Below are 112,354 nucleotides of genomic sequence, written 5' to 3'. Positions count from 1 at the left end.
GATAACAGTCTTCAAGCACTTGTGCATGCTTTATATAAACAGGAAGCGGGATTCCAGCTAGCGTGACCTCCCATCTTGATTGGCTAGCTACAATAGCTAGCTAGCTAAGTTAGCTAGCTAACTAGCTAGCTAGTTACTGTAGCTAACTGTAGCCTACTACAGTAGCTAGTTAGGTTGCTTGCTAAAGCAATGCTGAAGTTGGCAGTATAAACAACCTGCAATGAAGTCTTGAGCAAGTAACGTAGCTAATGAATGCTTTTTGTCATGCTATGTTAAAGGAAACTGAGTTATGGTTTCAGCTCCCAGCAGAGGAGGACAGGAGTGAGGTCGTGGGACAAGCATCAGTGAACCCTACAGAGAATCAAACGCAACACAGTGCCAGCCACAATCAAACCCGTACAACTACCCCAACAAGGGATCTGGAACTTCAACAATTGGGAGACAGATCGTGCTCCTTACAGTTAGGTAACTATCGCTGAAAATTGACTAGGAATAGTACCTCCTTACACTAATTGTGTAGAGTGTAGAACCACCATCGCCCACCTGTTGCATGCAGTTTGTTGATTCATCTATCAACTATGCAGAATGTTTCAGAATGGTGATCACAATGACATTTAAGAATTAAAATATGTGTACCAGATTTCCAGGATAGTCGTCTTTCACCTGCCCTTCCACTCCTGCAATCAAACTCTGGAAAACCCCACAGCTTCACTGATTTCTCTCTCTTCCAACAAACAGACTTAGAGTTTGCTCCTTTAAGGTATGTTAAGAAATAAAAAATATATAAATGTTGATCGTGTGAAATATTGCAGTTTAAGTACCCAGCTTTTCTGCTGTTTTTGCAGGGGATATCCAGATATTTCTGTCGCATCAGATAGGTTTCTGATCCCACCCCAGGACAGTGGTGTTGCCCAGCCCACTGACCATGCCTCACTATCCCAGCACCCTTTGGCCCGCACAACGACCCTGTCAGAGGATGGAGCGAGCAGCTGCTGCTCTCTCTCCCAGCACAGTATGTCACCGGAGGACGAGGTCAGAAAATCAGAGAGAGTCTCTTTCCCAGCGATTGTCAAGGTCATTGACAGAAAGGAGATTCCCTTCTCTGGTGTTGGAATGGGGGGCAGACATGATCTGACTCCAACACGCCCAGACAACCCTTTGGGAGGGGCCCCTGAAGATGACACGTCTTTTCTAAGTGGAGACATCCCTGCATGGAAGCTACTGGAGTTGCTCCAGAAGGATGTGGGCATGCCAAGCGGTAGCAGCAGTGCAGTATCCTCAGCCTCCGAGACCTCTCTGAACAGGACTTCCTCTTTGGGGGAGTGTAAAACGAGCAGCGCTTCTAAACCAGAAGTAAGTCAAGGTATGGGGGAAAGGGAGTGTTTGCGAGGAGGACCAGAGAGAAGAGGGCAAGCCCCGGGAAAACCGTCACAAATGTCTGAGATTTCTAATATTACTATCCGTTCCCCCAATACGCAACCGGACGACAGTACTGAAGCACTTTACAGGCAGCTTCGCTCTGAGATAGAGAGAAGTCGCCGCCTTGTGACCGGACCTGAAACCCGCGGAGAGGCGAGTCCCACACCAGACCGTGAAAACATTTCACCTGATGTACATCCTGCGGGAATGTCCAAAGGGAGGGTGAGTGCCACCAGAGGACTACTGGCGGGTGTCTGTGGGCCCGGGGCCCCGTTGTCAGCAGGCTACAGTGTAGAGCGAGGGCATAGGGAGAGGGACCTGTGGTCCTCAGGGAACCAGACAGGGATAGACGGGTCTTTCCTGGGTTTCCTCCCTCAACCGGTATCCCAGTCCACTCCCGGGGTTTTCCATGCACCGGTCAAATCTGTCACCAAGCCTAAACTAGGACTGCTTTCCACCATAGAGTCTAACCAGGAGGCCTCACATCGGTCAGGAACGAGAAGCTCCATCCGATCGGTGGTCGTTTCCATGCCTGACATCGACGCCATTGGCCCAGATAACCCACAGCCTGGCTATGAAGCATCACGTGAGCCATCAGGAAAGGTCCACTCTCTTCCCAGTTTAAACTATTTACAGAAAGTAGATGCCTGGAGGGCAAATCAGAGCTCAGGCAAGACCTCGCTTTTTGATAACTTGGCTCTGCAGGGTTTCTCTGGGGTCTCTCCCAAACAGAAGGCCTATGATGCCATCTCTGACTCTCTAAATCGCCTGCTGACTCCCCAGGGAGGCGGTAAAGCCCAACAGCTGCCCGCCCCCGGCTCCAACACTCAGAGTTCTGAGCAGAAGCCCACCACGTCTCACTCCGGGCCTTTCTCCCCTACCAGAGGGGAAGCAGTAGGCTGTGCCCCGAAGGAGAGAGAGGACACAGCGGCTGTTGGAGGTGGCCCAGCATCCCCCCTTGGCAGGTCTCAGTCTCTCTCCTCTCTCAGCACGGTTGTCACATCGACGCAGCGAGCTCAGCAGCTCACTCGGAGATCTGGCGAACAGGAAAGCAGCCAGACACGGGAGGAGCAGCCTGCCTCGGCACGTCCCGGGGAGTCACAGAGGGACCAGGGTGAGAGAGGTGCAGACAAGGCACAGTCGGGGAGGAGGACCGTCACTGAACAGCAGGACACCTCCGCTCTCATGAGCCTGGGCAGGTTCAGTGAAGTGTCATCAAACCGCGACGTGAGCGGCGCGCTCTCAAGCTCTGAGGGCAGTCGCCACAGTGGACAGAATCTGGTTGCGTCTGTTGGAGCTTCGTCGGTGGTCAGTTTAGAGGTTGACAACTACGCCCCATACTGGACCTACAAGGCCTCATCACCACCCAAGGAGAGGGAGCTGAACATTGAAGAAAGAATTCCGGTAATACTAATAACCAGGATATTGTATTGGTGACAAGAAAACATGTAATGAGTGCACGGTTTATCTATTCAGAACTATGTTGGACTGATAATATTCTCACTGTTTGTTTTTCATTTGCAGCTGTACCTCCATAACCTTGGAATCGAGCAATCTCCCTCAACAATCCTCACTCCTTTTGGACCCAGAGGGCCAATCAGAGAGCCTGAGTTTTCTCCCACTGATCTCTGTACAATCAAGGGATCCATCGGGACTCCAACCAAGAGCACTCAGCCCTCCGAAGGTAACTTTATAATTGCGAAGTGTCAGAAGATGGACTTTATTCGCCTTATTCACCTTGCAGCCATATTGGTCAGTCTGACATAATTGGGGGTGCGGATGCGGTTGACTTCAATGTTAAAAGTTCACTGTAAAAACAACACTTCAAGAACCAAAATAGGCAAAATAACAAGCTGAATACACTATCGGGGTTACAAACTCATCATTACCAGCTTCTGATTGTTTTTCACTGCCGTTGTTTCCGCGTTTGGAAATACATGGAGGTGAATGAGCCATAGTTGCATTCACTCCCATGTATTTCCAAATGCGAAAACAACGGCAGTGAAAAACAATCAGTCTAGTAATGAGGAGTTTGTAACCCCGATGGTGTATTCAGCCTGTTATTTTGACTATTTTGGTTCTTGAAGTGGTGTTTTTACAGTGAACTTTTAACATTGAAGTCAACGGGCACTTCCGCATCCGCACCTCCAATTACGTCAGACTGACCTGAGGTGAATAAGGTGAATTGACATTTCAAACCAAAAGACATAAGATGATGATAAACCCTGTGATTTGAAACAATTGAAGAGACGTTTCAGTCGGAGAGTGTTTTCATAACATTGGCATTCCTTTCTCCCCTCGTGTCATAAGGTGGCACTCCCCATGAGAAAGAAGAGTTCTCCAGGTCCAGTCTGCTCTCAGTGGACTCCAGCATATCCGTACCTCTGAGTGTGGACAGCCTCCATCCCGTAGTACCCTTCCCAGAGCAGACCAGGGGCTCACCTTCCCTAGACAGAGCTCCCAGCCAGGGCAGTCTGAGAATAGCCCTCTGTGCCCTCGGCACCCAGTCCCCAGACACCCACCAGCACCCCCCACCTCAGCCTGCCGATCACCAGCAGAGGGACGGCAGTAGTGCCAGTATAACCAGTCAAAGTGCTTTGCTGCTCGCAGAGAGGTTCGAGTTGAGTGCTGACAGCTCGGCCCCGGACGGGGCGAGGGGCCGAGACGGAGCCCCGGGGTCGCGGCCTCAGGTGGGCACCAGTGCGGGGCGGAGTCACGAGGACTCGTTCGTGGGCTCCAAGACCCTGCAGGAGATCAGGCAGCTGCTGGTCCGGGCAGAGAACATCGTCTCGGGCGTGTCCTCCTTAGGCTCCTCCTCTTCTGCGGAGTCCCAGCGGCACTCGGACGATGACCTCCTCCTCTCTGTGAGGCGGCAGCTGGAGAGCTTCCAGGACACCTCCTTCACCTCCTCCTCGGCCGGGGACCCCAGGTCCCACTCCTCCCTGGTGTGGGGCAGATCCTCCTCTGACTCCACGCTGATGTCGGACAGGCTCAGAGAGTACTCTGCAGGCAGGGAGCGCGGGAGGCTCTCCAGGGAACCGGCTCTACAGTCAGCCCAAGCCCTGGGTGTCCCGCGTGCCAGGAAGGCCTGCGCCAGGCCCCGCGAGCGCTCCGAGGGTCAGGTTGCGGGCTCCGCCCCCTTGCTGACTCAGTCGGTGAGGCGGGCGGAGCCGGAGGGCTGCAGCGCCGGGCCCTCGGACGCGCCGGGCCCCGCACAACCGGCGGCTACGCAGGTCGGCGCTCCGCCGGGGGATGCCGGCGGCAGCTCTCAGCAGCAGGCGCCGACGGTGGCCGCCGCGGGGCTCCCAGGGGAGGCGGGGACGGCGGAGAGCAGCAGCGCATCCTCCTCCAGCCCGGCAGGTTCTGAGCAGGGGCTGATGAGCGACGGGAGCAGCAGCGGGAGTTCCCTGGCGGCCAGAGTGGCCAGGCTGCTGCAGAGCGAGTCCCCGGCCACCATGGTGTCCAGCAGAACCAGCAACTCTGACCTGGAAGAGAGCAGGGCCCGAGGTAAAGCCCACAAACCCGCGCCTGTGGTCCTCTGCGCATCAGGTCTATGTGTCGTCGGCTCTGAAGAGATACCGCGTCGTAACGTTGTTACCGCAGCCATTTTTTGACAGGGTTTTTTTGCTTTGCAGAGTGGATCAAGCTGAAGGTGTCGGGCCAGCAGTGTGAACCCCTGGAGCTGGACATAGAGGACAGGCTGAGGATCGAGGAGATCAAGAGAGAGCTCCTGCTCAACACCAAACACACACTCAAGGTATCATCCTGTCACTTCCTTAAGACCTTAAGAGAGAGAGAGAGAGACTCCACCCTCACCTACCCTCTCTGATAATATGATTGTGTTTTATTTTGGCGTCAGCCACCTGGATTGCTCTTGTCCGGCGGTTAAGGTAACTGGTGTGTCACAGGCATGGTGTGCCGGGATTGTGGTGCGGAAAACTAGTTCTCTTGTGTTTTTCCAACCCTGAGAATGATCCTGTCTGTGACTCTCCTCTAGCCTGGTACGACCATCCCGTTCTCGCGAGATTGCATTCTGTTTCACTAACGCAGAACGGTCTGGCCTTTGCCTCCTCCAGAGCGATTATGCCTAAATCCAGACCATACCGGGCCAATCAGGGACTGCGTTTTAACTGCTGTCTCGCCCCACAGTGGAAAGCAGCCCCTGATTGGTTCGTGTCCCTGCCGCTCGCTAAACAAACATTGCAGCACCCGAAGCAACGAGTGGTAACGTTAACGTTAGAAAAATAAACGCAGCTATAAGTGCAGTTATTGCAGAAATGGACTTAAACAAGAACAAGAGTATGCACTAGCGGAGTTTCTTGTGGAAAAGACGTTTTTGCCGTTCTTCCGACTGGATTTGGCAAAAGTTTGCTGAACGCTCATTGGCTGAAGGTGTTTGTCTGTCAAGGCAAGTACCCCCTCCCACGTAATCGCTCTCTCTAAGGCCAGACCGATATTGCGGAGCGAAGCAGTGAGCTCGCTAGATCGGGATGGTCATACCAGGCTAACTCCTCAGCTTCGAGGCAGCATGGAGTGTGTAGTGATGAGAGGGTCGTTTACATTTTTACATTTTAGTCCTTTAGAAAACGCTTTTATCCAAAGCGACTTGCAAGTACATTCCTCAGGAGTAAGTGAACCGACTTTACCTCCCAGTCAGTAAAGTCTTCTATAAGTAACAAGTGACACCAGTAATCACAGCGCTAGAACAAGGAAGAGTTATTTATTTTCATCTCTCAGCGTTGTGTGACGGCGCGTGACCTCACACTTTTCCTCCTGCGCAGGGCCAGGGCAGCACTGACACGGAGAGCAGCGCCACCTCCAGCCTGGGCGGCCCCGGGGCCCGGCCTCCCTCCCAGCCTCCCTCCCAGCCTCCCTCCCAGCCAGCAGGGCAGTTCACCGCCCTCCGGGCCACCGAAGACCGCCTGTCTCACCAGCTCCAGTCTCTGAGCAGGAACCCGTTCGACGCCGGCGTGCGCCTCCACACCCCGCTTCGCCAGGACCTGGAAGCCCGCGTCCGCGAGATCGCCCAGAGGGAGGGGCTGAGTCTCCCCGGGGCGCGCCCGCCGCCCCTCACCTCCATCACCATCGCCACCTGCCGGCGCTCGCGCTCCCCGTCCCCCACGCCCTCCTCCCTCCCGACGCCGGAGCCTCTCCACCTCAACCAGCTCTCCGCGGACGGGCTCCCCCAGGCTCCGCCCCCGCACGCCCAGGAAGAGGACGGCGCCACCTTAACCTCGGGAGAACCCGCCTCCACGTCTGAACCTAACAGTAGCCTTAGCGCTAGAAACCAAGAGCGAGACTCTGTGGACTCCCAGTCGGAGCCAGGGATACAGCTGGGACAGGATGCCTTGAGGAGCCAGTGCGACCGGCCCCGGGGGCCCTCGCAGGGTTCGCAGACAGAGGAAGCGGACGCGATGCCGCGGAGGAGAGATCAGCAGGAGGCCGGCCCGGCTCTCAGGAGAGAGGACCAGCTACCCCTGGCCCCCGGCAGATATGGGCAGATCTCTCCCTCCTTCTCCCCCGACATCGGGACCCCCTGGGCCGGTCTGGATCACGGCGTGGACGGGGTCTCTGGCTCTGCAGCCGTTAACCCCCCAGCCAAGACAGGCCACATCTCCCGTGTACACCTGACCCTGTCCCCCAAAGCCACCGACCAGGCCCTCGCCTATGACCCGTCGTCCGGGCCGCCGCCCGCGGAGTTTGCCCCTCTCAGGTGTTCCTCCGCCGCCACAGGCGGTCCAGACGAGGGCTTTGGTTACGCCGCGCAGCCGACACTGTCCAATCAGGAGAGCAGGAGTCAGCAGAGCAGAGAGCCACTCGGGAGACAGCCTGTCTCAGTGCAGTTCACCACCGCAGTGCCTGAGGGGAAGATGACCTCCAAATACCCACAAGCCTTCACTCCACCACAGAGACTTACTGGACCCTCAAGACCCGTAACAATTCACACTCCAGGTAGGTAAACTGCTTAGCACGCCTAGCAATACTTCACAGGCATATATTACAGTCAGTTTGTCTGCTCCTAGTTTGAATTCAGTGTTGTTTCCTGTGCCCTGCAGCGGTGCCTGTGCTGTTACCATATAAACCCCATGGCAGTGAGGAGCTGTTCTACATGCCCCAGACTGAGGCCCAGCTCTCCCCCATCCGCTCTGACACCACCATGGAGAGCTCTCACCCCGGTAGGCCTGACACACACTCACCCCCCTCCCACCCACCGACTCACACAGCTGAGAAGGAAACACCGCCAGGCATTGCCATAGCCGTCGCAGCCATTTTCACACTTTTTGAAAACCTTCTATTGAAAACGACATGCGAGCTATAATTAAACTGTCCAGGAATTCCAGAGACTTCGCCAATTAGCGTATTCTAATTACCAGGCCCTGAGAATTGGATTAGCCGACTGACTCCGTAATGGATGCGAGCCCATCTATTTCCCTCTCTCCTTACGCGAGTAGCAGCTGGTCCTTTGTAATGGGCACCGCGTCACGTCACGTATGAATAATTCATGTCCGCCTGTGCCTGAGACAAAGGGCCGTGCTGAGGCCTGGGCTCTGAGCCTCACACCTCTGTCCCTCCCTCTCTCTCTCTCTCTCTCTGTCCCTCCTTCTCTCTCCCCCTCCCCCTCTCCACTTGTCCAGGCTCGGACGACGCCGTCCCCCCGCGCTTCAGCGTTGAGATCCTGGGGTCCTGGGACCAGGAGGTGGACCGCGGGGTCACCATCAAGCACACCGAGGGCATCTACAGCAAGAGGCTGAACGAGGACGCCAGCCTCGGCACGCAGGCCGCACACACGGGTGAGCTGACACTCCACCGGGCGGATCTCACTTCACATCTGCAGACACAGTGAGACGCTGGGGCAGCCCTCAGTCATTTGAGTTGGTTGTCGCGTGGATATTCAATGAATGACCAGGTGACTGCTTGAGGTAATGACGCTCACGCCATTTTGAATATTATGGTAAATGGTAAATATTATGTCACTTTGCCCCCTAGGGAGCATTGAATTGGTGGATAGAGGCTCACAAAGAAGTGAGAGGCGATCTCCCCAACCTTTTACTCAAAGAGCAGAGGCCTCGGCTGGGGCGCCCTTACCAGGCGCCAGAGTTCCCGCCGAGCCCATGAGAGACCGGGGGACGTCCCGCGAAGTCCTGGACAGCCCAGGGCGGCGCTCCCCCAGCTTCAGCCTGGGAGACGACAGGGAGGAATTCCAGCCTCTACGAGGAGAGATGGACTACAGCACGGACGACCGCCACGCCCGTAGCACCCGTCCTACCCACGGCACCCTCCCACGCGTGGAGCCGGGGGAGCAAGACCCCGGCCTTACCGCGGCCGCCCCCCAGCGGGCTGGGAGCACTCTCGACCAACTGTGGCGCCGGTTCAGCGAGAGGTGGAGCCAGGAGGAGTTCCGGCCCGCCAGCGACAGGGAGACGTCTCTGCTGGAGCGTCTGGAGCGCCTGTCCCGTCTCATTCACAGCAGCGGAGGCTCGTACCTCTCCGGTCCGGACAAGGCCGCCGCGGAGGAACCCGACCCCGCGGGACTAGAGCCCGGAGGAAGGAGAGAGGAGGAGGCGAATGCCGGCGGTCGGCGGCAGGCGTGGGCGCAGGAGCCCCGGGGCCAGGCGGAGGAGGAGGAGGAGCCACAGGCCGGCGCAGGACCAGACGGCGGTGGCGCCTCCCTCAGCCGGCACCTGTGCCCCGCGGAGAGAGACGAGTCGGGGGAGACCAGCAGCGGCGTATCCACTGTGGACACGGCTCGTCTGGTCCGGGCTTTCGGGGCCCACCGGGTCCGAGGAGGCCAAAAGCCGAGCTCCGGCCAGAAACTCTACAGCGCCATCGGCAAGCAGAGGGAGGGGAAGGAGCAGAGGAGGGGCAAAGGGCGGGGCAAAGACACGCCTCCGACTGTCCCCTCCGAGATCACTGGAACGGATGACTCCGTAGTACGTACCGTTTCCCCCTTAGATTCTGTCTACTGTACAGTATGTATATTTGATGGCAATCATGTATAATTAACGGTCGTCAATGTCCTCTTTGTGTCGCTGCTGTTCAGGTTACTGCTGACTCGGCGTCGTCAACCAGCACTTACACCCTCCCCTCCAGCCGTGGCCCCTCCCAGCCCCACCCTGCTAAGAAGGGGGTCAAACTAGTCAACAAAGGCATCCAGACAGGTCCGTGGAGAAACTCACTGGCTCCTCTGTTGGACCGTTTACCGTCTCCTGGTCTCCAGCTTTGCCCTGATCGTGTTTATGGATGCATGTTGGACTGTTTATAGACGTGAGACGTGTTTTACTGTCGTGCCCCTCCCCTGTCTCTCCTCAGGTGACCTGGAGATTGTCTGTAACGGGACGCGACGCCACACCCGCGACGTCGGCACCACGTTCCCCTCCCCCGGGGGATCCAGGCTGCCCACCTCCTCCTCCTCCTCCTCCTTATCCAATGGGGAGCGGGGCAGGGGAGTGGAGAGGAGCCCTCCCAAGGCCCAGGTGTTTCTGCGGGAGCGGAAGAGCAAAGGCAAGAGGAGCCAAACGAAGCCCTACCTTCAAGGTTTGTAGGAGACGACCAACTGATGGATTAGCCATACCGCCGCCAAATAATGACAGAACGGCACGCATACGGACATGAATGTGGCTGCAGGGTGCTGTCATGGTTAAAAGCGCTGATTCAGGCTTTGCGCGCCCACCAGGTGTGTCGTGGTTCGTGCCTGCCGACGACCTGAGAGCGGAGTCCAGGAAGGAGAACCGACCCGAGACGGCGCCCAAGCCCAAGCCCGGCCCGGCGGTCTGGTACGAGCCCTACAGCAGGACGCGGCCCTGGAGAGAGCCCCTCAGACAGCGGCAGCACCAGGAGGACTGGACCCGGACCACCAGGCCCGTCGTCGTCGTCACCGAACCCGAGCTCGGCGGCAAACCTTCGTCTGCTCTGGTCCGCCTCTCTCTGCAGGTTTGTGACCGCGTATGCTAATAAAGCATGCATGTCGGAAGAGAGGAACAGTTGTATGGTTGCTCGCCAGACCACCGCGCAGGGTATTAACAAGACCAACGCCAACCTCTTCATCCCAGGAGGCTCTGGAGCTGCGCCGGCCGGAGTTCGTGTCTCACTCGCGGGAGAGGGTCAAGCGCCTGGCCCTGAAGGTGGAGGAGAGGAAGCTGCAGGCCGTCTTTAGCAGAGAGAGAGATGAGCTCTTCAACAGGCCCGGGGGACCAGGCAGGCTGCCCAAACCTGCAGGTACACACACCTCCAACACACCCAAACCAGCATCCCAGACTCCCTAAATACACTTCAATACATCATTCCATTGTGAAAGATTAAATCAGGACTGATATGTGCTATTTCTTCTCCATTTTTGTCTTCTCAGGCACAGCTCTGTTCAAAAGGGCGGTCCCGAAAAAGGAGATGGTGCAGAGGTCCAAACAGTAAGTCTTCTCTTAACATATGTTTGGTATTTGAAAGAGTACATTTGGCTTGTATCAAATGAGCAGAGAACTGTTCTCCTGAGCGTCACCGTCCTGCTGTGTGCCCCCTCTCGTCCCGTGTGCAACCCTCAGACGGTCAGGTCAGGGAGGAGGAGTCTGTAGCTGCTGTGGCAGAGTAGACAGGAAGACCAGGCAGGGCAGGTAGGTCACGCCAGATAAGGAGCGCCGGGCGATGGCAAGAGAGTGGACCGAAAGTTTCGCAACAATGGTTTTGACAGACACTGTAACGGCAAGATTGGCAGAACCTGAACAAGAGCGAGAGAACTTCATGTTGGCTGCCAAGCCATGAATCCTTCCTTCCTTCTCTCTCTCTCCGCCAGGATGTACGCACAGCTTCCCGAGGTGCAGAAGAGGAGAGAGGAGGAACGAAGGAAGGCGGAGTACCGCTCCTACAGACTCAACGCGCAGCTCTACAACAAGGTAATACTGGAACTGCCATTCACACACAGCCCCAGTGTCACTCTTTCTCTTTCACTCGGTACACTGTAGATGTTGATCTCTTCTCGTCTTGCAGATAATCACCAACCGTGTCTTGGGTAAACGAACACCCTGGCAATGATCACTCGGACCTACCCTCATTAAATTTGAGTGTTGTGAAAATTGAGTTTTTGTTAGTTTGTATAGTATGTGTCTTTTTTTTGCCCCTGAATCATTTTAAAAATAATTGTATTTATTTCAGAGAAAGCTTTGTTTTAACAAATTATGTGAAAATTGGAATACTACCTGTGTTTGTGTCTTTAGTTGACCGACCTATGAATTGTTTTATTTGGTAAGATTATGAGAAAATAAACTCACTTCATGCAAATGTTGTCCTTTGCGGAGGGGGGGGGGGGGGGGCACACCTCTCTAATAGCCTTTTGGGGGATGCGCTGAATTGTGCAATGGTTATTACTCAAACATAGAAAATGACAAAAATGTGCCAGCATCGTTGTTCATGTCTTTATTGTTGGGGTGGTTAGTTACAGAGAAACAGGCGCAGTAACAACGCTGGGAGAGGTTACAGTATACAGAGTTCTGTCACATTGAGAAGCACAGAGTTGGCAACAGGGTGGAGCGACACGACCCATTCCTTTAGAATAAGATGCACAAAATATAAGTGTATTGACATAAAGAATATGTAGTAGTGTTTAATAAGTTACCTAGTGCTGAAATAAGTTATTAAATTAAATATGATATAGCTAGAAGAAACTAAAACCTTTTTGAAAACTAGAGAATGTGAATGTAAAACAAATCTTTGGCAGAGATGTTGATTTTGCACTGAATGAGGTTTGTCTAGGAAATAAAAGATAAGGCATATGACCAGTCTCTACCACAAGGCGCTCTGCAGGTTAAGGCCAGGGTTAATTCTACACTGCAATATAAGTCACACCTTACTTACAAATGTAATACAAGTCTATATACGTATTAGCTCTGAAATGTCATATTAGGTTACATTACCCACATAAATGGTAAATTAACTAACTATATACTATTTTGTGTGCAATAAATACTAAAGTTCCCCCTGGGGAAAAATTAAGCAACTCTATAACTGAAGCCATACAATGCTTCATATGAAAAGTCACTTTTAAAGTAACGCCAAAGCATCTTAAATAATACAATAACATGTTAAAAGCAAGACGTTTGACCAATGTTTCTTAAAATCCCCTCACATGAATCTTTTCCTCAGAAATCCTTTTAGGGAAGAAGGATTTTGTTTAGTAACCATATTGTAATAGAATGCCTTTGACAAAGACACAACAGTTTGACATTTTAGAGTTCCATTTCCCTTTAGATAGCCATGATTATAAAACAAGATCACGTACAGTAAGATCACATACAACCCCTGATCACGTACAGTAAGACAGTCAGGAACATTAGAGTGGCATCAACCTCTGCAGTGTGTAGACATATAATGAACACATGGACCTAATGTTTTGGCCTATGCTGTTTTGTCGTACTAACCACACAGCGCACGGGGGGGGGGGGTCTGAGTCTCAGGCAGGATAGATGGGGTGGGGGGTAGGGGAGTGGAGTTTAGCTCAACAGGAGGCGGTGCACTCTTTGGAGCTGAGCTTGTGATAGGACCAGACGGTGGACCTGCTCCTGACCCCGGGAGCATGGTAGCATGACCTTTCCCACCAGCACAGTGTCCCCCTTCTTCTCCTCCTTGGCCTGGGAAGTACAGGGACAGAGTTACTCGTACGCTATACCGTTTAGGACACTGGTGCTACTGAGTTCTCTCCAATGCCGGTAAACTATGGAGCACAGCGTTTCATGGCACGGGTCCCTTGGCCATGTTCTTACCTTTACAAATGAGGTAGAGGGGAATGTGGCAAAGTCTGAGGAGACTCTAGCCCCCGGGCGCTGGGTCACGACATGCTCTGCCACCTCGTCCTGGAAGAGGTGAGGACAGAGAGGAGTGTTTGGGGGGGGTAAATTATTCATCTCTCGGATGCATTCGCACACAGTCACTTGTTCTCAGCATGGTCTAAAGCTTAGACTGTCAGTGGGGGAGAGGAGTTGAGAAGTCACCGGGGTAGTCTTTGTGTACCGTACCTTCAGCCTGTCCAGGGTGTCGCTAAGAGACTGTAGTCTGGCAGTCTGCTCCAGGAGCTGCGCAGCTGGGGTCACTGCAAAAACACAAACACACCACCTCTGTTATCTAGAAGACCAAAGGGCCGGGGGGATTGTGCATTGAAAGGTTGAGGCCGTTTGCCCCCGTCCTCACCTGGCGACTTCCCGGTGATGTCCACCACTTTGACGTTGGCGCTCATTTGCAGCAGGGTCTCCAGCAGTTGGTCAGTCTTGCGGTAGAGGGCGCTGGAGAGCACCTCCGGACGGGCTCCGTCTCTGGACGGCAGTTTGGCCACATTGAGGGGCGGCAGAGACGCCAGCTGGGCACGCATCTTCTCAGCCTTCGGGAAGGAGGAGATTCATCCATTATGAATTACGTTATGTTCGAAATGAGAATATATTAGTTTCGGGCTGAACATAAGAAATAAAGACTGATGTGGTCTACTGCTCAAGCACAACCCCAGATCCCAGGCCTGGCCTGTACCTTGAGCCTGTTGTTCTCGTTCTTCAAGTGTTTGATGCCGAGTCGCTGGGCTTCGATCTGCTGAGTCAGCAGGGGAGAGTCGATGACCTGGACTCCAGAGCCAGCTCCCATACTGGCCATCACACTCGCTGTAGGAGAAACAGACACGTTACACATACAAATCCACATATTAATAAATATCAGATACATACACATACAAAGCACTATATGCTACAGTTAATCTAGATACATCTAGAACATAAAAAAGCCTGAAAGGTCTTACTAGATTGTTTTTGGATGCTGACCTGTTACATTCACTAATTCAAAGTCAATAATCCAGTCTTTCGATGTGAATGCTCAATGCTGACAACACAGTCAAAACCAGGCAGGATGAATAGTGTTAGTTGTCTCTAAAGAAAGACAAGATCACGCGCAGAGAGAGAGAAGAGGTGGGTTCAGACAAGTACCTTTGTGTTCCTCTGTAGATTTGAGCGGTAAAGGAAGGCAGATGAGAAAGGGGAAAGAGATCAGAAATGAAAAGACGCGCATAACAGGGAGAGAAAATGTCATGTGTTAGGGTCAAGAAGGGATATTAAGAGCTTATTGGGTTGCAGCGATATCACATGCCAGATGTTTAAAACCTTCATTGATTTGTCCTAACCTCTAAAAGCAAATGCATAGTTAAGAGTAGAGCAACTTATAGAAGAATAAAATGTTGATGAGCCTCTCACCTCCCGTCATTCCTGTGACAATGGATGCGATGCCTGACGGCGGCGTTCCTCTTAGGCCGTCGATGGTCATCTTTGATTGGCTGTTGAGGCGCTGCTTCAGCTCCGCCTTCTCTGACTCCAGCTGGTCAATGTCGGCCTGCAAGGCGTCCATGGTCTCCTCGAACTCCCTGCAGAAGAAGAGGGAACATCATAGGTGTTTCTATTTGCCCAACTGATACTGTGCCAGACCAGGGCAGGTGAGATCATATTCTCCAGCAAGGCTCCGGTTCAAGGAACGAAAACCGAAAACGAATGGTATTTTACGAGGAACAGAAACAGGAACGAAAACGAAATGGTCTTTAATTGTTCAAGAACAGAAACATTAATTTGAAATCTTTAAAACCGGTTAATAACGTTATTTTTTCGTTCTTTGTAGTAGGCCTATATAACTTAAAAAAAAATTTTTTAAAGAAAAAAAAGCTGAGCCTTTTATTTCCGAATAGGCTAAATTAATTTTATTAAATTTGTAGCCTACATCTTGTCCTGTTTTTGTAATGTAGCCTAGGCCCCTAAATCTGTTATTTCCCAGTAGGGATCTTAAATGCTTGCTTAGCGAAATGAAGAGATTTAGATATTACAACAACACACCATAGCCTAGTTCAGACATTTATGGTATGGTTAGAGATTATTAGCGTGTGGATACAGTCGTAGCCTATACAGTACCATATAGGCCTAGTGTCGTCTGAATAGGCCACGGGTAGGCCTAACGAAGCGCTTTGTTGAATGGCTATAACTTCCAGTCAGGTAAGGGCTTTTTATCGGCCTAGTGATCAAGAGATAGGCCTATTAAATGTTTTGCACTAAATTATGTTTGCTGTCGTATAGGCATACAAGCAGCAGCAGTCTGGTGGATGTCTCTGAAATGTGTATTGCCACAAGAGAATATTTTTGTTTGCTATTTCAACTCAACTCAAATTGTATTTATAGAGCACATTTAAAAACGACTGTGGTCGAGCCAAAGTGCTGTACAGGTAGTTGGCAAGACATAAGTTAATACATAATAAATAAATAACATAAAACATTATAAAACGGATGATGAGCTATGATGATGGCTTATGATAGACCTGCGCATAGTTTACGGTGTGGATTAAAGGACAATGCTCGTTTTTGACAACCTGGACCTTATTTACGACATATTATAAGAAGTTTGACTCACCGAGATCACTTTTGTGTAGTTCGGAGGCCTGTAGAAGAAATTTAAAATCCAGCGCGAGCCAGTATATCCATGTAATGGCGGTGATCGGCGCAACGAGAATGCAGTTTCTCAAAATCTATTTTCGGCCGCTAAACGGTTGTTTTCATCAATCAGATTGGATGAATCGACAGTTGAGATTCCTCAAAGCGAGGCATTGTTGTGGTTTTCAAATACGGGGTCTTTAGCCTCTGTAATATGATCTTTACACGCCTTTCCCCACTTGCTCCAGCACGCATGCGCACAGGCCAGCGCGCAGACTGGCTATTCTCCGGCTACACTTGCGGCTCAAAACGATATGGACGTCTGTCATATTCTAATTCATTTTCTAGATCCTCTAAATCTGACAAATATTCAGCCATATTGCACACAATATTCTAGGCACCAACAATCCGATCGTAGCGCAGAGAATGTGAGCCGCGAGTGTAGCCGGAGAATAGCCAGTCTGCGCGCTGGCCTGTGCCCAGGGGCCTCATTTATAAACGTTGCGTAAGTACAAAAGCGTGCGTAACCCATGCTGAGCAACTTTCTACGCAACTTTCGGTATTTATAAAAAACGAGCTGAGCGATAAGTTGGCGGAAGGTGTGCGTAACTCTACGCACACTTCGACCCTCCTTTAACTACGATAAGCACGTTTCTGGAGAAAGGGGAAAACGCGACTCCGATGGCAGAGAGATGAAACTCGGGAAAGTCTGCGAAACACATGACATATTGAATAACTAGGGCTGCGAGCAGCAGTGAGCGGGCCCTCGCACCCCACGCGAGTCGGGGTGCGGCGCCGTTAAAGGCTGTGCTATTTCGGTGTCCAGTACTGAGAGAAACTTCCTGTCACCAGTAGGTGGCGCTCTAAGCGTGACTCAATACCGATGCATAGATGTGTTCAGGACGGTACCTTGATGAAGCGTGAGAAATGTTGAGTAAATCGGATAACGTATGTAGGAGTTATGAGGACTTCCTGTTTCACCAGTAGGTGGCGCTGTAGGTATGACGCAATACTGACTTACAGAAGTGTTCAAGATGCGACCTTCATCAAGCATGAGCAATTTTGAGTAAATCAGATAACATATGTAGGAGTTATGAGTACTTCCTGTTTCACCAGTAGGTGGCGCTGTAAGTGTGACTCAACACCGACGCATAGATGTGTTCAAAATACGACCTTCATGAAGCGTCAGCAATTTGGTATGCCAATATAGCCTGCATGATAGATAATTCATTATCTAACAGACCACTCAGGCCTAACAGGTGCTCTTATCAGTCGTGCACATGTGAAATCATCGTTCCGAAAAGATACTTTTGCGGCGTCTCTTTGCGGTATACCTCGTTGACCAATACCTCCACCTCGCATCGGTAAAATGTATCTTTCTCTTTCTGCCTTTTGCACTCGGCTCCATTGTCGTTGCATATATATAGGCGTATCACTGACCATTTATAGGCAATTGTGGGCGTTAATTGGGGTGTGATCAGAACGCGCGTTCACGTGCGCCAAGTTAAGTGTTGATTGTGATTTCTAAAGGGCAGCTGGCGTAGGCGTGCCTGAGTGAACATGGGTTGTGATACGCAGCGTTTTATAAATCGGAGATTTTTTGTGCGTATATTTTAGTAATCACTTAGCTAAGCTAACTTAGTTACGTGGATTCTACGCAATGTTTATAAATGAGGCCCCAGGTTGTCAAAAACTAGCATTGTCCTTTAAGGATACAGGAATAGGACTAATGTTGCCTATTTCTTGTAAGATATTTCTTGAAAGATAATCAACAAGGCTACACTACAGCACACATCACCAAGGCTAATATTGTTGGCAATAAGGCCACCACAACCCTAGACTTGTTGATTATACCTTACAAGAAATACTGTAGGCCAATAGAGTCTTTTAGGCTAACACCCCCGGAATGGTGAACGGAACGTTATATTTCGTTCTAACCAGTTCAGGAACGCTATGTTGGTGGCGGAACACGAGAACAGAAACGTTAAATATGCTGGTTCTGCTCGGAGCAAACCGATTGAAAAATAATTTCGTTTGTAAGCCCTGTTCTCCAGTACTCCCAGTCGTATTTGAGGACTCATCTTACTTCTCCTTCTTCTTCAGCAGCGTCTGGGTCTCGTCCAGTCGTGTCTGGATCTTCTCCACGCGTTCATCCGCGTCTTTAGACGAGCTGTCCAGCTTCTTCTCCAGCAGGCTGAGGCGGACATTGGCCTCACTCAGCTCCTCTCCCTGAGAGAACACACACACACACACACACACACACACACACACACACACACAGAGAGTTAGGGTGTCTCTAGTCTGGCTCAACGGATGTAGGTTTTTGAGATAAGCCTCTCATTGAATCATCAGATTAGCACCGCCCAAGACGATTGTGATTGGTTTAAAGAAATCTATCTCAGAATGATAATCGAGTGCAGCCAGACCCTTCTCCAGCGCTGGAACAACGCAAAACGAAGTGTGGAGAAAGGTCTGGCCATGCGAGACTAGGGTGTCTCTCCATGCGACTCTTCACTGCAACTCTTTCTGTGTAGGGAATGGCGTTGCTGTTTGGCAGTGTCTCTGTACCTTGATCTTGAGGGACTTCTTCAGCTCCTTGATGACAGTCTCTCTGTCCTCCAGCTTCATGCCCAGCCCCTCTGCATCGGTGATCTCGGCACGCAGGGCTGCTGCCCGCACCTCCACCGGCGGGGGGGTCTGGGAGGGGACAAACAGAGCCAACATCAAAATGGAAGGGAAGCAAACAGAACGAAAGGAAGCATATAAAACATGCATTAGTTAGTTAGGCCGTATTTAGTCTGCATATCTAATAGACAGTAATATGGGATGTCATCATAATGCTCGTACCCTGCACTGGGGCTTCTCCGCGTCATACTCTCCCTCCTGCATGGCGGTGGCCATCTTGTTCATGGTCGCAATGACTATGTTGCAGGACTGGCGCAGGCATTCATAGGGGTTGGCGCCCGGGGTTCCATAGATCTGCCAATACAGTAGAGTACAAAACGGTCATATCTTGACACAGATAAATCTATGCACACACACATAAGCTGAGAGTGAGAATGGAAGGTGACTATTGTGAGTGTGTGTGTGTGTGTGTGTTTACCTGTTCTCCTGCCTTGAAAGCCACATCCTCCAGTTTGAGGGCAGACAGCCCCTCCTGTTCTCCCAGAGGGGCGATCATCTGAGCTCCGGCAGCCGCCACCTCCTGCAGCACAGCCACCACCCAGGTGAGATGCTTCCTGCAGTCCAGCAGAGTGTCCGACACCTGGGAGACAAATACACACTCGAAATCAATCCTTCCCTTACAAGAATACAAGAATCTTTTGACACGTGGAGCAGTTATAGTTCGGCTTCTTCTTAATCGGTACCTGCTGTAAGAAGGTGAGGGCTGCTGGGATTCCTGGCACGTCGGTCCCAGGCATGCGTCGGCGGATCTTCTTGCAGAACTGGCGGATGTCGCTGCAGGAGGTCTCCAGATCCTTCAGCAGGACCGCCAGGTCCGCCTTCTCCTGGCCGGTGTGGAGGAACGCCCGCAGACGGCCCACCTCCACCGCCATGCAGTCCAAGGCACTCTGGGTGAACTGAATAGGAAGAGATCAGCTGAATCAGGCCACACCCGGCAGCCGCACCTTAGTTATTCGAGTGGGGTCAAACGGCGCGCAGGGTGTGGTGCGGTCGACCTACCCTGATGTGGTCGGCCAGCTGCATGGTGCAGTCCTCCGTCTGATCGGTCAGATGGATGCTGTACAGGTGCTGAAATGACAGAACATCAGGTCATCCTCCCTTTTATATGACTTTCAGTAGGCATTCATATTAGATACAGATACTTGGTGAGTCGTGTGTTGGGGGGGGGGGGGCGGGGGGCGTACCTGATAGTATTTGATGGCCTTGGTGAGGGGCTCCACGTTGACCGTCTCGTCCAGCTGATCTTTGTGCAGGAGGTCGATGAGGAAGTCCAGAGAGCGCTCATGGACGTTCATCTCAGGGTACAGAGTCCCGATCTTCTTGTACACCTCCACACTGCACTGGCTCAGTGCTCTAACACACACACACACACACACTTTTGAGTGAGAAAAAGCTATGCCATTGGGGAGTGTGTTAAAATGTTTCCAGGTAGAAGGACACATACTGTTGGTATTTGTGGAGGGTGGCCTGCAGCAGGCTGAGAGAGTAGACCAGTCCAGCAGCGAAGCTCATCTGCTCCCCCGTGGCCCCTCTCAGTCCAGTCCTCTCAGCACAGTTCTCATTCAGATCAAACTTCTCTTGGGCCTGCTTACTGATCAGCTCAGCCTGGGGAAACACACACACACACAGACAGTTCAGAAGTCATATAGCCTACGGTACAGTGCATGTATGAACAATGCTACAGTAAGATTCAGTTTAAAGTCCATCTGAAACAGACGTTTGAGATCATCTAACTTCCATAGTTTGACGCATTTCCGCCTCAAGCAGGCTATAGGGACGGGACAGAACGTTAAAGGACAATGCTCGTTTTTGACAACCTGGACCTTATTTACGACATATTATAAGACGTTTGACTCACCGAGATCACTTTGGTGTAGTTCGGAGGCATGTAGAAGAAATTTAAAATCCAGTGCGAGCCAGTATATCCATGTAATGGCGGTGGTCGGGGCACTTAGAATGCAGTTTCTAAAAATCTATTTTCTGCCGCGAAACGGTTGTTTTCATCAATCTGTCTTGATGAATCGCTAGTTGTGCTTACATAGAGAGCATAGGCCTGTTGTGGTATTTCACATGCATCTGTAATATGATCTTTAGAAACGTCTTTAGACACGAAATAGCTTCCTCACTTGCTCCAGCACGCATGCGCACAGTGTGCTGGAGCAACGATTGCGCGCTGTGCGCATTAGTGCTGGAGCAAGTGAGGAAGCTATTTCGTTTCTAAAGACGTTTCTAAAGATCATGGCATGTGAAATCCACAACAGTTATGCTCTATGTAAGCACAACTAGCGATTCATCAAGACAGATTGATGAAAACAACCGTTTCGCGGCAGAAAATGGATTTTTAGAAACTGCATTAAGTGCCCCGACCACCGCCATTACATGGATATACTGGCTCGCGCTGGATTTTAAATTTCTTCTACAGGCCTCCGAACTACACCAAAGTGATCTCGGTGAGTCAAACGTCTTATAATATGTCGTAAATAAGGTCCAGGTTGTCAAAAACGAGCATTGTCCTTTAAGAGGAATTTGATTGTAACGTTGACAAGTGGGCGGATTATAACAACTTTAGACAGATTCGATAGACAGATAGTGTTGATTGACAGGTGGATGTTGTAAGATTATTGGTTGACCCATTGCTGATGTAAGCACTTGGGAGATTATGTTTTACAGGAAGAAAAAAAAGCAAATTTGATATAAGATTACAACAAAACAGAATTGTTTTAATTTTTGGGTATATATTGTTAAATAGGTGCAGACTATGACCAAGGATGTGATCCAAAATGGAAAAAAATGCATTTTTGATTTCATGGAGTCTTTAATACACTTAAACTCTTCATGATAATTTTACTGAAAGCACAGAAACACACACACACACAGCCATGTTGTAGGTACCTTGCAGATGAGCCTGGGTATAAGCAACAGCACCAGGATGCAGTCGTGGTCTCCTCCATGACGCAGGAAGGAGTCGGGCATGAAGGAGGTCAGCAGAGACACCTGTCTGTTGGCCTGGCTCACCTCCATCTTCCTCAGCTCCATCTCAATGGCCTGGTCACACACACACACACACACACACACACATATCATCACACACACATCAACATATGCATGAAGGCCACACATCAGATGCACTTCTTTTTTCAGTGCTAGCATTAGAATTTCAGCACCCAAGATCTGTTCAGAGCTCTTTGTTGAGCTCACCTTGGCGTAGGCTTTGGTCTCGGCAAACTTGATCTTAAAGTCAAACATCTCTGCTGGAGGCTGCTGCTGCTGCTCGGCCGATGCTTCCTGCTGGCTCGTCAGGTCGCGGTTCACTTCCTGTCGGAACAAGAAAACAGATAACCACCCTGATACCCAGCCATCAGTGGCATCAGCGTAGACGTCCCACGAAAAAGCTCATGGCGAACGACGGCCTTCCCCAGCTCGGACCTGCAGGTGGGCGGTGAGCTCGCGGTACTTCTTGATGGTCTGCTGGTAGTCGGCCACCGTCTCCTGGGCGGCCTCCACCCGTTTCTCCGCCTCCCGCACCCGCGCCCCGCCCAGGTCCAGCATCTCCCTCAGCTCCAGCTCCGTCTCGCGGGCGTTCTCTTGGAGCTCGTCGTTCATCTCGTTGATGGCCTCCTGTGGAGTGGTGGGACAGCGACACGGGGTCAGACGCCGGGAGGGGGCGGCACCGGCCACTGGGCTCATACTGTACGTCAACATCAACACACAGGCCTTTCACATAACGGTGAGGCTAGTCGTACACTGGTAGTGACACGTGTTTCTTCTGTGAAAGGTCTCTCTGCGCTCCACGCGGTAGACCGTTCAGATCACCGAGTAGCTCTGTGATGTCATCGCTCACCAGGTCGCTGACGGTCTCCCTCAGCTCCCTGACTTTCTCCTCCAGGTCCAGGTTCCTCTCCGTCAGAGTCTCCACCATCTCCTCTGCTCCCAGGGCAGCATCCACCTGGGACATAACAGCAGACCACAACAAGACCATGAGTCATCCTTCTCCTCCAGGTCACGGCTAGGTCTGGCTTCGGCCCCTGAATCGCACGCCCACTTTCATTTTCCAAATGCAGTTCAGGGTCTGGAAAAGCTTTCGCCAAGAGAGAGATTTTTCATTTGGAATTCCAACCAGGTCATTCAGCGTCCTTTGAATGAGGTGAGGTAATGAAACTGAGCGACGTGATTGGTTAGGGGATGAACTAATCACTGAGGACGCCTACGCCAACGTCCATCTCGGAAAACGGCTGCAATGAGAGCACTTTCAGACTGAATAACGTAATAAAAATCATAGCAGCTTTGTCGACATGTACGGTATGGTTCGTTTGGTCTGCTAGTGGTTAGCTGGAGCGGACATGCTGACCTGTTCTTTCAGCTCATCGATGGTCTTCTCAGCCAGCTTCATCTCCTCCTGCAGCTTCTCTCTCTGGGTCCTCAGAGTGTCCAGCTCCATGTTCTTCTTCTCCATCTGCTTCTGCAGCTTCACATGCTCCTGCTTCTCCGACGACGACAGGTCACGCATCCTGGCACGCGGCAAAACGTACCGTATGAGAACGCGCGCACACACAACAACGCAATTATACAGGGTAATATGCAAACAATGTAATTACACAGGGTAATATGCAAACAACACAATTACACAGGGTAATATGCAAACAACGCAACTTACACAGGGTAATATGCAAACAACACAATTACACAGGGTAATATGCAAACAACGCAACTTACACAGGGTAATATGCAAACAACACAATTACACAGGGTAATATGCAAACAACGCAACTTAGACAGGGTAATATGCAAACAGCGCAACTTAGACAGGGTAATATGCAAACCTCAGCACACACATACCTGACTAGGGCTTCCTTTAGCCTTCCGTTCTGTTCTTCCAGCTGCTTGACATGGTAACTGGAGGCAGCGCCACCTGAGCCTGGGAAGGACAAGGACTAGTGAGAAGAATGCCTCTGCCTCTCTTATGGCTGAGAGTAGTACTGTACATGCACAGTATGTCTGTGTCTTTGGGGTGGGAGTGTGTGTGTCTAGGACAAACAGCTACCTTTCTCCTCTATCTCATGCTTGAGGATCTCCAAGTCCATGGTGAGCTCGTCCACTTTCTCCTTGAGGGAGTCAGCCTCCTGCTGCAGCGACTCCGCCCTCTCCTCCGCCATCTCCTTGTCCAGCGTTGCCATCTCAATGGCGTCGGCCGTGTCCGCCATCTCCTCCATGTAGTGCTCCTTGGCCTCCAGCGCCTCCTTGGCCTCCTGTGGAGAGACAGACGGATTCACGTCCGTAGTTCACAATACGACCGATGGAACGGCGGGGGCCAGCAGGGAGGTCGGTTCTTGTACGTGCGGAAGGAAGGTGCCCGTTTACCCTCTTGGCCTCCTTGAGCTGTTTCTGCAGCTCGTTCTGCTGCTCCTGCATCTTGCTCTTCCACTCCTGCAGCTGCTCCAGCTGGATCTTGTGCTTCTCCAGCTCCTTCAGCTTGGCCTTGTCCTCCGTGCGCTTCATCCTCAGCGTCTCCAGCTTCTCCTCCAGGTCCTTCGCCTGGGCGCGCAGGGACTCCTCCTCCTGGGGGTCAGAGCGAAGGGCTAATCCACACGAACGTGAACAACGCTTACACACACACACACGTGCGATAAACACACATTCCCCTTAGTGTTCTCCCCTGGACACTTGACTGTTCTTGCATGTAAAGCACTTAAAAAAACACGCATAACTCCTTGCAATGTATGTTGTACACACTAGTGCACCCCCCCAATCAAACACTCAAAGTCACACTCCTGTTGTTAGCGACAGTGTCAAAAAGCAACACTTCAAACGTCACACCACTGCACCTGCGTTGCCATAGAGATGTCCCCCTGTGAACAAATTTGTGAAACACTGATTAAGACAGACCTGCCATGAGATACCAATTAGCATGATCAAATCTTGAGAAGAGAAAGCCCTTTGGCTGGTTATCACATGAGAGAATAGCAGTCTACTACTCATACACAACCCTCACAGTCCCAGCAGAGTGCTGTGCTGTGCTGTGCAGACCGCTGACCTTGCTGGGGAGTGGAGGCGGAGGGGCTCCAGGAGAGAGGAGACCCCCGGGGGTGGGGATGACCGGAGCAGCCAGGGGGGTCTGGGCCGGGGTGCTGGGCTCACTGCTGCTCATCTCTCCAGCTGAGGCCGACGCCGACCCAGAAGCCCCCGGTTTGGAGGTGCCAGAGCCCGTAGGCCGGCTGGGCTGGGGGGAGAGACAGGACAGTCAGACACGGGAGAGATAAGGTGTGGATAGGACTGTCCAGCCCGTGATAGACCTCTGGAGAATAGAAATGAAAAGTGTTGGAATACTATGAAGTGCAAAGGAAAAAACTGAAAAAACACAGGTAGAAAGCAATCGCTTGATGTATTTTTCAGTGAAAACAAAGCGTAAAAGTGACCAAAACATGATGGATGGACATTGGTCATTACATAAGACCTGTGTAAAAAAGAAAAAAAAAAAGAATCTGAATTTGACAGGACAAATACTACAGAATTAGATGTACAGTAAGGTGGATAGAATATTAGATATAAGGTGAGTAATTACGCAACGTAACACATTTACAGAGACTTGCATAATGAAAATATACTGTACACACAGAGGGCATATTGAAGAAGTCCCTGTGGTCTAGAAGGCTTTTACTCAGTCTGTGGTAAACAGTGCCAACTCCACCAGTACAGTAATCCCCAGCCAGCCCAGCCCAAACCAGCAACCACATTTAATTGCCCCTGGACAAGACTGGGCTCACCTTGGGCCGTCTGGCAGTGGTCTGAAGAGGAGAGGAGGATGGAGAGGAGGATGGAGGGCGCATGCAGGAAAAGGACAGGGTGGAAGAGGGCGCAGAAAGGGACGGGTGAGGGTTCAGAGGAGAGAAAGAGAGATACAAACGACCAGGGTTAGTAAAACCAAACAGACCTCATATGGAGAGAGCTGTCAGCACATAAACATGACACCGCCAACAAAGTAACTTGTAGGCGCGCGGCTGGTTTTCTGAACTTTGGTTCGACTGAGAAGTTATTACAAGGTCCCCACCAGGTCCAGCGTCCTAACGGCTCTCTGTCTTGTTCCCTGCCTCCTCTCTGTTCCATCCATCTCTTGTTCTAGCTCATTAAGGGCTCATTTCTCGCCTGGTTGTATCCATCTGGCCACATGACAGTTCCTAAGAGATAGCACAGAGGCGGGGTGACTGGTGCTACCAATCTCTGCTGAATGACTGCATTGTCTCGGGAGGTGACATCAGAAACGGTGCATGGCTCTACTCCTGCACGACAGAGAGAAAGACTTAAGTATCTATAAGTGGGCTTCCTATCTACGAACGTATACGATGTATACTTGCTAACTGACTCCGTTCTCATCCCTAGCCACCACTAGCCGCTGTGTCTAAGTCGCCATCGTTCTATATCCATGGAACAACCAACTAATTGCCTCTGCGGTTCACTTCGCCCCAATGAATCTCAACTTCTCCATGTTTACCGTGCACTCACTTCCTCTTCTCGCTTTCCATCCCCTGTGTTCTCATTCTTTCGTCTTAGACATTCCCTTGAGTTCCTGATTGGAAAGGGCTGGGCCATACAACAGATATTAGCCCCACACAACAGCTGTAACAAGAGTTGACTGCTTCTAAAGCTTTGACATACTGTAACCTGTTGGGTTTGGGTTCAAATCAACCTGAAGCTTAAGGGCAAAAGAATCCTTGTCTACTCTCAGTCATGACCAACACTATGACCTCCTAAAGCACTCGTGGCAGTGATATATAAGATGTCAAAGGTGAGCACAACCTCCACCTGCATGATGATTAGTATGATGACACCGTGCCCTGACTTACTGTAAGAATAAAACACAGACAGATACCCGGTGTGCCCTAATTAAAACAACAATGGCATTTACAGTTAAGCTTGCACACTTATGAACTCTTTAAAAAGCTACATGGTACTCCAGACATGAAACTGCTCTTTAAGGAGCCTCTGGAAACTAACAACCAAAGGTATTGAGGTAAAAAGTAAGATAATCACAGAACAGCAAAGTAAAAAGAAATTGGCAAGCTGTCAATCTGAACACACACAGACATGGTGCTAACTAGCATTAGCATAAATCTGCCTGACACATAGGCCACATCTAACCTATTTTTACATAACAGGCAGAAACAATCCCCTAATGAGATGGAGCATGGATTAAACACCAATCTGGATAACTGAAATAATTCAACTTATGGATGGACAACAATCTCAAAAAGAGAGACATCAGATGGTGTTCTGTACCTTCCGGGGCGCAGGAGTCTGTCTCATCATATTTGTAAGAGAAGAAGATACACAACACAGTCACAGAAACAGTCACACACACACACACACACACACACACACACAGAAACAGTCACACACACACACACACACACACACAAGGATGAAAAAAGCAGGGACGCTCAATACCACAGACCCATTCAGATAGGAGCAGGTTCAACTCAGATAAGTCAGACAGACGGACAGACAGACAGACAGACAGAGCCAGTCCTGAGTACAGTCAGGCAGTCAGACAGACAAGGCAGACAGCAGACAGACAGGCTGAAGCCGCTCGGCTTGGCTCAGGCAGGGAAGCTGCAGTGCAAATGGCCGCAGAGCTTTCCCAACGCTCCCTCCTGGTACAGTCCTTTATGTCCTTCCTGCGGTGTTGCCAATACAGCCTCTTTCACCAATCAGAGCACTCTGCGGGGTTGCCAGATCCCATCCCTCAGAACCCCCCCACCCTGGTTCGGTCTGACATCTTGCCGCAAACCCTCCTGACAAGCGACTGTTCTCATGGAGACACCTCCCCTCTTCCTGCTCTCTCTCCCTCTCTCTTTCTCTCTCTCTCCCTCTGTCTCTCACTCCCTTCTCTGCACATTGCGATTGGCCAGCTAATGCCTTGCTTGAGCATTACATCACTGCTCTGCCCCCCTCCTTCCCTCTTTCTAGATGAAGAGACGGAGGGGGAGGAGCTAGAGGGCGTCGGGGTGTGAAGGAGGGGGGTTGATGGGCATGACATAGGAGAAGGCGGAGGGAGAGAGGTTGATGGAGAGAGGAGGAACAGAGAAAAGAGCAGAGGGAGGAGCAATGAATTACGGTGGGGGGCGGGCAGTCTCCTCCTGTATCCTAGCAACCCTCCTCAATCCCCCTCCACTGGGCTATTAAAATGAGCTCTGCAAAACAATGGGACTGGGTAGGGTGTGTGTGTGCTTCCTACGTGATGTGTTCTGATGTGATGTGATGTGACAGTCGTTCTCCGGAAACTGTGTACATTCTTCAACAAAACCAGGCCGCGCCCCTGACTAGATCTCGGAAGTGGGTGAATAAGGTTTTGCCCATTTGCACAAACAAATACAACCAGAGTGGTTCTTTACAATGCATACACATTCTATAATCTGATACTTTATCACTGTATGTAATCCTGTTAAGTGATATACAGTACAGAGCATTGAAATGTAGGTTGCTATGCAGCTACACCGTTCAGTGATGTTAGCAACAGATCCCGTCCCCCCCAGGGCTTGCCTGTCTGGCCATATGGTCCAGGATCACCAGCATAGCGTCCTCGATGGCTTTGCTTAATCTGCCCCCTGTGACGCCACCAGCACAGTTAGACTGGCACCAAAGTGGATTAACTCAATTAGGATACTTTGCTTAAAAATGTGCACCCAATATACGTAACATTAAACTCTGATTTTGAATTAAATCACACATTTGTATTATTGTGAAAATACAAGGCAAAAATAGAGAGTCCCTGTTCTATATTGCCTAATATTGAACCTTGGACACACAGAGTGCACTAGAGGAACCCATTGCAGAATCCAATGTGAAAAGACAGTGTGTTCATATCCATTACAGATCTCTGCGGGTAAATCTGCCCTCTTTAAAAATTGAGGAACATCTCTCTCTCTATGCACCCCCCCCCCCCCTACACACACACACACAAACACACACACTCACTCTCTCTCTCTCTGCTACACGTTGTGGATGAGCTGAGTAGCAGGGAGGAGAGGGAAGAGAGGGGATGAGCGAGGGTATCGGGTTCCTGCCTTCACAGCACACCCTGGAGAAAATCACACAGCCTATCAGGGCAGTGCCCCAGCCCTGGACGGAGCGGCCCCCACCGAGACGGAGGCGGTGGAATTACTGCCCTTACAGCGCTGGCGTGGCAGAACACTCTCCACTCAGCTAAAGTGCAGACCTCTCCACGCGCTCGACCTCCGCTCATCACCTCGGCACCAAGCCACAGACAACAACGGGGAACACAGAGAAACCGAAGAACACGCATGGTTATCATTCACGTCGTCATGAAATTGCACCACAGGTTTTCATAGGGCTGTCGGCAGGAAATTTGGGCATCTTGAAATATATATACTGCTTAGTGGCGCCTATTTCTGGGCGCCTATTTCTCTTCTCATATAAGATGGGGCCCCCTGGATAGCCCACCCCCCCCCCCCCCCCCGCTCCCGCCCCCTAGCGGCGTCCATCCTGGAGAGCATCCACACCTCGGAGAGCATCGTTTGGGGACGTGCGCGTGTGCAGTCCAGACAGATGCGGTCGGTGACAGCAAGCATTCAGACTATTGTCTCAAACAGCCGGCCAGCCAGCCTCCCAGAACTACCGACTGAGGACCATGAATGATGCACGGGGCAATTTCATAAGCATTTAGATTGGGGCCGCTGTCTATCTAACAGTGTTCCCAGCCCCCCAGTGCTGTAGGCATGGCCCTGCTGCAGGGCACTCTGACTGGGGGAGTCTCAGCGGGCGAGAGGAGCAGGTTCACCCACCTGGAACCTGACATTTTCACCACCACAGCAATAACAAGCACAGGTCTCGGGGGTATGACTCAGCTTATTTTGTATTTGTATGAATACCTGAGCGGCACATCCACATGCGTTTGTGAACACAGAGCGGCGGACGGACAGACAGACACACACACGCGGCCGAGGCTGAAAGATAACGCACGAGCTGGCTGACCGCGCGCGGACCGGCGCCGAATGAGGACGGCACAGAGGGAGACGCCCACACAAAGGAACAAGACACAGTACAGGAACAACAGGGTCGTGACGAAAGACAACCGGTTTGATGCGTGGCTGGGTTGCCATGGGTCGCGGATGAGGCGCTGTTGCCATGCAGCTAGGCCATTCACGGTTGATACGGTGATAACATTAGCACTTTTACCGAGGTTCTGGAAACATGCACCACCTTTTTGGGCTTCACTCCTCGCTGCGTGATCGAGGGGTGGGGGTGAGAGGTTAGAGTTCAGGGTTACAGAGTTCATTGGTGGCATGCTGGAGTTGAGGGAGGGAATAGTGAGTGAGTCAGTGCTCTTCATGGATTGACCCAGGTTAATTAAATATATGTATAGGCCTACAAACTTCGCAAACACCCCCCCCCCCCCGACACACACACACACATTGGTACAGGCCTACAAATGCAGAGGTGCACTCCACCTCGTGCATGTATCAGATACCCCACTACAGATTTTTCGAACTAATTAATTACTCATCTACATGGATTCTCAGAGGACACTGCAGGTAAATCTTTGTTTCTACAGTGCCAGGCTCGTTATTCTGAGGAGGGGTGAAAGGCTGTGAATTGTGCCCTCCTTGTATATTTGTCTCCTGATCAGAGATCCAAGGAGGGAGGGGCGGGGAGGGGAAGTGGGGGGGAGGGAGGGGAGGGGAGGGGAGTGGGGGGGGGTGGAGGGAGGGAGGGGAGAGAGGGAGGGGAGGGGAGGGGGGGGAGGGGAGAGGGAGGGGAGAGAGGGAGGGGAGGGGGGGAGGGGAGAGAGGGAGGGAGGGAGGGAGGGGTGGAGGGGAGAGAGGGAGAGGGATAGGGGGGGGGGGGAGGGGAGAGGTGGTAGAGGGAAAGGCAACAGGAGCAGTGTCAGGTGAACCAGGAGGGCTGCGTCCACAGAGCTGTCATGGCCGTCGTGACTCAGCACACTGAGGAGTGCTGGGATCTAAACAGAGCTCTTTAACCTCAGCACAGGAAAGGTGCATCTTAAGTGTGAGGCGACTGTTTTGGTACCTGGCAAGTATCACATGAGGACAAATGTGAAGATACATTTTATGAGATAAAATGTGAAGAGTGTAAAAAAGGTGTCAAATGTTCAAATGAATCTGCTACAACATAAAGACAATTCTTTCCATAATGTGAGTGACACACTTTTTGACTGTAACAAAATACCTCCTAAACAGGGGCTTTTATCTAATTGCTAATCAATGAAAACAAAGCAACAGCAGAATGGATAAAAAATCCAGGGCAAGTAGCCTACTTATGGAATGTAACTGGTGATCAGACAGCGCTCTCTGCTGGACAGAAATGATACAAGCTTCTCAACACAGCTGTCAGCTACGCAGTACAACAGTCCATAGGAGGAGGTAAAAATGAGGAGGATAAAGGAAGAGCAGAGGAGGAACAAGCAAAGATGAGAGAGAGAGAAGGTCCTCTCCCAGATTCCGTGGCAGAGGGTATTCACCTTATTCACCTCAGCTGCCATATTGGTCAGTCTGACGTAATTAGGGGTGCGGACGCGGAAGTGCCCATTGACTTCAATGTTAAAAGTCTGCTGTAAAAACACCACTTCAAGAACCAAACTAGTCAAAATAACAGACTGAATACACTATTGGGCTTACAAACTCATCATTACCAGACTCTGATTGTTTTTCACTGCCGTTGTTTTCGCATTTGGAAATACATGGAAGTGAATGCAACTATGGCTCATTCACCTCCATGTATTTCTTGTGGCTTTAGGGATTAGAAACACAGTGAGACCCAGTAAGCACAGGATAAACTTTCACAACAAAAGAGAGACCCATTTGTTTTAATATAGTCCATGGTAGTTTCCTTAAGCTGGCTGGCTTTATCCTTCTGGAGAACAGCCAGGAGGATGTGACATACAGTACAGGATGTGTGTGTGTGTGTGTGTGTGTGTGTGTGTGTGTGTGTGTGTGTGTGTGTGTGTGTGTGTGTGTGCGCGCGCATGTGTGTTCAGATGTGTTAACTCCAGGTAAGACTCCATATCTAGGCGTGATATGGCCTGAACAGTGGACTTTGGGCCCTGGTCCTATCTCACTCACCAGTCTAGTGGACTTGGGCGTCTCAAGGATCTCTGAGGAGGGAAAAGAAAGAAGAAAAAAAACAGTCATTTGCTATCTGGACCTTCGCAGAGTTCAAAAGGTCTTTATAGATCCTGGTTTGAATTTGAGAATGCAAACAGAATAAAGTCATCATGAAAGATAGCACGGCCTGTCTCCTGGGGACCTAGCTGCCAGAGAGAGGCGTATCCCATTTGTTTATATCAATATGTCTCGCCCGATGACTGGCTTCCTGGCAGAACACTAGTCTGAGCGCCATTGCAAGGCAATGACAGCTCTCCGCCTGTCAATTAGTCTGATGCCTCATGAGAGAAAGACATGCAAGTTTGCGTTCTTCCTTTCCCCTCTCCCCCTCCTCCTCTCTCTCCTGCTCTCTGGTTCCTCTCCCTCAGTCCTCTCTGTGTTCCAGTGTGAGTTCCAAATACATTGTGCCCCCCCCTCCTCCTCCCCCCACCTCATTGCAGTGGCGAGCTGTAACCATGGAAACAGCCCATGGGCACTGCTCTGCCAGCGATTAGGACACCGTCTCTATTCTCTACCAGAGAGAGACAGATAGAGACAGATAGAGAGAGAGGTGTCTCCTGTTAGTTTATGTCGATGACAGACAGACGATGTGTATGACATCATCTGTCTGAGACAAGGGTTGAAGAGGGCGGCTCACTCTGTCCTGACGACAGAAGCATTTAAACCAGCCCCAACCAGGTTGATTAGAATATCAAAGCCTCTTCTCTTCCTGTGCAGACGATCATAATGGAAAATGAAGCAGACAAAGAGCTGAGGGGTGTGTGTGTGTGGGGGGGGGTGATGTGCGTCAGTTCCAACTGCCGCCCGCCCCCCCCCCATCTGTATTCCTTTACCTCGTTTGGGGACCTTGGCCATAGCTGGCTCAGGTGTCTCAGGGGAGGTCGTGTCTGCCCCATCATCGACCAGCTGGATCTGGAAGAGAGAGAGAGAGAGAGAGGGAGCATTAGAATATTCATTTTTTGTTTGATACATGATCATCACAGTAACTGAATATTAATATTTTTTGTATCCACACAGCAACCTTTTTGACTCCAATGCAGACCTACAGACTTTGTATTGTAGGACAGGCTGAATGAATAAGTTTAGTAATACAGTACCTAATCAATATTCCTGCTGACCTGTGAAATGTGTGTGTGTGTATGTGTGTGTGTGTGTGTGCGTGTGTGCGTGCGTGAGCGTCTAACCAGTGTTTCACCTGTGACTGGCGAACAAAGATGCCGTGGTTCTCCTCGCAGTTGAAGTAGCGCTTGCCCTGGACGGTGCCGTCGTTCTTGCCCTTGGCCTCGTCCAGGATGACGCCCACCCATTTGCCGCTGGCAAAGAGCGTGGCGCCGATGAAGGCGACGGTACCTCGCTGACCCTTCCCGATCACCTCCACCAGCGAGCCCACCTTGGCCGGCCTGCCGCCCCCGTCCGAGCTCATCCTGCTGCTGCCACTGCTGGTGGTCTGGGGAGGGGAGGGGAGGGGGGGGGCAACATTAACATACCGCGGATACAAGGGAAATGGCTGCGATCATTTTGCGATCTAACTACGCTCATAATAAAACCGCTTGAAGCGCTGTGCTGGTGCTGCGGCTAACATGACTCGGCTGAACTGGTTTTGTACCTCCGAGTCTGTGGGGGTGTTCTTACGTTCTGTAAAAACACAATGGGCCTGCTCTTCACCTGACTCTTATCAGGTCTGTTCTGACTATACAGTACTCTGTTCCTTTTGACTGGAAAAAAAAAAGACAGAATGATGTAGAGGCTTTTCATATTGGCTATAAATGCATCAGAGGCTATATACAGCTGTTCTGCAGTAGGAGAGGATAGGCCAGGCCTATCAGCTGGACAAAATCGCCCAGTGGATTGTCCGTCCCCTCGTTCCCCCCTTGCCGTACAGAGGCTGATTATCAGAATGTACTGAGACAGGTTCTGTTTCTATGCCAGTAATCTGCAATATTAGCTTTCATCACTGTCTTAGATCCGCTGCCGATTGGGGATCGAGTTTCAGGAAAGGTCTACCGTATCTCTTTGATGTTCAGAATCAGTCTCCAACCTGTTCCTCTGAGCTCAATAGAGGCTCTGTGTCTCGGTGTTCTCACATGCTGTAGGGGGAGAGTCATTATGGGCTCCTTACCCCACAGACCTCAACATAACAGGGACTCCTCGATATTAGCTGGGGAATTTTAATGACTCAACGAATCGGGACTGAGAACATTTAAGCTCAGCGCTACCTCTTATGAGGCACTGGACTAGTCTACATTCCTTAACCATGGGCTGTACAGAGAGCTACTATTGTCCAGCGTCTACTACTGGTCAACCCAGCTAAACTTATGTTCTTAACTTAAGTAGGCCACGGCTGTACTGTGGTGGTACAGCGCAAGGATCCATCCCATACGCTGGTAGAGTCTGTAAAATATAGCCAGAGCCAACAGCATGAACAGCCAACCAACAGTCATAAGATATGACTGGCAGAGTTAGAATAGAAAGTGTTTTCTATTTTCTTTGAGAGATCATGTCCAGAAGAGTCAAGAGCCCAGTGGCCCACTGTGTTCCCTCCCTCACCTTCCTAGTTCCTAGTAGTGGCACGGTGTTTCCTAGTTCCTAGTAGTGGCACGGTGTTTCGTCAACAGCAGGCTTTATCCATGCGTGCCACTACTAGAAACCCTAATTGCATTGCCACTGAAAATCCAAATGGCTGACTTATTTATGACATTAAAGTATGAGCCATTGCGCGGGCATGCTGAATAGGAAGCACTGGACTTCCAATTGTCAGTGAATCCTTGGGCTTCCTCAGGCTAAGTGCTCTGGTGAGACCAGATGAAAGATGTAAAACAGCCTGTAATGAAAGATTCATTATGTTTTATACAATACCCCAAGCAGCCCAGTGTACCATGCTGTAGAGGAGGAGGGTCAGGGAGGCAGCCTGAATAATTCACTCCCACTCTACTCTTACAACACAAACAAGCGGCAAGTCCAAGACAGAACCATACATCTGGGCAGATCATCCGATACAACCAAATAAAATGTCAAGTGAATAATGGTGACCCTTAAAACAGTCTAGAGATAGGCCTACTGATTGAGCATCCTACCTGCTGGACAGAGTGCATATTCCTGTGTGAGAAAGAGATCGGAGTAGGTAAGCAGTGATGTCATCCCTCCTGTGACCACAGAGATCATGAGTCAGAGACTGATGACAAACAGGAAGTCACCCAGGGCTTACAGACCTACTGAGTGTCCAGTGACAACAATAGGTTGCTCTTACAGCTTGGAAAACGCATAGTCAACACTCTACAACACTCTACCCAATTTACACTCCTCGATCTTCACAGACGAATAGAATATTATTGAATAATTCCTTCACAGACACAAGACACTCTGAGCTAACACAGCCCAGACATGTCTGCCACACAAATAAACAAGCAGAAACTCTTATAGGCAGTTCAATCAAAACAACCCAGGCCCTTACCCAAACTGCAAACCCATGACGGACAGGTGACACTAAACGGACAAATCCGCCAGGACGGAAACCAGGATGTCAACAGAGTGCAAATGTACACCTCATATAGCACCAACTTCACAGAAGCAATCTGTACTACATGCCCCATCCATCTCACACACTAACACACACACGCACACACTCGCTCTCGTGCTGAGGTAGCTCACACACACTCACCCGGGTGTATGTGTTCCTCCTAGTCTGAGACATGCTTCCCGGTGGATGAGCCCCAAGACCGGCCTGTCTTCTCTACTGATTAATGGGAGGGGGGGTGGTAGTGAGACACAGGAGGGGGGTTCAGTGATGCTACTGGAGCGTCTCCTCTCTCCCGCCCCCCCACCGAGATCACACCATCACTGTGCTAATCCTGAAGACCACAGCCTGGGGGCTGTACGGTACAAACTTCCCTTTCTGCGACCGCTGACCAGGGGGCTTTCCTGGACGCCCAGCTCTGTCAGGCGGGAGGGGGGGGTCTCTGGACCCAGGTGGTCTCAATTCCGTCCTGACGAGGGGACTGGAGAGGCGAATATGAATGGACCAAAGGAAAACAGGAGAGCAGGGGGGGAAAAAACGCCAGGGTTGGTCTGCTGTGAGCGCATCAGCTGAGAAGCGGCACTGCGCTAGTGTCTGCACCGGCTTTCTGCAGGAGGGAGCACTGGTAGGCCCAGGGAACAGCACTGGGTCCTAAAGCCTGCCTCATCACAAGCTGCTCATTCATGCAATATTCCATCTACTCAGACATCTAGGCAGGGTCTCTTCTATTCTCTGGGCTGCATTAGAGGTGATTAAAGAACTCTGGTATGGTATTGTTATAACAACGGTACTGTTGTATTTCGTAGTCCCTCAAGTCAGCCATTCAACCTGGATAATGACTTGGCTATATCACAGCAACTAGGCTAATAGCACTATTAACTCTCCATCACAGAGAACATCAATGAGACAGAACTTCGGTCCTTTCCTGGAACTCAGTCCCAAAGCTCCAATAAATCTATGAAAGCATACTGTCGACTCAAAATAAATAGAGAAATAGAAATAAAATATTTTACATTCTCATAATCAGCCTCTGTGTACAGTGTGGTCACCTCATAAGGTATAGAGGAATGCTATAATTACAGCATCAATCAGTCCTTTAATCAGTCTCATGGATTTAGAGATGCGTCCGTATTCAAACCACTGGCAGAGGCCATGCCTCTAAACCAAGCAAAACCAAGCAGCTGTTTACTATTCCTTAAAAATGCTGGTATCACCTCAGAAATCTCACATATTAATGACAGCACATTTCATTTCATTGTGGTCATGTGCACAAAGGCCCAGGTGATGTCCCAGCATGCATCGCACAGGCAGCACGCGGTAAGCAAAGCCCTGCAGATTGTATTATGTGCTGGCAGATACAGTGGTAGGATAGAGATTAGCGTTCTTTATCAGCTAACTGCATGGCTGGGCCTTTTTCATTCCATTCTCTATTCATGTCATTTTGCAAACGAGGCAAATGCTGAGGGCCCTCTCTTTAAAAGGATTCGGCTTAGAGGCAGTAGATCAGGGAGTTTTAATAGCATCCATTTCCACAGCTGGATAAAAGGAGCCTATCCCTTGGGACAAGTTCCTCTTCCCGATGCGTTCAAGTGCCACAGACTTTCATGGTGACTATAATTTTATCAAAACATATCACATTTCAACTCATAATGTCAACTCATCATATGACATGACTGAAATAGTGGTGTCTAAGCAGGCATATTAGACCAGATGTTTCTTGATTCAGACTGAAAGTTTGGGAACAGCGGTAGTTACAGCCAGGGATATTTAGTCACAGCCTGAATCACTGCGGTCCCTCTGCAACCCTCCATCTTAATGAGAGGAGTCCATGTGAGGGAGGGAGGGGAAAGTTCCTCTTCTCCCTCAGCGAAGCTGTTAAGTGCAGACTACCAGGGGCATCCATTTGCCTCAATGGAAAGGAGGACAGACAATAGAGGCCACAGGCGCAATCAAATGCCTTCTGCTGCTGTTCACTGAGCTCGTGCTGGAGCGGCTTGCATAAAAGACTGAGACTCAAGGAGGGAGTGACTTTGCACCCATGTCTGCGTTTTGGGGAGATGTTGAGGGGTTTCCTTCTACTTTTCTGACATCAAAATAGTCAGGCCGACATGCATAAATGCCAATAAAGACTGATGGTTCAAGGCAGGTAAACTAACCAGGCCAGGTCCAGCCTGGCTTATGTGCGTGGCTGGCTTGTTTCTGTTCAGGACTGGTAGGACGGTAGCAGGTCATGCCACTGAATTAACTGTGAATTGAAATGACATGAAATTATGTCTGATATATTAAGATAGGTCTTGTCGCCAGGACACATCAGTTCCAATGCTTCCAATGCTAATCCTGCACAATAAGAGTGAGATAGCCAGTTAGCTCATGAGCTCACAACAACTAGCAGCAGCCTCCATAACATTAATGGTAGCGGTCAGTGGCTAAAGCAGTTACACTGATGATTCCTGTAACATTAGCCATTTTGCTGCAATTGGTTCAAATTCTGTTTCTGGTAAGGTAAGGGATAAACCCAGATAACACAAGGCTAGCGGACCTACAGCGGGTCCCTGATGGATGCTCCACCACCATTCCACCGGTAGTTAATTGTCTATATCCTAGGCCCATTGGCCGTGAGGTCCATGGCGTGGTGGCGAGACTCCACCCCCTCACGTCAGAGCAGTTCGAGTGTAGTGCAGTTACTTCCGGGCAATCTCCATACACCCACGGTGAAAACCGTGTGTCTCTAGCCCGCTCAGGGGCTGAGTTGTGGAGTTCATGGCATGGATAGTGGCATGGTGGCGAGACTCCGCCAGCTTGGGTCAGAGCTGATTGAGCGCAGTACAGTGACCTCTGGGCAATCTCCTTGCACCCACTGGCGAAGACCGTTGGTCTCTAGCCCACTCAGGGGCTAATTTGTGGGGTCCGTGGCGTGGATGGCAAGACTCCGCCCCCTCGCGTCATATTGGGTCGGGGGCTATGGACCCCTCTCCGGGCTACCCACCTGCCCCCACCGGTGAAGACAAGTGTGTCTCTAGCCCACTCAGGGGCTGAGTTGTGGGATCCGTGGCATGGATAGTGGCGTGATGGCGAGACTCCGCCCCCTCGGGTCAGAGCTGGTCGTGGACAGTGTACCTCTCTCCGGGCCACCCACCTGCCCCCACCAGTGAGGACCCTGTGTCTCTAGCCCACTCAAGGGCTGAGTTGTGGGGTCCGTGGCGTGGTGGCGAGACTCTGCCCCCTCGCGTCATATTGGGTCAGGAGCAGTGGAGCCCTCTCCGGGCTACCCACCTGCCCCCACCGGTGAAGACCTTGCTTTTCTAGCCCTCTCAGGGGCTTATTTGTGGGCTCCGTGGCGTGGACAGTGGCGTGGTGGCAAGACTCCCCCCCTTGCGTCATATTGGGTCTATACTATAATAAACTAAATAGCCTAACTCAAATACTCATTGAATTGCTGAAACTGAACAAGGAACCACTGTCTATCTAAGCCTGTTGCTGCCCTCCTGTGGCCGAAAACGGTAAATGCTCTTGTGGTAGCAACATAGAACTGCAGTTTCTGGGTCCACTGCCTTTTGTGGTAGCAACATAGAACTGCAGGTCAACAACGGGGCAGAGGCAGCTTTTTGAAGCTTCAGAGACCGCCACCACCACAGAAGAAGACTACCTCGGAAAAATAAATTCACTCAGACAGAACGCGTCTAAATAAGTTTTTTAATGGCTTAAAAACCCAGCATTTGTTTAAATAGACCCTTTTGCTTAGGTAAGTGAAGTTTCTTGTTCATCTGACACTTGTATATGAGCGCCTCTCCTAAATAGGCCGACACCTATTTATTTTGACGGCGAAGTGAATGGAGGGTGAAAGGACTATTGTCTGGCATGAGCGAGCATGCGACAACAGGACTGAAAAGGGCTACTAGGGAGTAAACCAGGGAGGGACTGCAAATTGATATTTGCTATCTTAGGTGCGCTGGCTTACAGCCACGCAAAAAAAAAAAGGTAAAATTGGCATCGCCAAAGCAGTAGGCCTAGATGTTAACTATTTTAGCTTTTCATTCATGTAATAATACAGCAATCATTCGTCCTGTATTGTGGATTGTTCAACACATGAAGAAACATCCCATTAGAGCATTCAGTAGTTATACCTATCTATCTTGAATTAAAAACAATGTTTAAGCTACTAGCTTCTTCATCAGTGTTCATGTTGTGCGATTCATTCTGGAATGCTATCTAAACACGTCTGCTATGGTCACGTAATGGAGAAAATATGTATTTTGAGTGAAATGTCTCTTTAGTGGTATAAGAACTGAACAAGCAAATTTACCATCTGGTGCCATCTAGTGACATAAAACAATACCCATATTCAATATTGTTGCCATCTAAAACGAGATGGGATACACTTTAACATGTGCTTCAAGTCAGTTATTAGTTTAGGCCTATTCAAAATAAATTTAAAAAAAAAGGTTATACACTGGAAATTTGATGAATAACTAAATCAGTCAAAATCATCCGGTAGCGTCTGGCATTGCACTCATAAGGGTGTGGTTCCATGAAACCAATCATAGAAAATGCTTGTAGCTAACGAAAATGTAGGCTACAACTACGTTCAGATATATATGAACATAATCTCAAGAGAGATTATTTAGCTTTATATCTTCCAATACAGAAATAAACCTCTGTCTACCGATCTGCCAACGGAGCAACTCCCGTTGACAAAATGTCTCATAGCGTGCCAGACCACCGGCTACACACCCTTTCGGGGTTACTATTTTGCGCTAGCAAAAAAGCCAGCGTGGCTCTGTGGATGTGTGCTTTGATTCATGATATTTAATACTAAATGACTTACCTCGTTTGCTAACTACTAATGTAGATCCTAGTATGTTTACAGGTTCGTTTGACAGTTCTCTCGTCCCAGGTCCCATGCAATATTCAGTTAACTCCTGAGGTGCCCTTCAACATGCCTGATAGATAGTAGGGTATATCCATCCATCCATTATAAATTAATGATGGTAAGAGAATACATTTTCTATTTATTTTCAATACAGTGCCGCTACAAATGCCCATTCAATAAGATATATTGTTGTTTATTGCATATATTAATAATATATTACAAATGATGCTAAAGATATACAAATGTAAGACAAAAATGTGAGTTATGCTTCAATTCACCTGACAATCACTTCAACATTGTGTACAGTGCACTGTCGCCTCTCACAGCAATAAGGTCCTGGGTTCAATTCCCACTTGGGACGCTGTCAGCACTCAGGATGTTCTCCCCAGGGTTGTCAGGTACCCAGATAGGGTATCTCCCAGACCTTTGTGTGTGGAGTTTGCATGTTCTCTCAGTGTTCAAAAGGGTTTCCTCCCAAGAAGTTGTCCCCGGGCGCCACTGAGGAGACTGCTCCTGCCCCTGGAGGACAACAGCTTGGATGGGGCTAATGCAGAGGACATATTCCACTGGCAACCGCCGATGTGTGTGGATACGTTGTGTGTATTGTGTCAGTGCTGATTCACACGTGTTTGTGTGTCATTTGCCGTGTGGCTAATAAAAGACCCCCAGCAGGATATAAAATGGTTAAGTGCCTGGAGCAGATTTTACTTTGCTCAATTACTGTAGGAATCCCCAGACTAAGCCTAAGTACGAACTCTGTATTCATATTTAAACACCATAAACTTGATCAACTTAGCTGGCAGGGACGGCCAAACAAACTCATCAATCTTGTAGAAGCCCATACGATGGTAGAGTTTGTGGGCATCACTTTGGAGCATGGAGGTGTACAGCACCACAACCTCTACCCCATGGCATGCAACAAACTCCAGTGCCGTCTTGCATAGTGCCTTGGCAATCCCCCGCCCCCTGAACTCCCTCTGCACAGAGATCCGCTTCAGTTCCCACGCCCCTGGCTGTGAAACAGCCGGAAGAATGGCGACCGTGCCTACAATGTGCCCATGGCTCTCAGCTACCCAGAAACAGGAAACATGTTCTTCCTGCATGTAGCTTGTTTTGATGTCCAGGAGGTCTTCTCTGAGCCCCAGTTGGATCCCCTGGTTGAACAGGTATCTTACTCCCTCACGGGATGCCAGCAGCAGAAGGATGGCGGTTACGACAGAGACGAAGAGGGAGCCAGACAGGGCTTTGACAGCCCAGAGGAAGCCGATCATGGTAAGCTGCAGCCAGGTCTGCCTGAGAGCCTGAACGCAGACGGAATTAAGGTGCTCTCCGAACCCTGTGGAATACACTTCCCTGACCACCTCATAGTCCTCATCTTGGTATTTACGGATCCGATAAGAGGTGATCTCATCCATCTGGGAGCCCTGGAAAGAAGACGACAGCTCACTAGCAGAACACAGAACATTAACAGTATTTTCATGAGACTGCTATTGTTACACGTTGCCTTATATTCTGTAAAAGAAAACAATTGAACAAATTACAGATGTGGTACTACTCAAGATTGATTGCTTTTAGCAGCCATCAGCTTCCCATAACAAAACAAAAGACAGACTGAACATTTGACATATTTTATTTAAAAGAACAAGAAAAATACATGATTAAAGTCAATTGATCATTAAAACAAACCATTTAGTATGCCCCTTCAGTATGTCAATATCATCACAGCATGACCGATATGATCAACAAGAATGGAATGTTAAATAGTGATGGTCTATCTATCTCCAGTGTGTGGCGTGCCGTGTGTGTGTGTGTGTGCGTACTGCGTGTTCTCTCATCCCTTTCTCTATCAGTCCTTTTTCTGTAAATCCAGTCTGTACTCGATCACTGAGAAATTAGTGATTTTTGCAATTGGCTCAGGGATGACAAACTCCCTGACCTTTGCATAGCCCATGCGCTCATACAGCTTCTGAGCTTCTATCTGCACTACCGATGTGTGGAGGATGACGGCTTGGTAACCCCTGTCCCGAGTGAAATCTGCTACTGTCCGGCACAGGGTCTTGGCGATGCCCATTCCGCGGTGAGCGCGGCTGACAGACATGCGCTTCAGCTCCAGACAGCCGGGCTCCCTCTCCGCAGGCAGGCAGCCGACTGTGCCGACCACCCGGCCCTCACACTCAGCCACCCAGAAACACGTGTCCTTCTGCTCCAGGTACGTCTCCCTGATGTTGTTGAGGTCCTTCTTGAGGGAGTCGTCAATGTAACTGGTGAAGATGTAGCCGACCAACTGCCTCGCCCCTGCCAAGAGGAGCGTGACCGCTAGCACGGGAAGGAGGAAGGATTTTGAGCTGGCCAGCAGGGCACAGAAAACACACATCAGCACCATCTGGGTGAGAGGCTGTTTCAGGAGGTGTACGAAGGCCGAGGGCACATGCTCGCTCATGCCCAGAGTGAAGATCTCCTTCACAGAATCCTGATCGTCTTCCTCATACCTCCGGATCTGAATGCCAGCCATGTTGTGGCACTGACCTTCAATACAGAGACAACAGTGAGGGCTGAGAGGTCCTCAATAAGCTGGAGAGAAGCTACTCCACCACAAAGCCTGAAGTGTACACACACACGCACACAAGCGTGTCTGGCCTCAAAATTGACATGGACCGTTTAAAATATAAATTTGCTAGTGAACACATGTACCTGTACACAATATCTTTAGATTACAATATCTTCAGTGATTAAAGATGAAGGTTCTGCATGCACCTGACCATTTTTTATTAATTTAAAAGTTTTCAACATTAAACTGGATCTCAGCTGAATCTCTCCAATTCACAACGGATTGTTTGCCTAGATTATTTCTTTGTGCTGTCCTGTCCGAAATTGACCTTGGCTTTATGTCAACTCACCCCACTTGTCCGTCAACAACATGCCATGTAGCTAGCTAGCGTTAGCTAACGTTACTCTTTTGCAGATTTGTTATCAATCTAATGCACAGCGACTGATATAATGTTAACTAGGTAATTAGCTAGCTACTTTACATTACTTTACATTCAGATATCTAGCTAGCTTGACATTTAGAGTGTAATGCTAGAAACTTAGCTGGCTGTCTATCTGGCTAGCTAGCTAACTAGAAACTTAGCTAGCTAGATAGCAGCTAGTGTTGATAAGCAAGCCGGTTACTGGCAGAGTGTATCTTGCTGGAATTGAACAATTGAATTGAATCGGAACATGAAAGGGGAAAAATAACTCAAACGTTAGCTAACTTACCCGGTTAGGAAATTGTTTTATCTAGGGAAAGGCAATACCCGTGACTTGTCTGGCAAGCTTAGCTGGCTTCTTCTTCTCCTTGGCGTCTAACGGCGACTTGCATCCAATTTGTTGCACTACCGCCATCTAATGGAGCTAGCTACCTCCTACAATGTCCATTCCGTCAGTCAGATTCTACCTATCAGTCCAGTTGTTAAGAAGCTGATCAAAAACACCTCCTGCCACTCCCCCCCCGTTCCAACATGTGCTTTACCCCGTGTGAGTCCTGCCACTCCTGCTCTCCTCATTCTGTCCATCAAGTCCCTTCTCTCCAGCTGCTCCACTGTTTCTTGCTCATGGCAGCGCTCACACAATCCTGTCGCATGTTTTCCTATGATGCCCAGTGTACTATTGAGATTTGTATGTCCTAGTCTTAACCAAGTGACGACTGTCTCCTCTTTTCGACTGTCTCATCTTGCCGGCTACTTGAGGTGCCTGACCTGAAACTATACAAAGCAGAGACAGAATCACAATCGCAGACTAGAGCCTTGCTGGGACTTTGTTCTCATACCCATTCCAAAGGGTTGTGGCTAGATGGGGTACAGCTACAGCCTGTGTAGAAGGCTAGTGCCCATAAATGCAGACCGGTCAAACCCTAACCCCAATCCTAAACCCTTGTGTTCCATGCAAGACCAGAGTTTATGTCCCTTCAACAATGATTGAAAGCAAACAAGGTTAAGGATATTGTTGGCAAAACTATAAAAACAGGTTAAATTATAAATTTAATGAAATGTGCAATGGACTAAAACAAGTTCACAAGTAGGGTGGGTACTCTCCAGAGATTAAAAAAATAGTTTATTCAACAGTTACTTTAAAATACATTTTTCTCCAACTAAAATGAAATGATTGTATTTTATTTTATCCTTTTTGGACAAAGCTAGTCTAAACTATAGGGAAAGTTCATTGATTCCTATTGAGACCATTTTGTTTTTGTACAAAACAAGCAGTTTACATTCACACTGCCCATGTGTTATCTGTGCAGATAAATGCTGCTCTGTTCACATCCTTTTGGTTCTTCTCTCTAATCCAAGTTAATATCACCAGCAAAAATAGTAATCAGTAGTATGATGGCAAATCCACTCAGCAGTCCTATATTCTGTATGGAGAAAAAGATGATTTTGTCCATAGTCCCCTTTTGCTCATTCAAGATGCTGTTCATTTCAGGGAACTGAAACAAAGACCAAACATCAGATTGATTTCACTAGCAAAAACATTCTCCTTCCAGCTGGCATCAGGCAACATTGCTCAACAGTCAGGAAGAGTAAAGCTGTGTGCACCCCACAGAGAGACAGTTGTAATAACACAACTATAACTATAATCAAATAGAATGTATGATAATACACCTGGCAACAGTTACACAGTTGAATGTCCAATAACTAATAACCCTCCATCCCACAGAATTATTGACCTTTCAAAGTGCAAGGAGTCACTCACCATGTCTGCCAATGCAATGTAAAGGAACATGCCCCCAGCAATGGCGAAGATGGCATTGGGGGCAAAGGTGCTGCCAAGGATGATACCAAAGACAAGTCCAACGTAGCAGGACATGGCAGACAGCAGGTTAAAGAATATGGCTTGGGGTATACTCATCCCGGCATTCAGCAGGATCACAAAGTCACCTGCAGAGGGCGCAAGAGGGTATTACGGGCGGTAGTCTCTCTCCAGGCGCAAATATTTACGTTGAATCGCTGCACTACATAAGAGTCTTTGCCACTTCCCCACCCAAGCTGGTATTCTGAGGGCGTATTGACGGTTCAAAATTGAAAGAGTGACAGGTCGTAGCAGCAAATGAGAGATGCTAGCCCAGGTTAGATGGGAATATCTATGGGTGGGAACGCCTGATCGCGTTACTGTCGTTACTGATTGGTGTCGCAGGGATTCCTGCGAAACCAATAAATTACCAGGAAACCAATAAATTACCAGGATTTGAGCACCAGATTTTTGCATGAGGTGTCTCAGATCCATAGAGAGATCTGCAGCATGCAGTAAGGTAGTTAGCGTAGCTTGTGTAGTGTATCAGCGAAATAACTCTTATGGGTCTGGCGTTGAGACTGTACAGGTGGGATTATTATCAACAGTGATCAGGCAGGCATCTTTTTGATGACATCCTCCATTGAAAGTAACTTTTAAGTCCAGGAGCCTGGGTTTAAATCAGCGGATCTTCAAGTCTTCAATTCTATATAAGCCGTACTGCAAGTGTGAAATACACCTGTGCATCATAATGCAGCTATGTCAGAGATGTGTAAAATTGGAAGAGAGATATTCTAGAAAAGGTGCCTCTCACTTACCCAGCTCATGGGGGAACTCCTCACAAACTATAGCAATGGAGGTACTGAAGCCTGTGAGCACAGACACTGTGAATGAGGCACCAATAGCCAGGCCATCTATGAAGTTGTGGAGAGCATCACTCAGGGTTATCATCCAGGCCACAGTCTTTATGTTGGAGATGCGTTTTCCTCGGAGCCAGTGGCACATCACAACAGACCCACGCGCCTCCTGCAAAGACCCCCCACAAAGAAGGGGGAGTGAGATGAGGAGAGCACAGTGGGGACGATGGGAGTTCATAACACATGATAAAATCATGTCAATAAGTGTACTAAAACATGCACATTTTCTTTACTTTTCACCTGTGAAAAGAGGAAACAAAAAACATGGTACTGTATGTGGAGCCTAAGTAATGTGGCCTGGTTTTCTGCGTACTCTGCTGTGACAAACCATCCCATTATTAGCCAGTCAAGAACAGGGAGTCTTTGTGTAACAGTGAGACAATTCCAGCGTTTATCAGGAATGAAGGATTGGGAGTCTGCTGCTCTGTCCAATTCCCTGCCCTGTGTGACAACCCAACGTCTATTTGTTTAGTATCCTTGATCCCCCCAACAGCCAGACTCCTCCATGTGAATAACAGAAATCAGTGTTAAACATTAACATCTTTTTTGCTCTAATCATTTTATCTAAAGTCATACCACTGATAAAGAGTTCAATAAATCACTCAATATCTAAATCTTGAGTATCTTTGTGTTAAAGGGTTCACTGTCAGTATCGCTTCTATCTTTACTTGCCTACACTGGGTTTGATCTTGGGTCCTCTGATTGGCCAACACATAGGCTACGACAACCTTTAGCCAGCGAAAAGCTAGTGGGTGGGCAGTATTTATACTGAGGAGTGAGTTTAACCAATTCAACTGGGTTACATTTGCTGTTCTAAAAATGATTTTGCTGAATAACTAATTATTATCTAACTCTAATAAATAACTGAATTATTTGCTAAATGTTTCTTTATCGTCCTCTTTTTAAACCTAAACAGATCTGGATTGAAGCATAAACCTGGATGACTGATTTGATGATTTGGGACACAACCCATAGAGCACATTTGTCTCTTAACATATCACTGGGCTCTGCTTTACAGTTGTGGGAGAACACTCCTCAACTCTGTTCTTGTCGAGCTTAAACAATGTGATGCCTATGGGATGTGATCAGCAGGCATGTCAGTTGAGCAGCTGATGATTGATGTGGTGTCAGGTACCTGTAGAGCCTCTGTCGGAGGCGGAGTGGGAGGGTTTGGGATGTTAGCGCTGATGCTGGTGAGGATGCACTCCTTTTTCTCTGGCATATCTCCATTCTGAGGGGCGAAGTGGCTATGCCCATGTCCCTGCTAAAGTAAAAACAAACAAATAAATCACAAGTGGAGATGAACAGGCTAAGACGATTAGCAGATTCAATACCAAGAAGTTAGAATTCATAGTCTGAAGTCTGATGATGCAAAATTACCTCATGGTCCACTCCAAGAGACAACTTCAAGATTTTTTCAGTAAAGAATAGAATATAAAATCCTCCAAATATTCCGATGGCGTTCAGCACATAGTCATCTGATTTGGGGTCAAAACCCAGTGCCTAGTGAGTTGGGGGTAAACACATCATCATTATAGTGTTGGTGAACCAATCATTAAACCCCAACGCCCCCTAAACCCCTCAAATATACCTCGGGAATGAGCTGGAGCACAGCATTGGAGAACAGTGTCCCGATGGCGAGGGCGATGAAGTACGTCAGCACTTTGGGGAAGTATGGTTTCTTGGTGAAGGGGATCACCAGGAGACCAAGCAGAGCGGCCAGGTTGATCACAGTGACAGCCAGGAACCCATATCCCCAGACTGTGATAACGAGGCAAGGATATACACAAGACAACAAGGTCACTGCCACTGCAAAATGATCCTACTAAGAGGGGTCTTGGAAACATAGGCTATAACATAATATCAACATGTTATCTAAAGTAGAATAATAATTTAGTGCAACAATATAGGTTTGAGTGAATTATTCCGAACAGGAACATTTTACTGGAATGTTTCCCTGAGACCGGGTAACAGCTGTGAAGGTTTGTCTCTGTCCAACTCTCTTTGCTTCTGGAGTTTCTCTCAGCACAGATAATCATCTCATTCCTATATGCAGTGCCCTTTCCACAAGGGCATAATGAGGACTTGTTACATGGCAGCAGTCCATATAGCACAGGATACAATGTAGAGGCTTCTGTTCAGTTTACGTAAGTCAGTCTAAGGGGACCTGCAATGTATGTAAGCTAATATTTGTGTAGAGGGTATAGTGTAGTGAGGCATTTGTGTCTGATGCAACTCACCAAGGTAGTCAACAGGCTCCAGAGTTTTGGGGGTGGTGTATGGACAAGAGGGCAGCACCACCTGTGTCAATACGGCTGGGCAGATCTTCTCTAGATGCTCCGATGTCAGCTGGCTGACATTGCTGAACCCATAATAGGACAAGATCTGCCCCACTGAGGGACACTGTGGAGAAGAGAGAGAGACAGTGAGAAATACCATGGGATCAGGATGACCTCAGGGGTTTAGCCTTCACGGACCGTATTCAAAATTATGATTTATGACCAGTTATACATATATAGCCTAGAGCTTTCCATTGCTAAACATGTTACTAATTAATAAAGCAATTAATACATTATGGACTGTGGATTATGAAACAGGGTGTAATATAATGCATAGAGCGTCGGGATTAGGACGTATGCCTCATATCAGAATACCTCTTTTTGTGCGAGTGGATTTTCATCATTATGTACAGATTCTGATCTTCTGGCTGAAATAAGTAGAAGCACCTTTTGCAGGTTTTCTGTTGAAATTGAGTTATTTTCACCGTAAAACGTAAAAATGTCGTCTAAAAATACGTTTCCTTCTTGTCCAGCCGCATGCAGGGATCCGGAGATGAAGAGTAGAGCGCATGTAACCACACATCTAAAGCTATTCATATTTCTGAGCGGTGAAAAGTCGCGCGTTACAAGTGTTGATGCGTCGCTTGCGTAGAGACCTCTGAGTTGCGCAGAAATAATCATCATCTGGAAATACCTGTTTGCAGTCTTATCAACAACTTACATGTATAAAATCCCTTTATGTTCCATCGTAAATGAATGCTATCAGCAACGTTCACTGCAATACATGATGATTAGTCCAAAACGCTCTGCTCCTGTCCTGATCTTAACTTGGAAAAAAAATACTGACTAGGACTATTAGTAGTTTGGCAGAGATTAGAGGACGCCCAAACGGTTCAAAGATCACAACTGACTAAATGGGGAGGTGACCAGACTCAGAGCACATGTAGTCGCAGTCACCTTTTCAATGGTTTCTTTGTGAGTGTGGCTTTCTCAATGGTCTCCCAACATGTTCCTCTTTCCACAATGAGGGAAGAATAGTGATGAGGCCATTAAAGACACAAAAAACAATGCAAAATGCAAAGCAATTAGCAGACTCAATGTAGAAAAATGTACTCCCCTCCCCTACTTTTCAGATTTTTTTTTAGACGAAAAGATCAAAGAACCTGGAACAGTTCAGAGGTTTCCGTCATGACTTTCTACTGCCACCCTGTGGACACTACACGAAGCACCAGTATATCGTGATAAATAAATAAAATCTCAAAGTAGTAGGCTATAAACAACACTTCACCCCAATATTCAGCTTTTAGTTACATTTCATTTATTAACTTTAATCTGAATTAAAACAAATGATAAACATTTGTGCCGATATTGTGTTTATTTATGTTGATTGTAATATCCATTTCCAGCATTTTAGCCTGTACTGGTGTTGTTCAAACTATGGTTGTTTTGAAATGTGCTATACCAAAACAAGTTTGACGTGAACATATTCAAATCCCCTGTGATACACAATAAACAATTTATGGCATTTGATTACCCTTAAAATCATTTGTTCACTGTAGTGTCAAAGCGGAATCCCACCCAACCACGAGGGTAGGGCATGTTACTAGCCCTCCTACAGACATCCATGCATGGGGGCTCAGTAGACATCTGTCAAGGACGTGATGGTGAGTGTACTGGATAGTTCAGAGGCGCTGGTGGGACCCCAGGGGTGAAAGCGCACTATTCGTTCCCTGGTGACCATAAGGAATCCATTGGAGCTGAAGCGTCCCGCGATGTTGCCCACGTCAAGCCACACGAAAGGTGCAATGGCGGAGGACTGGAGAGTGACTGTGAACCCCTCGCTATCCTTTTGAACCTTCGCCTGTACAGAGGAGGGCACTACATGTTATACTCATGTTACTACAATAATGCGATTGAAAATTATCACAGAAATAAAACTAACTTCCCAGAGCATACTCTCCAGTGGGCATCTTACCGTTATGCTGGATTTCTGCATTCCCTGAGCGTCCTTGGGTGAACTCAGGAAGAAGTAGTTCATGGGACCTTGCTGACCGTATACGTCCTCAAGTTGAAAGGTGAGGAGGCAGGAGAGGCGAGTGCAGTGCCCACATCCAGCTAGCAGGAATGTGATTGGTTGTTTGAAGATGGCCACAGCGCTCCCCGCTCTCACTAGAGCTGGTTTAGATTCCGCAGAACACACAGGATCCTGACTACTCCATTCATACACTGACACCTGTAAAGAAAACACACACATATAGTGCTTAATTGTGTTTTTAATGTTCAGGATTGTTTTGTGGAGAGGCAGTTTTTTGGATGGGGGTTTAACTGACGAGCAGTGACATACCACAGCCCTGAGGAGAAGATCTATGCTCAGGTCATTGACAGCATAGATGACCAGAGAGCCCTTGTCCTCAAAGCCCACTGGCAGCACAGGGGCAAAGAAGTCCTGAGCAAAATAATGCAGCATCTTCCACTTCCAATTAAACTCTGGAGGCAGGAAAAAAGGGAAGGTACAGTAGTGTGTAATATGAAGTATCATATGGCTGAGGTTACAATACAGCACTGACCTCATTGCTGAACTACCCTGACTTGTTCTCACCCAAAGCATACAAAGTATCAATGAGTGGTAGTGCAAATGCATTCAGTGCATTTCCCGTAAAAAACATTTGTTTTGGACCCATACCAATAGACGACCAGGAAGGCCCTTGCCAGATATCATTGAGCTGCCAGTAGAGGGCCCCCATGGTGTGACCTTTGCCTTCAATGAGTTCACTCTGACTCCGGCGGTAGAACTCTGTCTGAGTCTTCACACACTGTGCCTGCATAAGCTAGAAATTGAATCAAATCAAATTGACAGTGACACAACTCTTTAAAGTTGGCATTACCAAGTATGTTTTCTGTCCATGAGGTAGCCTAGTGTGTGTGTGTGTGTGTGTGTTTTACCTGTGTGAGGTAGAGAGTATCTCTGTAACTCTTTAATGGATCAGTGGAGTTTGGCAGGTGGAAGTGAAACCCAGCCTGCTGGAGCATTTGCTGGTTTCCACTCTCATGGTGTTGACGGTGGGAAGAGAAATTACTGTGATAGCTCCAGTCTTCAGCCACTGAGATCTAAGGATACATAAAAAATGCAAAAGGCAAAAAAGAGCTGTGTGCACATCCAACCTCAGTAGGCCAGGTGCTGGATCTTAGAGTACATATGTGAGGAGAGAGGAAAGATCTGCACACTGATATCTCCCGGTTCACTTTATTGAAAATACGCAACGTTTCGACCCTTAGGTCTTCATCAGGCAACTTCAAAGTTTCAAATGTCAGGTATATAGGTATAGGTATATAGGCTGAGAGCCTATGACATCACATCTGACATCACCCGCCAGTCAATTTGGCTAAAAGGTGCAGTTAGATGCTGCAAATATATAAACACATCACAATGACATGAATAGCCTATATACATCAATCTAAATACAGATACAAAAAACGGATACAAAAAAGAGAGACTAGATTATAAAACGGACTTATCAAAGTGCAATAAACAGGTCTCCATCAATGTAGGCTACACTGTTTGGAGAATGAACGCACCAAACAGGTCACCTCCCCTACGTGGCTTCTCTACCTTCTCCACTCCTAAATACCTCAGGGCGTTAACGTTGTGCCCTGCTGTTTTGAAGTGGGCTGCGACGGCTCTGATCTTGCTTCTGTGTTCACTAATTCTAGTGCGTAGCTCCCTGGACGTTTTGCCAGTTTAGGCTAGGCCACAAGGGCAGCGGATCATGTATATTACATGCGTAGTGCTGCATGTGATAGTACCATGTATAGGGATGTCCCGACCTGTGTGTGGGTGGCTAAAAGATTTGCACTTCTGAGTGTAGGTACATTGAGTGCAACTACCACACCTGTAATTTCCATCCGGCACGCTCAGGAGTCTTGGTGCACTCTGGGGGCTCATGTCAGATCGGACTAAGCTGTCTCGTAGATTGTTGAGACACTTAAAAACCAGCCTGGGCAGTTCGGTAACCACACCTTTAAGTTTAGGGTCAGATTGGACAATGTGCCAGTGTTTCTGGATGGTTTCTCTAAACATTGCACCAAGTGGGAGGTACTTGACACAACACATGGATGAGCTGCTAACTGGGTGTTCTTTCCCTGGGCTGGAGGCAATCCTCCTGTGTCACCTGGTCATAGCACTCTCTGGCTGCATCAACCCACTCCTGTCTATAGCCTCTATTGAGGAACCTGTTGGAGAGGTCTGAGGCCTGCGCTGCGTAAGTTCTGTCGTCACTGCAAACCCTGCGAATGGAGGAATGGAATTGGCTGATGGGCAGGCTTTTTATGAGTGGTCTGGGGTGGAAGCTATCCCCTCTCAGCATGGTATTGTGGTCTGTGGGCTTACGAAAAAGATCAGTTTTAAATCTATCCCCACATTTATAGACCAGTATGTCTAAAAAACTGATGAGCTCCTTGTCAAACTCTAAAGTGAAGTGCAAGTGGTCGTTACAGGAATTTCAATTCTGGTGGAATTCATTTAGCTCCTCCACAGTGCCATCCATAATGATAAAATGTTGTCAATAAATCGTTTGTACAATAAAAACTTGGGTTTGCAGTATTCAAGACAAACTTGTTTTCAAAATGAACCATGTATACTGTAGGCAGGCGTAGTTAGGAGCCATCTTGCTTTCCGTTGCAGTGCCTTTGGTTTGTAAATAAAAATAATTTTCAAACCGAAAAAAGTTGTTACTCAGGACAACTTGGGCTAGATCTAATATGCATTCTGTGATGGGTTTGGAGGTAGTTGGGCGTTGACTTGGGAAATAATTTATAGTTTTTAGTTTATTTTACACAAATATTCATATAAAATAACAACAATTTGATATGAATTGAAATGTGTGCAGGTGAGGTGAGAAACCCGAAAATCATAGAAATTTGATTCAAAATATGGCAAAAAATAATAATTAAATGACAAGAATTGGTGTAGAAAAGACAACAACAACAGAGTGATTATACAGTGAGTATAAGAAATAAAAAGCATACATAAATGAATAAAGTGCTGTAGTGCCTCTATACCGCCCTCTAGAGGGATGTTAGTATACAAAGATTGAACATCAAAAGTGTCCAATAACAGTGTGTCAGTAACCTGGTCAAAAGATTTCAGAGTTGATTAAATCACTAGAGTCCTTGATATAGGAAGGCAGCGTGACAACCTCTGGCTTTATGTAATGGTCTACATAAGCTGAGATGTTCTCAGTGAGGCTACCTATACAAATCACTATAGTTCTGCCTTTTATAGGTGTGTCCAAACCCTTCTGTATCTTGGGTAATGTATAGATTACTGGAGTGACTGGATGTTCAACTGACAAGAATTAAAAAATACTGAGAACTCTCAGTTGTTCAAATGAGTCCTAAGTGTAGAATGCACACGTGTCCGAGTTCAGCTTCTCATAAAAAGTGGTGTCACTGAGCTGTCTCTTAATCTCACAACAATAATCAGTGGCATTCTGTAGGACTATGGCTCCAGCCTTATCGGCAGGCCGTACCACAACCTTGTTATCTTTGCTTAAGACTGTTAGTGCATCCCTCTCTGCCTTAGACAAATTATTGTACACTTTATATTCCTTCTTCTTTTTAAATAGACATTTCACATCATTTTCCACCAAACGACAGTACGTGTCAAGTGAGGCATTTCTATACTTGGGTGGGATGAAGGTGGACCTTCTCTTGAAGGGAATGCGAGTGGTGCCCATAGCAGTGGCTATGGCAGGGATGGGTGTGTTGGCGGAGGTGGTGGGAGGGGGGGCGCGGTCTGTGTAGGTAGGGGGAGATCTCCAAAGTGTAGCCTACATTCATGTAGGCCTATTTATTGCACTTTGATGAGTCTGTTTTATAATCTAGTCTCTTTTTTGTATCTGTTTTTTTGTATCTGTATTTAGATTGATGTATATAGGCTATTCATATGTCATTGTGATGTGTGTATATATTTGCAGCCTCTAACTGCACCTTTTAGCCTAATTGACTGGAACATGATGTGAGATGTGATGTCACAGGCTATCAGCCTATATACCTGCTACCTGGCATTTGATACTTTGAAGTTGCCTGATGAAGACCTAAGGGTCGAAACGTGTATTTTCAATAAAGTGAACCGGGAGATATCAGTGTGCAGATCTTTCCTCTCTCCTCACGTACATAAAAAATGCAGCCACTCTTAAAGCCAGGATCAGCTAAAAAAATAACATGTTTTCAAGAGTCATCATGTGTGAAATCTCATGGAAAGACTCATGACGAGGTCGACGTTCTAAAATTAGCATCTGGCCTCTGCGGTTGTATGTGACGCAGGATTTAGACCTCTGCCCACCCAAACGCCAGGCAAGGAGGGAACAGCGACACAGCCACTCCCCACACCCTGACAGTCTTAAGGCCAATTTAGACTTTGTCATATGACTCTTTTGAAAGTATCGACAGACAGAAATGACGTCACTGTCAACGCTTTTTTTTGTGTCTGACAGGGGTGTCTTGCACCTACCAAACTTTATAACGTCGCAGACGACGTCACTTTTGTCGCACAGATGTGATTGGATAGATAGATAGAAGGCACGTTCGTTGCCATGGATCAATCAGCCACATGTCTGCAAGTTACCATGGAGGCAATCACACTTCGCTGAAGTCTAAATGTTAAATGTCGGTCGAAATTCTTTTTCTGTCGACAGACATTTGTCGTACGACACTTGTCGACAAAGTATAACTTAGGCTTTAACATACTGTACCTCCCGTAGAGTGGAGAAGGAGGGCCAGGACTGGAAGCCATACTCAGAGGCGAAGCGCGTACGAGGAAAGGTCCTCCAATCCCAGCAGTCCTGAGCGTAGCTGTAGTAGTGGGTGTCCCCATAGTAAGGATCGTACGGGTTAGCTGCTACCCATCCCTCCCGCTCTGATTCAGCCCCATTCGTGGGACTGGAGACAAGGAACGGTCGACTCCTGTCCTCCTGTGGTGACGATTGGAACATGTCACAAAAACGTATTTTGGCGTGATTTGTGTGATGGAACTACTGATTGATAAACTACTGAGTGACAGAGCACAGATATTTTGTCACTCACCTCCTGAACGATAGCCCTTATGTTGTCCACGTATAGAGTAACATAGTCTTTCTGGTATTTTGGTCGCTGTTTCGGCGGGATGCTAAACCAATTTGTTCCCAACGCAGCTTCGTTCTCATTGTTCCCGCTCCATACAATGATAGAGGGGTGAGACTTTAAACGTCTCACCTTGTAGGCAAAACATAAAAGAACACTGATTTAAGGTAACAAACAAGATATGACATATCTTATTACTCAATCAACTCACCTGTTGAATAACCTCCTCTCTCACTGTCTGGATAAAGTCCAGCTCCGTAGGATATAAAGCACAGGCAAACATGAAATCCTGCCAAACCTGTTGACAGGCATACACTGATTTAGCTTCTCTTCCAATGAAAGAAAATAGAAACAATGATTCGAAACCTATTCACATTGGATACATTTGAAAATAGATGTGTTGCATCACTAAAATATGGAGACAAAAGTTACCATGATCCCAAGCTCATCACAGATGCTGTAAAATAGGTCTTGCTCATAAACTCCTCCTCCCCAGACTCTGAGAGCATTCATATTGGCATCCGTGGCTGACTGGAGCAAGTTCTTAATACTTTAAGGACACAAAATGGATGTTAGTATGAATGACAAAATCAACGCTGATATAAATGACAGCGTGACAAAACAATGTAGCATAAAAGTTAATGGAATCAAAAAATATCCAGCATTAACCAGTGATGAAAAGTATTTATTCATATAACCCATGGAATTGTAAAAAATAAAATAAAATAAAATAAATAAATAAAACATGGGTTGAAAAGCCAAGATCCTTCTCACACTGCAGGAGAAACCTGGTCCTGAAGGGCATGAGCCGGAATCCAGTTGGAACCCTTGAGGAAGATGGGTCTCCCATTGACACGGAAATAGAAGCTCAGCCCCGATGAGCCCACGATAGGCTCCTGTACCAGCTCCACAGTCCGAAAATACACCTGAGGGTTGAATAGGGAACGTGACATGCCCTGACGAAGGCTGCTAGCACAGCCCAAACATGTTGGTGTCCTGCTGCTCCATTATGAACTAAGCTATTATTAAAGCTTTTTTTATTCTAAGAAAAGTGCCTTGGACATCCCTCTTTTTCTATGTGACTTTTACCCTGTTGTCCAAAGAGCACCTTCCTTTACTTACTAGAACGCCGAAGCCCTCCTATTTTTTCTATTAGGGCGCGTGAACACTTTTTGCCACAACTGATGCAAAAAAAACAACAAGAACAACATATTAATATGTTCATAAAAGACAGGCGGGAGTGAGGCCTGAGCACTGACCTGTGCATCCGCACTGAAGATGAATGACCCCCCCGGCACGGTTTTGACACTTAATAAGTACAAGGGCTGCACACCATGTCCACTGGGCCACCACAGCAACACCTCCCTACTCTAGAAAACACACACACCCAGCAATTATGTGAGCAACTGCCAATAATAGACTAAAATAGATTTACCTTGACTGAGTGCATATCAGTAGTCACATAGACGGTTCCAGTACCCACTGCTCACCGTGTTGACATAAAGGATGAAGGTGTTCTTGGCATGCCCTGGAGAGAACAACACCTGGAAGGTCTGCTCTGTGGCCAGCTCTGGTAGGGAGACAGTGACTTGACCGTTTGTCACCTCAACAGCATCAGCATACAGCTCCACCTCCACAGTCCACTGGGAGAGGGTCAAGTCTGGGAGGAGTGGGGGGGAGGAGTCACTGGTCAGCATGGCTATAGGACATGCTACAAACAACAATCTACAAAAGGCTCTGTCAGGCTATGTTTGACAGTGAGCAACCACAGAGACCAGCGTACCATACAGAGGGACCGCCGAGAGATGGATCACCCCCAGCACGTCAAAGGCCTCCAGGCGCACCTCCTTCCACAGCCCAAGGGTTGGGAACGACGGCCCCCAGTCCCAACTGAAGGAGCTCTGGGCCTGGGCAGAAATTCGGTCAGCGTAGCACAGACATGCGTCCAGAGTGAATGTGCAGACTTGACAGATGTCTGTTGTATGCAACAAAGGTGGTCAAAAGCACTGTAACACAAAAAATTATAACACCCACAAACCACAATTATGTTTTTCAAACCAGGAGCCCGAACCACTCACTTTCCTGATGAAGTTGACGTGACATTCACCCTTCTGAACAGCAGGGGGGCAGTCTGGAGGGACCTTGTAGGCCGTGTGGGCCTTGCTCCTTTCAGCCGCATAGACCACAGGCGACACTAGGCTCACCTCCAGCACGTTCTCCCCCTCCCGTAACGCCTCTGCAATACTGAAGTCCTAAAGATCAGAGGCATGTCACTTTATAGAGACAAATGAGCCTAAACACCATCCCCAAACACAAACATTCAGTTGAATGGCTCTAAATTAAACTGCTCATGCAGTGGAGGAAATTCCCTATCGCATGTTCCTTGAGGACATGGAAACATATCACATAAAAATGTATAAGAAAATGACTTTACATACATATCTGCGAAACATGTTATCAGTCGTGCCCACAACGATCCCATTCACTGATATAGAAGCTACGGTGTCCACTCCTTCAAACACAAGGCGCACTCTCTGTTTAGCCCTGTAAGAGTAAGATGGAACAAAACTGGGGAGTCACATTCAGGCACTGAAAATATATCAAAGTAGCAAATCACTGTCTTAAATGCAAAGTATAAATGATGACCTTAACCACGCAGACGCATATACAGTGGTTGTGTATGTCCAGTTCTCAAGAGCAATCCACCTGTATGCCACATCATTGAATCGGTAGTATAGGTCCTGTGAAGTCAGAGAGGAAAAGAGGGAGTAGGTATAGGCTAGGCTATAAGGTAGGCCTATGTTACCTTATTGCCTAAGTATGTAGCCTACAAGGTAAGTGTATAGCCTACAATTCACGATGTCGTTCATTCAGTAGGCTATGTAAATTATAGGTGCGTATATGTAGTGGGCTACATTCCTCGCAATTTGGTCAGGGTGCTTCCTACACATTAACATCCGAACATGGAAATCGGGTCTCCAATCAGGACCGAGAACACGAGCAGGTTGACAGGAGGCTGACTCGTAGCCTCGTAGGTAATAGGTCGTTAATCGTTCGGACTATACTACCTACCTGAATAAGCCCCTGTTGCAGTAAAGCTGAATGAACAGACCCTGGCACTTCTGCAAGAAGCGACATAGATCCATTTGAGTTCTTCAGTTTCCATTGGCCATTCAACGGCAGCTGTTGCAACTCGTGTCTGTTTACAACGTATTCACTTAAGACAAGGAAGCACCACGAGAAATAAAAGCAAACAAAAAGTTGTCCTCCATTCTTAAGCGCAATCATTTTGTGCTTACTATCATAGGTATGTCAGGCGTTGAAAGTGAGCAAAACTGAATGTCAAATGAAGCGGTTTCGCATTTCGTTACGGTCTGAAAACATGCAGCGGACACTTCATGCTTCGTCGAAAACCGCGTGATATGTCAGCTGTTCACATGGTAAAGCAAAACATGTCTGCCGCGAAAATACGAAAAACATACGCGGAACAGGGGCCTTTAGGCTACATCCTCTGGTAGGCTACTACCTCTTCTAATAAGATCCAAAACACAATAACACAAGGCATTATGATTTAAGCAACTTTATTGGGGAAATTAAAAAGAAACAAAGTTAGAACTTGATCATCAACCTTTAGCTCTGCAACATATTTGGGAGCTAAAAGAAGACGGTGGTGGGTGTATAAACTATGATAGCTCTCAATCTCTAAAACCATGGAAAAAAGAACATAAGCCTTAAAGGGGAACATGTTTCCAACTGCCCGTCCGCCCACTTCACTTGCAGAACATACCGTATATATATACCTTTAACTTTATTAACATGCATAAAATACAACATTAAAATTCTTAACTTTGGGATGTTGACACATACAGTGTTTCTGTTTGCACAGTTTTATGACGTAATGTTTCCCCTGCCACGGGTCTCTATACGATTAGTAAAGCATACACTGACATCGCACTACCAGGTCAATCAAGTGGACTTAAGTCCAGTTGGGTCAGTCTACCATATGCATTCAGAACAAAGAAGATGACACCATCAATTTGGGGTAATAGGTCGTTAAGCCAAGAGGCAGCCAGGCACGCCTTGTACTGATGCATGCTTTAAACAGAGTTCAGAAGAACCATGGTAATCTCCATACAAAATGTTTAAACTCAAATTAAATTGGCAAATGTCTGAGTAGGAAACACTATCTTCTTATGACCACATGAGTGAAAATGGGGGCAAAATGGTCTAACTGAGGAACAGAAAAATGAAACCAGCAATTTAAGTTGAATCCAGCTACAACATTCTCCTTCAGGTATCCATAAGATGTCATCACATGGCATATTTCTGTGTCCATTCTTTTGCTAATCTGTTGTATCTGTGAAAGTAAGAAAACAGTCTCAGTCAAAGAGAAAATACCATCCCCATAAACACACTGTTCATCAAGCCATCCAATGCAAACTATAACACAAGTCAATAGAGCAAATTCACAAAAAATATTTTCATGCTGACAAAGCAATGAATAACAACCAGATTTTTTGTCCAAAAGTGATTAGTATTGATAGAGCAGTACCATCATTCTGATGATAAAGTCCTTGTGGTGGAAAACAAAAACTTGTTTCCAAGAAACAAGTAGTGTGATTCTCATACACTAGTTTTAGTTAACCTCACTACAGAGGGGGGATTTCTTATAGGTGTGACAACAGTTGTCAGTGAAATGTCTCCCTGAAAAGGAATGATCAGACATTACAACTCTGGATATGTTACGGTAAATGTGGAAAAACAGGGAATCCGTCCGGTCGGTGAAGGTATACGTTCCCCACGGTTTATCTATAGATTCCCCAGTGAATGTGCAGCCTCATGTCCCGTGGGGGAAGGAGGGGATATGGTTGCCGTTGTCACTCTCTCCCACCCCCCGTATCTAAAGTGTGGCTGCCCTGTCGGTTTGGCACGCGCGATGGAAAAATGGCTACTCCAATTGGCTACTATATGTAAAAAAAAAAAAAATTAAACTAACAAAAGTGACAGGCTGGAAGCTCAAGTTTCAAAGCGTTAGTTTCATTCCGGCTTTCACTGTACTGTACATGTCGTCCGTAAATTGTCATTTAACAAACTAGCTAGTTTAGTTGAAACATGAGTATTGTTAGGAGTACCTCTTTAACAAGAATGCCATCCTGTGGATATACTGCACCTGCGAACGTTCTATCCACATTTACTGGGGAATCTATATATATATAAACTTTATTACAGGCTCGTAGCCCACATAGTAAAGACAGTACATTACATATAAATATATAAAAAACAATTAGACACACACTTCTACAATTAGAAGCACATAACAGGCACAAAGGCTAAAAGAGGCACTCATGCCAGTGTTCCCGGATGGTAGACAAGTACCTGACAGAGCTACGGCCAGGATCTGTCATCAGTTCAATGATGTCATTCAGAGAGCGGTCAAGTCTGCACATAAATTTGAAGGTCAGGTTCCTCAACAGGGCCATGAAGGTGGTAAGTCCAAGGTTACAAAAAAGCTCACTGGCTCTGGTACTCCTGGGTTTCTTCAGCAGAATCCTAAGGCAGTCATTGTAAGCTATCTGCAGCTTGCGCAAGCTCTCCTTCTTATAGTTCACCCAGAGGGGAGCTGTATAGAGAGGGGTGCAGTAAGCTCTAAACAGGTTCACTTTAACATCAACAGTACAGTAGTGAAATTTTCTGACCAGCATATTAGCTTGGACAAAGAGCATTCTCCTCTGTCTGTACATATCAGCGTCATCCTCCATTGTGTCAGTGATAATATGTCCCAGGTATTTTGTACTATTGGACACACACAGGGCCCTGAGAGATAAAACACAGGAAACTCAAGGTCCAGGTCTTCCTTAGTCCTACATATCAGTACCATACTCTTTTTGGCATTATACTTAACATCAAAATCAACCCCATGGACTGAGCAGATATTAAGCAACTGTTGAAACCCAGCGCTACTGGGGGATAGAATGGCCAGGTCATCCGCATACATAAAATGGTTGATCAGGGTCTCACCTATCATGCATCCTGTCCTGCACCCCCCCAGCTGCTTAGACAGGTCGTCCATATAGAGATTGAAGAGGGCTGGGGATAAAAGCCCCCCCTGCCGGACCCCATTACCAACACTGAAGGGGGTGGATAATATGCTCCCCCATTTTACCTGCATCCGCTGGTTAGCATACCAGTAAGCTAGGATGCGTACTAGTATACTAGGCACACCCCTAAGCTTAAGCTTGTTAAAAAGCTTGTAGTGGTGGACGCGGTCAAAGGCTTTAGATGCATCAATGAAACCAGTAAGCATAGTAGAGCCCTTCCTTCTATGTCTCTACCGCTTCTTTTAGAGCATAAATACATAGGTCAGTACTGTGCCTGGGTTTAAAGCCGAATTGATTATCTGTGGTGGTTATATAGACACCTGTCAAGTAGCAGTTTTTCAAGCACTTTGGACAGAATGCTGGCTAGTGCTATGGGTCTGTAGTTATCAATACTACCTACTTTACCAGCTTTGTCTTTAATTACTGGAACAAGCATAACCGACAACATGGAGTCTGGCAATGTGCCATGAGTCATCAGCCCTGTGAAGCAGATAGACAGCAGCACTGCCAACCTGGGCCCAGCTAACTTTAAGTGCTCTGCTGTAATGTTGTCCAGGCCACTGGCTTTGTTGTCTGTAAGTGGTCCTATGGCATTACAAACCTCATTGGTGTTAAAATAGATAGTTTCATCTTCTATTTTGCCTACATGATAAGGCTCACTTTTAATACAGTTGAACAAAGCTGCATAGTGCTGCCTCCACAGGTCAGCTATGTCCACTGCATCTGTTACACCCTCTATATTACATGGGAGCGCTGCTTTAGCCCTGTTGATAGTTTTTACCTCTTTCCAGAAGTCAGTGATGTTACAACTAAGCAAGTTGTCAGCCATGGATTGAGCACTCAGCGCCTGCTCTTGTTTGCTTATAAAACGCAGTGCATATTTGTATTTAGCATTAGTTTTCTTTTTATGCTCAAGGTCAGGTCAGGTATAGATGGAACCGCGGGGAATAAACAGTCACCGTCCAACAGGGAAATCTATAGATTCCCCAACAGGACAGGGAATAAATTGATACGTTCCCTGACAGGATGGAGAATCTCCTGTTTTTCCACATTTACCATGACAATTGTAACTTACACTTTGTCAGTGTAATCATTGTATATAAATCTCATCACTGACTTTATCCATCACAAGATGATGTGTTCACGCAAGCCTTTTACTGTGTCTGCTATGTTTGGTCATTGTTATTAAATGACTTCCCAGCCATCCTGGAGCGTCTTGTTGTCTGCTACCATTATTAGTACCATCACAAAAATGTTGGTAACCGATGATATCAATCACAGAGCAAGTTAAAATTCTGCCCCAACCTTCATAATCTGGAGCCAAACCACTGATGGCCACAGCCATACCCAAACCTTACACATGGTTGAGCAAGGGCTAGAGCCTCTGGTTAGTCCAGCATAACTTGGCTGAGGACAACACGTCACACGCGCACGCACACACACAGCAAACCCATACCATTATCCATGATGCAATGCTGGGCCTCAGCCTTACCCTAAAGCATGGCATACTTCTCTGTCCACTCCCGAGCTAGTCTATTATACCTGACAGAATAGACCTAGGTTACACACTGCATCCATACACTCAGTGGCAACTTTATTAGGTACACCTGTCTAGTACAGGGTAGACTTCTGCCTCCAGAACAGCCTGAATTCCTTGTGGCATTCAACAAGGTGCCATTCTGCACACCACTGTTGTAAGCAGCTGTTTTTGGGCATTTTGGGCCTAGAGCCTTGTTAGCATGAATGAGTCTGCCCATTATACTCTGATCTCTCTCATTAACAAGGTGTTTTCACCCACAGAATCGCTGCTCACTGGATGCTTTTTTGTTTATTGCACCATTCTCTTAACTCTAGAGACTAATGCTTGAAATCCCAAGGAGAGCAGTTTGTGAGATGCTAGAGCCAACACATCTGGCACCAATAATCATACCACAGTCTAAGTCCCTTAGATCACATGTCTCGTCCATTCTAATGTTTGGTTGAACAATAAATCTCTTCACCATGTCTGCATGCTTTATATATTGAGTTGCAGCCACATGATTGGTTGTTTGGAGGAGCATGCCATTTGCATCAAGGAGCAGGTGTACCTAATAAAGAAGTAACTGAGTGTGTAACGACTGCATTATGTGAATGAAAAGACCTGTGCGTTTTAGATTTGTCAACTCTGACCAGCAGATAAAGCACCGTAAGATAAATACACTATATGGACAAAAGTATTGGGTCACCTACACATTACACCTAGAGGAGCTTTTACGTCATCCCATTCTAAATTCATAGGCATTAATATGGATTTGGTCCCCCCTTTGCAGCTATAACAGCTCCCGCTCTTCTGGGAAGGCTTTTTACAAGATTTTGGAGGGTATCTGTGGGAATTTGTGTCCATTGATCCTGAAGAGCATTTGTGAGGTCAGACATTGATGTTGGATGAGAGGGCCTTACATCACGAAGTGCAATGCCAAGCGTCAGAGGAACTCTGGAGCAGTGGAAACGTGTTCTGTGGAGTGACAAGTCACGCTTCTCTATCTGGCAGTCTGATGGTCGAATCTGGGTTTGGCGAATGCCAGGACATCACCACCTGCCTGAGTAGTTTGTTGGATGAGGGATAATGGTCTGGGGCCTCTTAGTTCCAGTGAAGGGAAATGTTAATGCTTCAGCTTACCAAGACATTTTGGACAATTCTATGCTTCCAACTTTGGGGGAACAGTTTGCGCAAGGCCCTTTTCTGTTCCAACATGACTGTGTCCCAGTGCACAAAGCAAGGTCCATAGGCCCCAAGGCATGGTTGTGTGGTGAGGTTGGTGTGGAAGAACTTGACTGGCCCGCACAGAGCCCTGACCTCAACCACATCGAACACCTTTGGGATGAACTAGAAGGGAGACATTAGGCCAGCCATCACCAACAGGCGGACCGCGGTCCGGATCTGGACTCAGAAGCCATCCAATCCGGACCGCGTCTATAACCCGATAAATCAATGAGAATTTCTACCTTTTGACGGAGCGTAGGCAACTATTTTGAGCCTGCGCAGCCTTTGTAGTATTTTACGGCATTTGTTTACCATCTCACGCGTCGCTAGCCAATCGAATCTGCGTGTTCATTGCCTGACGTCGACCAGTCTACACGTGACAGCCTAGCTATCGTTAACGTTACTGTTATCAGAGCGATTCCTTGCTAATATTAGTTGGAGTTGGACACTGCATGACCGGAGAAACGTAACGACAAAGGAAGAGGAAAGTGAGATAATATAAGACAGAAGTAACGTCAGCCTATACATGCCGTGCTCTAAAATAAGAAAAATAGATGTTGAAAATAGGGCGTTCCATCAAGTGGGCCGAGTTGTATATATTCATTCTCCCCGCGGGTAGCTCTAAACCTGTTTGTCTTATATGTTCCGAGAAATGTAGCCTACTTTATTTGATTTTAAAGTAAGTTGGGGACCATACAACTGAAGTCAACAATATTTTAACGTTGATGCGTATTTCACAGTAACATACTTGCTGCTATACAACAATTTGATAGGAATATGCAAGGAAACAAATCTGTGTTGAGGGCATAAAAAACACACGCATCACCACCGGACCCTGGCTTGAGGCCATTTTGTCAAACTGGACGTCTTAGAACTTTACTTGATTACCCCTGCACTAGGCCCTCTCATCCAATATCAGTGTCTGACCCCAAAATGCTCTTCTGGATGAATGTGCACAAATTCCCATGGACACAAATCTTGTAGAAAGCCTTCCCAGAAGAGTGGAAGCTGTTATAGCAGCAAAGGGGGAACCAACTCCATATTAATGCCTATGAATTAAGATAGGTATAATGATTTAGGTATAATGTGTAGGTGTCCCAAAACCTTTGTCCATATAGTGTATATAGAACAGAAAAAAATAAGTGATTTAGCATAAATATAAGACAAGGAGGTCCAACAAGTTTACAAAACTCAGTCCTAATCTGGTACTAAAAGAAAGAACGCATTCTCTTTAAAGACATAAAGTAGTCTGTAGCGTACTTACTTTGGACTATCTGTTTTATAGATTCGCGCAATCTCTGGCACAAGGGGATCATCTGGGTTTGGGTCACATAACAGTGAGCAAATGGACAGAAGCACTAAAGAGATAGAGACAAAAAAAAAGTTAGCACTCGTTTCCTTTCACAAAGATACTTATAAAGGTTGAACCAACTATGTGAAAGTCCACATGACAAGAATGGATTTCAATGACTATGCATGGAGTGCCTACCTTTAGATATAGTTAATGCTGGAGACCACTGTGATCTGAGAATATCCAGACAGATGCTGCCGTTACTGTTAATATTTGGGTGGTAAATTCTTGTGGTAAATGCAACCTTAAAGGGAGACATAACATAAAACATGCATTAAACATCAGGTCACAATAAAAACGAAAAGCTGGTTTGAGAGGAAGTACCTATTAGCTACATAAGGGTACTGAAAGGTCCCTGGTTAGAGACCAGGCAAGGACGTGATTTCCCATCAATCATTGCCTACTGTTTTGCCCTTAAGCAAAGCACTTCACCCCAACACTAGCACATAATTGTAAATCGCTTTGGATAAAAGCATCTTTTTTGCACCCCAGACCAGTTTCATATTGACAATACTTTCACAGACTGGCCGTGCTGGCGGGGGGGGGGGTGTTCTAGGAACGAGGAATATCACAAGGAGAACTTGATATCGGAGAGAGAGGATGATGGAGATGAGGATGCGAATAGGCGACATTACAGTTGGTGAAAAGACTTATAAAACTGGTGGAATTTAGATGTATGCTGGCCAGTGGTTTAATGCATTTTGGTGTCATTTTAACATAATGATTACTTGATTGTGCAGTGAAATGGTGAAAATGTGGTGGAAATTATGAGTGGCTATTATGAAAACTTGTTCCATTGTTGTGGGCATGATTTGAGTTTGTGCGCACGCAATTGATCCTTTCCATGCGTCCCGGTAGTGAATGGGTTGCGGCCCGGTGGTTGGGGACCGCTGTTCTAACTGACTAAATGGTGAATAAATAAGTGAATCACCAGTCTTACCTTAGGTGGCTTGAAAGGGTAGTCTGTAGGGAAATGAATAGTCAAGAAGAAAACTCCCCCCTGGTATGGACTGTCATTCTGAAGTGAGAAAGGGGTAACGAACATCACAAGTAAGAGTTGCAAAATTCCAGGAATATTCACAAACTTCCCATGTTAATTAACAAGAATTTATGGGAATTCATGTGAATTAACAGGAATAAACTGGAAAACATAATTTATTCCCATTACTTCCCATAAATGTCCTGTTTATTCCCTTTAATTCCCATTCATTCCCATAATTCATGCCCATGGGATATTTGTGAATATTCCTAGAATTTTGCAACCCTAATCAAATGACAGTTTTACCTACGCCAAACATTATGGAAATACCACATTATATTCATCATCGACTTCGCCATAACCCCCATCTGTCATCATTATCATTAAAATTGGCTACTTACAGGTCCCATGATCGTGGCTTGCCAATGAAACACTGAAGGGATCAGAGAACAATGGAGTCAGTACAGTTTAGGTGAGCCCATGGGTATTCGAGTTAACAAAGGCTACGGTGCCTATTGGGTCACCTACTGTCATCGCCCACTGGGCCTGCAGAGCACTGTGCTGGAGGGTCACGAGCCAGGTCGGTCAGCTCCTGTAGAGATGGGAACAATGACGGGATTGCATCGTGATAGAAATGCATTAAAACTGTTTGCGCCTGCCCAATCTGAGATCAAAGAATGTTGTATTGATTGGTACCACCGATTATTAAAACCACACAGTAGTTATGCTGAGTTGCATTGATTCTGAAATGCTCCTATTATAACATTGTGCTATGGGAGAAGAATCAATGACTGGACAGCACAAAGCCACATTTAGACCTTTTCTAAAATCTATCTTGATCTTTATTTCATGTCAGCAGTCTGCATTCTGATTATTGGCAATCAGGTAGTCTTGACACATATGGCCTCATACATTCTGTATAATAGCTTGTGGAGACAGGTAGAATGAGACCCTAGAGGAAAATAGAAACGCTTCACTGCAGGAGTTACACTGCATGCTTTATCACCATGTCCCTCATGCTAAATTATGCATCTGTTCCAGGTCTGGGGCTGTCTTGTTATCGTCACTAGTTGTGTTGATGGCAAGATGAGACCTGGGTGGCTTCTACTGCCTCTGCTTTTATTTTTAGCCATCTGGCTATTTTTAAGGGTGGGGGCTACGCCCAATCCTGTGGGGCGCATTACCTTAGGTTTGCATTTACAGTAGCTATCTGGCAAAGGATTTTCTAAACGAAACACGGTTTACAAAAGACAAGTTGGAAATAGGACGTGTGTGAATAATGTATAGCCAGTCGATTCGTGGCATCGGAAACTATGTTCAAGAACCCAGCAAAATACTGCCGAAAGACAACATAACAGGATACTTTGAAATAATTTTGAGTGAATTGGTTAGTACACGAAAAGCCCAAAGTAGAGTGACAAGCCGAGTTAAATAGGTTCACTCGTGATCTGTCAGTGTCAAAGAAGATAGTGCTAGCTGCCTAGCCAAATTACAATAGCTAAGTTAGGTATTATTAAGTGTGGTACCATATCTAAGGTTATAGGTTAAGGCAAGTCAAGGCTGTACACACACAGCAATCAAAGTAAACTTAGCTACAGATACAGCAGGCAGTCTGCTAGATAACAAGCCCCTATAACGTTGGTTACACGGCCTCTGCTTGCTAGCTAGTTAGCTACCTTTGCTAGCTAGCAAAGTGCATGTAACTTGTTCGCAACTTGTTAGGCCACAACTGGGTAACAGCAAGACCTAGACGCGCCATATACGCTAGCTAGTTAACGATACCAAGCCAGCAAAAGGAACACGCTAGCGAACGGTTAACAGTAGCTAGCCAGTCAATTTAGCTCCAGTGTTCGCTAACGTTATGTGGTAGCACACTAGATAGCCAGCTAGCTGCCAGCTAACTAACGTTTCAGACAATCTCATCAACTGTCTAGCGACCAAATATATACCTTTTGGATCCTTTTCAGTGCCATCCTTGCTTCAATATGCCAGGGAGGTTTGCTTATTTCGGCTGGCCAGCTAACGGCAATGTTAGCTAGCGGGTACACCTCGGCCCCGACTAAGGCTCTTAGCTAATAAGCTAGCTACCCTCCAGTCCAGAGCTATGCAGCAGCGAGACAAAAAGTTCACAGCGAAACGTTATCTTAACTAGCTAATTTTTACGTGTATGTCCTATTATCATCCCCTAATCTGTGTCAACACAATTAAACACGTCCTCTGTCGTCATTAGTTTCGATAGCCAATTTAGCTGTAGTAACGTTAGTTAGCTTGCAACAAGATGTCCTCTGACTCCGCTGCTCTAAACACTTGTCACTGGGTAAGTTCGTTTTACTTCACCTGAGTAATATATCGTCACATGGCTGTGGCAGGCTGGTAAACATGGGCGGGGCAGTTGTCCTGTGTGGTGCACTTTGGGTAGTGACAATGATAGTGGGGCAATATGAGGAATACACACTTATCCTACTGTAAATTGGTGAATATTTCCAGACAGGTCGTCAGGCCAAACATACAGACACAGAGAGGTGTCATAATTTAATTCATTAATTAATATATATATATATATATATATATATATAATCCATTATTCTCTGTGGCAAGATTGCACTGAATTCTGTGCTATGCATATAGGCACACTGCAATGGGAAATACTGGGGAAAAACAAGGACATGGTTTATTCATAGTTCACAAAAGGACAATACTGGTACCCTATCTGTAGTTGTTCCCCTAAAAAACTGACTTAAAGGAAGCGTAATTCGTAATTCATACAGTTCTGTGTTCATATAGATTATTTAATTTATTGTTAATGTGCACTAAATGTATCCACTGCTAAATCAGTCATATTGTAAGATTAGATTTTCTATTCTGTTCCTCTCAATTTCCGAAAATGAACAACACATTTTCTGCAGATATTTATAACCTGATAGATCTCATAAATCATAGTGTCACAAAGCTTCAGTTTGAAAATTAATATGTAATTGTGCATTTAAGGATACCATTTTACCCCAGGCTACATATTACCCCTCTAAATTCAATCAAGTAGACACCATAACCAAATACAAGCACATTCATTACACTGTCAGTTTAAAATGAAATGTGAAATATTTTCACATTTTTACCAGTATTCTTTTCACAGAGAGAGGGTGTTTATATCCACTGGATGTGCTGGAACGGCATCCCTTCACTTGCAAGGCACTGCTAAAATGTGCTCACATCTCTGTGCTTGTGCAAGAGTTAGCGGTTTCTGAGCATGATGGGGTAGTTTGGCCTCTCTGAGTCTGCCTAGGTCAAAGGCTAAATCTGTGTGGGTAATTTGTTAATTGTTCATTGGAGGAGCATCAACATCTACACTGCCTCTCTGTGTTCATGGCTTAGTTTGGTAGACGTGAGGTTACAAACTTTCCCTGCTGAGTTTCTACCACAGAAAACAGCCTCAGGAATTGTGTCTATATTATCTCTATCCACCATTTCAACCTGCCTGTTCCGTGGTGAGTTCATTGTGCTACTGATCATGTCTGACTGTCATCCATGTCTGAAAAGAAAGTAAAAGTTTCATCAGTTTCCCTTGAAAGAGACCCAGCAGATGCATTTTCATAATGACTTTCATTCCTTTCCCTCTGTAAGGATTTATGTTTGCCACCAGTTTGTAATTCACAGCTGCTGACAAGATCCACGCCAGTCGGTACTTGGCCATTCTGTTCTTCACAGTCCTCAAATTTACTAACAGTTTTTAGTAATGTCTTCTGAGAGGAAGCAGAGACAAAATCAATCTCAAAGTCAGAATCATTCCATCCTTTATCTTCCTTTACGGCGTTGGAAATAAACTGTACTAATAATCCTTTGGAATTACGGGCAACCCCTCCACAGCAAGCTCCATCTTCAGGTTGTCTTTTGCTCTCCTTTAGGTCTATGCTATCCTCATTGAAAGGATGCGTTTGATCCCAAGATTCCAGACTCAGTTCTCCTGAACTGGGACTATTCCCTAACGAGCAGCCTGGGACTGGGCTAACAAAGCCAACAAAGTCCCCAGTAGAGCTGAAACGGAGGCCCTGTGCAGGCTTCCTGTGTGGGCCATCTGGTCGGTCCCCTTCTCCCACATCGCTGGCTCCCCCGCCCGTGCACTCTTCTCCCTCTTGCTGGTCTGCTGAGCCAGGAGGTGATGGATTTGTCGGGGGCTCTGATGATGTGGTGTCCCTGGGAGGGGTCATATCTGTCCCCTCGCCTGCCAGACCTGCCCCCACCTCTCTCCGGGGCGGCCCAGCCTGACCGTCTGCCGCCTCCCGACCCGGGGGAGGTGAGATGGGTCTGATTGGCTGGTGGCACATTGGGCAGGTTTCCTGTACGTAGAGCCACTTACGTAGACAGTTGCCGTGGAAAAAATGCCCGCAGTATGTAATCACAGCAGAGCTCATTTCCTGAAAAAAACAATAGTAATTTGTTACTCAAATGACATTACAGAACAAACTTTTAAAATCCTTGACAAGATGCAACACATTTGTCAATAAGGGATTGCATGTAAAAAGTAACCCATCTGGTTTACAATTCACTCGTAGTCCTTTGTCACATCATTGTGCACGAGTGTACAGTGAGTGACATTCTTAGGCACAAGTTATCCTTTAACACAGATTCAGGAGGCTATACATTGAGTAGAAAAGTAAGAAAATGTATTTTAAAATATAGCTGCAAGCAGCAATAACGGAGCCAAGCGCAATGAACACATCAAAGGCAACAAGCAAAACATGCCATAGCCACATTTGAGCCATAGCCACATTTGATGCATGTGAGTGTGTGTGGCCTGACCATGTAAATCAGGTTAAATTCATGCAAAAGCAACCACATTCAATTCATCTGACGGCATCAAGTGAGTGTCAGGTCCTTTTAAGCATCTCATTACATTCATTCTATTTTTTGTGTGAAAATGACCTATTTCTCTGCATGCCACATGGTCATTCTCCATGCCTTCCATCTGCCTGGGAGACCAACCTTAAACATCAAGTCTCATTGCGTGGGTTGCTTGATAATTCAGCTATCTATGAACATCACTCACAACTCTGTTTCTGTCTAATCTTCCCAGTTTTCAGTAGAATGCCCCCCTCTGCACTTGGTTGAAGTATGTAGGCTATGGGCTACTACACTCTCCCTGGATGAAGTGTGTAGGCTATAGGCTACTCATCTCTCCCTGGATGAAGTGTGTAGGCTATAGGCTACTCATCTCTCCCTGGATGAAGTGTGTAAGCTAATATGTTACTACCCTCTTCCTGGGTGGAAGTGTGTAGGCTAATAGGCCACTACCCCTCTCTCTGGGTGGACTTAAACTATGTGGTTATTGAAATTTTTAACTAAAATACTGTAAAGGTGCGATGGGTGGCTTTTCTCAAAAATGCTTATATCGTCATGAAAATGTGCAATTTCATTCGGCTGCTATTGCGCCCCCTTTGGCCAATCGATGTCAGACTTGCTCCATTGCCTCATCACATGATACTCTACCATCATGCAAAGTTTCATAAAAAGTGACCAATCGGCTATAGGGGCTGCCATGACTTCCATGGCAGAATAATAATAATTTCCCCCTAAAAACAGCATATCAAATATCAAATCAACAGGCAATATAATATAATACACTCAGCATCCAACAGTCGTTCCATGATGTCAGTGGAATTTGAGCCCTGGTCATGTGAATGTTAACACGTCAAGGCCTGACTGACCTGGAAGCAGATGGCGCAGACGTCGTTGTGCAGCTGCAGCTGCTGGGCTGTTGCTCTAGGCAGGGAATTGATCTTCTTGGCTGCTTCTTGCCTGAGCAGGAAGCTCTTCCAGCCAGACTGTGCTCTGAGCCAGACGTTGAAGTAGGAGTGGATGATGATGACAGAGGCACCCATCCAGCTCCATTCGCCAAAGAGTGACTCCCATGTGCCATACGCCACCACACAGAGGGCCACCACAAACTCCAGGACCCTGCTGACAGCATTCACCCAGTAGATCACCTCGTCCAGGCTGTCGATGGGGTCACTACGGAACAACTCCATCATGAAGAGGGAATAGATCAGCAGAGTGCCTGTTACCTGAGAAAACAAATAATAAGAGCGCAGAAATTATAATTTCACAACAATATTCAAATGAAAATCCATAAAGTGACATAGTTGGAAGGAGAACGTTTAAGGTTCAGTCTATTTTAAGTGAGAGATGAGGACAGAACTAAATGTGTCCCTTCGCTCCACAGACAGCCAGGCGATATGGTTATAGAGCTCCTACCTGCAGAGAGGTCAGCATGCAGCTGGACACCAAGATGAGAAGCCAAAAGTCCATGTGGAAGAACTGAGAGATTTTGTAAGCCATGTACCCTGGGAATATCAGCAGGACCAGACACATGCTGAGTCCCCGGAAGTGTTTCCACATACTTCTAAACAGGGGGAAGTAGGAGTTACTGACATGACCAATACTGGAGAAGCTTGAACAAAATCTTAAGTGCATTTGTGTTGAGTGATGATAAGTAAAATGAGTGTGGGCTTGTGTGTGTGTGTGTTCTCAAATTCTCTACCTGTTCCGGGACGCTCCCAGTGCTAGAATGATGGGGTCTGTGATTTCGATCATGGACTGCAAGGTGGAGGTGACCACAATGAAGAGGATGATGCTGAGCAGAAAGGTGCGCTGCAGAGTCTGCATGTCCAACAGACCTGTCTGAAGAGCTAGCAGGAGCAGGGTGACTCCCTCAGTTACACCTCTGATGGGACAAAACCACACCACAGAACGGTTGCTTTAATAACAATATTATTCTTTCAAACTTTATTAAAGACACACCCCAATGGGAGTTCCATATCATACAACTAGATAAGAAAAAGGTTTTTTTTAAAGAAGGAAAAACATACAAAGCAAGTTAATTCCACAATGATCAGACTCTTGTATACAGACATGAACGCCAGTGGCTCCACATTCTAGAAGAGAACCAGACAGAACTGCATACTGGATTTGTTATGACTGTTATGATACCGTTTGCTGACTCAGATACCCTACACATACATCTATACATGAGATTACCTATCACAGCAGAGCAGGTTATTATTGTGCCAGTATCTTTTAACATGACTTAAAAACAATATCGCAAAGTCCAGGGGATGAGAACACATGGTTCCTGACCTGTGCATGACATTCTCATTCTGTACAGCCGCATATCCCCCGAGGTAGAACTTGCACAGGTTGAGCAAACCCAACGCCAGGTATGACACCACAAATGTCAGGCCAAGAAGTGAATAAGGTGTAGCGCAGCACTCAGAGACACTGTCCAAGTGAAAAGAGCACAAAAGAGGCATGCATCTCAATAAACACATTGAATACTCTGGTTCCCTGTAGCAACTCGCATTCTACAATGGCTCCCTGTAGCAGCTCGCATCCAGTTTAAAACTCTACAGGCCATGGTCAGGCCCTACACCCCCTCCCGACCACTGCGCCCTGCTACAGTTGTACCTGTACCTCGGGGCGAATGGTTGCCCCGTCATTCCGAGGCACCTGAGGTCGATCGACATGGTCACGGCTCTTTTTATTCCTGGCCCCGAAGTGGTGGAATGAACTGCCAACTGACGTTAGGACAGCAGAGTCGCTGCCCGTCTTTCGCCACAGGCTCAAAACACACCTCCTCGAAGAAATAGTACCAGGATCCTCCCTCCTAAGCACCTACTGTATTCATATTTTGCTACACTTGCACTTAAGCTTTAGCACTAGATTATGCTCTTAGTCACTTGTTTAGAAAGGAGATGCACTTGTGAGTTCTAACAAGTGGTAGTACACTGACTACCTACATTAAATGTAATTATTGTAAGTCACTTTGGATAAAAGCGTACTCAGTATGCGTACTAGGTAGCGAGCGTTCACTGAGTGTACCTTGTGAGAAGAAAGAACAGGATTCCCTGATGGCTGGCTGAAGCATTGGTGGCAACGGTGTAGGAGCACAGCTGGACCAGGAACACCACCAACCAGAACACACTGAACAGCACTGGCACAGCAAACTGGTTCCAGAGGGAGATGGCTACAGCAAGAAGTCTGTACAGCTCGATCACCTGTGGAGGAGAAAGGGAAAGAAAATCTTAGACAAGGATGTACAGGAAGAGAGGGAAAGATGTTATAAAGAGAGGTGGAAGATTATGTTAAGATATGGTGCAGTGACCTCCAGTTGCTGCAGCTGTGAGTAGGCGTCCCTTGCTAGCCGGTATGGCACAAACAGATTGGAGAGGAGAAAGACGGCCACTCCAACTCCAGTCAGAACCATGGATAAGGAGTTGACGGTGAGCAACGTGGCGTGTGGCACGGCATAGAGTCGAGCCAGCAGGGGCAGCATGTGAGCAGAAAACATCCACACCTTCCTGGTCTTCATCAAGAAGGCACACAGCGTGCTGAGAATAATCTGACCTAAACACACATATCACATTCATAGTTATAATAAAAACATACTTGTCTCTATACAAGACTATAGACTTGTTTTTGGAAGAATTGTGTGAATTGGGCCAGGGACCTACTTGTCAGTGCAGTGACAAAACGATTGAAAGCCAAAGAATCAAGGTATAATGCCCCGTCGTAACCATAGAACACTTCTCCACGCACATAATCCCTGTGAGAAGCAGACATTAAAGACTGACAGTGTGTTGGAGGGGGGAGATCACTGATCTGCATCTGAACATTACTGACAAGCCCAAGGAAAATCTACACAGCCTAAGTGAATTGAAGAGTAAGAGTACTTTTCGAAGGACCATATGAGAACTGTATTGTGAGGAGTCTGGTGTTTGGTACTGAACACTACAGGTTGCCCGGCAAGAACAGGGAGGAGGTGGACCAGGTCCAGTTGAGGAGATTTAATCAGAATCCAACCAGCACACACACACATGATAGGTACAATGAGGGCCAATATACTGTATAGGGGTAGTGTATATGTGTGTGTGGTTCTCAGAAGGAGAGGAGGTAATATGCTGGCATGAAGCCTCTTACTTGGAGATCTGATGTCCCACATACAGGAGAAGGGCAGCAAGCACGTAGAGGTAGAGCTTCACGATGTGCCTCAGCGGCAACACCAACACCACTACATTCACCAGATGACCTGAAAAAGAGGGGCAGAGTTACATATGTGGGTCAGTATTTTGGCTGCTTTTATTTGGTTCTGAAGTATAGTAGCTGGTGGGACCTGTTCTTATTGAAGGCTTTACTGGCTATGACTGGGGTGTACAGTCGGTTCACATACTTTAGACAACTACTTATTTAAAGTCGCTTTGGATAAAAGCATTGGCTAAATGACTAAAATGTTAATGTAAAAATGTAAAGCCTAGCAAATATTGTGGGTGGAAATAGGTTGGTGATCGATTGATTGCATATGAGTGCACACATACCGAGGTAATACATGTTCCAGATTACATATTTGTATTTGAAAAGCATGTCTTCATTTTTCGCCCTCAGATGCTCCGTTAAACTATCAATGTCACATTTATACAACAGGTCCAGTACCAAGATGCTTGGCACCCTAAGGGCCACATTGGCAATTTCTTCCAAACGAGGCATATTTCTTTGGACAAGAAGTTTCAAGTTGACCAGAAAGTTTGTCACATAATTATATCTATGTAGGATATGTCATCGCTGTTTGCTGCAGACCAGACCCTCTTCATGGTCGACAGCTCTTCAACACGCCGGGGTTCCCGACGACTATGATCCCAACAGCCAAGAATCTGAACGGGAACAGGGAATTAATTGAGTCAAGATTACAGACTGCAGGCGTTAGCATCACAGTAAAATTCGGATTAATCTAGTCACAAACGATATTTCACTTTCCTTATCGAGCATGGCTTATAGTTATGAAGTCAACCTTTTACATTATTTCTTATGAGACAGCCCTAATAATATAGGCTGTAGTAAAGCTAACCTCACTGGAACAACCGTGTTGTTGACTGCCATAATAATATGCCTCACAAACATGAGGCTATACACAGCTAGCTACACAGTTCTGCTAATTGCAGATTATAAAGATAATCGATATTGACATGCAAACGAAGGAAATAACGTACATACATACTACTTCACCATTGTAAAAAGAACATTTGAGGTGCAGACAGAAATCCAGCAATTCCTAGGGAGGTAGGGTCGCTTGCGTGGCTACTTCCTGTTGAAGTGGCATAGCGCACCAATCAGATCCTGGGAAAAGTCATCGTAAACTCTTTAGCTGTAGCCTCGCGTCACCAGTCTCTCCTCGGGGAGAAAATATCCATCACATATACAATATAATCATACACACAATACAATACACTCATCATACACAACAACATACAAGACACAATAAACAGACACAATAGCTCATCTGTAAGAATAAATAAATCGAGAATAAATACACACTATAGGAAATGAAACAATATTGACATTCTTTCAGAAGTTTACAAATTTACAATATTTAACATTCCAAATGGTTTCACAAATTGATTTCATGAAGTAAGGTTTTATAAAATAAAAATAAAAAATACTTCTACCTTACTACATTTTCCTATTTGCTCATACACAATTCACTCACAGTTCCTGAAATATTAGAAGATACTGTTTTAACAAAATGCTGAATAGATCTTTAGTATTAGCTTGAACAATATGAACTGGCAATGAATTCCACCTGACAAAGGCTCTGTACATGTCTCTGACAGTTTTCTGTATCATTTTGATTTTCACTTTGGTTACTATAAACCTTCCTTCTGTTGCATGTCATGTTTGATAATCATGTTGAGCAAAATGAGAAAATAACTTTTCATATAATATCTTTGGAGACCGTACCACATTTACATTTCAAACAAAATTGCACACTTACATTTTGAACAAAGCATAAAGGATCTCTGACTAACAGTTAGCCACCTCAGACTGTCATTCATGTTTTTTACATTAGTTCTCTAAGAACAGTGTAAAAAACAACGTTTTGCTTATTCTGAACTACTTGTAATTTCCTCATCTCCTTCATTGAGGCACTGGACCAGATTACAAAACAATAATCATGCTGTGACAGAACAAAAGCGATTCTTACTTGTCTAATTACATCTGGTGGCATACCTTTTGAAACTCTTTTGACAACTGACACACCCCTTCCCCCTTCCCACTTTGCTCACAATGTTATCAATATGCTTAGACCATGATAATTTGTAGGGATACACAATATATCGGCAATCATATCGGTATCGGCCGATGTTAGTCATTTTTTAATATATCGTATCGGTCTGATGTGCAAAACAGGGTCGCTGTGAACAGCAGATATTTATTTATTTCTGTCTAGCTGCTGTCGTGTGTGTTGTTTTTGAGTGGAAACAATGCATTAAATCTATGATTTATCAGCTTTTCCGAATGTTATAGATATAGACACAGTGTTTCCATGTGTTTTTTAATATGTATAACATTTGATTATCATAGAAACTTTTTTTTGGGGGGGGGTTATAAGAGCATTTTGGAAGGGGGCTTTACATTTGATTTCCCGTATAACTTCCAAAGATATTCCTTTTTGTCCTAAGTTGTGTATCCTGGGTCTTTATCCTGATGATTTATCATTGAACAGATATGAAAGGAAAATGATTGACCTTTGCTTAGTTCATGTAAAAAGTATGATCGTTCCATCTACTGGAAAAACATGGCCGGTCCTCCAATTAGACATTGGCTCAAGGAGCTATCCTCAGGGCTTGCATTGGAAAAACCAGGCCAGGTCACGCCTGGCTTATGTGTTGGCTGGCTTGTTTCTGTGCGGGGCTGGTAGGACGGTAATGTATGATAAATAAAGATGGGTCTTGTCACCTGGACACATCAGTTCCAATGCTTCCAATGCTAATCCAGCACAATGAGAGCGGGATAGCCAGTAAGCTCATGGGCTCACAACAACTAGCAGCAGCTTCCATAACATTAATGGTAGCAGTCAGTGGCTAAAGCAGTTACACTGATGATTCCTGTAATGTTAGCTATTTTGCTGCAATGGGTTCAACTTTTGTTTCTGGATAAAGGTCTGATAAACCATGACTTGCTGTTTTGCACTTCCCTTTAGGTGGTGAATAAGTAGACCCAGGACACAGTGGGTTATTTGGACATCTACTAGGATCTTGATATTATATTGATATGAAGACATGAAAGTAAAGTATTTGCCCTAGAAGTAAATTGTAATTAAAATGGTTCTTAGCTAAGTAACCTAAGTGTAGGCAGACTTGAAAGGTCAATTGTAATAATATCATGAATGAACAATTGTAAACATAGTACTCAACAGAATAGGTAATACTCAAGTCTTGATTGAAACTTTTCCTAAATGCTTTATTAAACATACAGACATGCACATTAAAAGTAGCCATAAGTATATCAATCAATCAATCAATCAAAGCTTTATTTGTATAGCGCATTTCATACCCAGAGGCAACACAATGCGCTTTACAGAGAACAAGGGAGGTGGGCATACGACCCACTCTATACATATTCCAGAGGGAAGCAAAAAAACAGTAATCACCTGGGGGCCAGATAAGTGAGCTGTAAAAATTCTTCCCTGACCCCTCTCAACAAGGCGATCGAGCAAGCTCCAGGAGTATGTTTGTCTACCGGCTAAGAACATTTATGGAGCAATACATTGCATTGAATTACATTTCAGAGTGAGAGAGGCTAAAAGCATCATAGGAGAAAGAATATTCTACGGACATGCTACATCATCCACAGTAGACACAGGGGTATCTATCGGACTTCGGGAGGTCTGCTGGTGACAGTGGGGCATCCACTGGACCTGGTTAGAAGATAGGAGGGAGAGAGAGAGGCACTAGGGAGAGGGAAGGCAGAGGGAAGGCAGAGCAGGGTTAGTAGCACATAGAGCCATACAGACCACACAGATATTGAAACAGGCAACCTGGGGCAGGCTCCTGGAATATATTTGTCTAATGGCTAAGAACATTTAAAGAACAATAAATAATATTAAATTAAGTTTAAATTAAGTTTTCGGAGCAAACAAAATATATATATTTTGCATGTGCTCTCAGGACATGTTGTGGTTGTGACCATCTTTGTAAAGAAGAGAGGCATGTAATGCACATGTATACAGTAGTACAGAGTCAGTTGTCTATTGTATAGACAAGGTGTTCAATTGCTCAATTGTTGTCAGGTGTTGGTTCGAGTGTTCAAGTGTACAGTGGTGCATAGTCAGTTGTCTATTGTATAGACAAGGTGCAAGGTGTCACGTGTTCACTTGTTGGTCCAGGAGGTGGCATGTGTGCTATTGTTATAATTAGAGTGAGGGCCTATGTATAGTACAACCAGAGTTCTATAAACGGACAGTCTTCTTCTGAGCTGCTGGTTGGCAGGGGGCTTCTTCCGAGCTACTCTTTGGCAGGAAGCAAGTGATGTCTTGAGCCTCATCATAACAGAAGTGAAATTGACACCTTGCACCTTGTCTATACAATAGACAACTGACTCTGCACCACTGCACACTCGAACCAACACCTGACAACACTTAAGCAATTGAACACCTTGTCTATACAATAGACAACTGACTCTGCACTACTGTATACTACTGTACAGTATACTTGACATGTTATGTAATTGCACTGCCTGTATCATGGACACAGTCACAGCCATCCATGATCAGATACTGCTGTCTGGCCATGTCCTGTCCGGGTGGGGCTTGCACCTGAAGACCATCTTTGGGGGGGCTGGACATCAGCGTTGCACAGAAGCCGACACCTGACTGGTGTTGCATCACGGTGTTCTCTGGCCTCAACCACACCAGGCATCCCAGCATCAAAGCTGCAACAGAACAAAAGGGAGATAGAGCATTAAAATAGTGCATTAAAATATTGGCCGCAAAAAAAATACAACCATACCATGTCCATAAAATGGAATAGCTAATACATGACAACGATAATTACCTGAAGTGCTGGTAACTCTTAAAGGAGTAGTAAAGGGAAAATGCATGTTTAGCCCTGTTTTAAGGTTACTTATGATCATATACAATGGTTCAGATCAAAACGTTGACAAAACTAGCACTTTTGAGAAAGTCTGATAATTGCTCTACCACCGTTTTGGTCATACAATGGATGTGGGTGGGCACCTTGAAAAATCTTTCAAAAACATGTTAAATTCTCGATTTCAAAGACAAGAAGCTCACCGAGGGGGTAATTGGTGTCCGTTTTTGTTCTGACATCAAATTCGCCGCAAAGTATGAATCCTGTAGGGTTTTATTGATCATTTTATGAAATCCATTGACTTGTATTGAAGCATTGTAGATGTGTAGATCAATCCGCAGAGGGGATTCAGGAAGCGGAACTACTTACGGTAGCTATTGTTATTGTTTATATTGCTAGGCTACCTAGTTTGCGGACGTTTACACACATATGTGCTGCTACTAAATAGTTCTATGCTAAAAAAAAATAATTTAAAAAGCCTTTCCAGATGAACTAGAATCTTACTTTATGGTGAATTATATGTCAGAACGCCAACTAACACCTCGGTGAGTTTCTTGTCTTTGAAATTGAGAGTTTAACATGTTTTTTGAATGATTTTTCACAGTGCCCACCCACATCCATTGTATGACCAAAACGGTGGTAGAGCAATTATCAGACTTTCTCAAAAGTGCTGTCAACGTTTTGATCTGAACCATTGTATATGATCATAAGTAACCTTAAAACAGGGCTAAACATGCATTTTCCCTTTAGTACTCCTTTAATGTTTGGGAGCTTTTTGAAATAGCTACTCAGATGCTGGTGCCAATTGTAGCATTCAACAAGCACTGTGCCGTCCTCAACTCCGACAAGCTGTGGGGTGTTGATTTTCTTCACAGGAGCGCTGTCTCTCACCACCCCAGCAATGTCAGTAAAAGTGTCCACTCTGGTCTTCCTATAGCACTGCTTGATCAAGCCAAAGCACCAGTCAGGGGCAAACTTGGTGTGGCCTGCAATCAGGAAGAGTAGGTCCAGCTTCAGGTGAAGCTTGTGCATGGTCTGCCAAGCACAGTACCACAGCACAAAGTTGTTCTTGTTTTGTCCACTGCAGTTGTCACAATGAAGGTCCACATGTGTTTCTCCAACTCCATAGTTGTTGAAGAAACGTAGTTGATGACTGCATTGCTGCTCTTGACGCCATCCCTTTGTCAATCAGGTAGTTCACTTGCTTTTATGGTAACTAAACATAAAAAAAGCTCAATTAATGAACAGAAATACTGATTGAAGCCATATTACAAGAAATTCCTAACTTGCAGATCCCATCATAATTGTAGGTTATGGGTTACGATTTGCTTAATACCTACTGGAGAAAAACATCCTCTCTTAATCCCTTCACTTTAAACTTAAGACATAATTACATACATGCAGGGGTCAAAATTAACTTTTCAGCTCACCAGCCAAATGTCTGGTAGATTAAAAATTGTACCCGCCAAGCCTTTTTTGTGTCGCGTAGACATACAGTACATTTAATCTGCATAATAACATGATATGGTGGTGAATAAAAACAGTGGTCAGAGCAGATTCCTGGTGCCACAGCACAGGTGGTGTTGTAGTCCTATCCCCAACTGAAAATATTGATCTAGTGATTAGTCAACCCATTGCTAAATCACAAACTACTAAGCTATCCCATAGGAATGAGCCTATAACCATACCAGCTGGGCAAGCTGACTTTGCTAGCTACCTAACCTAGCCCAAATGATATTGTCCTGCTCGATTGCTGTGCAACATATCAACTGACCAGTTGTTAAATGTATTTCACAACACTGGTTATTCTAGCCAACAATGTCAAATATAGAGGGTTTTCACTGCCCATCATCTGTCGGCCATGTTGGTGGTTGACGCTACTGAATGTAGATAGCTAGCTAGCTAGATAGATCAATAGACAGGTAGATAGACCTATCTATCTACCTATATATCTAGTAGTTAGCCTAAACCTGAGCTTACACCTGCTAAACCTAAGCTTAAACCTCCAACATGGCCGGCCGTGAAAACCCTCTATATGTGACACTTTTGGGTGTCTGGCACAATATGGTTAGCTACATTAGCCAGTCCCGAGACAGTCCCAGTCAGCTGACGTAGCATAGCTTTAGTTGACAACAAGTTTGCTTGTTGTGTGAATAGTTTAGCTATGTATGTTGTGAGGCAAGTGTTGGTGACAAGGACTAGCTAGCTTGTAGTAGTTAACCTTAGCTAAAGCACTTTGAGAGGAAGTGCACAGTATTTCCGACTCCCCGGGCCTTGAGTAAGCTAGCTAACACTAGCTAGCGCGTTAGCTAAAGCTAAATTCAGGAAATGAAGCCCAATGATAGTTAGCTAACGTTAGCTAGTATTGGGCTTCATTTCCTGAACTTAGCTTTAGCTTAGCGTGCAGCCAGGTTATGGGTTGCTGTTTATTTCAGATATTACTCTACATTTCAACCAGACATTCCAGTGAAACCAGGTAGTCAAAATAACTTACCTGATATAAAATGGGCACCGCAAACGCAGGCATTTCTGATGATGTCCTCAGTCCAGGCGAATTCGTCTGTCTTCCTCTGCTACTGTTTCAATAATGCGCACGCATACTTGTGTTGACTAGGCTGTAAAAGGGTCTATAATTAACAAATATGACCCACGCTCGTTATATAACTTCTTTAACATAACATGTCCTCAGTCCAGTCCGTACGCTTAATAATGGCTTGTACCCACAGGCGAATTCATCTGTCTTCCTCTGCTACTGTTTCAAGAATGCGCGCGCTTCTATAACATCCAGTGACAAAATATGTCATGGTACCTTGGTATGTCCACACCAAGGATTGAACTCACAATCTTTGCAGGCGCTTCTACATCCAGTGACAAAATATGTCATGGTACCTTGGTATGTCCACACCAATGATTGAACTCAGATTGAACTCACAATCTTCACGGTGATAGGCAGCACACTATCCACTCGACCACCGCTGACCTGGGAAATTTGTGGAGTCTTTTTGATTTGATGTTCTGGGACCACTGCCTCTTGTGGTAGCAACATAGAACTGCAGGTCAACAACTGGCGGAGAAAGGGAGTAGGCTAAGCAGACAGCTTGCAAATTGCTGGGGGGGATTTCCCCCCCTCTGGTTTTGATATCCCCTCCTCTGATCATTCATTTTTATCGCCGGTACGGATGTTTTAATCCCTGCTTCTGGTCAGACTGAATATAGCTACAATTCCTGTGCCTGAAAATAGATGGCGCAATTTAGAAAAACTACACTAGCTATTTCAAAAATATGATTTACAACAGCTAGCCGCGCGTTTGATTGTCATCGCAACTGTCAACCTACTGTCAGTCTACTCTAACTAGCAAGAATTAGCAATGAAACTGGGTCAACAAAGCATTTCGTCATTTTGCTGCAAGGATTTTAGAGGATGCCCAAAACGCCAGAGGTCCCTCACCAAAGCAGACCCTTCTGCTAGTGCTAAACATCAGTAAGTTACAGGATGCATATTTTATTATAATATAATTATTGTTGTGGGTGATAAGTGGCCAATCGTCAGCATGTATTACTTTTGTTTTGCTATTCTCATCCTCGATATTAGGCAATAGCCAAGTCAGTGCAGCACATTGTCGCGGCCACCAATTTAGCCTCTTTTTCACGAGAACAATACCAATTCATATTTTATCTTGTGTTCCAGATTTTCTTTCCAGCCTTGCGGCCTGGCCTACCGGTGAAAGTGCACGTGATTGTGGACCAATGGATCCATGCTGAATGTTAGCCTACAGATTTGTCGGGATAGATGGCTGGTGTTCAAATTTGCTTTCAAGGCACAAGCCTACTGTAACAGTGATTTGATGTAGCCTATAATGCACATAGGGCCTACCTTTAACTAGCCTATGCATATCACATTTTTTAATGAGGTCTAAAGGTCTATGATGAGGACGGGATAGCTCTACATTCATAGCATTGTGATCAATAACCTAACATCGTATGGTTTGTCCTTTCTTTTAGCACTTTGTTGGGTGTATATATAAGAATACAATAAGAGCATACAGTCGTTTCCTTTGGTCTGATGTTTACATTTGTTCAATTTCTGGACATTACATTTTATTTGAAAATGTCAAATCGCACCCTGCAAATAGGCATTCCCTCTTCATGGTGCGTCGGCTTACAGCCAACGCACAAAAACTAATGGAGAAATGTATGGCCTCTGACAGGGCGGAAGAGACTGGACCAGAGCTAGTGAGTCCAGCACACATATACCAGTGCCTACCACCTGGGGGCGCTCACCACAGTTAATTTTTCCCATTGCCAAGTACATTTTGCTTTGTAAAAAACTATGCTTGTGTAACCGAGTGAACCGTGAGTCCTTGTAAACCCTCATGGAGTGAGTAGTCCGAGGTAGTGGTAGCGAGTAGTTGGTGAAACTCACTCCCCTAGTATAAAGTTGACTGCTCCTGACTGTATGTTAAATTAATAAATTGTACATTAAAAGTGCCAATATGTCTTGCTTCTCCTTGTTACTGGTAGACTTCAATCATCAACAACAATCAACAAGAGTCAATAGCAACAGCAGAATAAGCTGTTTGAGAAGATTGGTCACATTTTTCATGGGGGGCACCCCACATACTCGACTGCGCTGCTCATCCCACAAATGCATGTTCCTTACAAATGGGGCAACATTTCAAAGGAAAATAAACAGGCTTTCTTTCTGCCAATACGCATAGTTACAGCAGAGTAAAAATCCAAACACAAATGTCGAAACTTTATGTTTCATGTTTATTTTTCAAGCTCAATAAAGTTAATTAATTTCAGAGGAAAATGATTATAGCTACATTATGACCATTCTATTAATGTTGTCTTCTGTGTGTGGAGTGCTTTGGAGGCGGTGGTTTTAGATGTATTACGGTGTTTTATGTAGGTTCTCAGGTCTCCCTTTGGACAGCAGTTGGACAGATTTCAGGACTCGCAATTAAGCGCAGAGAGGAAACCATGGCAAAGGCACCATTAAGCATTTTCATGGGTATTCTCATTCTGCAAACGTCTGACTTTGTCGGCACATTCAGTAACGATAATGTGGTCGTGGAAAATGGGACAAGTACAGCCAAAACTTTGGACATGACTGTTACCATGGTATCTGCCATCAACCAAAGCTGCAACACTGGACCGACCACCACAGCCATCACAAAAATTGCACCGACAACAACGCCCGAGTTGAACTTCACTACAGACAACACCGTCCAGGTAGAGAGGAATAACGCCAGTAAAGATGCTGAGGTTAACCGCATTAACAAAGAAGAAGATGGAAATGTTACGAGCGCCGGGGCAGATGCGCAGAAACAATTGGGTATGTCAAATGTAGGCTATAGCCTACAGTATGTTAGGATAGTTTTTATTTTTATTTTTTTCTTCTTTTGCTTTAGTTTACTTTTTAAATATTATCTGAGACTGCATTAACAAAAAGAGTTATTTAAAATTGACTTGGGGAGACTCATAGCTAATTTATAAGGGGTTTATACTTTTGCAACTGAAAACTCAGTGTCCGTCTACTCCCATGTAATTATGTGTATTTCAGCTATGCAGATAATTTATTTGGATGCAACATGGAAATCGGTCAGAATAATGCATTCTCTATCTGTATTTTGAGGTGATAGCATAGGCCTATAGGTCTAACAAGACAAAGACATTTATTTTGTCACATTAGTTTGTTATAAGTCGTGAAATCACCGAGCAGCTGTATCGTGACCTCCCGTTCTGCCTGGCTCCTAACCCCTTGTGTCTCGAATTACATGCCAGAACGTGGGCTTTCCTTTAGTTCATATGCAGCCCTTCTCCACACTCCCCCATACAAGGAGAGGGGTGGGGGTGAGACAACTGACCCTGGATGATTTTGCACATATTCTGTATTTGAGATCTTGTGGGGAATTTACTGGCCTCACACACTTCGCTTCTGCTAGCACCGCAACCTCACATAACACCAGTTCTGAGACTTTCAAACGCAAAAGCACCTTAACCCCTTCAGTGGTCATTATAGGTTATCTCCCCCATTTTCCTATTGGACACATTTTCTCTGTTATTGCACAAAACGATCCATTCCTAAACACACATTGTATAAAAACTGTATCCAGTAACGTTGTTGCGTCCCTCCAGACTGTCCACCCCTGGGTCTGAAGTCACTGCGTGTTGATGACAGTCAACTCCGAGCTTCCTCTTACCAGCGGAGTGGCCTGGGCCCTCACAGGGCCAGACTGAATATCCAGGTTGGTCCATAGGGGGCGTTATCCACCAAATGTATTATCTACCAAATGCTTCGCTACCATGTGATATGCTAGCATATGTTTCGCAAATATCTCCCCCACGTGTACTGTGTTCACAGGCTGGCATTGAGGATGGGGACCTTTATGATGGAGCTTGGTGTGCTGAATACAAGGACAAGAACCAGTGGCTGGAGTTGGATGCCCTCCACCTCACCTTGTTCACCGGGGTCATCCTCCAGGGCAGAAACTCCATCTGGAGGTACAGCTGGCTGGAACGTTACATGAAATAATGGCGTTTTACATGGTAATAGATAAGAATGAAGTGTGTATATTGATCCTGTCCATGTCTTTCTAGCTGGCACTGGGTCCAAACCTACAAAGTACAGCTCAGTAATGACTCTGTGTCATGGGAGACCTGCATGAATGGGACAGAGGAGGCGGTGAGGAAAGCCTCTGAATTCTTGGAACAGTCCATGTTGAGAATACAGTGTCAACTAAATACTCTTAAGTCTACTTTCATCCGATTGAGGAGTACAAATGTTGTTTCACTTACAAAAAAAGAAGGAACATTTGTATTGTTGTCGTGCAGATATTTCAGGGAAACCAGAACCCAGAGACCCCAGTGCTGAGTCTTCTCCCTGTGCCCACCGCAGCCCGCTTCATCCGCATCAACCCCCAGACCTGGTACTCCAATGGCACCATCTGCCTAAGAGCTGAGATCCTGGGCTGCCCTATGCCAGGTACACTGTTAGTGACTGAGCTTAGTCCAGCGCAAAATAGCCTAGGCATGGACAGTTCTATCCAGTGCTCATTTGACCCATTTATTTATCGGACATGTGCTCTGTAATCTGTGATGCCTTCATCAGCCAGTTCAGTTTGTGTTGGGTTTTTATTACTAGTATGTTTTTTTTCTTCATAGATCCAACCGACATTTACTGGCAGGCACCGTCAGGCTCCACGGATGACCTTGACTTCAGACACCACAACTACAATGAGATGAGAAAGGTTCGTTCATTCTGAATGACCGAAACATAGAAACTTTCCACTCGCTCGCATTACTTTGAACACGCATAATGTCCTTTTGTGTAAAACCCTGCAGCTGATGAAATCTGTGTCTGAAGAATGCCCGGATATCACCCGTATCTACAGTATAGGGAAGAGCTACAAGGGACTGAAACTCTATGTCATGGAGATCTCAGATAACCCGGGCAAGCATGAACTAGGTAAGAGGGATTTCAAGTATTGTGAGCAGGATTTCATTGTCAAACCAAAGTTGTATTGAAGACTTTAAGTCCACTTCCTTTGGGCCTGACAGAGATCCTTATAGAGGCACAGAAAAAGGGCTGTTTAGTGGCCAAGTTAAAATAAAATCCCCTCACGTGTTTATACAGTACAGTCTGGGCTCTGCTGCAGCCAGGATGAGCCAGCCGGAGGGATTTACAGAGAAGGCCTCTTATGTAAACAAACTGATAATGATTTGAAGTCAAAACCAAGTTCTCTCACTAAGAACAATTTCATTGGTATAGTAGGTTCATACTCTGTGTACCATTTTATGTGACATTTTTCAGTTACTGATTTCAAGCAAATTACAGCGCTTTTTACAATGTGTGAATGTGATAAATGAAACATAGCTTGTCTTTGTGACAAAAGAGCCAATTGACCAAAACACATTTTGAAACATGTCTCCCTGCTGAAGAGGAGAATGATGAGAATGACGGTTATTTATACAGTATGTTGACAGCTGATATCAGTTATGGTGGTGGCATGGGTAATTTGAGTCTGCTTTTTTGAGTCATGGAAGAGAAGCAGAATTGTGCAGACATGTGTTTTTCATTTTCATCCATAGACGGTGAGTTGGATATCAGTGAGTAAGCCATCTATGTTTGTGGGTTACTAAAACATGTTTTCTATGACCTTAAGATACTTGCTGCTCTGTTTAAAATATATGCCTGCTCTGGTTTCTCCAGAACCTCATTTGGCCTCACCCCCCAGTACACAGGAATGTGTGCCGTCAAGCTAGAGTGATAGATTAATAATCTCTGGCTTGCTTATATTACTCCTCCTCACACCACTGCTGAACACAAAACACAGAAGGCGAAAGTAATATCAGATAAATTAAATGTGTTTCACATGTTGGCCTTTTGTCAACAAAGTGTCAAAGTGTGATGGTTCTCAGATCTCGTGTGTGTGTGTGTGTGTGTGTGTGTGTGCACGTCCTACTCCTGCGGTATCTATTATTGATCTATTTGTTATCCCCCGGTAGGCGAGCCGGAGTTTCGCTATGTGGCGGGGATGCATGGGAACGAGGTGGTGGGTCGCGAGCTGGTGCTCAACCTCATGCAGTACTTGTGCCGTGAATACAAGAGGGGCAACAAGCGTGTGGTCAGCTTGGTTACTGACACGCGTATCCACCTAATGCCTTCCATGAACCCTGATGGGTATGAGACAGCCTATGAGAAGGTAGGAAAGAGAGGTCTATTCCAACGATTCAAGGTTTCAACATACACTTTTTGGAATACTCAAAATGCATGACAAGATTTATTTTGTCCACTGTTCCGCTTGACACAGCCTTTGCCTTTTTTTGCCAATACTGAAAATTCATGAGAATATGCTTTCATCTGTCCCATCAATCAGTGTAACATTGCTCCTCTCAGGGTTCAGAGCTGGCGGGATGGGCTCTGGGACGCTTCAACTATGAGTACATAGACATGAACCACAACTTTCCAGACTTGAACAGCATCTTGTGGGATGCCATGGAGCAGGCCAAGGACAAATCCACAGTCAGCAACCACTATATTCCCATTCCAGAGTATTACACTAAAGAAGAAGCTGTAGTAAGTGGACAACAGTATGCCAGCACAGAAGGTTCCAACATGTAACACTCTCACATCTAAACCTCAGAGAATAGTGTGTCTTACACGGCAGTAAGGGGGAGACATGGAATATGAATAGTCTGTCAGAAGTTGTACTTAAATAACGTTGTTTATGAGGCTAAATTATTATTCTTTTATGCATAGGTCTGTATTTACACTTAATGATGCCTTGCATAAGCCTAGTTTATACTGTATAAAAAAAGCTATGGCTCACAGCTCACAGACACACATAACATAACAGTATAAATTTATCCTGTGTTATGTTGTGTGTGTCTATGAACCATGGTTTGTTTTATACTGTATAAACTAGGCTTAAGTAACTCAGTAAACTTTAGGGAATAGTACAAACACTTTTTTTCTTTTCAAGAAAAAGCACTAGGAGAGCACACAACATCTTGAAAATGGGGAGGAAGATTTCTTAAGAATGTGCATGTTTCCCTTCAGGGACATATGGGCCTCTGAAGGGTATTTGAAAGAACAGGAAACGGAATGAGAGCTGAGGAAACCGGCTCAGCAGTTTAGTTTACTGACACAAGCAGTGTCGCTGAATGTTTGGCAACGGCCCCTTCATCCCTTCAATAATCTCACACATCTGTTTGCATTTACTGGTATAAAAGGATAGTACAATTGCTCATTGTCGTGAAGTCAAAATGTAATAAAATCAAGATGTAGCCTCTTAACATGCTTTTAAATCATCTCTCACTCTAAAATAGAATGAATCGATTTTGGTCTGAAGCCCTTTGGTCTCAGTGTTCTGAAGTCCTTTGAAGTCAGTGTTCTATTCTGCTACCCCAGGTGGCCCCTGAGACTCGAGCGGTCATCAGCTGGATGCAGGACATCCCATTTGTGCTCAGTGCTAACCTCCATGGTGGTGAACTCGTAGTCACCTACCCCTATGACTGCACCCGTGACTGGATCCCCAAGGAGTACACCCCTACAGCGGATGATGCTTTCTTCCGCTGGCTGGCCACTGTCTATGCCTCCACCCACCTGGTAATGGCCAACCCCGACCGCCGCATATGCCACTACGAAGACTTCCAACAACACAACAACATTATCAACGGGGCAGCCTGGCACACTGTGCCTGGTAGTGAGTACCTCACTGACCCTTTAAGGATGAGTCACTTCTCCCACAACACATCGAGTGTCTCGCTGTTATTAAACTGACATGCAAACCTGAATCAACGTCGTTCTGTCCTCTTCAAACCTACACTTACCAACTTCCTGTCCCTCAGGTATGAATGACTTTAGCTACCTCCACACTAACTGCTTCGAGGTCACCGTGGAGCTGTCCTGTGATAAGTTCCCTAATGCCATTGAGCTCCCCACGGAGTGGGAGAACAACAAAGAGTCCCTACTGGTTTACATGGAGCAGGTCAGCGCTGTCTGTCTCAACCTGTTCTACCCTTACCCTGTCCTACTGCCCCTTCCCTTTCATATTTAATTCATTTCTATTCAACAATCGACACTGTTATAGTAGATGATTTTAATGCCTATCCTCTCTCCACCCAGGTTCACAGAGGAATCAAGGGGGTGGTGAGAGACAAATTTACCAAGGCTGGCATAGCGAACGCTATAGTCAAAGTTGAGGACCTAGAACATGACATACGATCAGGTGGGGATGTTGTTCTTCATTATTTTCATTACATAACTTAATAACTCAATAACGTATTACACATAATTGTGACATCTTGTCCCCATCTCTCCCCACATTACATGTCTTAATTATTTCCCAGTCCAACTCCTAATGATTTAAAATCACTACTGTATACATCAACAAACACGACAGAAGACAAAACCAAGAGCTGTTTTGTGTCCTGCCGTAGCTGCTGGTGGGGACTACTGGCGCCTGCTGAACCCGGGGGAGTACAAGGTGGTCGTGTGGGCGTTGGGCTACATCCCGTCCGTGCGACGCTGCCGCGTGGGCATGGAGGCCCGTGCCACCATCTGTGACTTCAGCCTCACTCAGACCCCCCAGGAGAGGCTGAAGGAGATCCGGGCCAAGGGTGGCAAGATCCCCCAGGACCTCCAGCTGCGCCTGCGGGCCCTGAGGGTCCGGAAGTTACGCGCCAGCACCAAGGTCCTTAACCGCCGACGGGAGAGGCAGCAGAAGGCGCGTGCCGCCATGGCGGGGTGAGGAGGTTTCTACAGCCTCTGCCTTCTCCGTGAATGTCTTTTAGTTTTAACGTCTTTTAGTTGATTTGTGGATGGCCGACGCAGAGATGCTGTAACCATGTGAATTTTGTGGTTTGAGTTGAATTTGTATGTGTCAGCTGGTCTGATATGCAGTACCTGTATTGCACTTAGGTCCTCATAGACTATGTCAGATGAAAAAACCTGGGTACTTGATGACAAACATGACTGAGAGGAATGCACCTGTTTGTTGACCTGATGTGATCAATGTCTTTGGAGGTGACAAATGCTACATAAACTTTAACATGATGTGAAAAAACTCAACAAGCACTGCAGGGAGCATATGTTTTTGAGATGGTGGGTGAGGTTGCTCTGACCTTAAGCAACTCCTAGTGGAGCTCTGCAGGCATTGCATCCTGTAACACAGACAGGAAAGAGAGATGATCAACAGTGCAAATGTCACCTTTTATTTCAGTGATAAGTACCATGTCAGTATCATAGTTGGGATTATTCAGAGCCACTTCTTAGAAACAACAATAAGAGCTTCACATTTATGTTACATTAACAAACAAAGTGTGATCAAACTAGGTGACAAACAGGAGCCCACAATCAACAATTAGTCGAATTAATTACTCTTCAACTATCCATAAGATTAAAAAGGTTAAAAACCAGAGAAATACAGGAAAAATATCAAATTAATAAAATGCAGCTTCCTAAATCCTTACATTACCACATTTCCACTGGGCAGTGAATTTATGTTTGATATGTCTACATTGAAAATGGCAGATTAACTTGTTTCTTTTCAATGACCGCATGGATACGTAAATACAAAGCAGCACTGAAAACGCTGAAACCAGAATGAACACTGCATTTGACCAAGACAGCTGAGGTACATCCACATCTGTCCTCATTCCTCCTTCATTCATCCAGAATGTAGCGGGAGTCAGAATGAAGTCATTCACTGCACAGCGGATACAGGTGAGGTGAACCACACCCGAGTCCAACAATCTTAAGACATGTTTTGGCATTGATGACTCAACACTGATAAGAGCTCCATCCATCCTCCTTTTAATTGACAACAGTATAAAGCATATTTTATAAAGGCTGGTATGCATAGTAGCACTGGGCTCTTGTCTATAATCAGTTGTAATATATTAGGCTATACAGTACTCACTGGCACATTACATCTATTCTGAATCAATGACTAGGTATTATAACAAAGTCTTAGAATCAGGTGTTACATCCAGGCATTGTTCAGTTCGAGACCTATAGCAATAATACACTGGGTTTCCCACATGAACGGAAACGGTGATGAACATGAATAGCGCTAGCCGTGGATATCAGAGGGTATGGAGCATCACTGGCTCTCTTGATAAGGAGCTCAAGATCAGCTGGTCATCCTGATGATGTTGTCATGGTGAAAAATAAGAGGTGATGGCTCAGGGGGAGAACAATACAAATATGCCTCTATTAAGTAACAAACACACACTCAAAAAACACACACACGCTTAACATGAGACTGATGTATAGATAAAGTAACAATTGACTCCAGAAGAGGGGGATCACAGAACATGCTATATGGGTCACTTCAGTTAAATCCTAAACTTGTCTTTTACCCGTGCTCAATAGAGGTGTCAACAACAATTCTGTAGAACTAAAGCAGTAAACACGTTAAAAGTACCTGAAGACCCAAGAGAAACATGAGCAGTGGGATGAGGGGTGGGATGAGGGTTGGGATGAAGGGGGGGGTGAGGTCGCTGTCCTGGAGTAGAGAGACAAGGCTGGGAGAGGTCCTTTAATCAGAGGAGGTTAGAGATCAGATTGCATGAGCACATATAAGCAGCACCTATAGAAAGGCATGAGTAGCGCAGAAGAGCCACAGAGCGGGCCGGCCGGGGGCCGCCGGGCGCCTCCCATCATCACAATCAAATCTGAAGAGCACGGAAGAGCATGAGGGTGTCGGACGGATAGCGACAGCACCAAAGAACACAGACTCGCCCGCGTACGAGTTGCGTCAACGTCTTGTCACAAACAGTCCCGACAGCGGGATGTGATTCCTATGGAGGAGAAGAACTTCCGGGGCTTATTCTCAAGACAGATCCCTCTTCTTGTAGTTTCGGGGGGGGGGGGTTCCGAGAGGCAGCAGTTCAGGCCCTTCAACAGTCTTGTGGAGGCAGTTTGTGTCGGGTGCTAAAACTTGGGCTGGTAGAGGGCCACTCGGCCACTCAGGCAGCCCGAGGCCAGCTGGCAGTGCGTGGGGGAGAACTTGGTGGTGAGCACCACGTCGCTGTGCGAGTAGATGGAGCGCACCTCCTTCAGGCAGCTGGTCTGGACGGGGAGGCAGTCGGCCAGCTCGCCGCAGCGCTCGTCGAAGGCCAGCAGGCGCACCCCGTAGCCGTACGGCGAGCAGATGAGACGGCCGTCCGGGCTGAAGCACAGCTCCTTGATGTAGCCCCGGCCCACGTTGGCCTCCTCGATGTAGTGGGTGAGGCGGAGGGAGCAGCCCCGCCAGGAGACGGGGGGCCGTGTGGGGGCGCCCTCCTGGAACTCATAGACACATGTCCACTGTAGGAGGAGAGGGGGGGGGGGTTAGGTGCTTGAGGGGCTCGGGAAGCGTAATGTCATGCAGCACATACTAAAATATAACTATATATACTAAATATAACTACTGTACAGCACGCTCACAACAGTCTGACAGTCTTTTAACGACTGGGTGCTCGATCCTAAAAGTTATATCATCATCGTGAAAAAGACACTAGGACAGCACTACTTATTTGACACACAGATGTTTCGGGCAGTGATAGATTGGATACACCTGTTGTGGATAACGGTGCCTATAATTACCACACCTGGGTGAACTGATTACATTGATTACATTACGCCACTATACACACGCTGACGCCTCCGTTCAACTGACTCCGGTTCCGGTGCGTTCCGGTTACCGTACGGCAGCCGGAGTTGACCGCGGCCGTTCTAGACGGTGATTGTGTTGCAGATGTGGTGCGGCGCATTTCAAAAGCGTCCCGGAATCAGCTTTCCGAGGAGCTCGGGTAGAAATAGGTGGCAGGTCTAATTTGGGCGTATGCGCAGCTGGGACACATCAAATAGAAGAAAGAAATGGGTAGTTAGGTCCCACCCGCTGACGACCTGTCAGAATATCAAACAAAACGCTCGCCCCTGAAACGCAACCGGTGGGGGTTGAAGCCGTGTGGAGGACGGAATAAAACCTGACCGCATTCAGAACGCCACGCTAATTCAGTCAGTAGAATTGTGGCGTGAGGTAGGGCATTGCCTGAAATGTCTGTGTGGCAAATAAAGTGAACGAACTTCGAAAGTGAATGTGCTGTCCTGGTCTGTTTTTGATACACATACTAAAATAGGAAGCAGAGTGTCAGATTAATTGCACTGTAGTTAATGGGAGTCACGTCGTGGTAGTTAACGGGGTAACCGATACTGTAGTTTACAGGGTAACAGATACTGTAATTCACAGGGTAACTGATACTATAGTTCACAGTGTAACTGATACTGTAGTTCACAGGGTAACTGATACTATAGTTTAAAGGGTAACTGATTCTATAGTTTAAAGGGTAACTGATACTATAGTATAAAGGGTAACTGATTCTATAGTATAAAGGGTTACTGATTCTATAGTTTAAAGGGTAACTGATACTATAGTTTAAAGGGTAACTGATACTGTAGTTTATAGGAGAATGCTCGTTTTTGACAACCTGGACGTTATTTACGGCATATAATAAGACGTTTGACTCACCGAGATAACTTACTACGCACTGAGAATGCAGCTTCTAAAAAATCTATTCTGCCGCGAAACGGTTGTTTTCATCAATATGTCTTTATGAATCGCTAGTTGTGCTTACATAGAGCGAGGGCTTGTTGTCGTTTTTCATATGACTCTGTAATATGATCTTTAGAAACGTCTTTAGAAGAACGTAATAGCTTCCCCACTTGCTCCAGCACGCATGCGCACAGCGTGCAAACTGGCTATTCTCCGTCTGTAGGCTACACTCGCGGCTCACATTCTCTACGTTACGATCGGCGTCCATCATATTCTTAGTCATCTTCTATATCCTCAAAATCTGATAAATATTCAGGCATATTGCACACAATATTCCAGGCACCAACAAGCCGATTGTAGAGTAGAGAATGTGAGCCGCGAGTGTAGCCTACAGACGTAACGGAGAATAGCCAGTCTGTGCGCTGTGCTCATGCATGCTGAAGCAAGTGGGGAAGCTATTTAGTTTCTAAAGACGTTTCTAAAGATCATATTACAGAGGCATGTGAAAAACCACAACAAGCCCTCGCTCTATGTAAGCACAACTAGCGATTCATAAGGCAGATTGAGGAAAACAACCGTTTCGAGGCAGAAAATAGATTTTTTAGAAGCTGCATTCTCAGTGCCCCGTCCGCCGCCATTACATGGATATACTTGGCTCGCCCTGGAATTAAAATTTCTTCTACAGGCCTCCGAATTACACCAAAGTTATCTCGGTGAGTCAAACGTCTTATAATATGCCGTAAATAAGGTCCAGGTTCTCAAAAACGAGCATTCTCCTTTAAAGGGTAACTGATACTATAGTTTAAAGGGTAACTGACCTCCTGGTCATCCATGTTGCTGGAGCAGCGGATGAGGGTGGACCAGCCTTTAGGGTGGAGCTGAAGGGAGGTGATGCAGTTCCCCCTGTCCCTCTCTCCCGGGATCTCTGGGGTCAGCACCTCCAGGCTGTTCCTTGGAGACAGACCTGAGGGAAGGGAACCGTAATCATAAACTCTCGACGGCAACAAATCTTTTTAAGTGAATCAAAATATTCACCGGAGGTTCTCATAGGCCACTCTGAATATTAACAACAAAGGACATTGAATTAGTGTTTCTCAGGAAATGTGAACATGTGTGATACAATAGTTGAGTGTCGCCCGATAGTTTCTCAAACCTTCTCTGTGCGGGTGGATCTTGCTGGAGTCGTTACCCTGGCGAGGGGTGCCTGAAGACCTGGAGGCTGACGCAGAGGCATCTAGAGAGGCAGCGGAAGTTCAAACGTCAGTTAGCATTACAAGTGCTGTCTGTGCCAATTTAGATGGCTGTGGTGAGGCTAAGAGGAGGAGACTTTGGCTCACCTGAGCTGAGGGGGGTGCGTCGCGCTCGGAGCATGCGGTAGCTGCCCACCTCCAGGGACTGGGTGAGGTCCAGGTCGTGGAGGATGAGCAGGTAGCCCGAGGATGTGGAGATGAGCATCTTGGAGCAGTCGGGCGTCAGGCGCATCCTCATCAGGTAGCGTGTGTGGAAGAACTTTTTGTGTGGGCAGCCGTCCTCTGTGAACCTGAGGGAGGTGTCAGAGATAAGGCGTGTAAATATTTAGTTAACATGTCTTGTACAGTCTTTTAAACGTACAGTGTAAGGTCAACAAATGAACACACACACACCTGTTGGTGTCCCAGGTTATGACATTCCCGTCAAAGCCGGAGGTGACCAGGAGACGAGTGTTAGTGTCATACTCGATGTTCTTCACCCAGCTGGCATGGCCGTGCAACGAGCACACCTTCGAGTTCAGCTTCCGCAGGTCCCAGAGTGCGACTGTGGTGTCGTCGGAGCAGGTGGCGAACAGACGATTGTCCAGGAACCTGTGAAATGCGCTCTCTTAGTAATGAACATGCGGGGAGACCTAATGAGCTTAGGATGAAGGTCAGCAGTGTTTACAAACCGACTTGAGTGGAACTGGCTTACCTGATGTTGTTGACACAGTCTTCGTGCGCCTCAACCAGAGTTTTAATGTGTTTTGAGGAGACGGGATCGAACAGGAGGACCTCTGTCTGCTCACAAGCCACTGTCAGTACAGACCTGTGTGCACACATTTAAAGTCGCACAGAAATGAAAAAAAGCATTCTGTCCCATTTTGGTTCACATAATTGGTCATAGTGTTCACCTATTCAACGATGTATGCCAGAAAAAGATAAACAAATTCTACTTTTGTTTTAATCTTATATCAAAGTAAATAATTTCTTACTTCCTGGAAAACGATAGGTCACGTGCAATTACGACAACAGGTACCTTAGATTTTAGGCCAATAATCTCACGACATCCACCCGTCAATCAACGCTATCCTTCTATCGAATCTGTCTAAAGTTCTTAAAACCCGTCCACTTGTCAATGTTCCAATCAAATTCCTCTAAACATATGTCCCACCCTCATAGCTTGTTTGCGTCGGAAATACGTCAAACTACGGAAGTTAGATGATCTCAAACGTCCGTTTCTGTGCGACTTTAACTAATGTGATTGTCAGAAAATCACCTACCCTGCTTTCATACTCAAAAAAGGTAAACGACAAGGTAAACGTAGCTCGGTTATTAACTCTAGAATCTAAATGTACAGATATACCATCTCATGCATCCTTCATACAAGTATATATGAGATATTGGCTAATGCAGCTGAAGCTGCCGGCAGACCGTGTACACAAACATGCAAACAATGAACATTTGCACTTTTCACGCACCTACACTTCTCCCTCTCTCTTTCTTTCTCTCTCTCTCTCTCTCTCTCTCTCTCTCTCTCTCACACACACACACACACACACACACTCTCTGCCTCTCTCTCACACACACTCTTTTTTAAATTAACATCTTGATATTCTGTTGTTGCTGCAAGGCAGAGGAGCCAGAACACAAGCATTTTACTCCCTTATAGTTGTATGAAGGACGTAAAAATAAATAAATCTTGGATCTATCCTGCACTGGAAATTTACCCGTCAGGGGAGTATTCCAAATTGAACACTGCTCCATGAGTTTGAGTGCTCAAGTTGACCGAGTCTGCAGCTGGATTCATTGAGCGATACAAGTTTGTCATCGTCCTAAAGTTATCTCTCGAAGGATCAACGAAAAGACCTCTTCGAATAGTCCTGCTTTGTACCCAGGAGAAAAGGCTAGTACAGCTGCCATCTGTGCCCGTGCTCCCCGTCCCCGTCCCAGATGCCGTCGCTGACTGACACTGTGGATTGCTTTCCGCCGGTCTCGAGCTAGTCTCGATACGACCACTCTCGCTACTGCTCGGTGGACGAGGAAACGTTCTGGGGCTCTCGTCTTCTTCATCCGAGTCTTCAATGTCGGGGTCTTCCTTGTCAGACTCTGCTCTGCCAAGCCTGTCTTGAGACTCGTCGACGTCTTCGCTATCACTCTGGTGCTCCGAGCTCATTGTAGGGATAATGGATAATGGTCCAAGCGCCCCGACAGCTAGCTACTTGCTAGGCAGCGTCTCGGTTCAAAAATGAATTGTCCAACCTTTAGCTAGCTAGTACTACCTCGGATATACGTGGCTAGTTATTTTAAGAAAATGTCGTAGCTAGTTAGCTACAGGTTTTCAGCAACACGCGCAATTAATATTAGGCTGGTAGCTGTGCTGGCTTGTGCTTCCCAAACATAAAACACCCTGGAAACATAAATGCAATGATGAAGTTCCGCTTCCTCTCCTACTTCTGCAACAGAGCTCGACAAACCCAACAGAAAGTGGACACTGCCCTCCAGTGGACATAGGCTAGTTGGTAGGTGAACCGCAAAGCTTGCGATTCAAGAAGGGCCAGCAGAGGGCAGATATGTCTTCCAGTAATGTGCAGTTAAAGGACATGGCCAAGATTTTGGGAAATACCAGGGTGTAGGTTTGGTTTCAACATTAGTAGGGACCATATAACGGTGTAGCCTGCATACAAATTTTTTGCTGGGGACGAGAGGTTAAACCTCTTAAATATGCATATATTTATGAAATTGAATAATAATACAATGTTCTTAGTGTATCACATCCTGCTTGCTGCTGCGTCCCTTCACTCTCTCTCGACTTTTGCTGCTGCATCCCTCCACTCTCTCTGTCTTGGTTGCCGCTGCGTCCCTCCACTCTCTTTCTCTCTCGGTTGCTGCTGGGTCCCTCCACTCTCTCTCTCTCTCTCTCTCTCGACTGCTGCTGTGTTTCATATATAAAAATTCATATAAAAAAAAAATTTGGATTTTCATTGGATTTTTAGACTGACATTCAACTCATAAATTGATATATCTGTCCATTAGGAGAGTCACAAAATACCAGACATTTAGTAGGCAATACTAATTGAGAAATTCCACAATCCTAGATACCCAATTCGATACCATAGTTGGAAAAAATAAATCCCATGTACTTCAACATACACTACTTTATTCAAAACACCCTCCGGCCAATATAGTGAGAAGAAAATTATGAGATTCCAGTTAGCAAGTATACGTTAGCTAATAACTGTAAGAAAACAGGCTACACAGAGACGGGCTTGTATAAACAAAAACAGACCTGAGTCCTCATAAAAGTAGCCTAAAGTTAACAGCTCTCACGGGCTGGCTAACCTCTAGATAACGTTACCTTATGAGTATTCAGTTTCCCCTATAATTGTAACAAGAACCCCTGTCAGGCTGAAACAATGTATTTATTTTTAAATCAAAACTTACAACTTTAATATCACTGACGTTTTTTAGTATAAGTCAATGGGAATTTAATATGGCGAAAATTAGCATCACGTCTAGCACAGTGCTGAAGGCTCAGCATGGACATTAAATAGTTAACCTGTTGCTAGGCAACGGCCCCCTCCAAGCGCACGCTCAAGTCACTTCAGTCTCTAGTCTGAGCTGGTTTCAATGGCTAGCTTGCCGACTCGTATGCAGCCTGAAGAAGATTCTCCCAAGTTTATGTTTATTCGTTTGTGTGCGTCCTTTACTACGAGTGAGTACACCTACTGCCTAGTTAGGATATTTAGTTTAGTTAATCATACAAATATACAGTTTATAACTTTATGTTATAGTTATGAGAGATCGTTCTGATTTAGCCTTGTGGTGATGTCGTGCTAGATAGCTACATTCCTCACATTCCTAACATTCCTCTTTTCTTCGTGAATATGTTAGCCTACACGTTTGTTTGTCTGGCTAGCTTTAGTTCTTGTCACATGTTAGTATCCAGATACTAATGTTATTATGATGTTATTATTACGTTATTATTATGTAGTACCAGGCCTGATACTACATTACATATTTGTGTTAGATAGATTTATGTAGCTTAATAGTAAATGCCATTACCTTCCTTTCTGTTTAGACCACACACACATTGGAATTATCCCACCATAGAATCAACACCAATCGTGCCTGTGTATTGCTCTCTGCTCTCTTTATTATTAAACCTTTAAATGAAGATCCCTCGTCGTGTCCTCAATAGACACCCCATACCGAGGACTGTAAATACCCAGAACCAATATTCCCTTCAGTTCAATTATGGTCCTTCGAGCCGGATAGCAGTCATCAGTATGGCAACCAGTAAAGCAACCAGTCTGCCTACAACCCCATCTGAGTGCCCCAAACGCAATATCCAGCGCCCAAGATACTTAGATGACTTTTTAGTGCAGTATCCAACCCAGAGACAGAGAGCAGAGCAGATACACAGGCATGAAGAGGAGGAAGAGCACAGACATGAAGAGAAGAATTGGCCCTCCACCCCCACTCAGAGGACACCCTCCAGTCCAGCAAAGTGGAGCGCCCATGAAATCCTCATGCAACAAGTTATGGAGACAGCGCGGCTACAGAGCGAGACTGCCAAGAAGCAAACAGAGCTCTTGGAGACCATCCTGAAGCATCATTCTCCTCAGCCCTCAGCTCACCCATCAAGGAGGTCATCCCGGCACCAGACCCCTGCCGGTTCCCCTCACCCTTCCCGAGATGAGGACTGCCAAAGCTTCGCTACAGGATGGTCTCAACAGCTAAAAGGTTCACCAGTCGATCGCAAACCATGGCTGTTGCCCCCGCCTCTCCATCGAGTCACTCAACAACCTGACACCAGTCAGCTTCCAGCTCCTTTCCCTTCAAGCTCACAGTACATGCCTCCACCCAGGCATAACCCTGCACCTCAGCCTGCACCGCAGCACCCTAGTATGCCCTACTCCTACTACCCAGGGTTCCCGCCGGGCATGCCAACCACTTACCTGCCTAATATAGAAGGCCCCACATTCCCAGACTTCAAGACAGAAGATAGAGCCCAGTATGTGGAGCTTCGCCTTTCCCTCAGCACTCTTCTGCACCCCACGCAGACAGAGCACTACAAGTATGCCATCCTGCTAAAGCATGTGAAAGAGCCTCAAGCCCACCGCCTAGTGTTAGCCTATGCAGAGTCTAGCACGCCCTACTCTGAAGCTCTGAAGGCACTTGATGAGCGCTACGGACGTCCATACCAGTTCGCTCTGAAAGAGATAGAGGACACGGAGCGATTACCTGCCATCCGAGAAGATGGAGCTCTCGACGAGTTTTCCACTAGGGTACAGTCCCTGGTCGGAATGCTGAAGTCTCTCAAGGGAGAGGGCCACGAGGAACTCCACTGCGGCTCTAATGTGAAGCGCCTTCTCAATAGACTCCCCAAGGCTCAGCAGGACAGATTCCGTCGACACCAGTACAGGAAGGATCCAAATCAGATGAAGCTGTCACTCATTGACTTCTCAGATTGGCTGAAAGCCGAAGTCAGATGCTTGGATGTTGAGCCCTCCCTTCAGGCCCACAGTGAAAGGGATAAGAAAAACAAGAAAGACTGGAAGCACAAGAGCAAGGGGAAGATCACGACTGGGATGTACGGGACAGACAGTAACAAAGAGCCATTGGCCGCAACCTCTAAGGCGGCCTCTTCCAACCAGTCCCAGGGGAAAGCTAAGATATACTGCCCCTACTGTGAGTCAGAACATTATCTCAGCAAATGCGAGAGCTTCGCTAAGCTAACAAAGGAAGAGATGGTGGACTGGATCAAGACAAAGAGAAGGTGCTGGAGATGCAGTCGATCTCACCTATCCGCTGCCTGTGACCTGAAGAAGCTGTGTCGACTTTGTAAGTCAAAACACCTCTCCATTCTCCATGAGGTCAACCAGAGAAGTGAGACAGAGTCCGCCAGCACAGAAACTATCACATTGACAGCAGCGTCTCACTAACTAGACCAACCAAACGGATACAGCCGAGTGCTGCTGAAGATTGTGAGAGTCAACCTACACTACAAGGACAGAGTGTTCAACACATATGCCGTGCTGAACGACGGGTCAGAGAGAACCATCCTACTCTCGTCTGCAGCACGCCGCCTGGGGATACAGGGCCAAGCGGAAGATCTGACTCTTCGCACCATCCGCCAGGATGTCAAGACACTGACAGGCTCACGCGTCTCCTTCATGATTGCGCCTGCAACACAGCCCACAAAGCTGTTCCCCATCCAAGGTGCCTTCACGGGTGACCACCTGGGTCTGTCTCAGTATACCTACCTAGTCTCCCAGCTCCAGAAGAAGTATCGACACCTGAGAGGCCTGCCGATTCCTCCCATTGATGGAGCCCAGCCAACCCTCCTCATCGGATCAGATCATACCAGTCTGATCATTCCAGTGGAGCCAGTGCACCTGGGGCCCCCAGGTGGCCCCGCAGCAGTCAAGACTAGTCTCGGCTAGACACTCCAGGGTCCAGCCAAATACCTTCAGCACCAGCTCCCGTCCGCACAATGCCTGTTCACAGTAGCTTCCTCTCCTTCTGCCGAGCTGTTCAGTCAAGTCGAACGACTGTGGCAGTTGTACACACTGCCTTTCAAGAGCGAGAGGTTAGTGACCAGATCCAGACAGGACAAGTACTCAGTGAACCTGTTGGAGGCCGAGACCACCCGTGTAGAGGTCGACGGAGTGCATCGTTGTGCAACCCCCCTCCTGCGAGTCCAAACCATGCCGAAGCTACGAGTGTCAAGTCCTCATCCGCTTCAGAGAACTCCGAGTTGCCATAAGTGGAGACATCAAAGGGATGTTCCACCAGGTCCGCCTGGTGGATGGAGACAAGCCCTTGCTCCGGTTCCTCTGGAGAGACCTGAAGACCGAAGAACCACCCTCAGTCTACCAATGGGAAGTCCTGCCATTTGGGACGACCTGCAGCCCCTGTTGCGCGGTCACCGAGTCCAGCGAGCCAGGTGAAGATGTTCGCCACGGTGTAGAACAGTGCTTCTACGTAGATAACTGTCTACAGAGTCTACCTACAGAAGATGAGGCAAGGAGCCTTGTGATGAAGCTAAGAACCCTTCTAGCTCAAGCTGGTTTTGAGATCCACCAGTGGGCCAGCAACCAGCCAGAAGTGCTCCGCCACTTGCCGAAGGAGGCCAAGTCAGTCAGCAGTGAAAGGTGGGTTTCCCAAACCCACAGAGAAGCACAAGAGATGAAGTTTGCTGCGCTCGCCAGCACTCCCAAAGTGTATTGTTTTATCCAGTTTTCTTCACTTGTATACCATAGCTCCGTGTTTAAAACCGCGCACTAACATTGGTGGTACACAATAATTCGATTTTTTGGATCCGACGCTTGGACATTTAGCCCCAAGTCTAGATCAAAGCAGCTACGCTGCCGCAGCTAGCCGCGGCTCGCCAGCCCTAACCAGCTCCTGACTGGGCTAGCCCATTAGCCAACAGGGGACAGCCGTCCCCTGCCTTTCCAGTACCAACCCAACACACCGGAGGCCGTGCCTTGCTCCCAGTAGATCGCGTGAGTATTACCAGCACTACTAGGTAAGTAGCCCCACTCTCCCGGCTAGCTAGCTAGCAGCCCCCACTCCCCCTGCTAGCACGGCTAAGTAAGTAGCCCTACCTCCCCGTTAACATTACTACATAAATAGCACTCCCTCTCCCCGCTAGCATCGCCTTTAGCAAATAGATTGGCGGTTTTATCCTCTTATCTTAATTCCGCAATTATTTTAACGAGTCTCGCGATGGCTCCACACCCTCCCGCCTCTAACTGCTCGGGTTGCCTCCAGCGTAGCCAAAAAATCTCAGAGTTGGAAGGAAGGATCTCTACTCTACACTCTATACATCAAGTCGAACATTACCTGGACTCAATGCTACCCGACCCAGATGTCGACGTCCAGCCTCCCACTGCTCCACCGTCGGCGGCATCCGAGGGTGGGAATGTGGATTTTGATCTCCCCCTGAGTGAGAAATCCTGGCCCAGACTCGGAGCAGAACCCAAGCATTTAAGCTCCACCCCTTGGACCACTGTTAGGAGGAAACGAGGAAGGGAAACCTCCAGGGTCCCTCCCAACACTCCGACGACGACACCCTCCAACTGAGGAATAGCTTTACTTTACTGGCCGAGCCTGAATCCAAGAGGTCCAAGGATACTAGCATCAGCTCCTCGTCCTGGCTCCCTGCAACTGAGGCTCATTTCACACCCAGCCCTCCTCAGTACCATACCCATACTCCGCAGCCCACCCACACCTCTCCGGTTAGTGAGCGGCATTATAGCCAGGCTAATAAGCCTGCTCCCCGGCCTAAGCATAGCCCAGTCCACCGAGGGGACCCCCGGCCCCCACCCTCTACCACTTGGCCTTCAGGTGTGAGGCAGCAAAGGAAGTCCCCTAAGCCCAGTGGGCCCGCCACTGAGCCCGCCCCCCCATCTGTGCTCGTCATCGGATCATCCATGGTGCGCCATGTAGTGGTCCCGAAAGCCCGGACGTGCTGCTTCCCAGGAGCTAAGGTCTCGGACATCAGGACTGTTCTGCCATCTCTCCTCGCAGATTATCCCCTGGCCTCATCCATTATCATCCATGTCGGAACAAATGACATCAAGCTCCAGCAGTCTGAGCGGCTGAAGGAGGATTTCAAGGACCTGATCTCCACTGCTCAGGCACCAGGAAAGACCTGCATCATCTCTGGCCCTTTCTCCTCCCCCCGGTATGGTGATGCCAAATATAGTAGGATCCGTCAGCTCCACATCTGGCTGAAAGGCTACTGCTGCCAGTTGAAGCTTCCCTTCATAGATAATTTTACCACGTTTTGGAACCACTCGGACCTCTTCGCCAGGGACGGCCTCCATCCTAGTAGGTCAGGTGCCCGTCTGCTCAGTATGAATATGGACCTGACGCTGAGATCCTCCAGCGTCTGATGTGGGGTTAGCCTGACCCGTCTCAACCACCCTACTGCCAAACATAAACCTCCTGTACCCGCGGGTCGGGCTACACCAGCTCCATCTCACCAGCGCCCCACCATAGACCTTGATTCCCTGCCCCTCACTGAGACCTGGCATAGCGACGTTTATATTTCTATAAACAAATTCTGCACACCTGAATATGCCATTCAGCGAATTATCTCCCACCGCACCCCTATTACCATAATGAAACAGTCAGGTGGATCTAATATAAAAAACCTGATATCAGTTCCAGTGAATATACTATCCAGGCCTACTAGACAGGCGAACCAGCCCTTTTCTCCGGAAGCTATTTCAATGGCGATTCTAAATGTCAGGTCCCTACCAAGCAAAACCTTTCTCATTAATGATCTTATATGTGAACGTAAATTAGACTGTATGTTCCTAACTGAAACCTGGCTAAATATAAATGGACCAGCAGCCCTCATTGAAGCCTCTCCTCCTAACTATAGCTTTTTTCAATCTATCAGAAGAGGGAAAAAAGGTGGAGGTACAGCCACCATAGCTACAGATGCCCTCAGTTGCAGGACCATCTCCTTTGATGATTTCGCCTCTTTTGAATACCACGCTATTGTCCTAAAATGCCAGCCCCCAGTTCTGGCAGTAACCGTGTATAGGCCTCCCAAACAATGCTCTGCCTTCTCTACAGAATTTTCAGAACTCCTGTCCATCATCCATACAAATTATGATAAGATTATCATCACTGGAGATTTCAACATACACGTAGACACTGAGGCGGACTCGAAAGCTAGGGACTTTATCAACCTCCTAAACTCCATGGATTTTACCCAACATATCTCTGAGCCAACCCACAACCGCGGCCACACCCTTGATCTAGTTATTACTAAGGGCCTGACTATCACTGTTTCCTCTATTAGTGACCTCGCTCTCTCCGACCATTTCTGTATCTTCTTCACTGCATTGGTTCCTAAAGTCAAAAGTAGTACTGAGCGCTTTATCAAGAAACGTTATCTTACCTCCGCAGTAGCCGATAGCTTTAGAGAAATAATGACCACAAACAATTTATCAACTCCAGAAGTGGGGCCCTTAGGACATATTGAAGACTTGGCAACCACCTTTAACACCAGAGTAAGGGCAGCCTTGGATTCTGTAGCACCTATTAAACTGAAAAGGATCACAACCAATAATAAAGCTCCATGGCGAAATAAGGAAACATATCAACTAAAGAGAACCTGCAGAAGCTCTGAGCGTATATGGCGAAAAACCAAGCTACAGGTCCACCATAATATTCTCAAAGAACATCTCTCTGCTTTTAATAAAGCAATAAGAAATGCAAGGAAAGACCACTTCTCAAAATTGATATCTATCAATCGAAATAATTCAAGAGTGCTCTTCTCAACAATTGATAGCCTAATAAACCCTGCCGTAAAAACACCTGATAACCTGCTCTCTACCTCCAAATGTGAGGAATTTGCAGCTTACTTCAGAGATAAGATTATGAATATTAGGAGAAATATCACCCAGGAAAGGCCATGCATCCCGTTTACAGATCCTCTCCCTCCATGCAATGGACATATGAGCCTGTTTACACTGATTGACACAGAAATGTTGAGGAAAGTAGTATCCAAACTCAAAACCTCCACATGCCTGCTGGATCCCATCCCCACCGATTTTTTCAAAACAATTTTTGACTCTGTATCCTATGACATTTTATCCATTGTTAATGACTCCCTATCTACAGGTGTCTTCCCACCAATACTTAAAACTGCTCTGGTGAGACCCGTACTGAAGAAAAACAACTTAGACACTTCAGTTTTTAGCAATTTTAGACCAATCTCCAACCTTCCCTTTTTGAGTAAAATTCTGGAAAAAATAGTTTTCAAACAGATTAATGATTTCCTAGCTACAAGTTGTACCCTTGACCTTTTCCAGTCCGGCTTTCGCGCCCACCATAGCACAGAGACGGCATTAGTCAAAGTTGTAAATGACCTCAGAATTAATGCTGACTCCAAAGAGCTTTCTGTTCTCGTCCTCCTGGACCTGAGTGCAGCCTTTGATACTATAGATCATGCAATCCTCATCGAAAGACTGGAAAAGTGGGTTGGCCTCTCTGGTCCAGTCCTAAATTGAATTAAGACCTATCTAACCGGTCGGGATTTCTTCGTCGCCCTCGGTGATTATAGCTCAGGAAAGATCCCAATGACCTGTGGGGTGCCCCAAGGATCGATCCTAGGACCTCTACTCTTCAGCCTGTACATGCTGCCCCTTGGCAGTGTCATCAGGAGGCACAACATTAGCTACCATAGCTACGCAGATGATACCCAACTCTATATTTCTGTAACACCCAGTAACTACAGCTTGGTTGACTGCCTTGTCAAGTGTACTACAGATATAAATGTATGGATGTCACATAATTTCCTCCAACTAAACCAGGACAAAACAGAAGTACTGATCATTGGAGAAAAAGCTGAAAGAGAGAAACTAGCTGCACACTTAAAAACTCTGGAAATTGACACCAATTGCCAGGCTAAAAACCTAGGTGTCATACTTGACTCAGATCTTAATTTCGAAAACCACATAAAGAATATTACAAAGACATCTTTCTACCACCTAAGGAACATTGCCAAGGTGCAACCCTTTCTCTCTCAAGCTGACACCGAAAGATTAATGCATGCTTTCATCACAAGCAGGCTGGACTACTGCAATGCTCTACTATCAGGCCTAACAAAGAAAGCAATCTCTAAGCTACAAATGATACAGAATGCTGCAGCACGAGTCCTCACTAAGACTAGACGAAGGGCACACATTACACCAGGCTTAAAATCACTACACTGGTTACCAGTCAACTCTAGAATAGACTTTAAAATACTACTACTAGTCTATAAATCTCTCCACAATCACTCACCAGAATATATTTCAAACATGCTTGTTAAGTACATGCCCAACAGACCACTCAGATCCTCAGGTACTGAACTTTTAACAGTTCCAAAAGCCAGGACCAAGAAACACGGAGAGGCAGCTTTTAGTTTCTATGCCCCCAACCTCTGGAACACCCTACCGGAGTGCCTAAGAAGGGCCGAAACAACGGAGGTCTTCAAGCGAGACCTCAAGACATACCTTTTCGACCTAGCCTACAATCACTAGCTAGGAACTTGAGACACAGCAGCCTCAAACCTACCCGTGAATCCTCTGTATACATTGGTCCAGTAGATGCCCCACTGTCGCCCGCAGACAATAGATACCCCCGTGTCAGTTGTGGATGTTGTAGTACTTAGTTAACACACACGTACACACAGACACACACCAGTCCACATCCAGCTTAGGCCTGGACCTGGGCCCAGTTCCCTTTCCCCTCACCCTACCCCGGGTCCGTATCCTTTTCCCACCCCCAACCCTACCCCCGACCCCTGCCTCTAACTGGACCCAGGCACACCTACACTCACGCTCACACACATACAGACATACACCAGTCCTGGGCTCAGATCCCCTCACCCTAACCCGGGTCCGTATCCTTTTCCTACCCCCCACCCTACCCCAACCCCTGCCTCTATCTGGGCCCAGGCACGCACACACACGCACACACACATTAGTGTTTGCCACACCTCTCCCATGATGCTCTTAGCCTTTCTTGCTCTGAAAATGTAGTTTGACGTAATGTATTGCTCTATATATGGCTCCGTGTGCTACTAACCCTGTTCTGCCTCCCCTCTCCCTAGTGCCTCTCTCTCTCCCTCCTATCTTCTAACCAGGTCCAGTGGATGCCCCACTGTCACCAGTAGACCACCCTGAGTCCGATAGATACCCCTGTGTCTGCTGCAGATGTCGTAGCAAATTAGTTAACACACACACACGCACACACAGACATACAACAGTCCACTTCCGGCCTTAGGCCTGGGTCCAGTACCCCCTTCCCCTCACCCTACCCCGGGTCCGTATCCTCTTCCTACCCCCACCCTACCCCTGACCCCTGCCTCTACCTGGACCCAGGCACACTCACACAAACACTGACAGACACCAGTCCTGGGCTCAGATCCCCTTCCCCTCACCCTAACCCGGGTCCGTATCCTTTTCCTACCCCCCACCCTACCCCAACCCCTGCCTCTATCTGGGCCCAGGCACATTTATGCACACACAGACATACACCAATGTTTGCCATGTCTCTCCTATGATGTTATTAGCCTCTCTTACTCTGAAAATGTAATTTAATGTTATTTATTGCTCTATAAATGTTCTTAGCCGGTAGACAAACATACTCCAGGAGCTTGCTCGATCGCCTCGTTGAGAGGGGTCAGGGAAGAATTTTTACAGCTCACTTATCTGGCCCCCGGGTGATTACTGTTTATTTGCTTCCCTCTGGAATATGTAGGGGTGGGATGTCTGCCCACCTCCCCTGTTCTCTGTAAAGCGCATTGTGTTGCCTCTGGGTATGAAATGCGCTATATAAATAAAGCTTTGATTGATTGATTGATTGATGACGCTGGGTCTCAGTTGGCACTTTATGGAGGACACGCTTCACTACAGGCACCGCCCAGTTGCCCCAAGCCAGACGACCATGCGAAATATCTACAAGATACTAGCAAGCCAGTACGACTCCTTGGGTTACATCGTGCCATTCACCACAAGAGCAAAAGTTCTGGTCCAGAGACTGTGGGCCAAGAATCGCGAATGGGATGACCCAAACCTACCAGCTGACATCCTGGACGCCTGGAGCACGTGGGAGGGGGAGCTTCCTCAGCTCCCATCAGTCAGTCTCTCTCGGAGCTACTTCCCACCAGACGTCGATGTGAGTGACATCACCCTCGAGCTTCACGTCTTCTGTGACGCATCAGAGTTGGGCCATGGGTCAGTCGCATACCTACGTGGTGAGGATACTCAAGGCAGAGTCCATGTGGCCTTCGTGCTAGCTCGATCGCGAGTAGCACCAAAGAAACAACAGTCTATGCCTCGCTTGGAACTCTGCGCCGCCATGACTGGAGCTCAGCTTGCCCAGGTGATCAAGATAAAGATCACTCTTCAGCTGAAAGAGACAGTGTTGTGGTCCGACTCGACTACGGTGCTTACCTGGATACAGTCCGAGTCCTGCAGATACAAAGTGTTCGTGGGGACCCGTATAACTGAGATCCAAGAGCTGACAGACCACCGGTCATGGAGATATGTGGATACCAAGAACAACCCCGCAGATGCCATCACCAGAGGTATGACTCTGTCTGATCTAGCCAAGCCGAACCAGTTCAGTCAAGGTCCAGCTTTCCTTCAGCAGCCACGTGACACCTGGCCACCACAGCTGTCTGTCGAGGAGGTTCCAGACGATGCAGAGAGGAAGAAGTCCTCGTTTTGTGGTCTCACATCGTCGACCCCTGCTGAGGAGACCTCACCCACTGAGGAACACTCCACCTTCGAAGACCTCCTAGTGACGACTATCAGGTCACGGAGCGGAGCGGCCTCCCAACCAAGCGCCCTCAGTGCGGATGACTTTGCTGAAGCAGAACTCAGAATCCTCCAGTGAGCACAAAGTGACAGTTTCCAAGAAGAGATCCAGTGCCTACGCACAGGGAAAGCTGTTCCAACCAGCAGTCGGCTCGTAGCACTCGCTCCTGAATATGACACCTCCAAGGGTCTCATCCGTGTAGGGGGGAGGTTACGCCGTTCTACCCGCCTGGAAGAAGACGCTGCGCAACCGATCGTGCTAGATCCAAAGCACCCTGTCACCAGGCTCATCATACGACGACAAGTTACTCCATCCAGGCGCCGAAAGAGTCTTCGCTGAACTCCGACGCAAGTATTGGATCCTTCAGGGCCGCGAAGCTGTGCGCCGGTATCAGAGAACCTGTCCAGAGTGCCGAAAATGGAGAGCAAAGCCAGTCATACCAAAGATGGCAGATTTACCCCCTTGCCGCCTCCGTCTCATGAAGCCTCCATTCTACTCAACGGGAGTAGACTGCTTCGGACCTTTCCAGATGAAGAGAGGTCGGGTGGTGGAGAAGAGATGGGGTATTGTGTACAAGTGTATGACGACGAGATGCGTCCACCTGGATGTGCTGTCCAACATGGACACCGACTCCTTCCTCATGTCACTCAGAAGGTTAGTACCTCGCCGAGGGACTCCCTTTGAGCTTCTCTCTGACCAAGGGACTAACTTCCGAGGAGGGGAGTCCAAGCTGCGTGCCAGTTTCCAGGCTATGAGTGAAGAACTAAAGACCCAGCTCGCTAAGCATCAGATCCGCTTCCAGTTCAATCCTCCTAATGCGCCGCACTTCGGCGGGACCTGGGAGAGAGAAGTCAGGTCCATCAAGGCCGCGCTGTACGTGACTTTGGGGTCACAGACGGTGAGCGAAGAGGTGTTGCAGACTGTCCTCATCGAGGTGGAGGGAATACTTAATTCCAGACCTTTGGGCTACGTGTCCACAGACGTAGCAGACATCGACCCGGTCACCCCCAACTACCTCGTCATGGGGCGGCCCGACTCCTCTCTCCCGCAAGTTGTCTACCCAGAGTCCGAGATCCTCAGCCGGAGGAGATGGAGGCACAGTCAAGTGCTTGCAGATCAGTTCTGGACCTACTTCCTGCGGCACTACTTGCCATCTTTGCAGTCAAGGCAGAAGTGGGTGAAGGATACTGAAAACCTCACCATCGGAACAGTAGTGATGATGGTTGGTCAGCGCCTACCTCGAGCGCTGTGACCCGTGGGAAGGGTCACGAAGACCATCCGGAGTGTGGATGGCAAAGTGAGGTCTGCCGAGGTCCAAGTGGAGGATCGGACCTACACAAGGCCGGTGGCCAAACTCATAGAGCTGCCAGCCATTCCAGCGGATACGCCAACGACAGCCCTCGTGACACTGAGCCTTCAAGGAGCTGATTCACACAGTGAATCAGGGGGCAGCTGTGCTGAAGGCTCAGCATGGACAGTAAATAGTTAACCTGTTGCTAGGCAACGGCCCCCTCCAAGCGCA

General features: G+C 46.7%; 9 protein-coding genes across 10 annotated transcripts; 2 read left to right on the top strand and 7 right to left on the bottom strand.

Annotated features, from left to right (window-relative positions):
- Positions 1-4,397: 4,397 nt before the first annotated feature.
- On the top strand, positions 4,398-11,528 carry alms1 (ALMS1 centrosome and basal body associated protein; the record flags this gene model as incomplete). Its single annotated transcript, XM_084438968.1, has 14 exons — positions 4,398-4,926; positions 5,055-5,176; positions 6,201-7,371; positions 7,476-7,595; positions 8,055-8,210; positions 8,407-9,350; positions 9,461-9,578; positions 9,730-9,954; positions 10,094-10,350; positions 10,470-10,635; positions 10,766-10,823; positions 10,956-11,024; positions 11,204-11,303; positions 11,398-11,528. 14 exons carry the CDS (start codon positions 4,398-4,400, stop codon positions 11,440-11,442), a joined length of 4,080 nt encoding a protein of 1,359 aa, XP_084295094.1. The 3' UTR covers positions 11,443-11,528.
- Positions 11,529-12,896: 1,368 nt separating this feature from the next.
- dctn1b (dynactin 1b) lies at positions 12,897-43,393 on the bottom strand (the record flags this gene model as incomplete). The annotated part of the gene is made up of 31 exons (XM_084437812.1): positions 43,309-43,393; positions 42,431-42,576; positions 32,862-33,113; positions 32,500-32,578; positions 31,625-31,656; positions 29,745-29,765; positions 26,802-26,819; positions 25,292-25,312; positions 24,562-24,747; positions 23,889-24,086; positions 23,572-23,776; positions 23,367-23,445; positions 22,879-23,038; positions 22,372-22,476; positions 21,957-22,148; positions 21,729-21,845; positions 21,423-21,575; positions 19,975-20,135; positions 19,715-19,883; positions 19,530-19,598; positions 19,214-19,426; positions 18,949-19,110; positions 18,693-18,824; positions 18,414-18,542; positions 17,932-18,074; positions 14,631-14,797; positions 13,921-14,048; positions 13,591-13,777; positions 13,419-13,492; positions 13,167-13,256; positions 12,897-13,034 (listed from the first exon to the last, which is right to left on the bottom strand). Exons 2-31 carry the CDS (start codon positions 42,560-42,562, stop codon positions 12,897-12,899), a joined length of 3,912 nt encoding a protein of 1,303 aa, XP_084293938.1. The 5' UTR covers positions 42,563-42,576; positions 43,309-43,393.
- Positions 40,794-42,121, bottom strand: LOC311309155 (putative N-acetyltransferase camello; the record flags this gene model as incomplete). Its single annotated transcript, XM_084438332.1, has 2 exons — positions 40,794-41,474; positions 41,987-42,121. The coding sequence occupies 2 exons, from the start codon at positions 42,119-42,121 to the stop codon at positions 40,794-40,796; spliced, it is 816 nt and encodes a 271-aa protein (XP_084294458.1).
- A 728-nt stretch (positions 43,394-44,121) lies between the features above and the next one.
- slc39a8 (solute carrier family 39 member 8) lies at positions 44,122-48,848 on the bottom strand. Its single transcript, XM_084437930.1, has 8 exons — positions 48,389-48,848; positions 47,975-48,137; positions 47,326-47,495; positions 47,115-47,237; positions 46,870-46,998; positions 45,636-45,843; positions 44,782-44,966; positions 44,122-44,515 (listed from the first exon to the last, which is right to left on the bottom strand). Exons 1-8 carry the CDS (start codon positions 48,695-48,697, stop codon positions 44,369-44,371), a joined length of 1,434 nt encoding a protein of 477 aa, XP_084294056.1. The 5' UTR covers positions 48,698-48,848; the 3' UTR covers positions 44,122-44,368.
- Positions 48,849-49,401: 553 nt separating this feature from the next.
- On the bottom strand, positions 49,402-58,469 carry manba (mannosidase, beta A, lysosomal). The gene is made up of 17 exons (XM_084438795.1): positions 58,205-58,469; positions 57,779-57,873; positions 57,571-57,676; positions 57,211-57,384; positions 56,916-57,039; positions 56,623-56,792; positions 56,392-56,502; positions 55,907-56,058; positions 55,565-55,682; positions 55,344-55,430; positions 55,097-55,264; positions 54,766-54,984; positions 50,957-51,121; positions 50,697-50,841; positions 50,358-50,500; positions 49,989-50,246; positions 49,402-49,874 (listed from the first exon to the last, which is right to left on the bottom strand). The coding sequence occupies exons 1-17, from the start codon at positions 58,418-58,420 to the stop codon at positions 49,650-49,652; spliced, it is 2,676 nt and encodes an 891-aa protein (XP_084294921.1). The 5' UTR covers positions 58,421-58,469; the 3' UTR covers positions 49,402-49,649.
- Positions 58,470-58,712: 243 nt separating this feature from the next.
- Positions 58,713-68,598, bottom strand: ube2d3 (ubiquitin-conjugating enzyme E2D 3). Its single transcript, XM_084437971.1, has 7 exons — positions 68,253-68,598; positions 66,832-66,895; positions 66,705-66,736; positions 66,265-66,342; positions 65,463-65,568; positions 65,238-65,331; positions 58,713-59,489 (listed from the first exon to the last, which is right to left on the bottom strand). The coding sequence occupies exons 1-7, from the start codon at positions 68,274-68,276 to the stop codon at positions 59,444-59,446; spliced, it is 444 nt and encodes a 147-aa protein (XP_084294097.1). The 5' UTR covers positions 68,277-68,598; the 3' UTR covers positions 58,713-59,443.
- Positions 68,599-69,023: 425 nt separating this feature from the next.
- Positions 69,024-76,426, bottom strand: LOC311308600 (RING finger protein 145). 2 transcript variants are annotated; one of them, XM_084437584.1, is made up of 11 exons: positions 76,342-76,426; positions 75,669-76,001; positions 75,274-75,382; positions 74,808-74,899; positions 74,459-74,700; positions 74,176-74,351; positions 73,435-73,575; positions 72,839-73,021; positions 72,553-72,700; positions 72,006-72,362; positions 69,024-70,715 (listed from the first exon to the last, which is right to left on the bottom strand). In XM_084437584.1, exons 2-11 carry the CDS (start codon positions 75,835-75,837, stop codon positions 69,810-69,812), a joined length of 2,523 nt encoding a protein of 840 aa, XP_084293710.1. In that variant the 5' UTR covers positions 75,838-76,001; positions 76,342-76,426; the 3' UTR covers positions 69,024-69,809. The 2 variants fall into 2 exon arrangements, with proteins under 2 accessions (XP_084293710.1, XP_084293709.1); XM_084437583.1 differs by having other exon boundaries at positions 76,338-76,393.
- Positions 76,427-85,272: 8,846 nt separating this feature from the next.
- cpxm1a (carboxypeptidase X (M14 family), member 1a) lies at positions 85,273-91,707 on the top strand. Its single transcript, XM_084437916.1, has 13 exons — positions 85,273-85,554; positions 86,358-86,467; positions 86,584-86,723; positions 86,820-86,904; positions 87,054-87,204; positions 87,384-87,469; positions 87,564-87,687; positions 88,728-88,924; positions 89,119-89,298; positions 90,133-90,427; positions 90,573-90,712; positions 90,850-90,952; positions 91,164-91,707. Exons 1-13 carry the CDS (start codon positions 85,326-85,328, stop codon positions 91,472-91,474), a joined length of 2,151 nt encoding a protein of 716 aa, XP_084294042.1. The 5' UTR covers positions 85,273-85,325; the 3' UTR covers positions 91,475-91,707.
- A 257-nt stretch (positions 91,708-91,964) lies between these two features.
- Positions 91,965-98,869, bottom strand: wdr32 (WD repeat domain 32). Its single transcript, XM_084438682.1, has 7 exons — positions 98,223-98,869; positions 97,208-97,321; positions 96,907-97,104; positions 96,601-96,803; positions 96,417-96,497; positions 96,082-96,227; positions 91,965-94,035 (listed from the first exon to the last, which is right to left on the bottom strand). The coding sequence occupies exons 1-7, from the start codon at positions 98,666-98,668 to the stop codon at positions 93,661-93,663; spliced, it is 1,563 nt and encodes a 520-aa protein (XP_084294808.1). The 5' UTR covers positions 98,669-98,869; the 3' UTR covers positions 91,965-93,660.
- Positions 98,870-112,354: the final 13,485 nt, after the last annotated feature.

This window comes from Borostomias antarcticus (assembly GCF_949987555.1).
Source record: "Borostomias antarcticus genome assembly, chromosome: 5".
NCBI lineage: Eukaryota > Metazoa > Chordata > Actinopteri > Stomiiformes > Stomiidae > Borostomias > Borostomias antarcticus.
Note: the sequence above shows the minus strand (reverse complement) of the source record. Positions and strands in the feature narration are given on the sequence as shown.

Excerpts from the sequence above, each read along its gene's own strand:
- slc39a8 (XM_084437930.1), bottom strand. The coding sequence starts at position 48,697 with ATGATGATTATTTCTGCGCAACTCAGAGGTCTCTACGCAAGCGACGCA. Across the intron at positions 44,967-45,635 it reads GGAGTTCCCCCATGAGCTGG|GTGACTTTGTGATCCTGCTG; the intron begins GTAAGTGAGAGG and ends CGCCCTCTGCAG. Across the intron at positions 44,516-44,781 it reads ACATTGCATTGGCAGACATG|TTCCCTGAAATGAACAGCAT; the intron begins GTGAGTGACTCC and ends TCTTTGTTTCAG.
- manba (XM_084438795.1), bottom strand. The coding sequence starts at position 58,420 with ATGATTGCGCTTAAGAATGGAGGACAACTTTTTGTTTGCTTTTATTTC. Across the intron at positions 57,874-58,204 it reads TGCAACAGGGGCTTATTCAG|GACCTATACTACCGATTCAA; the intron begins GTAGGTAGTATA and ends CTGACTTCACAG. Across the intron at positions 56,793-56,915 it reads CTCGGCGGTCCCTCTGTATG|ACTTGACCCTCTCCCAGTGG; the intron begins GTACGCTGGTCT and ends CACTCCTCCCAG.
- ube2d3 (XM_084437971.1), bottom strand. The coding sequence starts at position 68,276 with ATGGCACTGAAAAGGATCCAAAAG. Across the intron at positions 66,737-66,831 it reads AGGCCCAGTGGGCGATGACA|TGTTTCATTGGCAAGCCACG; the intron begins GTAGGTGACCCA and ends TGATCCCTTCAG. Across the intron at positions 65,569-66,264 it reads ACCCTTTCAAGCCACCTAAG|GTTGCATTTACCACAAGAAT; the intron begins GTAAGACTGGTG and ends TCTCCCTTTAAG.
- LOC311308600 (XM_084437584.1), bottom strand. The coding sequence starts at position 75,837 with ATGCCTCGTTTGGAAGAAATTGCCAATGTGGCCCTTAGGGTGCCAAGC. Across the intron at positions 74,900-75,273 it reads GTGGGACATCAGATCTCCAA|GGATTATGTGCGTGGAGAAG; the intron begins GTAAGAGGCTTC and ends TGCTTCTCACAG. Across the intron at positions 72,701-72,838 it reads CTGGGAGCGTCCCGGAACAG|AAGTATGTGGAAACACTTCC; the intron begins GTAGAGAATTTG and ends CCCCCTGTTTAG.
- cpxm1a (XM_084437916.1), top strand. The coding sequence starts at position 85,326 with ATGACTGTTACCATGGTATCTGCCATCAACCAAAGCTGCAACACTGGA. Across the intron at positions 86,724-86,819 it reads GGCAGAAACTCCATCTGGAG|CTGGCACTGGGTCCAAACCT; the intron begins GTACAGCTGGCT and ends ATGTCTTTCTAG. Across the intron at positions 88,925-89,118 it reads ATGAGACAGCCTATGAGAAG|GGTTCAGAGCTGGCGGGATG; the intron begins GTAGGAAAGAGA and ends TGCTCCTCTCAG.
- wdr32 (XM_084438682.1), bottom strand. The coding sequence starts at position 98,668 with ATGAGCTCGGAGCACCAGAGTGATAGCGAAGACGTCGACGAGTCTCAA. Across the intron at positions 97,105-97,207 it reads GACTGTGTCAACAACATCAG|GTTCCTGGACAATCGTCTGT; the intron begins GTAAGCCAGTTC and ends CGCATTTCACAG. Across the intron at positions 96,228-96,416 it reads GATCCACCCGCACAGAGAAG|GTCTGTCTCCAAGGAACAGC; the intron begins GTTTGAGAAACT and ends CCCTTCCCTCAG.